Source organism: Zea mays, chromosome 2 (assembly GCF_902167145.1).
Source record: "Zea mays cultivar B73 chromosome 2, Zm-B73-REFERENCE-NAM-5.0, whole genome shotgun sequence".
Taxonomy (NCBI): Eukaryota; Viridiplantae; Streptophyta; class Magnoliopsida; order Poales; family Poaceae; genus Zea; species Zea mays.
The window spans coordinates 194726041-194868832 of NC_050097.1; the positions used below are offsets into that span (position 1 = coordinate 194726041).

At 49.5% G+C, this 142792-nt stretch overlaps 6 protein-coding genes and 3 pseudogenes across 18 annotated transcripts in view; 8 read left to right on the top strand and 1 right to left on the bottom strand.

Moving 5' to 3' along the window:
- Positions 1-923, top strand: part of LOC100284786 (uncharacterized) — a 1381-nt gene extending 458 nt beyond the window's left edge. Inside the window, exon 2 of one of the 2 annotated variants that reach the window (XM_020547789.2) lies at positions 74-923. In XM_020547789.2, coding sequence (XP_020403378.1) covers positions 74-544 — 471 coding nt within the window. In that variant the 3' untranslated portion in view covers positions 545-923. The remainder of the gene's footprint in view (positions 1-73) is intronic. The other variant, NM_001155002.2, reaches the window with a different exon arrangement.
- An 871-nt stretch (positions 924-1794) lies between these two features.
- Positions 1795-17272, bottom strand: LOC100501539 (E3 ubiquitin-protein ligase UPL5). Of its 4 annotated transcripts, XM_023301555.2 has the most exons (4): positions 15277-17245; positions 13924-14184; positions 13601-13764; positions 1795-2441 (listed from the first exon to the last, which is right to left on the bottom strand). In XM_023301555.2, the coding sequence occupies exons 1-4, from the start codon at positions 17069-17071 to the stop codon at positions 2178-2180; spliced, it is 2484 nt and encodes an 827-aa protein (XP_023157323.1). In that variant the 5' UTR covers positions 17072-17245; the 3' UTR covers positions 1795-2177. The 4 variants fall into 4 exon arrangements, with proteins under 4 accessions (XP_023157323.1, XP_008668545.1, XP_008668546.1 ...); XM_008670323.4 differs by lacking the exon at positions 13924-14184 and having other exon boundaries at positions 13601-13893; positions 15277-17272; XM_008670324.4 differs by lacking the exon at positions 13924-14184 and having other exon boundaries at positions 15277-17261.
- Positions 17273-26420: 9148 nt separating this feature from the next.
- LOC109944364 (tonoplast dicarboxylate transporter-like) lies at positions 26421-28210 on the top strand (annotated as a pseudogene).
- Positions 28211-28244: 34 nt separating this feature from the next.
- LOC109944589 (uncharacterized) lies at positions 28245-30029 on the top strand (annotated as a pseudogene).
- A 22335-nt stretch (positions 30030-52364) lies between these two features.
- Positions 52365-53103, top strand: LOC100275289 (uncharacterized). Its single transcript, NM_001371782.1, has 2 exons — positions 52365-52667; positions 52823-53103. The coding sequence occupies exons 1-2, from the start codon at positions 52397-52399 to the stop codon at positions 53050-53052; spliced, it is 501 nt and encodes a 166-aa protein (NP_001358711.1). The 5' UTR covers positions 52365-52396; the 3' UTR covers positions 53053-53103.
- LOC100382289 (uncharacterized) lies at positions 52804-64087 on the top strand (annotated as a pseudogene). 2 transcript variants are annotated; one of them, NR_158648.1, is made up of 7 exons: positions 52804-53101; positions 59601-59738; positions 60481-60985; positions 61537-61997; positions 62078-62281; positions 62963-63138; positions 63806-64087. The product of NR_158648.1 is annotated as an uncharacterized protein, transcript variant 1 (transcript). The 2 variants fall into 2 exon arrangements; NR_158649.1 differs by having other exon boundaries at positions 52812-53101; positions 60481-61997; positions 62977-63138; positions 63806-64073.
- A 5056-nt stretch (positions 64088-69143) lies between these two features.
- On the top strand, positions 69144-70209 carry LOC103647538 (zinc finger A20 and AN1 domain-containing stress-associated protein 1-like). Its single transcript, NM_001301759.1, has one exon. It carries the CDS (start codon positions 69404-69406, stop codon positions 69887-69889), a length of 486 nt encoding a protein of 161 aa, NP_001288688.1. The 5' UTR covers positions 69144-69403; the 3' UTR covers positions 69890-70209.
- A 7153-nt stretch (positions 70210-77362) lies between these two features.
- On the top strand, positions 77363-78870 carry LOC100191446 (putative protein kinase superfamily protein). The gene has a single exon (NM_001136879.1). It carries the CDS (start codon positions 77443-77445, stop codon positions 78757-78759), a length of 1317 nt encoding a protein of 438 aa, NP_001130351.1. The 5' UTR covers positions 77363-77442; the 3' UTR covers positions 78760-78870.
- A 49122-nt stretch (positions 78871-127992) lies between these two features.
- On the top strand, positions 127993-132812 carry LOC100193463 (uncharacterized). 7 transcript variants are annotated; one of them, XR_004855854.1, is made up of 8 exons: positions 127993-128200; positions 129018-129542; positions 129647-129768; positions 129880-129920; positions 130013-130111; positions 130427-130622; positions 131090-131195; positions 132581-132812. XR_004855854.1 is itself a non-coding variant. In XM_035964516.1 (7 exons), the coding sequence occupies exons 2-6, from the start codon at positions 129377-129379 to the stop codon at positions 130596-130598; spliced, it is 600 nt and encodes a 199-aa protein (XP_035820409.1). In that variant the 5' UTR covers positions 127993-128200; positions 129174-129376; the 3' UTR covers positions 130599-130622; positions 131090-131450. The 7 variants fall into 7 exon arrangements, 4 of the variants coding, with proteins under 4 accessions (XP_035820409.1, XP_035820408.1, XP_035820407.1 ...); XR_004855855.1 differs by lacking the exon at positions 132581-132812 and adding an exon at positions 132053-132545; XR_004855853.1 differs by lacking the exon at positions 132581-132812 and adding an exon at positions 131931-132545 and having other exon boundaries at positions 128008-128200.
- The last annotated feature ends 9980 nt before the right edge of the window (positions 132813-142792 follow it).

Below are 142792 nucleotides of genomic sequence, written 5' to 3' on the forward strand. Positions count from 1 at the left end.
GAATACCAGCTAATAATGATGTTTCTCTATCTCATCCATCCGTTCATTCGATCTCTTCTCTTTGATGAGACAGCCTCCTGCGTTAATAACCACGGAGGATGCTAAGATTAATTTGTACTCGCGCCGTGCGTGCACGTGTGCGCAGGTCCAGACCCCGACCGTCGTGGCGACCGAGGAAGCGCCGGCGGTGGAGACCCCGGCTCCGCCCGCCGTCGTGCCCGAGGAGGCTGCCCCCGCCGCCGAGGCCAAGGTGGAGGAGCCAGCTGCCCCGGCGGAGACCGAGCCAGCTGCCGCCGCTGAGCCCGAGGCGGCCCCCGTGGAGGCGGAGGAAGAGACGCCAAAGGAGGCGGAGCCGGAGCCGGCGGCGGCTGGAGAGGTGAAGGAGGAAGCGGCAGCGCCCGCTGCCGAGACAGAAGCAGAACCAGCAGCCGCTGAGCCCGAGGCTGCTGCTGCGGAGGAGGAGCCCGCGGCGGCCGAGCCGGCCGCTGAGGAGCCCGAGAAGGCCGAGCCGGCCGCTGAGGTGGCCGAGAAGGCCAGCGAGTGAGGCCGTGCGCCGTGCGCGCACTGCGGCGGCGGACAGCGGGTCGGGAGATCGATGGCTCAGCGCGCGCGCGCCTACATGGCACGGGCTTGCTGTTCAGTACAACGCGAACGTGACGGTTTCTCTCCATCTCTGTGTGTGTGACAGTGTGTCGTAGCTATAGCAGTGGCTGTCGCGTGGACTGCCCGGTGCGGACTGCGAGTGACATGGGCTAAATAAAGTGTGCGTCGTCTGGTCTGGTGGTGGTAGTGGGGCGCGGTGCCCCATGTGTGCCGCTGCAGCTTGTGTCTCTGTTTTGCTTCATGTTCTCTGTCTATCTACTCTCATGTATGGCAGTTTGGGTGATCTTCTTTATAGATGCAGCCAGTTGTTCATCGGCAAACCTGCAAAGCTTTTTGTGTAAGTGCGGCATCAGTTCAGAACGCCGGATCCACCCAAGGAGCAGGTCGGGCCTGCAACTACAAGCATTCCACCACGCCATCATGCTGGGTCCTTGAACCCAACGGCGCATCTCTAGGATAGGATGCTCATGCCACTATTTGTGATCCGCCAGATCTAGTGACTAGTGAGCGTCTTCTGCCAACGTACGGTAGGCTCGGGCATGGCTGATGGCGATTAGCTAAGGAGATACTACTCCATGATGGTCCATGACATGAGCTTGTTTGACAATAATGTTTCTCAAACCTATACAATACTTTGCATTGTCTTAACAATACCGTAGTTTTGGTAGCTAAAAAAATAGCATGGTTTTAAGAAATATTGTTTAAATACAACATTGTAAACCATAGTATTAGACAAAGGCTAGTCATGCAAAAAATACTTTTGGTTCAATTAGAGTTTCTAATACTCTAAAATAAAATGCTTCAATTTCAAACAGACCCTAACGTGCTTCCTGGGGCTGCGGTGCGGGACGCGCAAAACATACGGACGGAGCGAGCGAAGGTGTCCAATGCACCGGCGTTCAGTTCAGCTGGACACGCATGACTGATTTCAGATAAAAAAATAATAATGAATGGATGTGATTCAGAATTCCAGAGCGCAATCAAGAAACTGTCGTGATTCAGATTTTCAGTTTCAGATGCCCAGTACTGGGCAAGGAAGCCTTGGTCCATCCATTCTCAGAAAAAACATCTGCCATGGTTCGCATAAGCTTCACCGTCCCGAGCGAAACACGCCTGACAGTTAGCTGAAAATTGGCAGACTACTGCTACAAGAGAGCTGACCAAAGTATGTCAGATCCACAAAATCAAAACTAGAGAAGGAAGAACAAACAATGCCATGCTTTGGTTTGGTAACGGATCAACTAGAATAGCCCACCATCCCGTTCACCGGTAATCGGAGTGTCAGCACTCAGCACAATGCAGCTACATGCACATGTTATTACATTACTGCCACCGGCTGGACTACACAGCGTCACACTCACACCTCTTTAGAAAACAAAAGGAACCTGCTTTCTATCAATTCCTTCTGCATTAGGTTAAATAGAAGTCTCGGAACACTAAACCCAGGATACATACAAAAGAAGAAAGAAAGCCTATTACCTCAAGCCCTAGGAACAGATTCAATGAGGCAGCAGGGTGTCGCTAGCCTACCGTATGTACAGAATATACCGGTTCAGAATCCATGACAGCAGCAACTACCATGTACCGAAGCTGCAGCTCACATGCTCTTCTGTGATCTTCTGCAGCTGGTTTTCCATCATTTTCAAGGATGTGTAAGGAGGGAGGCAGAGCCGGTAGAAGCAGGTCTGCGATGATGGGAGCCGGTCGGGCGAATCTGATGTCTTGTAAATAAAAAGTTTGGAGCTCAGTCCACAAAACCCGTCTGATGGTAAATACTTCACCGAAGTCCAGAAGAAGAGGAGCTGCCTCTGTCTCTCGATTGACATGCGCTCCACAGCCTGCAGTGTCAACAGATACGTATTCAGGCGTGCACAAAACTAGTTGCCACTACATAATAGAGCTTCTACATAAGAAAGATATAGATTTCAGCTGGATTTATAAACTGATATGCATGCAAGGTAATAAGGGACATCTTTTCGTTCTTTTGTTTCATAACCGTGCCTCAAACAATACTAAAGCAGCACAACAGGTTGTTACTTTTATCACAACACGTCACAGTCCAATATATAAACACTGGTCCATATCAGGTAACAGCACCAGGTCCTGGCTCCTGTTGATGGAAGCTCCAACCAAGATGAATCCGCAATAACTAGACAAAAGGTGTTTCGTCTTTCTCATCTAAATTGAAGAAGAATCAACAACGATGGTTACGAGGGGACAAAACTAAAGTTACAAAATGGCTCCATACACATGCTGCAAGTTCACTGTGTTTTAAAGTTGTGATAATCAGGACAACAAAAAAATAAGACCACATTAAACATACACCAAGACATAATGGTTGTGACATGTGTTGGAAGGTAGCTATATATAATAACAAACTAAATTCATGGACTGCTATGAGAACACACTTGGGGGGGGGGGGGGGGGGGGCACAAAAGGCCAACTTAGAAGAGCGTAGTGAACAAAATACCCATACTTCAAAGCACATAATTCTCTACAGCCAGCATGTACCAAAAAATCATAACTATGTATTATATAAGTGAATAATGCTGTATTATGATTCTGACCACAGCTCTGGTACATGTACCACATACACAGACAGAAATGATTGGCATTTTCAGCAAAATCTGTTAGAATAGAAACTCTAACCCTAACTGGGGTTGGGTGCTGTATTTATGATAGAGTCGATGGGTCTAAACCTGTTACACAAGAGCCCATTACAAGGAAAATACAGATACTCTAGCATCCTCCCGCAGTCGAAACTCTAGCCACGGTAGATGTTGAGACTGGATCGAAACTCCTCAAACACCGAGGTAAGGAGGCCCATGGTGTAACACCCCAGTGTTACTTAGGGTTTTCCCCCAGTACCCCAACTTGTGACCATTATCACATGTGGCTCCAATGATGCAAGAAACACCAAACTCAAAGGATTAAAAGCCTAAGCAAGATCTTTTTCAGCTCAAGAATCATACACTAAGCACATCATGCACCTTAAGTGAGAAAAGTATCCAAAACCCTAACACCACTCAAATTGGCCATTTGAGCACAGAAGGGAAATTAAGAAAAGACTTGGGAAAAATACCAAATTTTGGTATAAACCAATTAACAAAGTTTTAGTACATTAAATAACCTACAAAATGTAGTAAGGAAGATTGGTCATTTGAATTTTTCAAATCCTCAAAACAGCCCATGAAGTAATGCCCCTATGGAAAATTCTGAAATTCAGAAATCAGAATTTCGACCCCTTCTCAAAGATCAGCTGTGTTCTCTGTTTTTCAAAACTTGAAACCACAAAGTCCAAATACCAAAGTGGCGCCAAACTACCTTGAACACACCCTGGCGAAGTTTGAGAAATTTTCTCAAACGTTTGACACGACCTTGGCGCAGATTTTCTCGGGACTCGGCCGTGAGACACTGGCGTTTTGGCGACGCCGTTACTCAACAGTTTTCTGTTGAGGTCTATCCCGTAGAGGTAGTCAAATTGGATCAGTGATCGATTTCTAGGTTTCGTCGTAAACCTAATTGGTTACTTCCAATTACGTAAATCAATAGTTCAAACCGCACTCAAAGGTAGGGCATTTCCCATTGATATAGGAACTTTCGACAACTCCCTGTCCATAGCCCAAAACCACACGACTTCCACACACAAACGACAGAGCTCAGTCGGGGGAACAAATCCTACACGGCGATCTTGCCCAAATTCGCAAAGATCTACGCCCTATCGGCGTTAGAACAAAAGCAGAAGAAACCATGCCACGTGTTCGACCGCGGCTGACATGCCCGGTGCACGCCAGCCCGCGCACCCACGCCGAGCCGTACGCGCCTGCACGCCCGCTCCGGTCCACGCCGCCCGTACACCGCGCCCGCGCCTTTAAAAGCCACCCCCGGACGCGCAACACTTCACTCCGCGCTTGCCCCTCACTGTCCCGGCCCAGTCCTTAGCTCTGGCGAGTTCTGCGCCGCCCGTCGTGGCCAGCCCTTCCCGACGACCTCTAGCCTCGCCCTAGCCCCTGGATGGCTTCCCCGAGAGGCGGAGAAGCTTTCCCAAGCTTGAGTCGAGGCATTGCCTCACCGGAGAAGCGAGCACGACCTCACCAGACTTCGGTCGATCGCCACCGCGCGTAGACCAGGTCACACGGTGAGCCACTCTCCAATTCCTTGCACCCACATCACCGCTAACCTTCACTGAAGCTCCCCGAGCACTTTAATTTGACTCTACCGTCGTGAGAAGGCCGGAGCACGCACCGCCGGCGAGCCCGACCGCCTGCGCACGCGGCCAGCCCGTCTCCGATCACCACCGTCGACGATCCGCACCTCGGCGTGATCGCCAGAGACCCCCGAACCTCACCAGACCCTTCGTCGGACCTCTACCGTCGTCGATAAGCCGCGCCACCGCTTTTTCTTCTTCGGTCACTGTTCAGGCGAGGGAGGAGCGCGGGTTAGAGGGGATAAAAAGCTAGGGGATTAAGTGCTAAGTCAAAGACTCATGTGAATATTTCTTCAGGGGCACGGTTTAAACAACTCAGATAGGAATAAGCCCAGGGACACCGATGCAAAGTCTTTTTCCTTTAACCATTTATGTTTATTCATTTCAAATGAGCAGAGAACTTGGAAAATTCATAACTTGTGTTATATTCAACCAAATTTGGTCAAACCAATTTTGCTAGAACCTACATATTATAGACTATCCAGCAAAAATAGTAAACCCCATGGTTTCTGCAATATTTTTTAGAGTTTTGATTTAAATTAGGAAAATGCCTAAACCTTATTAATACAGAGAAAAATAGAAATATTTCTATACTAGGCTCAAGAAAATTTGTAGACACACATACCCCACATACACACTGTTTAAAAATACTGAGCACCCCATTATACAAGAATAACCCAAGAATGTTCATTAAAAACCATTTCTGTCCAAAACTTAGAAAAATAAGAAAGGCAATGGAAAATAATAACCAGAGGATGAACAAATTTTTCCTAGAATGCCTAAGTGATAAAGAACATAGGAAAAATGCAGAGAACCCTAGTACAGAGCTAATCCAAGGTTAATTGTTTTATTAGGCACTAAGAAATCAAGGGAAACCATGATTAAAAAATAAGGACCATTGCAAAAATGATAAGAAAATTTCAGTAGAATTCTAACTGCTAGAACACCACTCCAAAAATAATCAACACCCCAACCCATCACAATAAGTGAGTTGAACAATTAAAACTTGAAATTGGCCCATGTTTTAATTAAATCATGAGAAAACCTAAAATTGTGCAACAGCGGGCAAACAAATTTTTACCCAAATACTTATGAAGTAAACCACCAGAGAAAAATATGAAACCCAATTAAAAATGTAAGGTAACACACACTACACCCTACCCCATGAAAAAGGGCCATATATTCCAAGAATTTCTACCACCCTTTCCCCTAAGCAAAAAGTTGCCAAATTCTAGAATAATTACTCTTGCACAAAGAAGAAGATAGAAAAAATTAGAAATCTGTTGTTTGACATTTTTCAAGTATAGTGGTAGTAGGAAGCACCCCTATGGCCAAGAACTTTAGAAAATCACAGTAAAATAACAAATAAGTATCAGTGGCTAAAACTTGGTACAAAGTCATATTATAGCACCTAAATACCAGCAAAAATAAACCTTAGGGAATAATCCACTGTTAGAATAGAGTTGTAGTTCAAAGCACCCCCTCTGCCCTAAAACTTCATATTTTTGTACAGAGTGAACGCTTAACATTTTAAGCCTCAATTTTTGAGACTGAGAGTTATACATCAGTGAGACACTACTGTAATTTTTACAAATTTTTTGGAAAGTTATAAAGCTATGTTGTAGTTCAAACCCAATTTAAAAGGCATAATAGAAAAAAAGGGAAAAGAGAGAATTAGTAAGAACAATGAATCTCACTCCCAATGAATTCAGCAAGAATCATAATAAACTTTCACTAAGACACTAAAAGAAAACCAGTGGGATACCCCAATAACCTGACCACTTGAAACTTAACCATACTTGACCCTAAAATGGCTAAGTATACCACTAGAATTTCCATAGTAAGATTAAACTTTACTTTATCAAATTAATTACTACTACATTGCATATCATAGCATACATATATCTCACTCATTGCATTCATTAGATTGCAACCTCGCTAACGGAGAGTACGTGCTCATTGCCGAGCAAGGAGCTGTCCACGAGGAAGACCAGGAGCCAGCTCCCGAGCCTGCCACAGAGGATCTCCCTGCAGCTCCAGCATTTGAAGGCAAGCCCCGGTTTTATGCATAACCAATTTATATATGCTACTTTACTACACTTAATGTTTGTAGGCTTGTAATGTGCACTTAAGTGTAGGAGTTGCTTGAAACCCTTAGTTGCATGAACTCAGTATTCCTTTTTGAGATGGATACTAGTATGATAGGTCGAGTAACTGCTTTGCTAATTAGGATCTCAGTATATGTCGAGTGATTTTTCCAGCACTCGCGCGAGGTCAGGAATTGATTGTATTCATCTTGATAACGGGATCTATGATGGTCTATGGACTGGAACCAGGATGTATGTCTTGTCCATGAGACGGAAATGGAATTAAGGATTAATGTGTGGATACCTGAGTCAAGTGTTTGAAAGTACTAAACACATGTCGGGAAATATGGTAACCGGTAAACCTAGTACCTGAGTGAAGCCGGGCGCAGACTTTACCCCTCACTCGTCCTGAGACTAGGTCTCCCATGCTAGCTATGGTGGGTACAAGTGCGGTCACTGCACGGCGGCAGCCGGGGTCAGTGGAGCATTGTATGCCAAGGCGGTGAGTCCTGGCCGCGAATGGGGAATCGATGGGGACGGTCCCCTACATGTCATGTGTTTAGGTTTACCTTACAAGGATAAAACTCGATTCGAATCGTCTGCTTCTCGCAGCTAATGAGACTGCTTGACCCCTTGTACTGCATTGAGTAAAAAGTGGAACGATGTTTACTTGAGATAACATGTTGATTGTACTAAATGATTACTACCATGTATGCTTAGAAGAAGCAAACTTAGCTAAATTAATAATGTTAGAATTGGAAAAGCTAAAATTGATTTTAGACTCAGCTAGTGCTTTTAGCAAACCAAACCCCTCAGCCAAACAGTTTCTTGGTCTAGAGGTAGAGGAGTAGACTCCTCACACCGGGTAAGTCTAGCTGAGTATTAGTATACTCAGCCTTGCTTGTGGCACAACTTTTGCAGGTACGCTACAGGACATGGTTGATGGTGTGACTTGGCCTTCCACCCTACCACCGGGTTGGACGATCGAGTGGGATGCTGCTCCGGCAGGAGAGGAGCAGGAGGGGTAATGGGCCAGGCTTTGCCCTATTCCTCAGCATTCGACGTTATCCATCATCTGCTGCACTTTATTTATGAACTTGTTCCCTGTCATCTAAAACTCTGATTTATGTAATAACTCCAGTACTTAAATTGTAGTTCTGTGCTTTATTGTATTCTCTCTGTGACTCACCATCGAGTGAGCTAGTGGTATTTGATCCCGGGGAAGTGGCTTTATCAGACCAGATCTCAGGGACTGACGGGTTATTCCGATTTAAGTGTGTTGCTGCCTCTAAGGCGTGACTTAGGCACTTAAGCTGGAATAATTCGGGCGGTTCCGCCACACTTGGTGAAGATGTCAGCAATCTGAGAAGTGGTCGGGACATGAAGAACCCGCACATTTCCGATGGCAACCCGCTCGCGAATGAAGTGGAGGTTGAGCTTGACATGCTTCGTGCACTGATGCTGGACGGGGTTGGTGGAGAGGTACATGGCGCTGACGATGTCACAACAGACAAGGGTGCTCCGCATCAGCGAACTATGTAGTTCCTGGAGCAGCTGACGAAGCTCACCGCCTCGGCGACGCCGTTGACCACAGCGCGGTACTTAGCCTCGATGAAGCGGGAGACGAGGGTTGTCGCTTTGAAGACCAGGAGACGAGGTTGTCGCCAAGGAAAACAGCGTAACCAGAAGTGATCCGACAGGTATCGAGACAACCACCCCAATCGGCATCGGTGTAGACGGCGAGGTCGATGGTCGCGGATCGACAAAGAAGGCTGAAGTCGGTGGTGCCTCGGAGTTGCCGAAGGATCCAATTCATAGCGGTGAGATGTGGCTCTCGCGGGGTGTGCATATGAAGGCACACATGCTAGATGGAGTAGGCGATGTCGGGGCGGGTGAAGACGAGGTACTGCAGAGCCCCGGCAAGACTACGATAGTTGGTCAAATCAGCCATCGAAGAGCCAACATCGGTGGAGACCTTGCCCTGAGTGTCCACCGGAGTCGAGCAGGGCTTACAATCAACCATGCTAGCTCGCTCGAGGATGTCGATGGTATACTATCGCTGGGGGAGGAACAGGCCCTGGGGCCTACGCTCGAAGGTGATCCCTAGGAACTGGTGCAGCTCACCTAGGTCCTTCATGGCGAACTCCTGCTGGAGAGAGGAGATGACGCGATGCAAGAGGTCGGGGGAGGAGGCCGTGAGGACATGTCGTCGACGTAGAGGAGGTAGGCAGTATTCATGCCACAACGGAAGATGAACAGAGAGGTGTCTGCCTTGGCCTCGACAAAGTCCTATGAGAGCAAGAAGGTGGCGAAGCGACTGTACTAGGCGCGTGGAGCCTGCTTGAGACCGTAGAGGGGCCCGTTGAGGTTGCAGACCATGTCGGGGTGAGCCGGGTCCACAAAGCCCACCGACTGAGAACAGTACACCGTCTCTGTCAGGTGCCATGGGGGAAGGCATTCTTGACATCGAGCTGATGCATCGGCCAGGCTCGTGAGAGAGCCAAAGTCAGAACGGTTCGGATGGTGCCAGGCTTCACCACAGGGCCGAAGGTCTCGTCATATTCCACCCCGGGACGTTGGGTGAAACCTCGTAGGACCCAGCAAGCCTTGTACCGATCCAGAGAGCCATCCGCCTTTAGCTTGTGCTTGAAGATCCATTTACTGACCACATTGGCGCCGGAGGGGCGTGGCACTAGGTCCCAGGTATGGTTCGACAGCAGGGCCTCATACTCCTCCATGGCGCGGCGCCAGTTGAGGTCGGCGAGCGCACCACGGGGAGATGACGACTCGGGTGAGAGAGCAGGAGAGGTCGAAGCCAAGAGGAAGAAGGAATGGGACTAGAGATGTCAATGGGGAATTCCCCACCGGGTTATAGCATCCCATACCCATCCCCATCATGTTTGATCCATCCCCATATCCATCCTCATCCCCATCATGTTTGATCCATCCCCATACCCATCATGGGTACAAAACTCATCCCATACCCATCCCCATTCGGGTTTCGGGTCCCCAATGGGTCCCCATCCCCAATTAAGGGATAACTAGGTACTAACATGTAGCACAAACAATCTAGATTTCAGACATCACTACATCAACAAGCACTCATCCATGAACCATGATCCATTCATCCATCTATCAGAAAATACATAAGTACTTCGGGACCGATAGAAGAAATGGAGTTTTCTCACCTTTCTTGGTCACCATCTGAGTTCGTTGGCGCCTGAGAATCCATGGTCATCACCGTCGTTTGGGCAGGGCATAGCATATAGCTGATTATTTTAGGGTTTTGCTTTTTACTAGTCTGCTAGTAGCCTTGTTGGGATAGGACCTGGGGCCTGGTGCGCTGTCGTGTTGGGCTTGGTGGCCGGCTTAGCCTCAACTCATTCATACAAACACGACAGGTGTACACGTATTAAATACCCATGGGTAATCGGGTTCGGATTATTGCTTCCCAAACTCATACCCGTTTACCCAATGGGTGAAGATTTTGTCCCATATCCATACCCATGGGGACAATTTTCGTCTCATACCCGTACCCTAATAGAGGAATTCCCCATGGGTTGGCAAGTATCGGGTCCCCATTGACATCTCTAAATGGGACATGGAGTTGTCAAACTCCTTCCTGTTGTCACACTGGACAGCCCGAACGGTGCGTCCAGACTGAATGGAAACCCAAGCGAAGAAGTGAGAAAGGGTGGGGGAACATATCATACTTCAAACGCAAGAGAAAAGTCGATAAGTAATGAGAGTAGTAATCCAAAATGAGCAGATAATATTTGTTTCCAGAAACGTTGAGTATAGGGGATGGCCTTCTACTAACTAGAAGAGAAGGAAGAAAAAGGAAGTCTCACATGTCTACCTAACTAACAGGCATGACACAAGTGATCAAAAGAACCCCGATTACAAGAGATGACAGAACTGCTAGACAACTTCAACATCACATCACACCCGGGATGGCCAAGGCGGCGATGCCAAGTGATGGACGAGGTAGCAGCGGTCAGCGCATGTGGGTTGGAGGTCGAGGATGAGGCAGCAGGCATGCGAAGGGTGTAGAGTAGCCCGGAGCTGTCACAGCGCGCGAGAAGGGTCCTGGTAGCAAGATCCTTCACAGACAAGCCAAAGGGGTCAAACTCCATAGAGCAAGAGTTGTCAGTGGTAAATTGACGAACAGAAAGAAGACTCTGAATGGTGTTGGGGGCAACAAGAACATTTCTGAGGCGAAAGGGACCGGGAAGGACCAAGGGTGAGTGGTGGATAAAGTAACGACATCAGGGGTGGTGTGGTAGGAAGCACTGAAGTCAACCACCCAATCCGAGAACGAAGTGGGCGGAGCGAGAGTCATCGTGCTGAAGGACCCAGCAAGAGACTGTGTCCCATCCATCACCCCAAGGGCCCCACGAGTGCAGAGGGGAGGTGGGCGGTGGGGGCAGGAGATCCGGCTGGAGGCGAGGAGGTGTCGGGGTTGCCGGAAGCGCCAACGAGGGTGGAGTAGCATAGAAGGTAGGCGGAGGGGCGACCAGGTGTGGCCCAGGAGGGTCCGTAGGTGGTCCAGGCTACATGGAGATGGAGCCAGTCCACAGGTTGTAGAAGGACGGCCAGGGCCCCGATCCACAGGTGGACCACCGGGCCACCGCCGCGACCACGACCGCCCTGGCGACAACGATGACCACCGCCGGAGATGATAATCGAGCGGGGGCGGCAGAGGGGCGCTCTGGCGAGGGGGCACCCCCCCCCCCCGAGGCAGGAGTAGGGACACATGGGGCCTGCTCTCCAGGGTTCGCGCTGTAGAGAGTTGTCGTGGTGTCGGTGGTGGTGGCGGCCACAGTCATGAGTTCCTCGAGTAGGAGATCATCACAAACACGAGCAAAGGACGGGAACGGGGTGATCTGCGTGAGGATGGCCCGCAGGTGCGCGTAGCGACTGAGCCCGCGCAAGAGGTTGAGAACGAGCGTCTCATCCATGACCAGGGAGCCAAGGTCACGGAGTGAGTCGGCCACGGACCCACAGTCTTCATTCGCGGACAGTACTTAGTGACGGAGAGAACCCCTTGGGCAAGCTAGCAGAAAGTTGTGTTCAGGTGGAGAATCTGGACCTGGCGGTTCCCGAGGAACTTGGCCTCGATAGCAACCTAGGCTTGGCGAGCGGTCCCTCCCTGCTCGTGGACGTCGTCCTGCATCTCGACCGTGAGGGTGCCGAGGATCTAGGTCAGGACAACGATGTCCATCCGAGACCAGGTGTGCGTCGACACCACCGCGTCGGCGAGGACGTGGTCGTCGTCTCGTCGAGGCGTAGCAGTGGAGGGTCAGCAGGACCTGAAACTTGATCGTGCCAGCGAGTGTACTGGGCCGAGTCGGGGGTGAGGACGGCGAAGACCAAAGCGCGAATACTGGGAAGTCCCGCCACGTGAGCATGGAGACTGACGATGATCGACGTGTCGGGAGCATCATCATCGACGTCGTGCACGGAGTAGGAGACATCACCCTAGACACCAACGAGCGGATAAGGGGGCCCAAGAAGCTGGCGCTCGAGGGCATCGACGGTCACACATTCCTGCTCCCATACGTGGGCGGCTTTGTGCGGGCGCGCTGACGGGCGACGGCGAGGGCGACTATGACATCGATAGTACGTGGACGCTGAGTAGTGGTGAGTGTCGACTGGTGACTGTAGACGGGAAGTGGGATGTCGAACCCCCCGCGACCCCAGGCAGGGCGGGGGTGCCAGGACACGCACTCAGGTACGGGAAGTGCGGAGCCAAAAGTTCGGCGCGACAGGTGGCGGCGGCCTGCAGCGAAGCCGCATAGAGGGCAGCGAGGGACGCGGGAGGTACCAAGTACGCGCCGCTGTTGGTGGTAAGGGAGGTGAGCGAGCCAGGAAGGACGCCGAGAGCACCGGTGAAGGAGTCAGCGTTGGTGGGGTCGCCAGAGAGGACGTCGGAGAGGTGGAGGCGACCTGCGGCAGCGGCACTCGGAGGGAGGGGCTCGCTGGCCGCAATAGGCGCGGCCACCGTAGGGGTTGCAGGCACTGCGGGAGGGGCGCTGGCCGCAGGTGGCACGCTGGCGGCGAAGGCCGGGGCGCCGACGGCGGTGAAGACGAACCCCGGTGGCCCCCATGCGCGTGGACGGGGGGAAGGTCGCGGCTGGCCATGGCGGCGGCGCGCAGACGGGGTGGGGGTGCAGCACCGGCGGGGGAGAAACCCGGCACGGTCTGCCAGGGGCGAAGCGCCGTGCGTCGGGCCAGCGGGGGGAGCAGCGCGGCCGAGGGTAGCAGCGCCGACAGAGGAGAGGCCCGGCGCGGCCTGCCAGGGGCGAGGCGGCGGACGGCATGCCAACAGAGGGGAGCAACACCGACGGGGAAGGGAGCAGCGCCGGCGGCTACTATAGCAAGCAGCTACAATGGCAGCTAGGGGTGGGGAGGGAAAGAAGTTTAAACCTAGCTGATACCATGTTAGAATAGAAACCCTAACCCTAATTGGGGGTTGGGTGTTGTATTTATGATAGAGTCAATGGGCCTAAGCCCGTTACACAAGAGCCCATTACAAGGAAAACACAGATACTCTAACAAAATCTAACACGGGGTTTACTAAGGAATGCTATGTTGCCATGAGAAATTGAGCACACGTGAAAAGAAAATGGTCAAAATGTATAGCAGTACAGCAAAAAGATAATCCATGACTGAATGCATTTACACAAATAATACAGCGCACCTTCCAGAACAGGGTAATCTGGCGATCCTTTTCTTTGTAGCCATTATATTGAGTATGTGATTTCCAATCTTGCAGATTTATTGCATTGCTGCTCCCCCCTAACAGTCGATCAAAGTCTTCTAGATCTAAACACTCGAAAAACTCTTCCCGGCGCTTGGGATTAACTAGTATATCAGCAAATCCATCCGTGAAATGGGTTAGCTGAGATGAAATAGAGTCCACAAAGATATTCTTAATAAGAAGATCAATGTAATGCTCTCTGTTCCCAATATTCACACTGATATCCTGTCCTCCTGGACAAAGATCAATAATCTTTTCAGTACCTAATTCATGAGCTCCTCGGGAAAATGTTAGGTATAGATTATCAATTTCAGCAGCATCCATCTCTAGAATTTTTTTACAGCTTGCATATTTGACAGGATCTGCAACAGAAATATCTTCTAACGTAATACTTCTCCCAGCAAGATGCAAGAACAGAGTACGGTCTATCACAACTCCAACTTGTACTTTATGCATCAAGGCTAATCCAATTATCCGCCCCGCAAAAGTGAAGTACTTCAGGTGCAGTGGATCCACAGCAGATGCTGCAATATGCAGATAGCTGTCAAAGGTTAGAGGATACTGGGGCAACATCGTTGTGGCCATCAGTTATCTTACAAATAATGGATAACTAGTTGGTTGTCTGTACATTGCTATGGTTTCTATATATTATATATGTAGATCTTGCTTAAACGAGATATTTATTCACACAATTATATTTTTTATTTTCAAATTATTAGTATATATATTTATAATACCTCACCTACATATAACTCAAACAAACATGTGGTGCAGTGATTGAGGGTGTTCGCTCCATTGCTAACGAACACGGTTCGCTGCTCGCGTCCCATTTTTTTGTATTCAGCGTGTGGGAACGGGAATTTACTGGGCACACTGGGAGGACGCGCGCCAAAGGACGCACGAAGGAACTTGCGCTTTATAATAGTCAAGAATAAGAATCAAATAAAAAGAATACAGAAAGACATAAGATTGCATGATAATTATGATAAGTATTGTTATTTTATTTATATAGGCAGAGATTAAATATATAAACTACATCATAATCTTCTCATTTCATGAAAGCTATAAGGGCTCCTACATTAGAACTTAGAAGTGTTATGTTACCTCTTTGGTCAAGCATAGGCTTATCACATAAGGCAGCTTTCAGGATAGATAAGCTCAACAAAACAGATTTAAGTTATAAGCCCAAAAATATATTCCCTCCGTCCCAAATTAAAAATCGTTTTAGTAAATTACTAGGTTCATACAATACTTAACATATGTGTTTTATACACTTGTCTAGGTTCATCTTCATCCATTTGAATATAGACATAAAAAACAGGAGCTAAAATGACTACTATTTTGAAACGGAGGGAGTACTTTATAGTCGCCGCTTTTTCCCATGTGATTGTATTAGGTAGCACACACACAATGTGTGCGATTAAGCAGCCAAGCAATGTCAAACTACTCAAACTGTACTGTTTAGCACTCCATCGGGTCAGAAATATATGTCATATAGGAAATAAATGAGTTCAAATTTTCGAAGCTCTGACTATCATAATGTTTTCAAATATCTAGATTGATACATGAAATATACGGTAGAAAGTTGTAAGTTTACTAGTACCCAGGAAACTTACTTTCGTTCAAGTAGAACCTTCGTTTATCCTCCGGACAGGGTGAGAAGAGAACTTGCTTCGAACTGAAAAGAGCTTGGCACACTAAACAAAACCATTCCCTTAGAACGCCAGGACCTGTAGCTTCCTCATTCTTAAACTCCATAAACAGCCCACCACGAAGTTCAGTTTGTTTCGCCTGTGCGATGTAATTAAAGGATTCATCAAGTAAATGTGATCGATCAATTAACATCTCATGCAGCTCCCCAAAGTCATCCTTCCCTTCAGGGAGCATCATGAAGACTAAATTCCTTCTTGCTTCAAAGCAAAGGAGATTCTTATGCTTCACGAGCCAATGTAGACGCTCATTTCTCTTGGAACAACGGACAAGAGCATTGAGTGGCGCCCTGTGTGCCAGCAACACAAGCTGTAGGTTGTGCCCCACATCCTCATAAATCGCTGAGATGAAATCGAGTTCAGTCAACATGACCAGGATGTGTGATCGAGCAGCCCATGTGGTTTGACTTTCCATGACCCCGACACTCTCTGATGATAATGACAGGTCCATCTCCAATGTCTTCAAGCACTCATCCAACCTTTTCAGCATGTCCATCGACATGTTGTGAAACCTCCATATCCATGTGTCGCCATGCTCAGACTCCCTGCTGTACAGATTACTGGGCATCGGCCCCTCACCGGAAATCCAATGGCGTGCTTGCTGGCACATCACTTTGAGGAAATTTGAGAACTCATCAAGATCACTAGGCGATATAATCATTGGCATTGATGCAAGTCCATCAAGGACCACATCCACTGTTTCACGGGCGAATGGCAGGACTTGCTCGATCAATCTGGTTGGTGAGTTCATAGAAGGGGGCAGCCTGGGACGAGTTGATAAAACTGAGGCAAGTGTACGACGGCATGATCTATATAGTAATTCCTTCTTGCCTGCAGCCAAGGAGAGCAAGCGGCAGAATTCAAGCAGCACTGGTGCCGTCACGACTAGCAAGTCCATCGGCAAGGAATAAGGGTCCGTGGCGACAAAACATTTGATGGCACTCTCGGCGTGAGAGCGGAAGGGGGAATTTGAGAGGTAGAGGCGAACCAGCGCTAAGGCGGCGCCCGCCTGGAGGAAGATGTCCACGTACTCAGCGGCGTGGTCGGCCGCAAACCGATCTTCGTCAGTAGAGGCGCGATCGGGGCGAAGCCCCAGGTTGGCGCGGTGGGCGCGGAGGATGAACTCCCTGACGAGTTCGTCGAGGGAGAACGCGGCGGCGGGGATCCTGGACGGCTCGGACTCCGCGGCGGCGGCGGCGGCGGCGGCGGTGCCGGCGATGTGCGACGCGAGTTGCCACGCGTGAGGATGCTGGGTGGACCTGAGGCGCGCCAAAAGGTGAAGTGTGGAATCCGGCGGGAGATGGAGCTCGGCGAGGGTGGCCTCCGGCGCGAGCTGCCGCCCCGCGTAGAGCAGCCGCAAATCGCGGCCATACCCGCAGGCGCCGAGATGATCAAGCACGGCGCCGACAGTATCGTCACACCCCGCGTGCATCGCGATGGTCCTAGAATCGGTGGCGCGCACGAAGAAGTGCACCTCCCGCGGCGACGCAGGGGGAGACGAGGCGGAGGCCGCCGCCGCCGCTGCGGAAGCTCCATCGCCCCCCGAAGCGGAGGCCGAGGCCGACGAGGACGACTCGGCGGCGCCAGCGCCGGCGCCGGCGTGGGCCATCAGCGGCTGCTTCGATGATGGGGGGAGGGCATGATCGGGCGCGTCTCGGCGGCGCTTGGAGGTGCGGCGGAGACAGGCGAGCGCAGCGGACATGCTTAGATCGGGTTCATCGAGGTCGGGGAGGGCGGAATTGGGGTCGCGCCGATGAGGAGGTAGCGAGCGAGGGTTTAGGAGGACCGGAATTTGGGGGAGGAAGCTCGATGAAGTGGGGTGGGGAGTGTGAGATGTTTATTTGGGCGTGGCCTTTCTTCCGGTTTGAGCTTTGACAAGAGAATCACTTCCGCTCAAAATACTAATTTAGGGGAAGATCCAGGGGAATTACTTCTCTTTTTATATATCTACACTAGTTAGCCTGCGTTGCTACAGTTTCCATTTATACTCATTCATCTAGATGGTGTGAATATGGATTTGGAACAAATAATAATCATGTTTAAATCCTCATTTGTGTATAGTTTGTTTTTCTCTACTATACTTAAAGCAATATTTTCAACGGTCCTTCTGCGTCATTTTTTTTACAAAAAGACCCCAATTCTTCTTCCAATCAACCCGCCGAGTATCTCACACGCCTGCGTCACCATTTTACAAAAACACCCCTCCATCCCCGCCGACCCTGCAGCCCGACCCCGCAGCCGCCATCCTCGTCCCTAAACGCTGACGCCCTGTCCCCAAGCGTCGAAGCCCTGTCCCCGGGCGCCGACGAGCCCTGAGCCTCGACCTCGCGGCCACGTCCAGAAATCTGCGACGCCTCGACCTCGCGGCCGCGCCATCCCCATCCCCGAGCCCGACCACGACCGCACCAGAAATCCGCACCCGTCGCCGCACAAGCCGGTACTGGGCGCGGCACAATCCGCCGCGCGCACGCCATTCCCGGAAACCATTGTCGAATCCGCGTGTGTCGTCCTCGAAACCGCCACCGAACCCCGCCATTCGCGTGTCCCCCTCGATCCGCACCCCCGCGCGCCATTCCCCGCTGAACAACCTCTGTGCATGCCTCTATGCACCTGTTGGTCTGAGATGCAACCCTTGTGCGGCCGGACTCCCAACAACCTCCGTGCATGTCGCTAGTCACCCTGATCCAACTGCCCTCCGGATCTCCCCCACTCCGATATAAAGGTTTTCATCTCCCACCCATCCTCTTCCTATTTGGCCGTTCTTCAAGGAATTACTGAATTTGGGTGCTTATAAGGTGCTCGCGGCGATTCCCTGCAGCTTTGCGACGGAACTGCTCGAGATAAGGTCCAAAGAGTCGTCCCTCCACGTGCTGCTTATTATTCGGAACCTAGGTCCGTGTGTCGCCACGCTTATAGTCGAAGCAAGGGAGAGGATTGGTAATGTTCAAGCACTCTTGAATGTAACCAATTTCTATAGGCATCGATGTGTTTTATAAGGACTATGTCGAGGCGCTCTATGAAAACCTCGGTGGCCAAGCATCTATTACAGGTAAATACATAATGCATTTTTTCTTTGGGTGCACTATGTACTTGTTGTATGCTGACGAGCCTTGCCTGTTTTTTCAGCAATAGGGCATATTTCACACAGCCAGAAGGTAACTTACACAGCTTAACTGATGTTTGTTTCACATGCAATGCAACTATGAGTGCCAACAACTCGACACGAAACCTTGCCTGTTTGCATGCTCCATCAGTTGAAACTTCTCTGTTATTTTTTGTCCCCTTTTGTTTCTGTTGCAACAGCTTTTGGTTCCTGCAACTTTTGTCATGAAAGAAAATAGCAAAATAGAGAGGAAAGCCTCATATTTGTTTTATCTGACATCGTCTTGATCTGTTCTGTTCTCATATTTGTTTTATCTGACATCGTTCTGATATGTTATGTTTCATGTAATGATTTAATTTTTAATCAGTTTGTTGCGGAGAAGTTTTAGTTCCTTTATTTGCGTTGCCATGAGGCCAAGACTACCCTATTGTTTTATCCCATTTAATATGTGTTCATGCATGCAGGTTGATTTCATTGAGCAAGAGCTTCAGCATTCTAAACAACCAATAGTTTTGGTAAGCTTTTGCCTTCACCACTACAAGCCTTCATTCAAGTGGTTCTATGTTACCTGAAAACTCTAATCCTTGGAACTCACAAAGTAGTCTTTGGTATTTCCTGGGAAGTTGGGAACTAGCTATTTAGCAGCAATTTTGTCGGGGACCATAATTAGGGGTACCCTCAGGGCTCCTAATTCTCAGCTGGTAACCCCCATCAGCACAAAGCTGCAAAGGCCTGATGGGTGCGATTAAGTCAGGGATCGGTCCATTCGAGGGACTAGATCACGCCTCGCCCGAGCCTAGCCTCGGGCAAGGGCAGCCGACCCCGGAGGATCTCCGTCTCGCTCGAGGCCCCCCTCCAGCGACGAACATACTTCCGGCTTGCCCGAGGCCCTGTCTTCGCCAAGAAGCAACCCTAACCAAATCATCGCGCCGACCAACCAAATCGCAGGAGCATTTAATGCAAAGATGGCCTGACACCTTTATCCTGACGCGCGCCCTTCAATCGACAGAGCCGAAGTGACCGCAGTCACTTCGCCGCTCCACTGACCGACCTGACAGAAGGACAGCGTCGCCTGCGCTGCACCGACTGCAGTGCCACTTGACAGAGTGAGGCTGACAGGCAGTCAGGCCCGACCTCAGGCACCATAGGAAGCTCCGCTCCGCCCGACCCAGGGCTCGGACTCGGGCTAAGCCCCTGAAGACGGCGAACTCCGCTCCGCCCGACCCAGGGCTCGGACTTGGGCTAAGCCCCAGAAGACGGCGAACTCCGCTCCGCCCGACCCAGGGCTCGGACTTGGGCTCAGCCCCAGAAGACGACGAACTCCGCTTCGCCCGACCCCAGGGCTCGGACTCAGCCCTGGCCTCAGCCGACGGTCTCCGCCTCGCCCGACCCAGGGGCTCGGACTCGACCACGGCCACGGAAGACAAACTCGACCTCGACCTCGGAGGAGCCTCCACATCGCCCAACCTAGGGCGCAGACCGACCACGTCGACAGGAGGCGCCATCATTACCCTACCCCAAGCTGACTCGGGCTACGGGGAACAAGACCGACGTCCCATCTGGCTCGCTCCGCCAGATAGGCAATGATGGCGCCCCGCACGCTCTGTGACAACGGCGGCTCTCAGCCCCCTTACGGAAGCAAGAGGACATCAGCAAGGACTCGACAGCCCCAACAGCTGTCCTTCCGCCAGGCTCCAGCGCTCCTCCGACGACCACGACACCACACGAACCGGGTGCCAAAACCTCTCCGGCTGCCACGACGGCATGTACTTAGGGCGCTAGCTCTCCTCCGCTAGACACGTAGCACTCTGCTACACCCCCCATTGTACACCTGGATCCTCTCCTTGCGCCTATAAAAGGAAGGACCAGGGCCCTCTTACAGAGGGTTGGCCGCGCGGGGACGAGGACGAGACAGGCGCTCGCGTAAGACCGCTCGCTCCCTCACTCACGTGGACGCTTGTAACCCCCTACTGCAAGCGCACCCGACCTGGGCGCGGGACTAACACGAAGGTCGCGGGATTTCCACCTCTCTCACGCCCGTCTCCGGCCACCTTCCTCCCCCCTTCGCGCTCGGCCTCGCGCCGACCCATCTGGGCTGGGGCACGTGGCGACATTTCACTCGTCGGCCCAGGGACTCCCCCGGTCTCGAAACGCCGACAAATTTGAAGATGAAAACAATAGATGATCATAAGCTGATCGTTGCAGTTACCAGGCCCTAGGTGCATCTTGTTACCATCATATTAGAGCTAATCGAGTGGGTAGTGTTTGCTCTGGCGGCAGACGAATCTGACGCAACGACGCGTGGAGGTGAGAAGGCTCTGTGGAGGCAGTGGAGGAAGAAGGTCACAACATGCGTGGGCTAGATGCGCGGGCGTGGGCTTGGTTCCATGCGTAGTGTGGGCACGACGAGGGCTGGTGCGGGCGTGGGAGGGAAACAGATGTTGTCATCGCACAGGCGGGAGTCACAACGAACATCACGTGCTGCTGGGGGAGCGGGGGCAACGCGAGGCGGGGGCGGGGTCACGGAGTGTGGACGCGTTGAAGGGGGGATGGGGTTTGGGCTCGGACGCCATTGGTGGCAATGGCTCGAATGTTGTCGCGCGTGGGGAGTGAGACGTGGGAGGTGGCCGTCGATTGGGGCGAGGATGGCTCGGGCGTCGTTGATGGGGGCATGGTGGCGCAGGGAATGGGACATGGTGGCGGGGGCTCGGGCGCCGTTGGCGTTGCGGAGGCGCCGCACGTGGGGAGGATGGAGTTCGGGCGTCGTTGAAGGCGGGATGGCCGGATGGGGTTTGGGGAAGGGCATTGATGGCTCGAATTCCGCCGCGTGTGGGGAGAAAGGCGGGGGCACGGTGACGCCGGGTGTGGATGCCCTCGGTAGAAACATATTGTGTAGTAGAGATTATGAGTTGAGAGTTATTAAATAATTGTCTTCTATCTTATTCTAGTACAAGAGAATCAATTTTTATCAGCTTTGTACATTGATCTCCCCTAAAAACTCAATCAAATTATTCTAATAGAGAGTTAAAAAGCAACCTAAAAATTATAGGGTGTTTGGTTTGAGGAATGAGCTAGTCCATCATCTTCTCATTCCTCTTTTTTGTTTGGTTGTGGAATGGAATGATTTGATCTATCACTATCTTATTGTTGATAGTTAGTTAGTGTTAATATGAGGAATGTGATTATTCCACTAAATTTGATGAATAGATTCATGATACAACATCTTTTAGATTAAGTGATTTCTCAAACTAAACATCCCTTTAAATAACATAACTTTCAAACAGGTCTAATAAGACAATTCCATCTAAGAATCAAAAGGCAAACCTGAAAATTACCTAGTAGAGTTCTCTAAACAAGACTTCCATTTGGTTTGTCCTCTTGTTTTAGGTTCCCTTTCCGCTTCTCTACGAGACTACGAAGCAGGGGTGACTTTTGAATAGTTCTCTTTTGGCGTGGCCTTTTTCTTTGATCGAGTTGCATTGGAGTGCCGTGCGTTCTCACAGTCACAACAACCAGTATTGCCAAGCGCCTTGCGTACCGAGATCTCTTCGCTATGTTTGGACTCTATCTGCTCCGAGATTTTATTTCAAAAAATTTCAGTGTACGTTGATGATCTCAATATCATTGAAAATGAAAGTGATATAAATAAAGCACGTCGTCATTTAATGATAAAATTTGAGACGAAAGATTTAGGTCAAACCAAATTTTTGTTAGGTTCACAATTTGAGCATTTACCTCATTAACTTTTATATATCAATCAGGTTATATCCAGAAAGTATTAAAAAATTTAAATATGAATAAAGCATATCCATCTAAAACTCCTATGGTCGTAAGATCTCTCTACACGAAGAAATATCATTTTTTACCTAAAGACGAAGAAGAAGTTTTAGGATGTGAATTTCCATATTTCATTTTCATTGGAGCACTAATGTGTCTAGCAAATAATATCCAGTTGGACATTGTATTTGCAGTGAACTTTCTTGCGAGATATAATACAGACCCTATCAAGCGTCATTGGTCTAGAATTACGAATATTGATATCTTAATGGCATAATAGATCTTGGTCTTTTATATGTTTTTTACATGGTAGAAACCAGTATCCTATTTCAATATGATATATATATGCGGTTATTTATCAGACCCCATAATGCCATATAACAAACCAGTTTTGTATATTTACAAGGTGGAACAACTGTCTCTTAGAAATCATTTAAACAAACTTTGGTAGCTACTTCTACTAATCATGCTAAAATTATTGTCTTATATGAAACTTCTAAAGAATGTATTTGGCTTCGCGGGATGATAAACCAAATAACTCAGTCGTGTGGTATTGGTCCAATTAATTCACCAACTGTTATCTTTGAAGATAATACTGCATGTGTTGTTCAGACGAAGACATGTTATATTAAGAATAATATTACAAAGCATATTGCCCCCAAAAATACTTTATCGTCATGGATTACAAAACAATGGAGAAATAAATGCGTTGCAAACTAAGTTTTGTAATAATCTTATTGATTTTATTCACAAAATCATTACCATATCCCACGTCTTCAAAATATGTCTAAGGAATAGATATGAGATGGCTTAAATATTTGCAGGAATTAGGTGGAGTATCAATTTCTAAGATATAATATAGGTAACACTATTTTCTTTATATGATTTTTTCCTTTAGAGGTTTTATCATATAAAGTTTTTAGTGAGATAATATCAACATATATATGACATATGTTATATCATCTATTTTTTCGCAGGATTTTTGTAAGATAATAATAGTCATAATGGTTTAGAAATTGAATAATTTATGTAATCTAAGTTGATCTCAACAAAATGGATTCGATCAAGGGGGTGTTAAGAAGTAATCCAACGGTGATGATCTCATCCAAATCCGAAAGAAGTTAGTGGAAGAATAGGCACCGCTTCAAGAAGACACTAGTCCATGAATAGACACCTTTTCATTCTGATTCTCTTGTTGAAATCGAGTGCATCCGTTCACCATCTATATATATATGTTAGAACACCAATAGAATACACATACGGGATTCATTCTCTGCTTTCGCTCTCAGCCATTTTACTTTATCAGGTATTACTACTCCTATCTGACACGCAGTGGCGGAGCACCCATTATGACCTATGGCTAAAGCTATATCTAAAAATAATGTTTGGTGTAGTGATAAGTACATACTACTTGCAGTCAATAGGTTGGAAGTTCGAGTTCTACGTGTTGCATCATTTTTTTTTCTTTTTTATTCTTCTTCAGTCATACCTAATTATTATTCTGTCCTCCGCCATTGCTGACACGGGCCACACGGCACATAGATGACGCGTCATGGTTGGAACGTTCCCCTATAGGGCACTTGATATCTCTCTCTATGTATATAGCCATTGCGCCTACGTGTACATGCACGGGATTAACTCACTGCCGTATGACTTTTCGTTTTTGTAACAGTTGTGCTCCCCTCGGCCCTCGCTTATAAACGCAGCCAACCTCGCTCTTCAAAGAATCAAGCAATCGAACTCGGCACGGCTGCAAAGCGTAAGCACGGTTGGCCTGTGACGAGTTTTGTCCTGCCATGTATCCGCGACGCGCCTGCTGGGAGTGGGAGAGCTCGACGGAGGTCGTGACGAGGCCACCACTGCTGCCCGCCTGCCCATGCACGACGACAGGCCCGCGGCGGGGCGCTCCTGCTCCGCGCTCAGGCCCGTGCTCGCCAACAGGTTCGTGGCCGTCGCGTCGGCCGTCGGGCCCGCTGGCGTGCGCGCTGCTGGTCTGCGCGACGGCGGGGGGCCTCGGCGGGCACCCCGCTGCGCGCAACATGCTCGGGGTGCTGGCGTGCAGTGGGTGGATCACGGACGCCGTGCAGTGGACGCTCGGCGTCGCGTCCCTGGCGCCCCTGTTCCTTTTTCCAGCGTTCGGCATATCCTCGACGTCATCTCCCTCGTCCTCGGGAGCTTCATCCTCGCGCTCGCCATCGAGCAGTACAGGTACAGCATCCACCGCCGCCTTGCCCTCAACGTACGTGCGCCGCCGCGCTCGCGCGTCACACGGTGAAGCCGCACCTGCTGCTCCTCGGCGTCTGCTGCACGACCGTGTTCATCAGCATGTGGATCCACAACAACACGCCGTCCGATTTTTTTGTTTTTAGCCCTGTTTTCGAAAAATATTTACGTTTAGACCCGTAAAAATTTTATATGCAATTTTGGATCCGATACTTGGCGCCGAGTTAACATAGCTCGGTGACATAGACTATGTCGCCGAGCTGTGACATGGCACTAACGGCTCCCTGCGTCTAGGGCTGACCCGGCATCGACGTGGCCTCGTAGCTCGGCGCCACAGATCTTGGCGTCGAGCTACGGAGGCATATAAAACCGGCCTCGCTGTTGGCCGAGAAGAGCTCATCGCCTCTCATTTCAAAACTTCGTCAAAAGTTGTTGTATTCAAAATTTCGAGTTGCGACACTTCGTAGACCAAGGTATGATGTCTAACTGATTCGTTTTGTATATTGGGTTGTACTTTTTCGATTATTAATTTCCAATGTTGCTCATAATATATATAGTATCGTTAATATGATGAGTACATTTCATTTGATAGTTTGTGTAAACCTATTATAAAGCCTATTAGATACAAGTGATAATTATAATCGTTTATTAGATGAAAGACATGTACCGGGAGGCTTTGTGGCAGAAGAGAGGTCGTCCTCGGGAGTTATATCCGGACGTATCTAGTAAGGATGCTCATGTTTCTCCTGAACTTTCTGTGCCTAACTGTGACTGTGGCAGACTGGCTTGGGTATGTCAATCCAAACATCCAGACACGGCTGCTCGCTGCTTCTACCTTTGTGGCGGTTTTAACGTATGTAGCTTATGACTTAATTTTGTTCGAATTTATTATTTACTAGATGTGTAATAGTGCTTCATTACATTGTTTTAGGAGCACATGAGGTGTTTCTTTTTCCAGTGAATCGACGGTCCTGATAAATTTGACCCTCGATATCTTCTTTTCGCTAATTGGTTGTGTGGAAGGACTAGTCATGAGAGTTTTAAGCGTTGGTTACCTCCTCACCCGAATCCTCCACAAATGACGGATGTGGTCTCAAGCAGGCTCCATAGCCTATGGCGCCGAGCTAAGGGTCCAAAAATGAGATTAAAATTTTCTAGGGTCTAAACGTGATTTTATTTCCATTAAAGGGCCAAAATGCAAAAAAAATTCGGACACACTGTGCACCGTGATGATGGTCCAGTATTCAGGCTTTGTTTTTGGCCCAATGGAGACTAACAGGCCGAAAGGCCCAAATGACGTTTTTTCCATATCATCGAGATGCCGCAGACGGCCGCCACTCCGTCTCGTGTTACACATTCCACACAATGGCGTCCTCTCCTCTGGCACCAACCAGGACCTGCTCGCCCCTAGTGCCCAAGCTGCCTCGCCGCCCCTCGCTCCCATCCCCGTGTAGGTCTCCCCGTCGCTGTGCGCGGTGGCCGCGCTTGGCGTCAGTCAGAGCGACTCCGGGCAGCAGCTGGACCGCGGCAGCGACGGAGGAGCACAAGGAGCGGAAGAGGTGCCTGAGATGCGGCGGCTCTTACCGAGACGAGGAGAACCACCCGACCGCCTGCGCCTTCCATGGCCACGTCACAGGTGTTATCCTCTCATCCTGTGTACGGCCACATTGTTTGGGCTCTAGACTTAATCCTATAGGCCCACTATTGTAGATGGAGGCCCATACAAACCCATATACGCTACCCAGTGTTGTTGTTGAGGCCGGGTATCTGAGCTTGCCGTGTGCATCGCAGGCGAGAAGGGGCTGTTCTCCCTGTCGCCGCCGCACCAGGGCATCGACGGGGAGTGGAGCGACAAGAGCGGGATCATCATGTACCGCTGGAACGACGAGGGGAGCCGGCCCAACACAGGCCGCGCTAACTGGAAGAGGCCGCGCTAACTGGAAGAGGCCGCGCTAAAACCGTAGGAGTCTACGAAACAGCTAACCCACACACCGCGAGATCGAAGGGGAGTTTAAAGCGGGTGCTGAGCCCATCATTACCACGCGAAGCGGGTCGGAGAAGAGGGCATGGATCTGGGGCAGCAACGACTGGTCCACGACCCCTCCCGCCATCCTCCCGCGCCAGAAGGTCCCGGAACCCTCCAGGCTAGGAGAATTTCCTAAACCCTAAAGAGAGGCAGCTAGGATGCGACGGCTCGAGGGAAGAGGTGGAGCTGGGATGTGGCGACCCGACGCGGATTCGAACAGGAGATGGGAGGAAAATGAAAATGCAAGACGTGGAATAAGAAGCACCTGCTGACCGGCGTCGCCTTCTTCGCCTCGGCTCCTCCGCTCGGGTGCAGCTCTGCGATGAGAAATCCCTAAACCCTAAAGAGAGGCAGCTAGGATGCAGCGACCCGAGGGAGACGCGGATTCGAACCGGAGGTGGGAGGAAAAAAATGAAAATGCAAGGCGTGTGCTGACCTGCGTCGCCTTCGTCGCCTCGGCTCCTCCGTGCGGGTGCAGCTCTGCTATCTCGCCCAGCTAGAAGGTACGCTGGTGTTTTATCCCTTTGTTTTTTTATCAACCATTTGTTCTGTTTTTTAATAGCTTCTGGAGGCTTCGAGCACGGACGGGAAGGAGGTTCTGCAAGGGAAAGATTGATTGATTTAGAGCGCTGATTTGTGATCGGACGACGGAAATTAATTAGGCAGACGTGGCCAAACGCTGGGCGAGCTTTGCGTCGCCATTTATTATATAGAAAAAATTGCGCCTACGTGTGCACATGCACGGGATTAACTTACTGCCGTATGACTTTTCGTTTTTGTAACAGTTGTGCTCCCCTCGCTTATAAAAGCAGCCAAAGAAGCAGTGGCGAATATGGCCTACTAGGGCTAGAGCCATACATAAAATACATGTTTGGTGTAGTGGTAAGTATATACTGTTTGTATTCAATAGGTTTCAAATTTAAGTCTTATGTGTTACATCATATTTTTTTTCCTTTTTATCCTTTTCAGCTATACTTAATTATTATTCCGTCCTCTGCCGCCACTGCAAAGAAGCAAGCAATCGAACTCGGCACGGCTGCAAAGCGTAAGCACGGTTGGCCTGTGACGAGTTTTGTCCTGCCATGGATCCACGACGCGCCTGCTGGGAGTGGGAGAGCTCGACGGAGGAAGTGACGAGAGGCCACCACTGCTGTCCGTGCACGACGACAGGCCCGCGGCGGTGCGCTCCGCGCGCTCAGGTCTGTGCTCGCCAACAGGTTCGTGGCCGTCGCGTCGGGCCCGCTGGCGTGCGCGCTGCTGGTCAGCGCGACGGCGGGGGACCTCGGCGGGCAACCCGCGGCGCGCAACATGCTCGGGTTGCTGGCGTGGGTGTTCCTGTGGTGGATGGATCACGGACGCCGTGGCGCCCCTGTTCCTCTTTCCAGCGTTCGGCATATCCTCGACGTCATCTGCCTCGTCCTCGAGACGGGAGCTTCATCCCCGCGCTCGCCATCGAGCAGTACAGGTACAGCATCCACCGCCACCTTGCCCTCAACGTACGTGCGCCGCGCTCGCGCGTCCGAACGCACCTGCTGCTCCTCGGCGTCTGCGGCACGACCGTGTTCATCAGCATGTGGATCCACAACAACACGCCATGCACCGTGATGATGGTCCAGTATGCAGGCTTTGTTTTTGGCCCAATGGATACTAACAGGCCGAAAGGCCCAAATGACGTTTTTTTTCATATCATCGAGATGCCGCAGACGGCCGCCACTCCGTCTTGTGTTACACTACACACTCCACGCAATGGCATCCTCTCCTCTGGCACCAACCAGGACCTGCTCGCCCCTAGTGCCCAAGCTGCCCCGCCGCCCCTCGCTCCCATCCCCGTTAGGTCTCCCCGTCGCAGTGCGCGGTGGCCGCGCTTGGCGTCAGTCAGAGCGACTCCGGGCAGCAGCTGGACCGCGGCAGCGACGGAGGAGCACAAGGAGCGGAAGAGGTGCCTGAGATGCGGCGGCTCTTACCGAGACGAGGAGAACCACCCGAGCGCCTGCGCCTTCCATGGCCACGTCACAGGTATTATCCTCTCATCCTGTGTACGGCCACATCCTGTGTGCGGCGGCTTTAGACTTAATCCTATAGGCCCACTATTGTAGATGGAGGCCCATACAAACCCATATACACTACCCAGTGTTGTTGTTGAGGCCGGGTATCTGAACTTGCCGTGTGCATCGCAGGCGAGAAGGGGCTGTTGTCCCTGTCGCCTCCGCACCAGGGCATCGACGGGGAGTGGAGCGACAAGAGCGGGATCATCGTGTACCGCTGGAACAACGAGGGGAGCCGGCCCAACACAGGCCGCGCTAACTGGAAGAGGCCGCGCTAAAACCGTAGGAGTCTACGAAACAGCTAACCCACGCACCACGAGATCGAAGGGGAGTTTAAAGCGGGTGTTGAGCCCATCATTACCACGCGAAGCGGGTCGGAGAAGAGGGCATGGATCTGGGGCAGCAACGACTGGTCCACGACCCCTCCCGCCATCCTCCCGCGCCAGAAGGTCCCGGAACCCTCCAGGCTAGGAGAATTTCCTAAACCCTAAAGAGAGGCAGCTAGGATGCGGCGGCTCGAGGGAAGAGGTGGAGCTGGGATGTGGCGACCCGACGCGGATTCGAACAGGAGATGGGAGGAAAATGAAAATGCAAGACGTGGAATAAGAAGCACCTGCTGACCGGCGTCGCCTTCTTCGCCTCGGCTCCTCCGCTCGGGTGCAGCTCTGCGATGAGAAATCCCTAAACCCTAAAGAGAGGCAGCTAGGATGCAGCGACCCGAGGGAGACGCGGATTCGAACCGGAGGTGGGAGGAAAAAAAATGAAAATGCAAGGCGTGTGCTGACCTGCGTCGCCTTCGTCGCCTCGGCTCCTCCGCGCGGGTGCAGCTCTGCTCTCTCGCACAGCTAGAAGGTACGCTGGTGTTTTATCCCTTTGTTTTTTTATCAATCATTTGTTCTGTTTTTTAATAGCTTCTGGAGGCTTCGAGCACGGACGGGAAGGAGGTTCTGCAAGGGAAAGATTGATTGATTTAGAGCGCTGATTTGTGATCGGACGACGGAAATTAATTAGGCAGACGTGGCCAAACGCTGGGCGAGCTTTGCGTCGCCGTTTATTATATAGAAAAAATTGCGCCTACGTGTGTACATGCACGGGATTAACTTACTGCCGTATGACTTTTCGTTTTTGTAACAGTTGTGCTCCCCTCGCTTATAAAAGCAGCCAAAGAAGCAGTGGCGAATATGGCCTACTAGGGCTAGAGCCATACATAAAATACATGTTTGGTGTAGTGGTAAGTATATACTGTTTGTATTCAATAGGTTCCAAATTTAAGTCTTATGTGTTACATCATATTTTTTTCTTTTTTATCCTTTTCAGCTATACTTAATTATTATTCCGTCCTCCGCCGCCACTGCAAAGAAGCAAGCAATCGAACTCGGCACGGCTGAAAAGCGTAAGCACGGTTGGCCTGTGACGAGTTTTGTCCTGCCATGGATCCGCAACGCGCCTGCTGGAGTGGGAGAGCTCGACGGAGGAAGTGACGAGAGGCCACCACTGCTGTCCGTGCACGACGACAGGCCCGCGGCGGTGCGCTCTGCGCGCTCAGGTCCGTGCTCGCCAACAGGTTCGTGGCCGTCGCGTCGGGCCCGCTGGCGTGCGCGCTGCTGGTCAGCGCGACGGCGGGGGACCTCGGCGGGCAACCCGCGGCGCGCAACATGCTCGGGTTGCTGGCGTGGGTGTTCCTGTGGTGGATGGATCACGGACGCCGTGGCGCCCCTGTTCCTCTTTCCAGCGTTCGGCATATCCTCGACGTCATCTGCCTCGTCCTCGGGACGGGAGCTTCATCCTCGCGCTCGCCATCGAGCAGTACAGGTACAACATCCACCGCCGCCTTGCCCTCAACGTACGTGCGCCGCGCTCGCGCGTCCGAACTGAGAGCACCTAGAGGGGGGGTGAATAGGTGATCCTGTGAAACTTAAACTTATAGCCCCAAAAATCTGTTAAGTGTTAGCACAATAATCGCCAAGTGGCTAGAGAGGAGTCTCAACAAAACAAAATACCACAAGAGATCAAACATGACACAGTGGTTTATCCCGTGGTTCGGCCAAGACCAACACTTGCCTACTCCACGTTGTGGCGTCCCAACGGACGAGGGTTGCAATCAACCCCTCTCAAGCGGTCCAAAGACCAACTTGAATACCACGGTGTTTTGCTTTGCCTTTCAATATCCCGTTTGCGAGGAATCTCCACAACTTGGAGCCTCTCGCCCTTACACTTGAGATTCACAAAAAATACGGAGTAAGGGAGGAACCAGCAACACACACAAGACTCAAAATCAGAGCAACAGCACGCACACAAGTCGCAACAAGAGCTCGCAACACAACTCAATGAGTTCACAACTCAACAAGAGCTCTAGATGCTATCACAATGAACCAAATGCACGGAATCGATGTCTTGGTGCTTAGGAATGTTGTAAGAATGCTTGGTGTTCTCCTCCATGCGCCTAGGGGTCCCTTTTATAGCCCCAAGGCAGCTAGGAGCCGTTGAGACCAAATCTGGAAGGCCATTCTTGCCTTCTGTCGTTTGGCGCACCGGACAGTCCGGTGCACACCGGACACTGTCCGGTGCCCGATTTCCTTCCTTAAACAACGCAGCCGACCGTTGCAGATCTGGGAGCCGCTGGCGCACCGGACATGTCCGGTGCACACCGGACAGTCCGGTGCCCCCTTCCGACCGTTGGCTCGGCCACGTGTCCCGCGCAGATCGCGCGGCCGACCGTTGGCCCGGCCGACCGTTGGCTCACCGGACAGTCCGGTGCACACCGGACAGTCCGGTGAATTATAGTCGTACGCCGTCGGCGAATTCCCGAGAGCGGCTTCTTCACGCCGAGTCTGCCTGGCGCACCGGACACTGTCCGGTGCACCACCGGACAGTCCGGTGTGCCAGACCGAGCTGAGTCTTGGCTGTACACAGCCAAGTCTTTTGCACCTCTTTTCTTTTCTGTTTCTAACACTTTAGACAAGTATATTAGAACACAAAACCAATGTACTAAGGCTTAGAAACATACCTTTACTTGTGATTTGCACTTTGTTCATCCATGGGCATAGATTCACATTTAAGCACTTGTGTTTGCACTCAATCACCAAAATACTTAGAAATGGCCCAAGGGCACATTTCCCTTTCAATCTCCCCCTTTTTGGTGATTTATGCCAACACAACATAAAGCAACTAGAACAAGTGCAAAATCACTTCAAATAAAAATAAATTTGAGTTTTATTCAATTTTGGCATATATGGATCATCCTTTGCCACCACTTGGTTTGTTTTTTGCAAATCAAACTCAAATCTCTATCTCTAAGTCAAACACACATGTTGAAGCATAAAGAGAGTCATTCCAAAAGAGATTGATCAAAGATTTCAAAAACTCCCCCTTTTTCCCATAATCAACATTTCTCCCCACAAGAAACCATCTTTTGACACGAGAGACAAACAAAAAGCTCTATTCTACTATTTTCAAAATCTCTCAAGTGGTAGCTGATCCATTTATTGCTTTGGCCTTTATTTTCTCCCCCCTTGGCATCAAACACCAAAACGGGATCAATCTTGGCCCTATAACCCCATTGCCTCACCAAAATCTTCAATTAAGAGCAAGTGGCAATAAGAGTTCATGAGATGGACTTGGAATAAGTTACCCTCTCATCGGAGTGCAGTGTGCAGTGGAAGTCTTTCATGGTCCAAGTCCACCTTTTCCCTTTCAATTCTCCTTCGAGACTAAATCAAGCAAACTCAAGCATATGGTTAGTCTCAAAGGGTCGAGTTGTAACACATCTCCCCCTAAACATGTGCATCACTTTGCAACGGACTTGTGAGGTCCAGGGAGTGTTTGTACAACTTGAGCACCATAATGAGCAACAAAATGCAGAATGAACATGATCAAAGGCATAAACACATGTATGCTACAATTCAATCCAAGTTCCGCGAATCTAAGACATTTAGTTCACTACGCAGCCTGCAAAAGGTCTTCTCATCTAGAGGTTTGGTAAAGATATCGGCTAGCTGGTTCTCGGTGCTAACATGAAACACTTCGATATCTCCCTTTTGCTGGTGGTCTCTCAGAAAGTGACGCCGGATGTCTATGTGCTTTGTGCGGCTGTGCTCAACAGGATTTTCCGCCATGCGGATAGCACTCTCATTATCACATAGGAGTGGGACTTTGCTCAGATTGTAGCCAAAGTCCCAGAGGGTTTGCCTCATCCAAAGCAGTTGCGCGCAACACTGTCCTGCGGCAACGTACTCGGCCTCAGCGGTGGATAGGGCAACGGAAGTTTGTTTCTTAGAGTTCCACGACACCAGGGACCTTCCTAAGAATTGGCACGTCCCCGATGTACTCTTTCTATCGACCTTACATCCAACATAGTCGGAATCTGAGTATCCAACCAAGTCAAAGGTAGACCCCTTTGGATACCAGAGCCCGAAGCAAGGCGTAGCAACCAAATATCTAAGAATTCGCTTCACCGCCACTAAGTGACACTCCTTAGGATCGGATTGAAATCTAGCACACATGCATACGCTAAGCATAATATCCGGTCTACTATCACATAAATAAAGTAAAGACCCTATCATTGACCGGTATGCTTTTTGATCAACGGACTTACCTCCTTTGTTGAGGTCGGTGTGTCCGTCGGTCCCCATTGGAGTCTTTGCGGGCTTGGCGTCCTTCATCCCAAACCGCTTCAGCAAGTCTTGCGTGTACTTTGTTTGGGAGATAAAGGTGCCGTCCTTGAGTTGCTTCACTTGGAACCCAAGGAAGTAGTTCAACTCGCCCATCATCGACATCTCGAATTTCTGCGTCATCACCCTGCTAAACTCTTCACAAGACTTTTGGTTAGTAGAACCAAATATTATGTCATCGACATAAATTTGGCACACAAACAAATCACCATCACATGTCTTTGTAAAAAGAGTTGGATTGGCTTTCCCAACCTTGAAAGCATTAGCAATTAAAAAGTCTCTAAGGCATTCATACCATGCTCTTGGGGCTTGCTTAAGTCCATAGAGCGCCTTAGAGAGCTTACACACGTGGTCGGGGTACCGTTCATCCTTGAAGCCAGGGGGTTGCTCCACGTACACCTCCTCCTTTATTGGCCCGATGAGGAAAGCGCTCTTCACATCCATTTGGAACAACCTGAAAGAATGGTGAGCGACATATGCTAGCAAGATACGAATTGACTCTAGCCTAGCCACAGGAGCAAAAGTCTCCTCAAAATCCAAACCTGCGACTTGGGCATAACCTTTTGCCACAAGTCGAGCCTTGTTCCTTGTCACCACTCCGTGCTCGTCTTGTTTGTTGCGGAACACCCACTTGGTTCCCACAACATTCTGCTTGGGACGAGGCACCAGCGTCCAAACTTCATTCCTCTTGAAGTTGTTTAGTTCCTCCTGCATGGCCAATACCCAATCCGGATCTAGCAAGGCCTCTTCTACCCTAAAAGGCTCAATAGAAGAGACAAAGGAGTAATGTTCACAAAAATTAACTAATCGAGACCGAGTAGTTACTCCCTTGCTAATGTCACCCAGAATTTGGTCGACGGGATGATCCCTTTGAATCATCGCTCGAACTTGGGTTGGAGGTGCCGGTTCCGCTTCTTCCTCCATTACATGATCATCTTGTGCTCCCCCTTGATCACACGCCTCCTGTTGATGAACCTGTTCATCGTCTTGAGTTGGGGGATGCACGATAGTTGAGGAAGAAGGTTGATCTCGTTCATCATGTTCCTGTGGCCGCACTTCTCCAATCGCCATGGTTCGTATAGCGGCCGTCGGAACATCTTCTTCATCTACATCATCATAATCAACAACTTGCTCTCTTGGAGAGCCATTAGTCTCATCAAATACAACGTCGCTAGAGACTTCAACCAAACCCGATGATTTGTTGAAGACTCTATACGCCTTTGTATTTGAGTCATAACCTAGCAAAAACTCTTCTACAGCTTTGGGAGCAAACTTAGAATTTCTACCCTTCTTTACTAGAATGTAGCACTTGCTCCCAAATACACGAAAGTAAGATACATTGGGTTTGTTACCGGTTAGTAGCTCATACGACGTCTTCTTGAGGAGGCGATGAAGGTAGACCCTGTTGATGGCGTGGCAAGCCGTGTTCACGGCTTCCGTCCAAAAGCACTCGGGGGTCTTGAACTCTCCTAGCATCGTCCTCGCCATATCGATGAGCGTCCTGTTCTTCCTCTCTACCACACCATTTTGCTGTGGTGTGTAGGGAGCGGAGAACTCGTGCTTGATCCCTTCCTCTTCAAGGAACTCCTCTACTTGAAGGTTCTTGAATTCGGTCCCGTTGTCGCTCCTTATCTTCTTCACTTTGAGCTCAAACTCATTTTGAGCTCTCCTGAGGAAGCGCTTGAGGGTCCCTTGGGTTTCAGATTTATCCTGCAAAAAGAATACCCAAGTGAAGCGGGAAAAGTCATCAACAATAACTAGACCATACTTACTTCCTCCTATGCTCAGATAGGCGACGGGTCCGAAGAGGTCCATATGCAGCAGCTCCAGAGGTCTTGAAGTGGTCATCACATTCTTGCTGTGATGTGCTCCTCCCACTTGTTTACCTGCTTGACAAGCTGCACAAGGTCTATCTTTTTCGAATTGTACGTTAGTCAAACCTATCACGTGTTCTCCCTTTAGAAGCTTGTGAAGGTTCTTCATCCCCACATGTGCTAAGCGGCGATGCCACAGCCAGCCCATGCTAGTCTTAGCAATTAAGCATGCATCTAGACCGACCTCTTCTTTTGCAAAATCAACTAAGTAAAGCTTGCCGTCTAATACACCCTTAAAAGCTAGTGAACCATCACTTCTTCTAAAGACAGACACATCTACATTTGTAAATAGACAGTTATATCCCATATTGCATAATTGACTAACCGATAGCAAATTATATCCAAGAGACTCTACTAAAAACACATTAGAGATAAAGTGCTCATTAGAAATTGCAATTTTACCTAACCCTTTTACCTTGCCTTGATTCCCATCACCGAATATAATTGAATCTTGGGAATCCTTATTCTTGACGTAAGAGGTGAACATCTTCTTCTCCCCCGTCATATGGTTTGTGCATCCGCTGTTGATAATCCAGCTTGAACCCCCGGATGCATAAACCTGCAAGGCAAATTTAGGCTTGGGTCTTAGGTACCCAACTCATGTTGGGTCCTACAAGGTTAGTCACAATTTCCTTAGGGACCCAAATGCAAGTTTTATCACCCTTGCATTTTGCCCCTAACTTCCTAGCAATTACCTTTCTATCCTTTCTACAAATTGCAAAGGAAGCATTCAAAGCATGATATATTGTAGAAGGCTCATTAACTTTCCTAGGAATATTAACAACATTTCTCCTAGGCATATTATGAACAACATCCCTTCTACCGACATTTCTATCATGCACATATGAAGAACTAGAAGCAAACATAGCATGAGAAAAATCATCGTGCGCATTATAACTCCTATAAGCATTTCTAGTTTGTCTCCTATCATGATACAAAAAGGCATGGTTCCTTTTAGCACTAGTAGCCATAGGAGCCTTCCCTTTCTCCTTAGCGGGAATGGGAGCCTTATGGCTTGTTAAGTTCTTGGCTTCTCTCTTGAAGCCAAGTCCATCCTTAATTGAGGGGTGTCTACCAATCGTGTAGGCATCCCTTGCAAATTTTAGCTTATCAAAATCACTTTTGCTAGTCTTAAGTTGGGCATTAAGACTAGCCAATTCATCTTTTAATTTGGAGATTGAAACTAGGTGTTCACTACAAGCATCAATATCAAAGTCTTTACACCTAGTGCAAATCATAACATGTTCTACACAAGAGTTAGATTTATTTGCTATTTCTAGTTTAGCATTTAAGTCATCATTAACACTCTTTAAAGTAGCAATGGTTTCATGACAAGAAGATAGTTCACTAGAAAGCACTTCATTTCTTTTAACTTCTAAAGCATAAGATTTTTGTGCTTCTACAAATTTGTCATGCTCTTCATACAAAAGGTCCTCTTGTTTTTCTAAGAGTCTATCTTTTTCATTCAAGGCATCAATCAATTCATTAATTTTATCTACTTTAGTTCTATCCAATCCCTTGAACAAACTAGAGTAATCTATTTCATCATCACTAGACTCATCATCACTGGAAGAATCATAAGTGAATTGTTTTGATTACATACCTTCTTCTCCCTTGCCATAAGGCATGTGTGACGCTCGTTGGGGAAGAGGGATGACTTGTTGAAGGCAGTGGCGGCGAGTCCTTCAATGTCGGAGTCGGAGGAGGAGCAATCCGAATCCCACTCCTTTCCGATATGTGCCTCGCCCTTGGCCTTCTTGTAATGCTTCTTCTTTTCCCTCTTGCTCCCGTGTTCCTGGTCACTATCATTGTCGGGACAGTTAGCAATAAAATGACCAAGCTTACCGCATTTGAAGCATGATCGCTTTCCCTTGGTCTTAGTCTTGCTTGGCTGTCCCTTGCGACCCTTTAGTGCCGTCTTGAATCTTTTGATGATGAGGGCCATCTCTTCATCATTAAGACTGGCCGTCTCAATTTGCGCCACCTTGCTGGGTAGCGCCTCCTTGCTCCTCGTTGCCTTGAGAGCAATGGATTGAGGCTCATGAATAGGACCATTCAACGCGTCGTCCACGTATCTTGCCTCCTTGATCATCATTCGTCCGCTTACGAATTTCCCAAGAACTTCTTCGGGCGACATTTTGGTGTACCTGGGATTCTCACGAATATTATTCACCAAATGAGGATCAAGAATGGTAAAGGACCTTAGTAATAGTCGAACGACGTCATGGTCCGTCCATCGCGTGCTTCCATAGCTCCTTATTTTGTTGATAAGGGTCTTGAGCCGGTTGTATGTTTGGGTTGGCTCCTCGCCCCTTATCATCGCAAATCTTCCAAGCTCGCCCTCCACCAACTCCATTTTAGTGAGCATGGTGATGTCGTTCCCCTCGTGAGCAATCTTGAGGGTGTCCCATATCTGCTTGGCATTGTCCAAGCCGCTCACCTTATTGTACTCGTCCCTGCACAAAGAGGCTAGCAACACAGTAGTAGCTTGTGCATTTTTATGAATCTGTTCATTAATAAACATAGGGCTATCCGAGCTATCAAATTTCATTCCATTTTCTACAATCTCCCATATGCTTGGATGGAGAGAGAATAAATGACTACGCATTTTGTGACTCCAAAATCCGTAGTCCTCCCCATCAAAGTGTGGAGGTTTGCCAAGAGGAATGGAAAGCAAATGCGAGTTCGAACTATGTGGAATACGAGAATAATCAAATGAAAAGTTCGAATTGACCGTCTTCCTGTAGTCGTTGTCGTCGTCCTTTTGGGAAGAAGTAGACTCATCGCTGTCGTCGTAGTAGACGATCTCCTTGATGCGCCTTGTCTTCTTCTTCTTCCCTTCCTTTCGTCTATGACCCGAGCCGGAGTCGGTAGGCTTGTCATCTTTGGGCTCGTTGACGAAAGACTCCTTCTCCTTGTCGTTGATCACGATTCCCTTCCCCTTAGGATCCATCTCTTCGGGCGGTTAGTCCCTTTCTTGAAGAGAATGGCTCCGATACCAATTGAGAGCACCTAGAGGGGGGGTGAATAGGTGATCCTGTGAAACTTAAACTTATAGCCCCAAAAATCTGTTAAGTGTTAGCACAATAATCGCCAAGTGGCTAGAGAGGAGTCTCAACAAAACACAATACCACAAGAGATCAAACACAGAGATGACACAGTGGTTTATCCCGTGGTTCGGCCAAGACCAACGCTTGCCTACTCCACGTTGTGGCGTCCCAACGGACGAGGGTTGCAATCAACCCCTCTCAAGCGGTCCAAAGACCAACTTGAATACCACGGTGTTTTGCTTTGCCTTTCAATATCCCGTTTGCGAGGAATCTCCACAACTTGGAGCCTCTCACCCTTACACTTGAGATTCACAAAGAAATACGGAGTAAGGGAGGAACCAGCAACGCACACAAGACTCAAAATCAGAGCAACAGCACGCACACAAGTCGCAACAAGAGCTCGCAACACAACTCAATGAGTTCACAACTCAACAAGAGCTCTAGATGCTATCACAATGAACCAAATGCGCGGAATCGATGTCTTGGTGCTTAGGAATGTTGTAGGAATGCTTGGTGTTCTCCTCCATGCGCCTAGGGGTCCCTTTTATACAGGGGCGGACCGAGAGGGGGGGCAAAGTGGGCCATGGCCCCCCCTCAATTTTCTCTCTCTCTTATATATCTAATATTCATTTAGTGTTAGTATAGAGAAAAATTAAAGTTTTAGATCGATTGAAGTTTTCTGTTTGTATAATACTGTCTCCAACAGGTAGTGTAAAACAGGGGACATAGAACTGTAGATGATACTATTTGTAAAGTAAGGTTTAAAATAGAGGATAAGATAGGGAATCTGATATAGATAGCCTAAAGTTTCAAATGGTAGAATGAGATGATATTAGACTGGTGTTAGGTTGTTATTGAAATTTTAGAACACGGCCCTTAACCCATAGAATCAACCTGAGATCATCGACCCATTAGACTCAACATATCAAATTCATAATATTCCCGTCCCATAGATGTATACTTCCCCTTTTAAAGTGTTGACCAACGACCCATGACCCCGCCCTCAATCCAATCGATCCAGAAACATTTTGACTATGGCCCAGTCCCATTCTTATCAACACCGCCTGATCCAGTCTGCTTCGATGTCTCATTCCTTATGTCGCGACACTGCACAACCCCACCCCTTCCCAGTGCCCCCGCCTTGCTCGTCATCCTCATGACGCTAGCTAGCTCGGCATGTCCGATCTCGCTCGTCGCGGTGATGTGACCCGTCCTTGGAGGTCAGCGAGCTTATCGAACCAACGAGTCCTATCTCTCAACTAGAGACGTCCCTTGACCCACCCCTTTCTCGATACACATGCCATCGAAGAGATCAATATTCGACAAGGTACACCCGATTTTTATTAGGCTAGTAAGAACTTAACAATATGTTTACTTTTTTTATTTATTTTTTCTTTGAATTTATATCGTGTATTGATATAAAACTTGAATTCAATGCAACGCTGATTTTTACGATCCTTTGCTTGATTTGTCATGTGGTTTTTTGGCCCCCTATGAGTTTTTGTCCTGCGTCCGCCACTGCTTTTATAGCCCCAAGGCAGCTAGGAGCCGTTGAGACCAAATCTAGAAGTCCATTCTTGCCTTCTGTCGTTTGGCGCACCGGACAGTCCGGTGCACACCGGACACTGTCCGGTGCCCGATTTCCTTCCTTAAACAACGCAGCCGACCGTTGCAGATCTGGGAGCCGCTGGCGCACCGGACATGTCCGGTGCACACCGGACAGTCCGGTGCCCCCTTCCGACCGTTGGCTCGGCCACGTGTCCCGCGCAGATCGCGCGGCCGACCGTTGGCCCGGCCGACTGTTGGCTCACCGGACAGTCCGGTGCACACCGGACAGTCCGGTGAATTATAGCCGTACGCCGTCGGCGAATTCCCGAGAGCGGCTTCTTCACGCCAAGTCAGCCTGGCGCACCGGACACTGTCCGGTGCACCACCGGACAGCCGGTGTGCCAGACCGAGCTGAGTCTTGGCTGTACACAGCCAAGTCTTTTGCACCTCTTTTCTTTTCTGTTTCTAACACTTTAGACAAGTATATTAGAACACAAAACCAATGTACTAAGGCTTAGAAACATACCTTTACTTGTGATTTGCACTTTGTTCATCCATGGGCATAGATTCACATTTAAGCACTTGTGTTTGCACTCAATCACCAAAATACTTAGAAATGGCCCAAGGGCACATTTCCCTTTCACGAACGCACCTGCTGCTCCTCGGCGTCTGCGGCACGACCGTGTTCATCAGCATGTGGATCCACAACAACACGCCATGCACCGTGATGATAGTCCAGTATGCAGGCTTTGTTTTTGGCCCAATGGATACTAACAGGCCGAAAGGCCCAAATGACGTTTTTTCCATATCATCGAGATGCCGCAGACGGCCGCCACTCCGTCTTGTGTTACACTACACACTCCACGCAATGGCGTCCTCTCCTCTGGCACCAACCAGGACCTGCTCGCCCCTAGTGCCCAAGCTGCCCCGCCGCCCCTCGCTCCCATCCCCGTGTAGGTCTCCCCGTCGCAGTGCGCGGTGGCCGCGCTTGGCGTCAGTCAGAGCGACTCCGGGCAGCAGCTGGACCGCGGCAGCGACGGAGGAGCACAAGGAGCGGAAGAGGTGCCTGAGATGCGGCGGCTCTTACCGAGACGAGGAGAACCACCCGAGCGCCTGCGCCTTCCATGGCCACGTCACAGGTATTATCCTCTCATCCTGTGTACGGCCACATCCTGTGTGCGACGGCTTTAGACTTAATCCTATAGGCCCACTATTGTAGATGGAGGCCCATACAAACCCATATACGCTACCCAGTGTTGTTGTTGAGGCCGGGTATCTGAGCTTGCCGTGTGCATCGCAGGCGAGAAGGGGCTGTTCTCCCTGTCGCCGCCGCACCAGGGCATCGACGGGGAGTGGAGCGACAAGAGCGGGATCATCGTGTACCGCTGGAACGACGAGGGGAGCCGGCCCAACACAGGCCGCGCTAACTGGAAGAGGCCGCGCTAAAACCGTAAGAGTCTACGAAACAGCTAACCCACGCACCGCGAGATCGAAGGGGAGTTTAAAGCGGGTGCTGAGCCCATCATTACCACGCGAAGCGGGTCGGAGAAGAGGGCATGGATCTGGGGCAGCAACGACTGGTCCACGACCCCTCCCGCCATCCTCCCGCGCCAGAAGGTCCCGGAACCCTCCAGGCTAGGAGGATTTCCTAAACCCTAAAGAGAGGCAGCTAGGATGCGGCGGCTCGAGGGAAGAGGTGGAGATGGGATGTGGCGACCCGACGCGGATTCGAACAGGAGATGGGAGGAAAATGAAAATGCAAGACGTGGAATAAGAAGCACCTGCTGACCGGCGTCGCCTTCTTCGCCTCGGCTCCTCCGCTCGGGTGCAGCTCCGCGATGAGAAATCCCTAAACCCTAAAGAGAGGCAGCTAGGATGCAGCGACCCGAGGGAGACGCGGATTCGAACCGGAGGTGGGAGGAAAAAAATGAAAATGCAAGGCGTGTGCTGACCTGCGTCGCCTTCGTCGCCTCGGCTCCTCCGCGCGGGTGCAGCTCTGCTCTCTCGCCCAGCTAGAAGGTACGCTGGTGTTTTATCCCTTTGTTTTTTTATCAACCATTTGTTCTGTTTTTAATAGCTTCTGGAGGCTTCGAGCACGGACGGGAAGGAGGTTCTGCAAGGGAAAGATTGATTGATTTAGAGCGCTGATTTGTGATCGAACGACGGAAATTAATTAGGCAGACGTGGCCAAACGCTGGGCGAGCTTTGCGTCGCCGTTTATTATATAGAAAAAATTGCGCTTACGTGTGTACATGCACGGGATTAACTTACTGCCGTATGACTTTTCGTTTTTGTAACAGTTGTGCTCCCCTCGCTTATAAAAGCAGCCAAAGAAGCAGTGGCGAATATGGCCTACTAGGGCTAGAGCCATACATAAAATACATGTTTGGTGTAGTGGTAAGTATATACTGTTTGTATTCAATAGGTTCCAAATTTAAGTCTTATGTGTTACATCATATATTTTTTCCTTTTTATCCTTTTCAGCTATACTTAATTATTATTCCGTCCTCCGCCGCCACTGCAAAGAAGCAAGCAATCGAACTCGGCACGGCTGCAAAGCGTAAGCACGGTTGGCCTGTGACGAGTTTTGTCCTGCCATGGATCCGCGACGTGCCTGCTGGGAGTGGGAGAGCTCGACGGAGGAAGTGACGAGAGGCCACCACTGCTGTCCGTGCACGACGACAGGCCCGCGGCGGTGCGCTCCGCGCGCTCAGGTCCGTGCTCGCCAACAGGTTCGTGGCCGTCGCGTCGGGCCCGCTGGCGTGCGCGCTGCTGGTCAGCGCGACGGCGGGGGACCTCGGCGGGCAACCCGCGGCGCGCAACATGCTCGGGTTGCTGGCGTGGGTGTTCCTGTGGTGGATGGATCACGGACGCCGTGGCGCCCCTGTTCCTCTTTCCAGCGTTCGACATATCCTCGACGTCATCTGCCTCGTCCTCGGGACGGGAGCTTCATCCTCGCGCTCGCCATCGAGCAGTACAGGTACAACATCCACCGCCGCCTTGCCCTCAACGTACGTGCGCCTGATAGTCGCCTAGAGGGGGGGTGAATAGGGCGAAACTGAAATTTACAAATATAAACACAACTACAAGCCGGGTTAGCGTTAGAAATATAAACGAGTCCGCGAGAGAGGGCGCAAAACAAATCGCAAGCGAATAATGAAGTGAGACACACGGATTTGTTTTACCGAGGTTCGGTTCTCGCAAACCTACTCCCCGTTGAGGAGGCCACAAAGGCCGGGTCTCTTTCAACCCTTCCCTCTCTCAAACGGTCCCTCGGACCGAGTGAGCTTTCTCTTCTCAAATCAACCGGGAGCAAAACCTCCCCGCAAGGACCACCACACAATTGGTGTCTCTTGCCTTGGTTACAAGTGAGTATTGAACACAAGAAAGAATGAAAGAGAGAAAGCAATCCAAGCGCAAGAGCTCAAATGAACACGACAAATCACTCTCACTAGTCACTAGGGCTTTGTGTGGAATTGGAGAGGATTTGATCTCTTTGGTGTGTCTAGAATTGAATGCTAGAGCTCTTGTAGTAGTTGGGAAGTGGAAAACTTGGATGCAATGAATGGTGGGGTGGTTGGGGTATTTATAGCCCCAACCACCAAAAGTGGCCGTTGGGAGGCTGTCTGTTCGATGGCGCACCGGACAGTCCGGTGCACACCGGACAGTCCGGTGCCCCCTGCCACGTCATCACTGCCGTTGGATTCTGACCGTTGGAGCTTCTGACTTGTGGGCCCGCCTTGGTGTCCGGTGCACACCGGACATGTACTGTTTGCTGTCCGGTGTGCCAGCATGGGCGATTCTGACTCCTGCGCGCGCTGCGCGCGCATTTATTGCTCTGCAGGTAGCCGTTGGCGCGGAGGTAGCCGTTGCTCCGGAGTCGCACCGGACAGTCCGGTGCACACCGGACAGTCCGGTGAATTATAGCGGACTAGCCGTTGGAGTTTCCCGAAGCTGGCGAGTTCCTGAGGCCGACCTCCCTTGGCGCACCGGACACTGTCCGGTGTACACCGGACAGTCCGGTGAATTATAGCCGAGTCGCCTCTGGAAATTCCCGAAGGTGGCGAGTTTGAGTCTGAGTCCCCCTGGTGCACCGGACATGTCCGGTGGCACACCGGACAGTCCGGTGCGCCAGACCAGGGGTGCCTTCGGTTGCCCCTTTGCTCCTTTGTTGAATCCAAAACTTGGTCTTTTTATTGGCTGAGTGTGAACCTTTTACACCTGTATAATCTATACACTTGGGCAAACCAGTTAGTCCAAAGATTTGTGTTGGGCAATTCAACCACCAAAATTATATAGGAACTAGGTGTAAGCATAATTCCCTTTCAATCTCCCCCTTTTTGGTGATTGATGCCAACACAAACCAAAGCAAATATAGAAGTGCATAATTGAACTAGTTTGCATAATATGAGTGCAAGGTTGCTTGGAATTGAGCCAATATAAGTACTTACAAGATATGCATGGATTGTTTCTTCATTTTTATTTACCATTTTGGACCACGTTTGTACCACATGTTTTGTTTTTGCAAATTCTTTTGTAAATCCATTTCAAAGATCTTTTGCAAATAGCCAAAGGTAAATGAGTAATAGTTTGCAAAGCATTTTCAAGATTTGAAATCTCCTCCCCTTGTTTCAAATGCTTTTCCCTTGACTTAACAAAACTCCCCCTAAATGAGATCCACCTCTTAGTGTTCAAGAGGGTTTTGATAGATCATTTTTGAAATACTACTTTCTCCCCCTTCTTGAACATAATAGAATACCAATTGAAAATACTCTTTGAAAAACTAAGTTTTTGAAATTGGTGGTGGTGCGGTCCTTTTGCTTTGGGCTCATACTTTCTCCCCCTTTGGCATGAATCGCCAAAAACGGAATCATTAGAGCCCACGAAGTAATTTCTTCCCCTTTGGTCATAAACAAATGAGTTAAGATTATACCAAAGATGAAGTCCTTTTGTTGTGCTCTCTCCCCCAAGGATAGAGAGCGGCTCGGAGTGACGGCGAAGGATGAGTTACGGAGTGGAAGCCTTTTGTCTTCGCCGAAGACTCCAATTACCTTTCAATACACCTATGACTTGGTTTGAAATAAACTTGAAAACACATTAGTCACAGCATATGAAAGAGACATGATCAAAGGTATATTTATGAGCTATGTGTGCAAGTTTAGCAAAAGAAATTTCTAGAATCAAGAATATTGAGCTCATGCCTAAGTTTGGTAAAAGATTGTTCATCAAGTGGCTTGGTAAAGATATCGGCTAATTGATCTTTAGTATTAATGTAAGAAATCTCGATATCTCCCTTTTGTTGGTGATCCCTAAGAAAATGATACCGAATGGCTATGTGCTTAGTGCGGCTATGCTCGACGGGATTGTCGGCCATTTTGATTGCACTCTCATTATCACATAGCAAAGGGACTTTGGTTAATTTGTAACCGTAGTCCCGCAGGGTTTGCCTCATCCAAAGCAATTGCGCGCAACAATGACCTGCGGCAATGTACTCGGCTTCGGCGGTGGAAAGAGCGACCGAATTTTGCTTCTTTGAAGCCCATGACACCAAGGATCTTCCCAAGAACTGGCAAGTCCCCGATGTGCTCTTCCTATTAATCTTACACCCCGCCCAATCGGCATCCGAATAACCAATCAAATCAAAAGTGGATCCCCGAGGGTACCAAAGCCCAAACTTAGGAGTATAAGCCAAATATCTCAAGATTCGTTTTACGGCCGTAAGGTGGGATTCCTTAGGGTCGGATTGTAATCTTGCACACATGCAAACGGAAAGCATAATGTCCGGTCGAGATGCACATAAATAGAGTAATGATCCTATCATCGACCGGTATACCTTTTGATCCACGGACTTACCTCCCGTGTCGAGGTCGAGATGCCCATTTGTTCCCATGGGTGTTTTGATGGGCTTGGCATCCTTCATTCCAAACTTGCTTAGGATGTCTTGAGTGTACTTCGTTTGGCTGATGAAGGTGCCCTCTTGGAGTTGCTTCACTTGAAATCCTAGAAAATACTTCAACTCCCCCATCATAGACATCTCGAATTTCTGTGTCATGATCCTACTAAATTCTTCACATGTAGATTCGTTAGTAGACCAAATATAATATCATCAACATAAATTTGGCATACAAACAAATCATTGTCAAGAGTTTTAGTGAATAAAGTAGGATCGGCCTTTCCGACTTTGAAGCCATTATCAATAAGGAAATCTCTTAGGCATTCATACCATGCTCTTGGGGCTTGCTTGAGCCCATAAAGCGCCTTAGAGAGCCTATAGACATGGTTAGGGTACTCACTGTCTTCAAAGCCGAGAGGTTGCTCAACATAGACCTCTTCCTTGATTGGTCCGTTGAGGAAGGCACTTTTCACGTCCATTTGATAAAGCTTAAAGCCATGGTAAGTAGCATAGGCCAATAATATGCGAATTGACTCAAGCCTAGCTACGGGTGCATAGGTTTCACCGAAATCCAAACCTTCGACTTGGGAGTATCCCTTGGCCACAAGTCGAGCTTTGTTCCTTGTCACCACACCATGCTCATCTTGCTTGTTGCGGAAGACCCATTTGGTTCCTACAACATTTTGGTTAGGACGTGGAACTAAATGCCATACCTCATTCCTAGTGAAGTTGTTGAGCTCCTCTTGCATCGCCACCACCCAATCCGAATCTTGAAGTGCTTCCTCCACCCTGTGTGGCTCAATAGAGGAAACAAAAGAGTAATGCTCACAAAAATGTGCAACCCGAGATCGAGTAGTTACCCCCTTATGAATGTCGCCGAGGATGGTGTCGACGGGGTGATCTCGTTGGATTGCTTGGTGGACTCTTGGGTGTGGCGGCCTTGGTTCTTCCTCATCCTCCTTTTCTTGATCATTTGTATCTCCCCCTTGATCATTGCCATTATCTTGAGGTGGCTCATCTTCTTGATTTTGTCCTTCATCAACTTGAGCCTCATCCTCATTTTGAGTTGGTGGAGATGCTTGCGTGGAGGAGGACGGTTGATCTTGTGCATCTGGAGGCTCTTCGGATTCCTTAGGACACACATCCCCAATGGACATGTTCCTTAGTGCGATGCACGGAGCCTCTTCATTACCTATCTCATCAAGATCAACTTGCTCTACTTGAGAGCCGTTAGTTTCATCAAACACAACGTCACATGAGACTTCAACTAGTCCAGTGGACTTGTTAAAGACCCTATATGCCCTTGTGTTTGAGTCATAACCAAGTAAAAAGCCTTCTACAGTTTTAGGAGCAAATTTAGATTTTCTACCTCTTTTAACAAGAATAAAGCATTTGCTACCAAAAACTCTAAAGTATGAAATGTTGGGCTTTTTACCGGTTAGGAGTTCATAGGATGTTTTCTTGAGGATTCGGTGAAGATATAACCGGTTGATGGCGTAGCAGGCGGTGTTGACCGCTTCGGCCCAAAACCGGTCCGGTGTCTTGTACTCATCAAGCATGGTTCTTGCCATGTCCAATAGAGTTCGATTCTTCCTCTCCACTACACCATTTTGTTGTGGCGTGTAGGGAGAGGAGAACTCATGCTTGATGCCCTCCTCCTCAAGGAAGCCTTCGATTTGAGAGTTCTTGAACTCCGTCCCGTTGTCGCTTCTTATTTTCTTGATCCTTAAGCCGAACTCGTTTTGAGCTCGTCTCAAGAATCCCTTTAAGGTCTCTTGGGTTTGAGATTTTTCCTGTAAAAAGAATACCCAAGTGAAGCGAGAATAATCATCCACTATTACAAGACAATACTTACTCCCGCCGATGCTTATGTAAGCAATCGGGCCGAATAGATCCATGTGGAGTAGCTCAAGCGGCCTGTCGGTCGTCATGATGTTCTTGTGTGGATGATGGGCTCCAACTTGCTTTCCCGCCTGGCATGCGCTACAAACCCTGTCTTTCTCAAAATGAACATTTGTTAATCCTAAAATGTGTTCTCCCTTTAGAAGCTTGTGAAGATTCTTCATCCCAACATGGGCTAGTCGGCGGTGCCAGAGCCAACCCATGTTAGTCTTAGCAATTAAGCAAGTGTCGAGTTCAGCTCTATCAAAATCTACCAAGTATAGCTGACCCTCTAACACTCCCTTAAATGCTATTGAATCATCACTTCTTCTAAAGACAGTGACACCTACATCAGTGAATAGACAGTTGTAGCCCATTTGACATAATTGGGATACGGAAAGCAAATTGTAATCTAAAGAATCTACAAGAAAAACATTGGAAATAGTATGGTCAGGTGATATAGCAATTTTACCCAATCCTTTGACCAAACCTTGATTTCCATCCCCGAATGTGATAGCTCGTTGGGGATCTTGGTTTTTCTCATATGAGGAGAACATCTTTTTCTCCCCAGTCATGTGGTTTGTGCACCCGCTGTCGAGTATCCAACTTGAGCCCCCCGGATGCATAAACCTACAAAACAAGTTTAGTTCTTGACTTTAGGTACCCAAATGGTTTTGGGTCCTTTGGCATTAGACACAAGAACATTGGGTACCCAAACACAAGTCTTGGAGCCCTTGTGCTTGCCCCCAACATATTTGGCAACTATCTTGCCGGATTTGTTAGTCAAAACATAAGATGCATCAAAAGTTTTAAATGAAATATTATGATCAATTGATGCACTAGGAGTTTTCTTTCTAGGCAACCTAGCATGGGTTGGTTGCCTAGAGCTAGATGTCTCACCCTTATACATAAAAGCATGATTAGGGCCAGAGTGAGACTTCCTAGAATGAATTCTCCTAATTTTGCTCTCGGGATAACCGACAGGGTATAAAATGTAACCCTCGTTATCCTGAGGCATGGGAGCCTTGCCCTTAACAAAATTAAACAATCTTTTAGGAGGGGCACTAATTTTGACATTGTCTCCCCTTTGGAAGCCAATGCCATCCTTGATGCCCGGGCGTCTCCCATTATAAAGCATACTACGAGCAAATTTAAATTTCTCATTTTCTAAGTTGTGCTCGGCAATTTTAGCATCTAGTTTTGCTATATGATCATTTTGTTGTTTAATTAAAGCTATATGATCATGAATAGCATTAACATCAACATCTCTACATCTAGTACAAATAGATACATGCTCAACAATAGATGTAGAGGGTTTGCAAGAATTAAGTTCAACAATCTTAGCATGAAGAATATCATTTTTATTTCTAAGATCGGAAATTGTAACTTTGCAAACATCATAATCTTTAGCCTTAGCAATTAAATTTTTATTTTCTACTCTAAGGCTAGCAAGAGAAATATTCAATTCTTCAATCCTAGCAAGCAAATCATCATTATTATCTTTAGGATTGGAAGTTGAAACAATGCAAACATGAGAATCAACCTTAGCATTTAAACTAGCATTTTCATTCCTAAGGTTGTCAATCATTTCACGGCAAGTGCTTAGCTCACTAGATAATTTTTCACATTTTTCTACTTCTAGAGCATAAGCCTTTTTAACCTTAACATGTTTCTTGTTTTCTTTAATTAGACAATCCTCTTGGGAGTCCAAAAGATCATCCTTTTCATGAATAGCACTAATCAACTCATTTAATTTTTCTTTTTGCTCCATGTTAAGATTGGCAAAGAGGACACGCAAATTATCCTCCTCATCACTATTATTATCATCACTAGAAGACTCATATTTAGTGGAGGAGTTAGATTTAACCTTCTTCCGTTTGCCGTCCTTTGCCATGAGGCACTTGTGGCCGACGTTGGGGAAGAGAAGTCCCTTGGTGACAGCGATGTTGGCGGCGTCCTCGTCGTCGGAGGAGTCGCTTGAGCTTTCGTCGGAATCCCACTCCCGACAAACATGGGCATCGCCGCCCTTCTTCTTGTAGTACTTCTTTTTTTCCTTTCTTCTCCCCTTCTTGTCGTCGCCTCGATCACTGTCACTTGATATAGGACATTTAGCAATAAAATGACCGGGCTTACCACATTTGTAGCAAACCTTCTTGGAGCGGGACTTGTAGTCTTTCCCCCTCCTTTGTTTGAGGATTTGGCGGAAGCTCTTGATGACGAGCGCCATCTCCTCATTGTCAAGCTTGGAGGCGTCGATTGGTTGTCTACTTGGTGTAGACTCCTCCTTCTTTTCTTCCGTCGCCTTGAATGCGACGGACGAGTTGAGCTTCAGATGTAGATGGATCATCAAGCTCGTTGATTTTCCTCGAGCCTTCGATCATGCACTCAAAACTTACAAAATGCCCGATTACTTCCTCGGGGGTCATTTTAGTATATCTAGGATTACCACGAATTAATTGAACTTGAGTGGGGTTAAGGAAAATGATAGATCTTAGAATAACCTTAACCATTTCGTGGTCGTCCCACTTGACGCTCCCGAGGTTGCGCACTTGGTTCACCAAAGTCTTGAGCCGGTTGTACATGTGTTGTGGCTCCTCCCCTTTGCGAAGCCGGAACCGACCGAGCTCCCCCTCGATCGTTTCCCGCTTGGTGATCTTGGTGAGCTCATCTCCTTCGTGCGCGGTTTTGAGCACATCCCAAACCTCCTTGGCGCTCTTCAACCCTTGAACTTTGTTATACTCCTCTCTACTTAAAGAGGCGAGGAGTATTGTTGTCGCTTGAGAGTTGAAGTGCTCGATTTGGGCCACCTCATCCTCATCATAATTCTTGTCCCCTACGGATGGTACCTGTGCACCAAACTCAACAACATCCCATATACTTTTGTGGAGTGAGGTTAGATGAAATCGCATTAAATCACTCCACCTAGCATAATCTTCACCATCAAAAGTTGGTGGTTTGCCTAATGGGACGGAAAGTAAAGGTGCATGTTTAGAAATGCGAGGATAGTGTAGAGGGATCTTACTAAACTTCTTACGCTCTTGGCGTTTAGAAGTTACGGAGGGTGCATCGGAGTCGGAGGTTGATGTTGATGAAGTGTCGGTCTCGTAGTAGACCACCTTCCTCATCCTCTTTTGCTTGTCCCCACTCCGACGTGGCTTGTGGGAAGAAGATTTTTCCTTCTTCTCTTTGTGGTGAGAAGAAGATTTCTTCTCCTTCCCTTTGTTGGAGGAGATCTTCTTCTTCTCCTTCCTCTTGGTGCGGGACTCTTCCGATGAAGTGCTTCCGTGGCTTGTAGTGGGCTTTTCGCCGGTCTCCATCTCCTTCTTGGCGTGATCTCCCGACATCACTTCGAGCGGTTAGGCTCTAATGAAGCACTGGGCTCTGATACCAATTGATAGTCGCCTAGAGGGGGGGTGAATAGGGCGAAACTGAAATTTACAAATATAAACACAACTACAAGCCGGGTTAGCGTTAGAAATATAAACGAGTCCGCGAGAGAGGGCGCAAAACAAATCGCAAGCGAATAATGAAGTGAGACACACGGATTTGTTTTACCGAGGTTCGGTTCTCGCAAACCTACTCCCCGTTGAGGAGGCCACAAAGGCCGGGTCTCTTTCAACCCTTCCCTCTCTCAAACGGTCCCTCGGACCGAGTGAGCTTTCTCTTCTCAAATCAACCGGGAGCAAAACCTCCCCGCAAGGACCACCACACAATTGGTGTCTCTTGCCTTAGTTACAAGTGAGTATTGAACACAAGAAAGAATGAAAGAGAGAAAGCAATCCAAGCGCAAGAGCTCAAATGAACACGACAAATCACTCTCACTAGTCACTAGGGCTTTGTGTGGAATTGGAGAGGATTTGATCTCTTTGGTGTGTCTAGAATTGAATGCTAGAGCTCTTGTAGTAGTTGGGAAGTGGAAAACTTGGATGCAATGAAAGGTGGGGTGGTTGGGGTATTTATAGCCCCAACCACCAAAAGTGGCCGTTGGGAGGCTGTCTGTTCGATGGCGCACCGGACAGTCCGGTGCACACCGAACAGTCCGGTGCCCCCTGCCACGTCATCACTGCCGTTGGATTCTGACCGTTGGAGCTTCTGACTTGTGGGCCCGCCTTGGTGTCCGGTGCACACCGGACATGTACTGTTTGCTGTCCGGTGTGCCAGCATGGGCGATTCTGACTCCTGCGCGCGCTGCGCGCGCATTTATTGCTCTGCAGGTAGCCGTTGGCGCGGAGGTAGCCGTTGCTCCGGAGTCGCACCGGACAGTCCGGTGCACACCGGACAGTCCGGTGAATTATAGCGGACTAGCCGTTGGAGTTTCCCGAAGCTGGCGAGTTCCTGAGGCCGACCTCCCTTGGCGCACCGGACACTGTCCGGTGTACACCGGACAGTCCGGTGAATTATAGCCGAGTCGCCTCTGGAAATTCCCGAAGGTGGCGAGTTTGAGTCTGAGTCCCCCTGGTGCACCGGACATGTCCGGTGGCACACCGGACAGTCCGGTGCGCCAGACCAGGGGTGCCTTCGGTTGCCCCTTTGCTCCTTTGTTGAATCCAAAACTTGGTCTTTTTATTGGCTGAGTGTGAACCTTTTACACATGTATAATCTATACACTTGGGCAAACCAGTTAGTCCAAAGATTTGTGTTGGGGAATTCAACCACCAAAATTATATAGGAACTAGGTGTAAGCCTAATTCCCTTTCAGCGCCGCGCTCGCGCGTCCGAACGCACCTGCTGCTCCTCGGCGTCTGCGGCACGACCGTGTTCATCAGCATGTGGATCCACAACAACACGCCATGCACCGTGATGATGGTCCAGTATGCAGGCTTTGTTTTTGGCCCAATGGATACTAACAGGCCGAAAGGCCCAAATGACGTTTTTTTCCATATCATCGAGACGCCGCAGACGGCCGCCACTCCGTCTTGTGTTACACATTCCACGCAATGGCGTCCTCTCCTCTGGCACCAACCAGGACCTGCTCGCCCCTAGTGCCCAAGCTGCCCCGCCGCCCCTCGCTCCCATCCCCGTGTAGGTCTCCCCGTCGCAGTGCACGGTGGCCGCGCTTGGCGTCAGTCAGAGCGACTCCGGACAGCAGCTGGACCGCGGCAGCGACGGAGGAGCAGAAGGAGCGGAAGAGGTGCCTGAGATGCGGCGGCTCTTACCGAGACGAGGAGAACCACCCGACCGCCTGCGCCTTCCATGGCCACGTCACAGGTATTATCCTCTCATCCTGTGTACGGCCACATTGTTTGGGCTTTAGACTTAATCCTATAGGCCCACTATTGTAGATGGAGGCCCATACAAACCCATATACGCTACCCAGTGTTGTTGTTGAGGCCGGGTATCTGAGCTTGCCGTGTGCATCGCAGGCGAGAAGGGGCTGTTCTCCCTGTCGCCGCCGCACCAGGGCATCGACGGCGAGTGGAGCGACAAGAGCGGGGTCATCGTGTACCGCTGGAACGACGAGGGGAGCCGGCCCAACACAGGCCGCGCTAACTGGAAGAGGCGCTGGAGCTGCTGCCAGGAGCGCGAGGAGGACGCGCCGCCGTGCCAGCGCGGGTGGCACGTCTCCTACGACGACGGCTACACCCTCTTCTAGGTCTCCCTCTACCCGTGGCCGTGGGGAGCAGCAGGAGATATAATATAAGGTGCCAAACTACCTCCATGTTTATTACTTGTAGTATAGTACACAGAAGATATATGTTGCTTGCCTCAACGAAGAGGACATATCCTGTGCAATCACTCATTTTGGTGCAAGCGTGCAATCAAATTATCCAGAGCATCCAGTCTAGATCCAACGATTTCATATAGAAGTCGTTAAATGTAAAATAGACACTAAGTTTCAGGTGGAAGGGGTTAAATGTAAAATAACAATTACCATTATATTTAGACTGGATGCACCAAATCGCTTGATTGCATGTTTGCACCAGGATAAGTAGGATATTTTCCCCTCAACGAAATAAGCAAGGGCAGCACCGCAGCAGCATCAAAACCTGGAGGACCACTTTGAAGTTTGAGATGCAGTGGTCGTAAATGAAAATCACGTAATAAAAATACAGAATTCAGGAAATACGTACCGCGTTGTAAAGGGGCCCGGAAAAAACATCTGAACCGATGCCCTTACCGGAAGTCGATTCTTGTGTCAATTCTATCAGCCTGGTCACTGTGTCCTAACAGTCTAACACTTTTGTTATCTAAGAACAGCATATACACATCAAATAGCTATCTGTAGTTGTGACTATGAGGGGTTGAGTCCGTGATTCCAGGTGTCTAGAATAGAGACGGCCCACAGAGAGAAAAGCGCCCCACGCAACTAGCTATGTAGCTGCTGCTCTTGATCTGCCAGGCCACTGAAGCTGCAGTGCTGAATCAGCACTGCACCCTTCTTCGAGGTTCGAGCGATGGAGATCGGCGCCGGCGGGAGGGCATGCGTTTTCTTGTGCGCGCCGCAACTGGCCCCCTGCAGCGCAGGCCGGCCGACTGATCCAACGCCGGCAGCGCGCGCTGTTCGCCGTGCGATCTTGGTCACGACCGGCCTTCCTCCAATATCTCCGTGTGGCTAGGCTTCCTCGCGCCGACGCGAGTGCTCCGATTACAGCCATGCGTGATAATTGGGGCACCATGTCCGTGTGTTCGCTTCACAAGCCAAGAGATGGTGGTGTTGGTGGAGGAGTTGCCAGTTTCGGGTGCCACTGCAGCGACGCGAGCTGGGGAAAGCAAGCTGCTTGTCGTGGCGTCCTTCTATCCTTCCCCCGGTGAGAGAGCATCTGCTTATTGTAACGGACTCAAAGCGAACCATGCACACAGACATGTTTCGCGCTAGATCGCTAGTGTAGCGGTACTGTTGCGACTCTGGCAACAGCGTGTTTGAGCAGTTTGCAGCTATATAAGCAGCTGAAACTCAATACAGGCATGGTCCTACAACAGACCAAGCACACAACGCCGGACATGCATGTTGCGGTTGGAGACTGTCATTGCCATCCCACCGCTGCCGCTACCGATTCAGCCTCCTAGGGCACTGGGTTTGAATCGAAGGAGATTAAATCTCCTTCTATTCAATTTTGAATAGGGAAAGTGTTCGACACCAAAAAGAGAGGGCGGACGGTCCGCGCAAGCGCAGAACAGATTAGGGTTCCGAGTTTTTTTTTGCTATGTTTATTGCCGAGAATCTCGGGATAAGCTCAGAAATTAGTTTGTAAAGGGTCCAGCCCCCCTCTATAAATAGAGAGGTATACGGCCGATTTGTAATCATCACCAACCGAATCAATACAACTTATATTCGCATTTATTTCCAGTACAATTAGGAGTAGTTCTAGTTTAGTCTCTCGATCCCCAAATTCTTCGCCTCTCTTCGACTCTACGCCGATTAGAGGAGTCTAGGTCGGCCGACCCGAGCCTAGAAAACCCCTAGGATCTCTTCTCCCCGACAGGGTCCCTCCCGGGAGCGAGATCCAGACGCAACCGGCGATCTTCCGCCGCCCCTGCGCACGCGCGGACCGTCCGGCCCCAGGGCGCGCACCGTCCGGCCGTCAGGCAGGAGCCCTAGCCTTGCACCAGGCCGCGGACCGTCCGCCCCTGTGCAGAGAGCACCGCCGCGCCTCGCACCAGGCCGCGGACCGTCCGGCCCCTGCGCGCGGACCGTCCACCCCTGTGCAGAGGGCACCGCCACGGTTCTTGTTGAGTGTTTGGCGCTCCAAAAAGGCGTCAACATACTTTTTGGCGACTCTGCTGGGGAAGACATATTTAGACCTATCAAATCGGCCCCAATGGCCGGTTCAAGGGATAGTTCTGAAGTCTCTCCAAGCAACATCATAGAGCCGACTTGGGAAACCTTGCCGGCTGACGAACAGCTCCAGTTCGAGGAGCATAAGGAGCAGATGATCCAGGAGGCAAAAGCAAGGTTCTTGGCCAACTTCAAAGTGGACAGGAACAACAAAGTCGTTCGACATCGGGCGACGGATCCGGCTTCACTGCGACCCACACCAGATATCCCCAATGTAAGTAGCACCAACGAACTCCAATCTCTTAAAGCTTACATAGACGAACAACGAGAACAGTTACAACGTATCGTAGGAGATATACAAAATGATCATAAAAAGGCTAGTGCGTGTGCTTGATAAGTCTACTATGGCAAATCTTCCTTCGCACGAGGTTGAATTGAGGGAATACACACATAATTCATCGGCTACAGGTTGTCACGACCAGTCACAACCCCTTTATGGGATGCCGATGGACATGTACCCTAGGCAACGACAGCCTCCCACGCACATCGGCGATAAATTTGCCGATCTGCGCATGTCCAGACCGTCCGCACGTAGGCGCGGACCGTCCGTGCCAGCGGCGGCCAATCCCATTTTTAGAAGCGAATTACCGAGACCTGCACCCAAGCCGCCACATGCCGTGCAAACCCTAGATAGCCCATTCGGACCATCTGCGTATGGCGCCAGACAGTCCGAATATAATGTCGGACGGTCCGGCCATAATGTCGGACGGTCCGCGTATTTAACCGCACGGTCCGGCACAGAGTTTTTTAAGGAGGATGGATATCCAACTCCGTATCTGTCCCAGCTAGACTCCCCATCTCACCATATGACACACCAGCACCATAATATAATCTATCAAACCCATGAGAGTGAGTACTTTCCGGCCCCTAGAAGGCCAGAAAGGAATAACCAGTCCTATGAACCTCATAGGGCATGCATTAACACGCTGCAAAATCCAAACCAATGGGGAGGAAAACAACATACCAACATCCAAACAAACTCACCCATATTGGATCAAAGAGCCGGTGGTCTCCCACCGGCTGCCATCGATATAGTAAGGGAAGAAATAGCTGGGGCGTTCCGAGATAAGCTCGGAGTTAGTATAGTCCCCGGGAGGCAGTCATATCGGAGACCTTATGATAGCCAGTTTGACCGGCTCCCATACCCACAGGGGACCAGAATACCCGAATTCGTAAAGTTTTCGGGTGACGAAGAAAAGAGCACGCGTAAGCACATAGACCAGTTCTTAGCACAGTTAGGAGAATTGGCCGACACTGAAGCATTCCGTGTACGTTTATTTTCATTATCTTTAACAAGGACTGCATTCACATGGTATGCCACGCTCCCTCCTAATTCCATTTTGTCGTGGGGAGATTTAGAACAAAAATTTCATGAACATTTCTTCTCTGGCAATTATGAGCTAGATTTAGTATACTTAGTGGCCCTACGACAAGAAAAGGATGAATCAGTTAGTGATTACATCCGGAGATTCCGGGATACGAGAAACCGATGCTTTCAAATTCATTTAACAGATAAACAACTGGCGGGAATAGCCTTTGATGGATTACGTTATTATTTAAAAGAGAAATTAGAAGGCATCCAGTTCTTTACGCTAGCTCAGTTACATCAGAAAGCTTCGGCTTGTGAAAGCCGAAGCAAAGAACTAGTCAAAACGGTTCATCATAATGTCCATATAGTAGAACACAATCAAAGTAGTTCGGACGGTGAACCAAAGGAAATTTACACTGTCGAAATAGTTTGGCCTGAGCAGGCCAAATCTTCGGCTTGCTCCTCCTTGCAGCCAGTTCAAAAGAAACGACAAGAGGAGATTAAGTTTACATTTAATGTTGGCAAATGTGATAAGATATTCGATGAATTACTAAAAAAATGGTAACATTAAAATTGATATATCGTTTCACCTGCCGACGAACTAAAGCGTCGCGCATACTGCAAGTGGCACAACTCATTTTCCCATGCCACTAATGATTGTAATGTGTTCCGACGACAAATCCAATCGGCCATTAACAAGGGACGATTGAAATTTCAGGAGGACACAGAGCCCTTTCCAATGAATATGATCGACTTCAAGGAAAAAAGGGTCCTAATTCGGCCCAGCACAGCCGATAAGGGCAAAGACAAAGAAATCATCACCGGTAACTCACGGGAGGCCGATGGAAACAACAAAATCTCTTGCAGGAAAGTGGTGACCGATAAGACTCCTGATGGAGGAGAGACACTGAAAGTGACCATCACAAACTCCGACACTGGGGGGCAAGCGCAGACGAGGGGATATGCGCGAGAACCCATACTACGCATCGCGGACGGTCCGGTGCCCAGGCACGGACGGTCCGTAACATCACCGGACGGTCCGGAGCGTTCCAGCAGACGGTCCGGCAACGCCGAAGAGCCGCGGCGACCATGTACCTTCAAACCACGATGACCAGAAATAGGTACGTGGAAAACTAACACGTTCAAGGCAACTGGACAGTTGGTAAAATCCAGCCCGACCTTTGATCAATTATTGTCTAAATATGTGAAAAAGAAGGCTGGCCCTAGCGACCGGCCACCAAAGCGACCTCGCTTACCCACCCAGGTGCGACAGCAGGTTAGGCCGATTGGACCACCACACCAATCGGAAAGGACGGGAGGTCATAATCTCTACTACTACATAAGTCTCTATTGTAGACGTCCACATTGGCTGTGGTGCACGGTTCTGCCCTGAGCGCCCGCCCGCCCGCAGCACTCCTTTCCATCGATGGCGTCGCTGCGGCATCCCCCGCAATCAACTCCCAGATCCCGTGCTCATCTCCCCGCGATCCCCCTCCCCAGCTCTTCCACACCGAAGCACCACACCTCCCGCCATGCACTGCATCGCCCCCCCCGCCTGCTCCTCCTCCCACTCCCGACCGCCTCCCGCCATGCGCTATCGCCAACCCAGACGCCACCTCTTCCTCCCCTTCTCCCCTCCCGCGCCTGTAAGTTCCACCTCGCCTCGGCACGCTCGCCGTCCCGCGCCGCCGCTTCGGTTTTCGGCGACGACGAGGATGAGATGGCGCGTGCGTGCAGGGCTGCTGCTGCTGCTCGTCCCTGCGCCTTCTCCCTCACGACGACGCGCTCTCGTCCCCCTCCGCCTGCGCGCACCGCCTCAAGCCTTGGTCTTGGTGTGCCCAATCCCCCACCTCGTCCTCCTAACGCTTGTCCCCGCCCGCTCCCCACCCTGATCTACCTGTCTCTACCCTTACCTCTTCCATTTCTACTTCTCCCTGTTGCTGCTCTACTCCTGCTGCCACAAGAGTATTCGCCTTCAATCGTTGCTCGCGCCTGTGATTTCGTGCCGCACGCCGACTTGTTTGCCGTTTTCGCTGCCGTCTTCTGTTGGATCGGATTTGTATGGATCGCTTCCGAGATCGGATCTACGCTGTTGCGGGTCAGGTAGCATCCTGGATACCCCTTCTCTTGTTCAGTGCTCCTGCGCTGATTTAGACCCGCGCGACTCTGGATCTGCCCCAGCCGTGCGGCCCGGCCGGATCGGAGCGAGGGGATGTCCGGATCTCGGTCGCTGAGGCGAGATGCGGATCTAAGGCCCCTTCCCTCGGTGACGTGGTTGCTGCTGCTGCTGTTCTCCGGGCGTTTGATCCCAATATAGTTGAGGTCAAGCTTGATGATCTGCGTACTGTGGATTTGCTAATGAGGGGTGGCCGGATCGGACTGTTGGCGTCCGACCTGATTTGGTTGTTCGCTTGAATAGACTTAGTTACCAGTGGACAGTGGGAGTGATCGTTCAGCAGCACTAGAGCAATTTGTTTTACATGTAAAATTAGAGTGGCTGCTAGAGATGCACCAATGGCCGAGCTGCATGTGTTTATTCCTATATAGCGACAGTTGTGTGATTGATCCAAAACGCAAAATTTTAGTTTTCATCAAATGATGATTTCCTGATGCCACTACCTGTGTGTGTGAGGCACTTATTAAATGAAAAGTAACTTTCGGTTGGGATATGGGAATCTGTATTGTGTTCCGTGGTTGGTCACAGCTTGTGGCCTGCATTGTTCCATAGGCCAAATGACTAGGCAAGGAAAATAAATCATGTAATTTGGAAAAATATCTGCCATAGTCAGTAGTGTACAGCAGTACATGCTTGTTCGGGCCTTTATTTCACCATGGTGTTGTGGTATATGGAGTACTTGGATTGTGTGATGCTTTATACATTTGTTTGTTCTAGCAGAGGTTGAGTTTATATTTCTATTCTTATGTAGGGCGTCATGAGTGTCGTCAATTGTTACATCCTTACATCCTTGTGTTCACAATACGATCCATCAACTTTTTCTTCTGCGGTCTCTTATCCATGTGTTCTCATGTCCATGTTTCCTGCTTCTTGTTGCAGTTAAAGCCTGAGGAGGTTGCTGGTATCATAAAGGACTTTGATGAACCTGGTACTCTTGCACCAACTGGTCTTTTCGTTGGAGGTACAAAGTACATGGTGATCCAAGGTGAACCTGGAGTTGTCATCCGAGGAAAGAAGGTACAGTGGGGAACAGATTGTCTGATAGAAGAAATGCCTTGATCATTCCCTTTTCGTATGCTTATGTTAATTTTACCGAAAAAACAAACTCAATTCATATCTGTAGTACTCCCTCCATTCTTTTTTATTTGTTGCGTTTTAGCTCAAAAATGTTCTTTTTTATTTGTTGCGTTTTAGCTCAAAAATGAACTACCGGGCGACAAATATTCGAAAGCGGAGGTAGCACTATATTAGTGTTATGATATCTAAATGGATCAAGCTCTTATAGAATTATTACGCAAGAGGAATACTGTATCAAATATGCCTGGATACATGGTCATGATCACTTTCAGTTAATTACTATTCCTGCTGAACTCTGTTAGCTGCATCTGCAAGCTTTTGTAGCATGTATTCAAGATCACTCTACGGAGTGGGCAGTAATTTTTACTGTAGGGCGTATCACCTTGTGGTTTGTGTACGTTGTCATTAAATCATGGTTGCATCCATTAAATAATGAAAACTAACTTGTAACATGGCACACTAACTTGTATTAGTCTACCGTAGTACTGTATTAGTCTACCACAAGCTTAATTCGTGCCACTCAGGATCGGCCTTCGCTATGCGGCTATGCCTGGAGTTCGTTCACCTTCATGATTGCATCTCTGGCACTTAGCATTAGCATATAAATCTGGATGTATGTGGTATGTCTATGAGGATTGAGGAGGAATAACAGCTACATCTGTTCTTGTCCATGTTTCTGTAGCATCAGCGGCGTGGTTGTACGTTTGTTGTGTTGCTGTATCACTCTGCGTCTCTGCAAGTGCTAAACCAGTCACTTTATGGACGGTGGTTCCTGTGGTCTCGAGGGAGCGTCGGTAGTGACATCTACTACCAGCGCTGGTATTCAGCTTCTGCCAGAGAAGCACTGCGCCGATGAAGCTTGTGGAGCCATGGCGGGCAGTAATGGTCCTGAAGGAGTGCCAGTAGTGACTTCTGCTGATGACCCTCCGACCCGTGCCGATATTCCATTTCTCTGCAATTCAGTTGATGAAACATGTGAAGCCACAGGGGACGACAGTGCTCCCTTGGATGCTCAGATATGTACGGGTTTCTCTAAGTTGATCAGCTTGGAGGTGAAGAAAGGCCTCCAGAAGTGCGCGACGTTCCCACCCTCGTCTGGTCAGCCTCAGCAGGAGGATTGTTCATGCTCCCATGTAGGTGATGGCCTCACGGGTGCTCCTGCTTTCTGGCGATCTGTGTCCTTACCTGTGAGTACCTCATGTTAAATTATTTTACCATTTGTCTTAAATGATTGCTATTGTACTTAAAGTTCTACTGATAAGTCGTACGCTCTGTACTTGAATGAGATCTTTTGGTTGCGATCATTATGTATGTTCAAAGTAATAGATGGACTCCATCTTGGTTATTTTAGTGTTCGCTAGCAGCCTTAATACCTAATCAAATCAGGTTCATATTCACTTTCCAGTTTATCATGCTCATACAAAATTAGCAACCACCTTTTGGAATGCAATAATACTTTGAACTAATTGAAAGACATCCTGGTTTTGTTGTGTTGACTGAGTGTTTTCTGGCTAAAGCTGAACACAAACTCACCATATAAGCATTTCTTTCTTTATTGATTATCTTCAAAAAAACAGAGCTCAGTTCCAATTGTTTAAAGTTGCACATGACCTGACATCCGCTGTCCAAATGTAATTAATTGTTTGTTCTTACTTTGGCTATATTGGTAAGCTTGCATGTGAATTGAAAGCTTGCTCCAATACTGTAATTGGTAATGAAGAAATGTTTAACATTTCAGGTGATAAATACATGTGTGAGCTAAATCTATTGATCTGCTTGTTTATGTAACGGTACTTCAAAACTGTATCACCGGTTATGTCTTGGCATGCTTCTTTACGGATCTGTTATCCATGCATGGCAGATAATAGTTGGCATTTTAGCAGCACAACAATATTTCTAACTATTAAGTGTTAATTATCTAATGTTATTTCTAACTATTAAGTGTTAATTATCTAATGTATTTAATGAAGTAACACAGTTAGACTTGCCTAAAGAGGCCAGTGAAGCTTCACTGGCTGCATAGAGAAGTACTTTTTTATTATCATGTAAATGCATGGTTCTTTGGAACCATTTGGCCTATCTGATTAATTATTACTATAACCGGGAATGGGGGCCCGAGGCTATAACCCGGACTCCTCGCCCTCGTACCTCGTTGCTGGCGAAGAGCGTCATCAATGGCGAGTGGAGGTTCACTACACAGTAAGCTCCCTCACTCGTTTCTTCCCCTCCCCCAAACTCTAGAGATTCCATCCGTGATTGAGGCCGGTTCTCTGTCCAAGGAGGCCGCCGGATCTTGGAGCATCATTCGCGGTCTTGGCGCGTCTACGCAACTGTATCCTAAGGGCGTCGAAGAGGAGAGACGGTACGCCGGTGGCGACAAGGTACGATAGATTTGAACTGGAGTGTGGAGGTATCGTCGGCCAGTGCCATCAGCGATGGGTGGAGGTTTCCGTCGAGTCGAGGAAGGAGCGCTTCGTGTAAAGGTAGCACTGCTTGCTCACGTTAATCATCCCTATGCCTACATCTATGTTTTGGTTTTGCTGACCTGCATGAATACAACCACTTGTTTTGGTCCTTGGTATGTTTTCTATGTTTTGGTTTTTCTAATCTGCATTGGAAGGCATGTTGTTGGTAAGCATTGTCGATGCTCTGGTAGAATATATCTTGAGTTACAAATGCGAGCTTCAGTTTTCACGCAACTTCATGAAAGCTTAGCTTTATAGCGCAGTTCAGTGTTAATTATTTAATTTTGTAGGCAATAAAAATGCATTTCTTATCCTTTATGGTAGACATTTCTGTCCTTTGCTACTATCTAACTGAATAGCTGAAATACAATGTTTTCATTGGTCGATTAATATTCTATCCACTTGAATCACAATCACTCCCATAAAGAAAATTTCTTTTCCGTAATTGAAGTTAATGAACAATACAACCAGGGAATTGTTTTGCATCCATTGCATGTCATTTTTAGGTACCAAAGTAAACAAGCTCTGGACAGATTCAGTTTCAGTTTCAGTGATCCTGTTTGCAACATCCAAGCATCCTGTAATCACCTGTATAGCAGTTACACCTGTTCATGTACATGCTTTTAACAATAAATCAACAACTTACATGATAGCTTTATTGTAGATGTTGTTTGTTTATTGTTATTATCTTATCGGAAGTGCCGTCAAGGAAGATGACGATGGTGGTAGGGATCGACGATAGCGAGCACAACTTCTACACGCTGAAGTGGGCGCACTGCAGCACTTCTTCCCGCCGACCAAGCTGCAACACTACTGCCTTGTTGTCGTCACCGCCAAGCCCTCTGTCGCCTCCATTGTTCGCCCTGCCAACCTAGGTATGCGAATCTCCAATCCATGTGAGGATTCAGAGCTAGACTAGATGTAGCTTCTGACCTATATGATTAGTTATATATGTATTGTAATTGATCAGTGCAGGCACCGCGAATGTGTTGTCGTATGTGGGGAGCAGACAGTCAACTTGCATCTAGGTCTAAATAAAATAGTAGTGATTAAATCTTTGAATCTGTAGATCAAACCATCTCAAGTAATTTTAGTTTTGTTATGAAAATTTTTAGCTCAGATGAAATAATTGCATTTTGATTATTAAGATTTAACATACATCTGGTTCTATGAGGAAGGAAATCATAAGTGGAGATTGAAGTTGATCAACTTGACACTCGAATAAAAGAATCAACAAATATTGCAAGTGCTGAAAGTTGTGACTGCTCAAGTCCAATTGCTTTATCACACAAGTTCTGGTGGAGATACTTATTCTAGAATCTTCAAAAGCATCAACGTTAGTGTTCAAGGTTAGTATAACAAGTATTGCAAGTGTTCAAGGTTAGTATAACATAATCATTTTAAAACGAAGCAACAGGTCAGTGCCTTTGAAATTAAACAACCAAAATCACTGTAAATTAAAGTCCCTTTGAGAGCTCCTCAAAAACAATCTGACCATATTTTATGCTTTTCTCCACCTTATTTTTTGACTTTTTCCTCCAGGGACTGATTCTGGACTTTCAACTTAATGCTTCTCTACCTGTTGTCATACTGAAGCTACTGCTCCTGGAAGAGCATCACCAACATATCCCTGATGGCCCTCTCTGCTTCATGCTCCAAGCACTTGGATGTTCACCTTGAAATATAATTATTAATAGGGACTGTCCAAATACTTCAGCTAAGCAAAATAGCGACCTCCATAAAAAAGCAACCTGTAACTATCTCTGAAAATTTTGAAAAAAACTGATGGTAACTGATAAGCTGCTGCTAGCAACTACCGTCGCCTATTTGTTTTGTTTCAGAAAGTTAAGGTGCATGAACCTCTGATATAGCATTTGACACACTGTACTTTACACATCACCCAGGAGGAACTCTTGTGTGGGTGTGGGTGTGGGCAGGGCTAGAAGGAAGAACCATGCATGCTACTACATTCATATAATCTTTTTCAGAGGTTTAAGATATCAACACTAATCTGACTTTGATTGTCTGAAAGAATTTATCATGCTGCTGCTTACTGTTTTCGGTAGGGGGTCAATGCTTACTTTAGCTGTGCAATAATTCCTCAATATTAAACCGAGTTTGATCAAGTACCTTGAAGCTACAAGTAGCAGTGATTTGACAGGTTTACTACTGCCTGAAACATGATTGTAAGTGTTCTTAGTATATAGCTCTTCTCCATTTCCTCTCCAACTGTCACATGTGCTCATACGCTTTTGCCTTAGTTTATTACATGTCCAGAACACCAACATAAAGAAAACCTGCCCTCGATTAGCATTATTCAGTAGAGAGAGTTGTGGAGAAATAAAGTTAATTTGTTTGTTGGCGCAACTAATTAGACCACGTTTTCATTAACAATAATACTAACATGTTTTTGTTGTAGGGAGGGCACATTGTGGCGGCTACGAGAGACCGATTTTCCTGTGTGGTGGTGACAACGACACCGTGGAGCCAAGTCAATGTCGGCAAGCTGATTTTTCAGATTGGAACCTATGGTTCTTTTTAAAGATCGAATATGTTCTAGCATCTTTAAAAGATTTGTCAGAATGTAAACATTTGTTTTGAGGTCATTTAAGCCTCAAACAAAATTTCTTGGACTTATTTCGTTGGAGGGAACGAGACATCTCGAGATCTAAATGTGTATAGAACATATATTTTTTATGGGTATCAAATATAATTGTGTGTAAAGCACGTACATAGTACTATAATAATGAAACACACATTTGTACATAATTCATCATGGTATTATATGTTGCCGTTGCAACGCACGGGCAGTCACCTAGTGTTCAATTAAGACCTAACGTACCTGCATGGGCACCTCCACCACCATATTCACCTATGCCATATCCATACACATACATACCTCCACCATATGTCCCAAATCAAATGTGGGGCATGCCACCATATCCATTTGGGATGTCACAGTACCCCGCTTGGGGGCACCTCAAACATCTGTATTCAACAGGTTGACATCTCCAGTACAAGACCGATTGAGAGCCCCTCAATCTGGTCCACGAGCACAGGCCCAGCAAGATTGTCGAACAACTCGGACCCAAAGGCTGACTAATCCAGCAGGGGGGCATACAACTACAACCTCCAACGGTACGAAAAAAGGAGACGTCATTAAAATAGGAACGACATATGTCGTCGTACAACAAAATAACGAAGGGCCGATGATTTTTGGTGAATCGGCCAACACAAACAAGAAAGGAGGTACGACTGTCAACAAAACAGCCGATATAAAATACTCCATGCCCCGATGGTGCCCATCGGGATTGACACGATCGCAAAAGTGAAAATTACAGCGCCTTAGAGCAAAGGAGAATCAGGAGAAGGAGACAGAAAAAATATTCAATGACACACATCCGCAGTATCCACCACCATAAAAGAGATGGAGACCAAGGGCCGTTGAAGAAAATCAAATGGCCACAGAGACAGAAAATAAAACGACAAATGTGCAGCTCTTTGCAGGTATGACATACAGTCCGGCTATAAAGACCGGACCAACCGAACAGGGCGCGGACCGTCCGACCACTGAGGCCGACTCATCCGCAATACACTATGACACATGCAACAACGTACCAACACCCATGGAGGAAGACGACCTGCAAGGAGAAGATCTGGTCGACTACGAAGCTACGCCAGAACACTTAGAAAATTAGGAAAGCAAGGTGACGAATTGGTCAGGACCAGTATGGCGCTTGGCGGTATTGGGACTAACAGTTCGATCAAAGCTAAAGGGGTCACGTCCGTTGAGTCAACCACCGGGACTAAGGCCACTGCGTATTATCCTAGTAAGTGTCAAAATGCCTAAGAAAACCGATGTGATCACATCGAGTTAGTTGCTTTTGGTTCGCTCAGCTCCACCAAAAGGCAGGGGGCCTATGTTCGACACCAAAAAGAGAGGGCGGACGGTCCGGCCCTGAGGCCGGACGGTCCACGCAAGCGCAGAACAAATTAGGGTTCCGAGTTTTTTGCTATGTTTATTGCCGAGAATCTCGGGATAAGCTCAGAAATTAGTTTGTAAAGGGTCCAGCCCCCCTCCTCTATAAATAGAGAGGTATACGGTCGATTTGTAATCATCATCAATCGAATCAATACAACTTCTATTCGCATTTATTTTCAGTACAATTAGGAGTAGTTCTAGTCTAGTTCTAGTTTAGTCTCTCGATCCCCAAATTCTTCGCCTCTCTTCGACTCTACGCCGATTAGAGGAGTCTAGGTCGGCCGGCCCGAGCCTAGACAACCCCTAGGATATCTCCTCCCCGACGGGGTCCCACCCGGGAGCGAGATCCAAGCGCCGCCGGCGATCTTCCGTCGCCCCTGCGCACGCGCGGACCGGCGCGGACCGTCTGGCCGTCAGGCAGGAGCCCTAGCCTTGCACCAGGCCGCGGACCGTCCGGCCCCTGCGCACGGACCGTCCGCCCCTGTGCAGAGAGCACCGCCGCGCCTCGCACCAGGCTGTGTGCATGATAGGGAGTAAGGGCCTGTTTGAAATCATGATATTTTCTTAGTTCCATAGTATTTAAGCATACCATGATATTTTAGACCGAAAGGCGTTTGAGAGCACATATAATAACTCTGTATTTTAAACCATAGTTTTTCCCAATACCACGATATTTTTGGAGTCAAAAAAACTTTGGTCTAGACCAAAGTTTTTTGCTTGCACACAGCTACAATATTCTCTTCTCCTAAAATATTACGTCTCTAAACATGTGTCGGGTTGGACTAATGTAAAATATAACATTATTATATTAATGACATTACATTAAACCGTGGTGTTATAAACTATGGTTTTAAGAAACAAAGTTTCTAAACAAGGCGCTAACAGGGTGTGCAAGGAGGAGGAGGTGCACCCGTGTCTCCGCCCTTATCATTATTCACTGATTCAGAAAGATGAGACTTCAGCTGGTGAAGCAGACGCTACGGAACGGGGCGATTCGTCCGAGCACCAGTGCATGTGCGTCTCCAGTACGCTTATTGGCACACCATACGTGGTTTTGCATGGATTACTGCATCTTGTCAGCCGAAACTCAGTCTTCTTCGGTGACGATCGGAGCTCTCGCGAGTTCTTGCGCGCCTGTCCGCCGCCGGTTGGCCGCCTTGTCAACGTCGATCCGATGGAAGAACGTAACGAAGCCCGCTTGCTTGTTCGTATTTTTGCGGTCAAGAGAATCGGCACAGGCGTGGCTGGGAGGTGTCCGTCGTGGCGTCATGCACGGCAGCCAAAAAAGAAAATGGCGCGGGCCACGAGTTCCCCATGCCGTGTCGGTGGCCTGTTTGGTTCACTACTTCAGTTGCCACACTTTGCCTAACTTTTCTGCCTAAGGTTAGTTATTCAATTCGAACGACTAACCTTAGGCAAGGTGTGGCACATTTAGCCACAAACCAAACAGGCCTTTAGTCTGGCTCTGGCCTGGCCTGGCCTGAGAAGAGTTCGTTCACTCGATTTATTAGTATTCTCCCTACTTATCATCTTTCAACTACTTGGTGCTATAGCATCAGTCTGTCTGTGGGGAAATTCAGAAAACAGCATTCATCTCACGCACGATTCAGAAAACAACACTGAAAAAATGGGTATTCACAAAATAGCACTGGTTTTGCCAAGGGAATTTATAAAATGACACTATGTTTAACACTAGTTCCTTCTTCACACACAATTATACCAAATTTCTGATGATGTTTCTACGGCATCATTTTTTCCCAACTGATGATGCAGCCCTTTCTTTCTCAGATAGAACAAAGAGGCGTTTGATTGGGTAGTGGCAATAGATGGTCCTGTAACATTACATACTCTTGGTCTTCCTTTAACAAAAAAATCCTTCTTCGGAGAATACTTCCTAAAAAAATATTATCAGCGGGTAGTGTATTTGGCCTGGCAAACGAATGATTTTTTTTGAAGAGATGATAAAGGATGAGGCATGCGTTTTTCTGACTGCTCTCGCTGCCTGCAGTGCTATTTCGTGAATACTCGGATTCGCAGTGTTGTTTACTGAATCACCTCACAGACCAGTGCTATTTTATGAATTCTCCCGTCTGTCTGTCAGGGAGTGGTATGCAGACAAGCGAGGGTTGAAAATTTAGGGCGAGGGATGGAAAGAAAGAAAGAAAGAAAGAAAGAAAAAAGGAATGGCCATGCTAATCCAGACAGCTCAGCGTCCGAAAGCGACACCATTCGCGGCGAGCGTGGCTTTAGTTTTTACGGATTGGTTGACGGGGAGGAAGGATCAAGCTGTGAGCGTTCGTGCTGTAGACGGGTGACGTGGGCGACGGTTTCCAAGCACAAACCCCTGCGGCCGGGCATCCTACGCCAATCCCGGCTGGAGTCGGCGCCGGCGATTGGTTTTCAGCGGTTTCGCGCGTCGGCCTCGGTCAGCCCGGGCGGCTACTTGCCCCGGTCGGCAGGTCCCAATCCAAACCCACCCCACTGCCGGGACGGAACAACCAGCACAGGACCCCGTCCGTGCGACCGCGTCCTATAGCGCACCAGACGGCGGGACCATCCTACCCCCTCGGCATCCAGTCTCTGGATCCAGCTCTCACCGCTCCGAACGCGCGTGGCCCGCAGCGCGCCATGTTGTTCACGTTCCTTTTCGCCGTTTCCGCGAGCCGAGCGGCCCAGGCCGCGACAGGTGTCCGGCCGAAACAGGGAGGCAGGAGCGCGGGGCGGGGGGCAGCGTCGTCAAACTGGGCGCGCCACCGAGGCCCGGGGCCGGAAATAACACGCGGGCGGGGCGGGTGGGGTCGCTGTTGCCTTTGCCGCCGCGCTTGTGCACTGCACGTCCGCGGAAGGGGACTTGCCATTTCTTCCCCGATAAAAAGCCCGGGCGCCTCCCGTCCATTCCTCGCCCGCTCGCTCCGCGCTCCCTCCCCCCCTCCCGCGCGGATCACAGACAGGCTCACGGTCACGGCCGGCCTCCCAATTCGCAACCTCGCCTCCGCCTCTCCTCCTACCCCTCCGAAAAAGCAAGCTCCGGCCGGGCCGCCACCACCACCACCGCGCGCGCGTGCACGCGCTCCCACACACAGACAGACAGACAGACAGACAGAGTGAGAGACGCACGGTGGTTCGGGGTCTCCCTTCTGCCAGGCGCACGAGGAGCCATGGCGCAGCGCGACAAGAAGGAGGAGCCCACGGAGCTCCGGGCGCCGGAGATCACGCTGTGCGCCAACAACTGCGGGTTCCCGGGTAACCCGGCCACGCAGAACCTGTGCCAGAGCTGCTTCTCGGCGTCGAGGTCGCCGTCGTCCCCTACCTCCTCCTCCTCTTCCCTGGCGTCCGCGGCGTCGCAGCCGAGGCCAGCAGCGCTCGTCGTAGACGCGGCAGCGGTGGAGGCGCTGGCCGCTCCGGCGGCCGCGGCCGTGGGCCAGGCTACGGAAGCCGCGGCGAGGGCGTCCGCGAGCCGGTGCTCCAGCTGCCGGAAGCGCGTGGGGCTGACGGGGTTCCGGTGCCGCTGCGGCGAGCTCTTCTGCGGCGCGCACCGGTACTCGGACCGGCACGGCTGCAGCTACGACTACAGGGGCGCCGCCCGGGACGCCATCGCCCGGGAGAACCCGGTGGTGCGCGCGGCCAAGGTCGTTAGGTTCTGATGACGGGAAGGAAGGAAGGACACAGCACAAAGGCTCGCAGGGCGGAGAAGGGGAGGAGGAAGGCGTGCGGACAAGGTCTTCGGTGTTATTATTATTACGCTGTTCCTTTGATTTTAATCTCCTTTTTTTTTAAAAAAATATTTGTCCTATGGGAATGGGATTGGGAGAAGAGGTGGACGAAGAATAGTGGAGTAATAATAATGGTGGTGGTGCAGTGGCGGTGGTTGAGGGCCCGAAACGATGAACAGATGGGTTGGATTGGGTTGGGTGTATGTATGTGTCACACGCAACTTTGGACAGAACTATTATACTAGTACTAAGCTTCTCGTCTCTCCGGTTTTCGTACAGAAAACACACCAGCACGAACGGTGATTGCTCAATCATTCAGGCTCGTATAATCATTCCCGTATTCCCCCCCCCCCCCCCCCCCCCCCCCCCCCCCCCCCCCCCCCCCCCCCCCCCCCCCCCCCCCCCCCCCCCCCCCCCCGCTTTGTAATAAGCATTTCGCACGGAGGAGGATGGGCAGAGGAAGCAATCAACTCTTCTTTTCCGCGGAAGAATTATAATTTATATGCCCCTTCCCCAGTCAGGCCCACCTGCTCCAATCTCCATAATGGAACCGCATTATATGTCGTGTCGGCACATAGTCATCTCCCGTGCCCGTGTCACATGGGGCCTGTTTGGTTCAGCTTTTTTTTATCATCTTTTCTGAAAATTTGGCCGTGGAGAGAATCTGGCTGTGGCGAGAATCTGAGTATCATTACGATTACGTGTGGAAGAAGATAAAGTTATTCATATGGCTTAAGATCTAGAAAGTAACGGATTCCTAATATTATAACGACTCAATCGATTATGTGTTTATGTTGATTTTGGATGATTTTTGCCCTAACGAATTTTATAGAAACTGGCTGAAAAACCTGAGCGTTTGTCAGTCGACAGCAGCTTTTGATGGCCAAAAGCTGTCAGAAGTCGGAAAAAACAGGGCCATGGTCTGGCTGGCCGCAGTGGAGACGCGTGCCACTGCCACCCGAGGCTTCCTCGTTCCTCCTCTCCACTCCTCGTCCATATCCACCCGCTCGTCTTTTTCTGCGCGGTTGGGCGGGCCTGACCGGCGCCTGCTGCTGGCCGCTGACTTGGTCTCCCTGATACGTGACCGGCCCTCGTTAATTAACTATTCCCTACATTTCTTTTTATTTATCACTAGATAGTACAAAATTACATTATCCAGCGATATATAAAAAGAAACCGAGAGAGTATATTGTTATATCGATAGACTATTGTTGATGGTTGGCGAGTTGTGTCGTTGTTCCTCCTCGTCGATGCGTCGAGAGGCTTGCTGATTCGGCTGCTCGATGCGCAGCACATTCGTTGAACGGGCGCGTGAGTGCTGCAGTTTTTTTTATTGAACGGGCGCGTGGCAGCAGCCAGCAGCGACTAAACTTTTAACCTGAGTTGCCGTATGTACGACAGTACGAGTATGTCAGTATGTGTACAATTGTTGACTATTTGGTGCAACTGCAACGTTAAGGCCAGGCAGTGAGGAGGCGGGTGCATCGTAATAATCGCCTCGGATGATCATTCGTTTGGCGTGGAAGCAAGCGTCTCCATATGGTGAAGCGTCCACCTATCAGATCCCACCAACGATGAACACCTCGTGTTACTATTTGGATGGATTAGAAAATAAAAAGGAGAGGAAAAAAAATAAAGGGAACATGCGGTCCTCTTCTATCTACAAGTTTCGAAACCCATCCGCACGAGTGTCATGTAACTGTGTTGCCACTGTTGCGCCCGGAAACAGTTGAGTTTTGAGCCCCGACTTCACCTGCTCAGGTTTTGTTCGGTGAAATTGGATGCCTGGCATCCTCTCGCTCGCGAGCACGTGCTGCCACCGGAAAACAACGCGCTAACGTAGCAGTCCACAATGACGCAACGTTGGGCCACGACCTGTTTTTTTTTTCCTATTTTGTTTCGGTCCAACTAGCGACCACGGAGCGGACCTATTTCTCTCTTGGTCCTGTCTACTTTCGGCCCATCTAGAGAGGGCACAGCGGATCGATTTCCCTAGCGCAGCCTTTTTCTCTGTGCTCCGCCCCTTTCTCCTATCTATGTCCATATGTCTGGGTCCAAAAATACTTCTAGTGCGCCTGTTACTTCTCCTTTAGAACAGCTCAGATGGAAAAAAAAAGAGATCTAGATAGCTAAGACGGTAGAGTGAGATAAATAGCGTATACCTTTTTTTATAAATTTTACAACACTATGGCAAGTACACTAGTTAGTTATTAATAAGGTGATTCTAATAGCAGCTACACTAGTTCACCACAAGCGCGCAAGTCTAGTAGTTTAATTTCTATTCTAGTTCATAATGACAAACAAGCCACCACTACTATTTGAGGACAGAAAATATCCAAACACAGTATATAAAAAGAATAACATTGTATCGTACAAAATTCCACATATCCATAAACATCACATGCCATCCTCGTAATTCATATGAAAAGTCTTTCCTCACTCTATATTAAAATATCACAGTCACGAGTTTACACGAGGGTACTGTGGTCATTATCCTTCTCTTTTAACCGGTGCTTGTGAACGATTAGTATTCCGCGAGCACATCCGTGCACCTAGCAAGGGTTCTTTGACTTTTGTCCTTTACGGCTTAGAGTAATTTATACTTCTCATTGAGTCTTCGTAGGATAACCGACAGCATGTCCATATATAGCCTTCCTAGGTGAAGGCTTCGTAGATAATTGGTTTCATGCTCATAGCCTTCTAGGTAAGGCTTCACATGTCTCCCCTTTTTTACTTTTGAGCTTTGATTGCTTTATCTATCACGAAGCCAATTCCTGTTGATGAGAAATGTACGTTAGTTAACTCTAAATTATTGAGGGGCATGTTTGCCTATGGCAAAATCCTCCACAGTTACCCCTCATGGACAAAGAACTACTGGGAAGGTCTAAATCCCGTGATGTCTTGATTTCTTGTAAGGTCTTGTTCGGTTATTCTCATTATAAATGGATTGGATGAGATTAGAAAAAATTTAGAAGAACTATGACTTGCTTATGATTTAAACCCATCCAGTCCCACTCAATTCATATGGATTGAGAGCTAACCGAACAAGCCCTAAAGGTTATAACACTATCCCCAAAACTTTGATGCTTGAAGAGAATAATAATAAAATTTGAATTTGTAGCGTTAACGTTTGGTCATCATGATTGAACAGTTGTTTTGATCAAACAATGTTCTGACTGAAGTTGCCTATAAATATCGTGCTCAGAGGGCTGCATATTTCGCTGGTTTACATGTGACGTTGTTGTTTTCGATTTGTGTTGTGAAGCTTATTGAGAAGTTTTTTCTTCTTGTTTGGTTGGTTTGTTGATTGTTTCCATAATGTCTAGAGGATAACTTGTCTTCGCCACTTTTGCGGGATCTGATGAAGACCTTGCTGATGTTGAGGTTTCAGAATCTTAACTGGTTGATAATGAGACAAAGTCTCTCAAATCTGGTGTATCCCTAATGGATGAGATCGCCCTTGATCCATTTGTTCAAAGAAGGTCATGGGTTCATAACTAGGTTTGCTTGTTGGAGAGCAAAGTAGTTCCCAAGGAGATACACCGGTTCAGGAATAGCTGAGCCACATCGACATCATAGATGGAGGTGGAAAGAAGGTGGCAACCCCAAGTCCCCAACCCTAGCCGCAAATCTTATAAACAATGGTAGATAAATAATATTTTTAAAAATGGACGATAGAGATAAGAAAAAAACAGGGTACGATGAGATTATAGATTTTGGTAAATTTATTTAGCTTATGTAATCTCTTGCCCTTGGGCTCCAAATTAGAAGTCATTTTAAGCTCAATAAAGGTACCCTTGTAGTTGGAGCCGTCCATTGCATCGCATGATTGGTGATTAATTTTGTGTTTCTTCTCGTTTGAATCGGACAGGGGACAGTTCCTTGAAAAGAATATCCTCGTGATTCCTACTACTGTCCACACGTGTAGAGCCCGGCCTCCGCGTTCTCGCCTGGAGCTCCACGCCAATGATTTCTCTAGTGTTATTCCATTAAAAAATACTAATACGTAGAGTGGTGTTTAATGTAAATGTAGATGTTTTTAAGGTGTCTAAAGGAGGTTTTTGAAAAAAATCGTGGAGTCGTTTATCTGTAAAGAGACGTCTCTGGCTCGTAACCCAAGTAGCAACAGACGTTCGTCGTCTGTTCTATCGATCTGATCCTATATACAAACGCATTTACTTACATATTTATTAGTGGACAATATTTATAGACAATTCATTATATAATAGTCTCTTAATTGTCTCTCGTGCTTGAATAACTGTTTTGGTGTCTCTCTAACTCTAAGGAACTTCTCCAAGAGTTGATACTGCATTAATAATAAAAAGCTAACTAGACTAAATAATCGGCTGTAAAGATCTTTATATTCAGCCATCAGATATAAAACTTGCTCTAAAGCAACCGAATAACCGGTCCAGATTCCGTTCATATTAGCTTGTCCAAACCACTCGCTGAAATGATCATTTCAGTGGTTATCACTACCGGAATTTGGCTCTTTGCCGAGTGTCATATTCTTTGCCGAGTGTTTTATTTCGGTCACTCTGCAAAGAGCTCTTTGCCGAGTGACACGCAAAAAACCCTCGGTAAAAGAAAACACTCGGCGAAGAAGCTCTTTGCCGAGTGTTTTATTTTTGACACTCGGCAAAGAGTTTCTTTGCCGAGTGTCTTTTTTTTGACACTCGGCAAAGGGCTCTTTGCCGAGTGTCACAAATACAATACTCGGCAAAGAGCTCTTTGCCGAGTGTTTTTTCTCCAACACTAGGCAAAGACAATTTAAAAATCATATTTTAAAGTAGTAAATTAATTCAAATAAAAAAGTTTTCAACTACAAATTTGTATAACTCATTATGATGTACAATTTATATAGTGAACATTTCTTCATATGACAAAATAAAAATAAATTTGTTCATAAAACCTATATCTCTCTCGTAGTTTATGAAACTGCGAGAGAGACGTATAGAATTTGTGCATATTGTTAGAACCATCATCTGAGATAAACAAATTATCAAACAATCAAAATAAACTTTATAGATCTTGAGAAGTTATAAAAGTTTATAGTTGACAACTTTTTCATTTGAAGTCATATTGTCAACGAAAACTACGTCTGAATTTAAAAAATTTAAAATTTGAATTTTGAAAATGACTTCGAAAGGAAAAACCACCAACATGAAAGTTGTAGGTATTGAAGAGTTATGAAACTTTGTAGTTGACAATGTTTTAGTTTGAAATCATCTTGTTATGCAAAACTATGTTTGAATTTTGAAATTTGAATTTTTCAAACTGTCTCGGATGGAAAAACCACCAAAATAAAAGTTGTAGGTCTTGAAATGTAATGAAACTTTGTAGTTGACAATTTTTTGATTTGAAATCATCTTATCCTTGAAAATTTCGTGTGAAGTTTTTAAATTTAAAATTCAAATTTTATAAACGATCTCGGATGTAGAAACTATTAAAATAAAACTTTTAGATCTCAAAAAGTTATGCAACTTTATAGTTGGTCACATTTTCAAATGAACTCATTTAGTGCCTTAAATAATCAAATTACTCTCGATTTGTTGTAGTACATGGGGAATGGAAACATAATATAAACATAATTGGTGTAGTAGTGTAGTGGTATAGGAGGGTATGCGCGAGAGAGATTGCGAGTTCGAATCTCACCATTTACAAAACATATAAGTTTGATCCAAAATAATAGTGAAAAATGATAGGGCAACGGGTAAGGTAATATAGGGTAGGGTTGGGAGAGTTGCCCTAGAATTTAAAAAATGTTTTGCTGTTTTTTTTTAATTTTTTCGATTCTTAATTTGCCTTGCCGAGTGTCAAAAAAAAAGCACTCGGCAAAGAACCCTTTGCCGATGAAATCTTTGCCGAGTGTTCTTTACCGAGTGTTACACTCGGCAAAGCCTTTGTCGAGTGTAAAATAGCCTTTGCCGAGTGTCTTAGACACTCGGCAAAGAACGCGATTCCGGTAGTGTATCATTTGATTTATTCATACCAGCATGCACGCATAGATCCTGTCACTCCTCACTCACCTTCAAATTACAGATCAGTTTTACTTTTATTTATAAATCAAACTTATCTAATCTTAATTAAAATATAGAAAATACACCAACGTCTATACTATCATATTAGTTTCATATAGTCCATGTTAGAATATTATTTTATATTACATATATCTGACCTTATAAACTTATCAAATCTTCTCTAAGAAACTAAAAGTTAGTTACAATTAGAGAAGTATAGTTTAAGATAAAACTAAAACCACTTATAGTTTAAAACAAATATAGTACTCCCTTTGTTTTTTATTTGTTGCCGGATAGTACAAAATTAAACTAAGTGGCGTCAAATAAATAAAAATGGAGATAGTACTTAGTTTGTAACTAGTTATACAGAGGATAAAATTCTTCTCGTGAAGTTAAAACTAAATCGATTCAGAGCTACTAGTCCAAAATTCTGAGATTGACCGGCTTAAAAAATCTACAATTTGATTGGTAGAGCTTCTTATATTTCTGATTGGCCGTGGAAGCCGATTCTCTAATTGAAAATATTTCCCTATAATTCTATAGGTTAAACACTATGTATGCAATGGTTTTATTCGTGGAGTGAATCCAAAAAACCCTTTTTCAGCTCCTAAGCTCCATAGTTTATTTTAGAGAATCGCCTCACATAGCTAGCACCTAGCATCTATTATTTTTCATAAAAAATATTTGGCAGAGCCTTTTAAATCTAATCTAGAAGCTGCTAACTCTGCCAAATAGCCCTACATCACTCTTGCTGTGATGTTTTGTCATCCAAGCGTAAAATATAAGGTCTATCAGCATCCAAGGGTTATCATAGTTTTCATCCACACAACGGGTAGATAAGTTCTGCTGATAGTTACTTCTACTTGATGTGATTATTGAAGTGTTCCCTGACTCTAATATATATATATATATATATATATATATATATATATATATATATATATATATATATATATATATTAGTTTATGTCTACCACATAAAATTAGTTTTATTAGTTTGCATAAAATATGTCTTGATAACATATTATGTAAACTTGTATGTACATATGCTAATTTATTTTTGAATTAAGTATAGTTAAATTTATTAAAATTTATTTTAATATGAAACAAGATAAGTTATAATTTAGAAAGGAGAAATATATAGCTATCATTTGGGTAAAACTGATGAGCTGATCGATAGAAAGAAACGCCAAATCCGTGCCGAAGGCAGGCATATAATATATATTTTTAATTCTGCTCAAATTGGCAATGTGGCAACGCCACTTGATTTGTTTTGTTTTGCTGTGACTGTGACTCTGTGAGGACGAGATAAGACAAGCGAATCAGTTAAGCAAGCTGCCACCTTATGATGAGCCGCCCCCTACCCGCCTCGGCGCTTCCTTCCCCCTCCCCGCCCTTGGCAACAAGTGCGTAACACGCGACGAGGCCACACACACAGCCGTGACAGCCCGCGCTCTCACGCTCATGTCAATGACGCCATCCATGGAGATCGACCTGCACGTCGTGCGCGCGGCGCGCGTGCTGGGTCGTGGCGCCATGGGCACGGTATTCCTCGCCGTTGACGGCGGCACCGGGGAGGCCTACGCGCTCAAGGTCTTCGACAAGCGCTCCGCTGCGGCGGCGTCGAGGCCGGCCGCGGGCGCCGACGCGGCGCGGCGCGCGCAGTGGGAGGTGTCCGTGCTGTCCAGGCTCGCGCACCCGCACCTGCCGTCCCTGCTGGGCTGCGCCGAGACGCCCGACCTACTGGGGTGGGCGCTGCCCTACTGTCCAGGCGGGGACCTCAACGAGCTCCGCCACGCGCAGCCCGACCGCGTGTTCTCCCCCGCGGCCATCCGGTTCTACGTCGCCGAGGTGGTGTCCGCGCTCGCCGAGCTCCACGCCGCCGGGATCGCGTACCGCGACCTCAAGCCCGAGAACGTGCTCCTCCGCGCCGACGGCCACGTCATGCTGACCGACTTTGACCTCTCACGGCAGCTCCCGCCGCCCAGGTCCCCCTCCGCATCCACGTCCACGTCGTCGTCGTCGTGCTCGGCGACATCGTCGCCGCTGCCTCAGACCCAGACGACCCACATGAAGAACATCTTCAAGAGAAGCGAGTCCGCTGTGACCGCGCCCACCTCCGGACAGGAGGAACCACGCAACCTCGCCTGGTACCTGAGCAAAAGCATCGACGGCGGCAGCGACCAGGTCAAGAAGGCGAAATCGGCCAGGGTAACGCCGGTGGACCGCGGCAAGGAGCTGCCGAGCTTCTGCCCCGCTGCCGCAGCCGCAGCCGGAGAGCGGTCGTTCTCGTTCGTGGGCACCGAGGAGTACGTGGCGCCGGAGGTGGTGCGCGGCGACGGGCACGAGTTCGCGGTCGACTGGTGGGCGCTCGGGGTGCTGGTCTACGAGATGTCCCACGGGCGGACGCCGTTCCGGGGCCGGAGCCGGAAGGAGACGTTCCGGAACGTGCTGCTCCGGGAGCCGGGGTTCACGGCGGACGCGCGGCGGCGGTGGCCGGAGCTAACGGACCTCGTCTCGCGGCTGCTGGAGAAGAATCCCGCGCGGAGGCTGGGTTTCGCCGGCGGCGCCGACGAGGTCCGGGCGCACCCGTTCTTCGCCGGGGTGGCGTGGGACCTGCTCGGGGACGTGTCCCGGCCGCCCTACATTCCCGCGCCGCCCGATGACAGTATTGCCTCCTGCGAGGGGTTCAGCGTGGCGGAATACTTCGATAGGCTTCACCAGCCTCCGCTGTCGCCGGCGAAGCACTCGCCCGAGGAAGAGCTCTTGCCGGAGTTCTGACACCGGTTGTTCCCGCTCGAGATTCGTGCTCCCTGTTGTTTCCGTTTTGTTGCACCATCAAAGATCACTATATCGTTAAATAATGGATCTCGGTGATATGCGTGAACAGAGAGAGGCTTTTGTTGTTTAACCAAGATAGTTGGGGAAGCACGGTGAAATCGAGAAGGATACAGCCGATGAGTTCGACAGTGAGTAGCGAATGTAGCCAGAAATATCGTCGGGATAGACAGGTCATGATATAAATTTTCTTGAAATTCAACAATGATTTACTAAAAAAATTAGAAATTTTATTGACCCCAACAAACCCCCTGAATTCACCCCTGTCGACACTCGACACAGACTTGTGGTTTCAAGTCTTTTGTCAGTTTATTTACAACTGAACTGCTGAAGGTGTCAGACAATGATGCAGGATTATGAATCCCTTGTCCTTGTGCATACCATTACCATGCATGCGTATATGTCTGTCTGCATATGGTTTTCGTCTTGACGAATTATGCCACGGATCGATTGCTGAATTACAGTTGGTCCTAGACTCCTTGGTACGGTTACATCTTCAGAAAGAGAATAGCATCATTGACGGAGGAGTTGCTAGGTAGTAGGTACTGTACTAGTAAATTCTGTTGGACCATGAATTCACTCCCATCTCTGAATGCTGGACCATTTACGACGAACGAACGAACGAACGTACGTATGTCCATTCCGTCCATGGCTTCGTACCAGTACTCTACTATGGAGCTCATTGGTCTGGAGCTCTGTTGAGCAGCCGGCTGGTTCCATGCTTTATTATTGCTTTCAGTGAGTGCACACAGTACTTCAATGCATGTGTTTTCTTGAGCGATGGATAACCTAACTGTTTCGTTCCTGTACGTCCCAAAATTCGAGATTCCATATATATATAATAGTATTTGATTAATGCTATATGTATAGTAAAGAGAAGTCTCACTGTACTTCAGTCCAACTATATGAGTCATTCGTTGAGTTACAACGGTGAAAACAGATGTACGACTCGTGTTCGGGAAATTATTTATAGCTGAATTACTATACAATAATGTATACGATTTCTGAGGGTTATTAAAGAACATCGAGCGCGCGTGCAGAGATTATCTGGCCAGAAAACGCTGGTGATGCAGATTGGCTAGCATCATCAGGCATTCAGACAGTTCGTTGACGAAGATCTACTAAATTGCGCTGCTTCGCGTTGGCGCTTAGCGACCGACCAGCACTTGGAGAAGAATATTATGTTATAACTGTAAAATGCCTAGTTTAGATCAACCGGGTCGCCATCAGAGTCGACAAGACAACCAAAACCTATGAGAACGTCACTGTTAGCCACGTAATGTACAAGCCACACGATTGGGATTTATACTCTCTTTTCGTCGTGAAAGGAATGCGATTTTAGCATAGCGTTGAGTTAAATCATTTTTAGTTTAACCAAATCTATATAAGAACATCTATATTAATATTTACTACTCCATCCGTACCAAAATATAACTCGTCTTGACAAAACATACATACATACATACATACGCTAATTAATTAATTAATGTAGTTTGTATACATGTCTACGTCAGCTCTCTCGACCAAAGCCACCGAGCAAGATGGAAGCACTTGATAGAATATTCCGAAGAAGATGGATGCACTTGATAGAATATTATTTTTTTGTATGTCCAGATTATTTCATATGTGATCTGAGGATGAACTGTGCCAAATTTTAATGCAGTACAATCCATCTTTCTCCATCTAAAAAAACATACTCCATGAAAGATGCATTGGAGTGGAGGGTTTTCCTTTTGACGGCATATTTTAGATTACTAGCATATAGTCCGTGCTAATGCTACGATCCCACGGAGGGGTGGGGACGGCGGCAGCGGCGATGCGAGGGAAGGGGCTGACGTTAGTGGTGACAACAGCGCGAGTGAGGGGGAGGGGAGGGGTGGTGGGGTAACAAGGGAGGTTGGAAGGATGAAGAATAGAGATAATTCAAATAATATTGCCCACTGAATTTGAGTAAAGGAGAGGGAATTATCTAGCGATTTGGTACGTTGATTTTGATGATGTGTGTTAAGTATGAGTGTAATTTGTTTGGTGGATTTAGTGGATGTTATGAGTTTAGAGATAATTTAGTTAGATCAATTTTGCAAATGTTTAAATAGATAGATTGTATAGTGGTATAGACAAGAGTACTCTCACACGAATACATTGGATGAGGAGGGTCGCCGCTAGCCCCAGCAACGCCCATGCATGCGTGAATATGCTAGCTGGTCAGGCCCCTGCATGGTGATCGAGGGGGCGAAGCTAGTGCTTGAAATATACATCGGGCTTTTCGGGCCAGTACGAGCACGACCTGAAAATAGAAGTTCAAAGCACGGTGTGACACAAAATAATATTGGCCGGGCTAGCACGGCTCGAAGACAGACTTAGGTCGGGCCTCAATTTCCGGCCCGTCGGGTCCCCGACACGGCCCAATTAAACTCAATCTATTTAATTTCTTTAATTTAGTAAGATATCGACTTTATATTGTTGTTATATTTAGAGTTTATGTGGTCAAATGATGCTAGAATTGTTTAATATCTTTAATTTAGTAAGCTATCAACTTTATATGGTTCTAATATTTTGATTTTATGTGGTTAAATATACCGGCCGGGCTTGTGTCGGCACGGCCCGAAGAAGACACGACGTGGTTTAGGGCCGGACCGGGCCACTGTTTTTACACTTTGGGCTGGTATGGTACGGTCCAAAAATATTTTAGGCTTTCCTGGTCTAAAACCGTTTGGCATGAAGTACGATGAGCTTAGGCCGGGCTGGCATCCCAGCACTAGGCGAAGCCAACAACGGTACTGACTGCCAGCACGTACGTAATCCCCACACATGCATGCACGCACGTCGTGTCGCACGAGATCTGCCGGGCGCGGCAGCTGCTTTATTTTGTCCGGCACGATGACTCGATGAGAGCACCGGATTCGATGGAAATGCGTGGCTTTGCCCTGCCCTGGATTAATTGCACCATGCTGCATGCATGCAATGCAATGCATATCAGCTTATGCGGCGGCTAATATACCTGCTTCGTTGTTGGCATGCACGCGCTTATGGGTGGTCAACGCCGATACATCGTACGTCGATCGATCACGTCGCAACTGACACCTACGTACCACCCCAGATCGATGAGTGCGGCGGCACGGCCCGATCGATCGACGAGCGCGAGCAACTTACGTGCGCGTAGGGATCGGAAATGCGAAAGGGACAGAGGCAACGGGTGGTGGAATGGAACGGGACTGTCCGTGCGGCCAAGACAGCACGACTGCATGAGCTAGGACGGAACAATGAGCACAACGGCGAGGTGTCTGAGATGATGGGAGCACTGTGCGGTTTGACCGACGCCGTGTGCTTTTACAATTGCGCCTAAGACCATATCTAGCACCTCACCGTATATAGTCATCTAAAACACTATTTTATCGGTTAGACTATATTGTTCATATAGTGGAGTTTGAATATATTAATAGAGATTATTGTCAGAGGACAGGGAAAAATCATATATATCTTTACAAGCACACAACCAATGGAAATTGTAGACTATTGCTGTCTTTCTTAATATTTACTATACAACCAATGTAATTTGGGTAATGTAATGCAATGAACTTTAAAGGCAAGTTGTGAATTATCAGGCTATTTGCTTCGGATGAAAGCTAGTTGTTTGAACTGGTGCAACAGCAATACACAAAGACAAAATACTGTAGAAACAGTAGAAACCGCTTCGGATTAAAGCCACACGAACAACCTATATATATGATATGTGACCATTATCATCTTTCTTAATTATAATCGACTGGGGCATGGATGGAGGCTTTGGTGCTTGACTCCAAATTCATTTGCATGGAAACATTGTAAACATTCAGCTAATCAGGTATCCTTGTTTTTATATGTTGGTATGGTATGGCTTGGGTTATACCCAACCAATGAGTCCTCCGCCCCTGGTAGAGATGAGAAAACGGTTGAAGGTAGCCTAACAGCTAGAGAGGGGTGTGCATGGAGTAGATGGGTAGCTTGGCTGTCGTCGATGGCTTGTGTGGTTGTAGACCTTACTTGATGTGGGAGTTTGCCGACGAGGGGACAAACATAGCTACGAGCAGCAGTGCTGGACCCAGATAGAGTCGAGTGAGGGCATATGCTTCCGCTCATTTCTATTGTAAGTAGTAGAGTCTAGATTTTCACTATGAGATATCCTATTCATTTTAATTTAGATGTCTCTGCTCTGTTATTTTGGTGCTCATACTTACGAGTATTACATCAATCATATTTTATTCTGGATTCGTGCAGCCAACGGTGACGTACATTTTTTTTGACAAGAGGATCACCCTATTTCTATTATATCATAACAGAAATACAAAAGTTTTTCTGATGCACATATGGCAAACAACGACATCACCTGGTCTGATCAGAGAATCTGATTCAGATTACATGACCAAACCGTGCAAAATGATAGGAGGGGCAAGGGATCGTTTTCCACAGGATATATGGTCCATGACAGGTAGAACAAGAAAGCGACATGCAACAAGGTTCGATGACCACAAAAGATATCTAAAGACTGTATTTAGATAAAAAAACAGACACTTCACAACCGCCAGCATTCTAAAACGAAGCATACACAAAGCGTGTTAGTCCTCCATCGCATCACCAGGACCCATAATCTGTCTCCCCACTCCAGAACTTGCAGCCCGCACCAGAAGTCTCGCTCCCTACTAAAGAAGATCCTGCAGTTCTTTTTTGCTAAGTCCTGCCCAAGACGAGATCAAAGCACCAATGTGACAAATAATCTCATTAGGGGATTTAATCAGAATCTTATCAAAACATATCTTATTTATGGCTTTCCAGTTCGCCCAGCAGATAGCAGATATTAGCACAACATGCATGATTTTATCGATCTTAAGATGGCAATGAAGCCATACAAAACATTGATCAATATTTCCAGGAATATAATTCGTGTTAAGGCATTTCTGAGAGCACCTAGAGGGGGGTGAATAGGTGATCCTGTAAAAACTTGAAACTTAATCCACAAAACTTGATTAAGAGTTAGCACAATACGATAACCACAAGAAGATCAACACAGAGATGGCACAGTGGTTTATCCCGTGGTTCGGCCAAGTCCAACACTTGCCTACTCCACGTTGTGGCGTCCCAACAGACGAGGGTTGCACTCAACCCCTTTCAAGCGGTCCAAAGACCCACTTGAATACCACGGTGTTTTGCTTTCACTTTACTATATCCCACTTGCGAGGAATCTCCACAACTTGGAGCCTCTCGCCCTTACACTTTGATTATCACAAAGAAGCACAGAAGTAAGGATGGGATGAGCAACACACACAAGACACAAAATCAGAGCAACACACGCACACAAGTCACAAATCAAGCTCTCAACACAACTCAAAGAGTTCTCTACTCAAATGGAGCTCTAATTGCTATCACAAAGAATCGAATGCGCGGAATTGAAGTCTTGGTGCTTAGGAATGCTTAGAGAATGCTTGTTGTTCTCCTCCATGCGCCTAGGGGTCCCTTTTATAGCCCCAAGGCAGCTAGGAGCCGTTGAGAGCATTCCATGAAGGCAGTTCTTGCCTTCAGTCGACTGGCGCACCGGACAGTCTGGTGCACCACCGGACACTGTCCGGTGCGGATTTCTTTCCTTCTGTGGCGCAGCCGACCGTTGAAGATCCAGAGCCGTTGGCGCACCGGACACTGTCTGGTGCACTCCGGACAGTCCGGTGCCCCCTTGTGACCGTTGGCTCGGCCACGCGTCACGCGCGGAATCCTCGGCCGACCGTTGGCCCGGCTGATGGTTGGCTCACCGGACAGTCCGGTGCCTCACCGGACAGTCCGGTGAATTATAGTCGTACGCCGTTAATCACTTCCCGAGAGCAGCCAGTTGACAGTCGCCAGCCTGGCGCACCGGACACTGTCCATCACTTTGCATATATTACCATAAGTCCACTTGTGTTGGCACTCAATCACCAAAATACTTAGAAATGGCCCAAGGGTTCCCTTTCAATCTCCCCCTTTTTGGTGATTTATGCCAACACAACAAAAAGCAACTAAAGGAAGTGCAACATCAATACAATTGAGAACTCAATATTGTTTTGATTCCAATTTGGCATATATAGATCATTCTTTGCCACCACTTGGTTTTGTTTTTTGCAAATCAACCTCAACTTTCTATCTCTAAGTCAAACACACTTGTTGAGACATAAAGAGAGTTGTTCCAAGAGAGATTGATCAAAGATTTCAAAAACTCCCCCTTTTTCCCATAATCAACTATTCTCCCCACAAGAAGCCAACTTTTGACAAAAGAGACAACAAGGGAGTTTTGACAAACCAAAAGCTCTATTATACTATTTTCAAAATTCTCAAGTGGTAGCTGATCCATTTATTGCTTTTGGCCTTATTTTCTCCCCCTTTGGCATCAAGCACCAAAACGGGATCAAGTTTGGCCCTGGAACCCCATTGCCTCACCAAAATCTTCAATGAAGAGTAAAAAAGGCAATAAGAGCATGAAGATGAACTTGGAATAAGTTACCCTCTCATCAGACATTTGGCCCTGGAACCCCATTGCATGGTCCAAGTCCACCTTTTCCCTTTCAATCCACCTTTGAGACTAAATCAAGCAAACTCAAGCACACGGTTAGTCTCAAAGGGTCAAGTTGTAGCACATCTCCCCCTTAATGTGTGCATCACTTGCAAATGGACTTGTGAGGTCCGGGGAGTGCTTGTACAACTTGAGCACCATAAATAAACAACAAAATGCATAAGGAACATGATCAAGGCATAAACACATGTATGTTATAAATCAATCCAAGTTCCGCGAATCTAAGACATTTAGCTCACTACGCAGCCTACAAAAGGTCTTCTCATCTAAAGGCTTGGTAAAGATATCGGCTAGCTGGTTCTCGGTGCTAATATAAAACACTTCGATATCTCCCTTTTGCTGGTGGTCTATCAAAAAGTGATGCCGGATGTCAATGTGCTTTGTGCGGCTGTGCTCAACAGGATTGTTCGCTATGCGGATAGCACTCTCATTGTCACATAGGAGTGGGACTTTGCTCAGATTGTAGCCAAAGTCCCGGAGGGTTTGCCTCATCCAAAGTAGTTGCGCGCAACACTGTCCTGTGGCAACGTACTCGGCCTCAGCGGTGGATAGGGCAACGGAAGTTTGTTTATTAGAACTCCATAACACTAGGGACCTTCCTAAGAATTGACACGTCCCCGATGTACTCTTCCTATCGACCTTACATCCAGCATAGTCGGAGTCTGAATATCCAATCAAGTCAAAGGTAGACCCCTTTGGATACCAGGTCCTGAAGCAAGGCGTAGCGACTAAATATCTAAGAATTTGCTTCACGGCCACTAAGTGACACTCCCTTGGATCAGATTGAAATCTAGCACACATGCATACACTAAGCATAATATCCGGTCTACTAGCACAAAAATAAAGCAAGGAACCTATCATAGACCGTTATGCTTTTTGATCAACGGACTTACCTCCTTTGTTGAGGTCGACGTGTCCGTCAATTCCCATTGGAGTCTTTGCGGCTTGGCGTCCTTCATCCCAAACCGCTTTAGCAAGTCTTGCGTGTACTTCGTTTGGGAGATGAAGGTGCCGTCCTTGAGTTGCTTCACTTGGAACCCAAGGAAGTAGTTCAACTCGCCCATCATCGACATCTCAAACTTTTGAGTCATCACCCTGCTAAACTCTTCACAAGACTTTTGGTTAGTAGAACCAAATATTATGTCATCGACATAAATTTAGCACACAAATAAGTCACCATCACAAGTCTTAGTGAATAAAGTTGGATCGGCTTTCCCAACCTTGAAGGCATTAGCAATTAAAAAGTCTCCAAGGCATTCATACCATGCTCTTGGGGCTTGCTTAAGTCCATAGAGCGCCTTAGAGAGCTTACATACGTGGTCAGGGTACCGTTCATCTTCGAAGCCAGGGGGTTGCTCCACGTACACCTCCTCCTTGATTGGCCCGTTGAGGAAAGCGCTCTTCACATCCATTTGGAACAACCTGAAAGAATGGTGAGCGGCATATGCTAGCAAAATATGAATGGACTCTAGCCTAGCCACAGGAGCAAAAGTCTCCTCAAAGTCCAAACCTGCGACTTGGGCATAACCTTTTGCCACAAGTCGAGCCTTGTTCCTTGTCACCACCCTGTGCTCGTCTTGTTTGTTGCGGAACACCCACTTGGTTTCCACAACATTTTGCTTGGGACGAGGCACCAGTGTCCAAACTCCATTTCTCTTGAAATTATTGAGCTCCTCTTGCATGGCCAACACCCAGTCCGGATCTAGCAAGGACTCTTCTACCCTGAAAGGCTCAATAGAAGAGACAAAAGAGTAATGCTCACAAAAATTAACTAATCTAGAGCGGGTAGTTAATCCCTTGCTAATATCACCCAAAATTTGGTCGACGGGATGATTCCTTTGAATTGTCGCTCGAACTTGGGTTGGAGGTGCCGGTTGTGCTTCTTCCTCCATCACATGATCATCTTGTGCTCCCCCTTGATCACACGCCTCTTCTTGATGAACCTGTTCATCGTCTTGAGTTGGGGGATGCACCATTGTTGAGGAAGAAGGTTGATCTTGCTCCTTTTGTTCCTGTGGCCGCACATCTCCAATCGCCATGGTGCGTATTGCGGCCGTTGGAACGTCTTCTTCATCTACATCATCAAGATCAACAACTTGCTCTCTTGGAGAGCCATTAGTCTCATCAAATACAACGTCGCTAGAGACTTCAACCAAACCCGATGATTTGTTGAAGACCCTATACGCCTTTGTATTTGAGTCATAACCTAACAAAAACCCTTCTACAACTTTGGGAGCAAACTTAGAATTTCTACCTTTCTTTACTAGAATATAACATTGGCTCCCAAATACACGGAAGTAAGACACATTGGGTTTGTTACCGGTTAGCAGCTCATACGAAGTCTTCTTGAGGAGGCGATGAAGATACACCTGGTTTATGGCGTGACAAGCCGTGTTCACGGCTTCCGACCAAAATCGCTCGGGCGTATTGAATTCTCCAAGCATTGTCCTTACCATGTCAATGAGCGTCCTGTTCTTCCTCTCTACCACACCGTTTTGCTGTGGTGTGTAGGGAGCGAAGAACTCGTGCTTGATCCCTTCCCCCTCAAGGTACTCCTCCACTTGAAGGTTCTTAAACTCGGACCCGTTGTCGCTCCTTATCTTCTTCACCTTGAGCTCAAACTCATTTTGAGCTCTCCTTAGGAAGCGCTTGAGGGTCCCTTGGGTTTCAGATTTATCCTGCAAAAAGAATACCCAAGTGAAGCGGGAAAAATCATCAACTATAACAAGACCATACTTACTTCCTCCTATGCTTAGATAGGCGATGGGTCCGAAGAGGTCCATATGAAGCAACTCCAAAGGTCTTGATGTGGTCATCACATTTTTGGTATGATGAGAGCTTCCCACCTGTTTACCTGCTTGACAAGCTGCACAAGGTCTATCTTTTTTGAAAGTTACATTAGTTAGACCTATCACGTGTTCTCCCTTTAGAAGCTTGTGAAGGTTCTTCATCCCCACATGTGCTAAGCGGCGATGCCATAGCCAGCCCATACTAGTCTTAGCAATTAAGCATGCATCTAGACCAGCCTCCTCTTTTGCAAAATCAACTAAGTAGAGTTTGCTGTCTAATACACCCTTAAAAGCTAATGAACCATCACTCCTTCTAAAGACAGACACATCTACATTTGTGAATAAGCAGTTATATCCCATATTACAAAGCTGACTCACAGACAACAAGTTATATCCAAGCGACTCAACTAAAAACACATTGGAAATGGAGTGCTCGGATGAAATAGCTATTTTTCCTAACCCTTTCACCTTGCCTTGATTCCCGTCAACGAATATGATTGAGTCTTGGGAATCTTTGTTCTTGACGTAGGAGGTGAACATCTTCTTCTCCCCCGTCATGTGGTTTGTGCATCCGCTGTCGATAATCCAGCTTGATCCCCCGGATGCATAAACCTGCAAGGCAAATTTAGGCTTGGGTCTTAGGTACCCAACTCTTGTTGGGTCCTACAAGGTTAGTGACAATATCTTTAGGGACCCAAATGCAAGTTTTATCTCCCTTGCATTTTGCCCCTAATTTCCTAGCAATCACCTTTCTATCCTTTCTACAAATTGCAAAGGAGGCATTGCAAGCATGATAAATTGTAAAAGGTTCATTAATTTTCCTAGAAACATTAGCAACATTTCTCCTGGGCACATGATGAATGACATTTCTCCTAGGCATATCTCTACCATGCACATAGGAAGAACTTGAAGCAAACATGGCATGAGCATCATAACTTCTATAAGCATTCCTAGAATGTCTCTTATCATGATATATGAAAGCATGGTTCTTTTAAGCACTACTAGCCATAGGGGCCTTCCCTTTCTCCTTGGTGGAGATGGAAGCCTTATGGCTTGTTAAGTTCTTGACTTTCCTCTTGAAGCCAAGACCATCCTTAATTGAGGGATGTCTACCGATCGTGTAGACATCCCTTGCAAATTTTATTTTGTCAAATTCACTCTTGCTAGTCTTAAGTTGGGCATTAAGACTAGCCACTTCATCATTCAATTTAGAAATTGAAGCTAGGTGTTCGCTACAAGCATCAATATTGAAATCTTTACACCTATTGCAAATTGTAACATGTTCTACACAAGATGTTGATTTATTAGCTATTTCTAACTTAGCATACAAATCATCATTTATGCTCTTAAAGCTAGAAATAGAGTCATGGCATGTAGACAATTCACAAGAAAGCATTTCATTCCTTTAAATTTCTAAAGCAAGGGATTTTTGAGCCTCTACAAACTTATCATGTTCTTCATACAAAAGATCCTCTTGCTTTTCTAATAATCTATTCTTATCATTCAAAGCATCAATCAATTCATTAATCTTATCAACCTTAGTTCTATCTAAGCCCTTGAATAAATATGAATAGTCTATTTCATCATCGCTAGATTCTTCATCACTTGAGGAAGCGTAAGTACTAGTATCACGAGTGCTTACCTTCTTTTCCCTTGCCATGAGGCAGGTGTGATGCTCGTTGGGGAAGAGGAACGATTTGTTGAAGGCGGTGGCGGTGAGTCCTTCGTTGTCGGAGTCGGACGACGAACAATCTGAGTCCCACTCCTTGCCAAGGTGTGCCTCGCCCTTAGCCTTCTTATAAGTCTTCTTCTTTTCTCTCTTGTTCCCTTGTTCCTGGTCACTATCATTATCGGGACAATTAGCGATAAAATGACCAATCTTACCACATTTGAAGCATGAGCGCTTCCCCTTTGTCTTGTTCTTGTTGGGATGCCCCTTGCGACCCTTTAGCGCCGTCTTGAAACGCTTGATGATGAGGGCCATTTCTTCATCATTAAGCCTGGTCGCCTCAACTTGCGCCACCTTGCTTGGCAGCGCCTCTTTGCTCCTCGTTGCTTTGAGAGCAATGGTTTGAGGCTCCTGGATAGGGCCGTTCAACGCATCGTCAACGTATCTTGCCTCCTTGATCATCATCCGCCCGCTTACAAACTTTCCAAGTATCTCCTCGGGCGTCATCTTGGTGTACCTAGGATTCTCACGAATATTGTTCACAAGATATGGATCAAGGACAGTAAAAGACCTTAGCATTAGGTGGACGACGTCGTGGTCCGTCCATCGCGTGCTTCCATAGCTCCTTATTTTGTTGACGAGGGTCTTGAGCCAGTTGTACGTTTGGGTTGGCTCCTCGCCCCTGATCATTACGAATCTGCCAAGTTCGCCCTCCACCAACTCCATCTTGGTGAGCATGGTGACGTCGTTCCCCTCATGTGAGATCTTGAAGGGTGTCCCAAATCTGCTTGGCGTTATCCAAGCCACTCACCTTATGGTATTCGTCCCTGCACAATGAAGCTAGAAGAACAGTAGTAGCTTGTGCATTTTTGTGAATTTGCTCATTAATGAACATGGGACTATCAGTACTATCAAATTTCATTCCACTCTCTACTATCTCCCATATGCTTGGATGGAGAGAGAACAAGTGACTACGCATTTTGTGACTCCAAAATCCGTAGTCCTCTCCATCAAAGTGAGGAGGTTTACCAAGTGGAATGGAGAGTAAATGAGCATTGGTACTTTGCGGAATACGAGAGTAATCAAAAGAAAAGTTCGAATTGACCGTTTTCTTTTTCTCGTAGTCGTTGTCGTCGTTGTCCTTTTGGGAAGAAGAGGACTCGTCGCTGTCGTCGTAGTAGATGATCTCCTTGATGCGCCTCGTTTTCTTCTTCTTCCCGTCTTTTCTTTTGTGGCCTGACCCCGAGTCAGTAGGCTTGTCATCCTTTGGGTCATTGACGAAGGACTCCTTCTCCTTATCATTGACCACCATCCCCTTGCCCTTAGGATCCATCCCTTCGGGCGATTAGTCCCTTACTGGAAGAGAACGACTCTGATACCAATTGAGAGCACCTAGAGGGGGGGTGAATAGGTGATCCTATAAAAACTTGAAACTTAATCCACAAAACTTGATTAAGAGTTAGCACAATACGATAACCACAAGAAGATCAACACAGAGATGGCACAGTGGTTTATCCCGTGGTTCGGCCAAGTCCAACACTTGCCTACTCCACGTTGTGGCGTCCCAACGGACGAGGGTTGCACTCAACCCCTTTCAAGCGGTCCAAAGACCCACTTGAATACCACGGTGTTTTGCTTTCACTTTACTATATCCCACTTGCGAGGAATCTCCACAACTTGGAGCCTCTCGCCCTTACACTTTGATTATCACAAAGAAGCACAGAAGTAAGGATGGGATGAGCAACACACACAAGACACAAAATCAGAGCAACACACGCACACAAGTCACAAATCGAGCTCTCAACACAACTCAAAGAGTTCTCTACTCAAATGGAGCTCTAATTGCTATCACAAAGAATCGAATACGCGGAATTGAAGTCTTGGTGCTTAGGAATGCTTAGAGAATGCTTGTTGTTCTCCTCCATGCGCCTAGGGGTCCCTTTTATAGCCCCAAGGCAGCTAGGAGCCGTTGAGAGCATTCCAGGAAGGCAATTCTTGCCTTCAGTCGACTGGCGCACCGGACAGTCCGGTGCACCACCGGACACTATCCGGTGCAGATTTCTTTCCTTCTGTGGCGCATCCGACCGTTGAAGATCCAGAGCCGTTGGCGCACCGGACACTGTCCGGTGCACACCGGACAGTCCGGTGCCCCCTTGTGACCGTTGGCTCGGCCACGCGTCACGCGCGGAATCCTCGGCCGACCGTTGGCCCGGCTGATGGTTGGCTCACCGGACAGTCCGGTGCCTCACCGGACAGTCCGGTGAATTATAGCCGTACGCCGTTAATCACTTCCCGAGAGCAGCCAGTTGACAGTCGCCAGCCTGGCGCACCGGACACTGTCCGGTGCACCCAGACCGAGCTGTCTTTGGCTGAACAAAGCCATCTCTTTCCCAATTTGATTTCTCCTGTTTCCAGCACTTAGACACAATACATTAGTTCTTAAAACAATGTACCAAGTCTAGAAACATACCTTTAGACTTGATTTGCACTTTGTCCATCACTTTGCATATATTACCATAAGTCCACTTGTGTTGGTACTCAATCACCAAAATACTTAGAAATGGCCCAAGGGCACATTTCCCTTTCAATTTCACAACCACACCCTAGATAACCTTTGCAACCGAGCATCTAAAAAAATGGTGATCAATAGTTTCATCCTGTGAACAAAAACTGCAAGTGTGGTCACCTTTCCACTTTCTTTTAATCATGTTATCTCTGGTTAAAAGGCCTTTATTTTCAAGTAACCACATGAAAATTTTAATTTGGGGGGGGGGGTTGGCTTTCCAGATATGTTGCATGTTAGGGCCAGAGATGTTGTTTGACAAACTGTTAAACATTGATTTAACTGTAAAGGTTTTCTTCCCTCCCCAGTCCCCATTTCCACTGAACAGTGTCAGGAAAGTCTTGAAACTCGAAGTTCTCACAATCACCGCAAAGTGATATCCATCGAAGCTCGTTTTCATTATTTAGCCATCTTCTTAAGGACAATTGCCAATTTTTCTCTTGCATCTTTAACTAGAATAAACTTGTCATCACAATTCTCATATAATTCAGGATCAATTGTACATAAAGGCCTCTCATTTACCCAACTGTCTAGCCAGAATCTGGACTTATCTCCACACTTAGTTGTGATTTATCTACCTTTCAGGTAGAAAGCTCTGATTTTAATTAAGTCTTTCCATATAGGGGAGTCAGAGTTTCTCACTTTTATATTGTATAAGTCTTTTTCCATGGAAGTATTTCTTGATAATTGTCTTTTGCCAAAGACTCGATTCATTTTCAATCTTCCACCACCGTTTACAAAGAAGGCTTATGTTTAAAGCTTCTAGATTTTTAATACCCAAACCTCCATTTTTATTTGTGTGACAAATCTTCTTCTTTTGGCATCTAGCTTTTTAATAGTGTTTTTGGAAGAAGATACATGGACATATGATAAATAGGTGAGTTAGTCAAGCAAGCATCAATAAGGGTAATTCTCCCAGCCATGGATAAGCAATTTTCTTTCCATGTTTCAAGTCTCTTATCAAAATTCTCTTCAAGCCCAATCCAGTCTGCAATGCGAAGTCTACTGGGGCTCACAGGGACACCTAAGTATTTCATAGCTAGGTAAGCTACCAATCTGGCATTTGAAAAGATCAGCAAAATTCGTTGTTGTTTCCTCATAACCATTTATTACAAAAATCTCACTCTTGAGAAAGTTTATTTTCAAACCAGACATCAGCTCATACATATACAGGAGCAATTTTAGATTTCTAGCTTTTTCAAAGTCATCTCCAATACAAATGATAGTGTCATCAGCATATTGTAAAATTATGAGACCATTAGGGATAATGTGACTGCATAAACCAGTAAGAACATTATTCTCTTGTGCCTCAATAAGGATTCTTGCCAAACTGTCAGCAACAAAGTTAAAGAGAATAGGTGAGAGAGGGTCACCCTGTCTCACTCCCTTATGACTTTTAATATAATTACCAACTTTGTCATTGATCTTAACTCTGACAGTGCCATCACTGACAACTTTCTCCATCCAATTCATCCATTTTTCACAGAAACCTCTTTTCTCTAAACGGTGACGTACATGGTGACGCACAGACTACATGATTATTATCTGCTTCCGCGTGCATGGCTCCTGACTCGTAAACATTTGTGGTCGGACCAGGCCACCTTCGGGCAAAAGACCCTGAGCAAGTACGCGGGAGACGCCCGCCAATGGTCATGCTGGCCGGGCTGATGCATTGGCAATCAAACCGAAAAGATTTTTAGTTCATTTTTGTCACACCCGGCTTTAAGGGACAAAGCCAGGTGCGTCTCATACATGCGCCAAAGAATACAACACATATAATAACAGAGTGTATAGAGATAAATGTCACAATAAAATCAGAGTATCTATTACATAGCGGAAGACTTACAAGATAAAAGATAAATATAACACGAACTAAGGATCGTCCTTGGCGCAGAAGTCAACTGGGGAAACGCCACCTAGATAAGATCAAACTCCTCGCTTTGTGGCTCCTCCTGAATCACCTGCTCTTCTCCTGTGGGGGGGTGTGAGACAGCAAGGGTGAGCTCACACACGATCATCGCTCAACAAGTTGTGGGGAATAATAAACTCACCAAAGGTGGGAGATCATGAAGTGTAAGGCTTATCAACAATAGGGGTTAAAGCTGAGCATTGCTTTTATAAGTTGGTCAAATTTTATTAGCAGTTACTAAGTGTAAGTGAATACCAAACCATAATAAAATAATAGAACAAAATTAATAACAAATCCCATGCAAATGCAAATGACAAATTGAGTTTAGGTTCCATAATTTAATCATCGGAGAGTCCTGAGCTGCTCTTGATCGTGAGCTCGGCTAGTATACCAGTTTTACACTCTGCAGAGGTTGTACCCTTTACCCACAAGTCGTGTTTCCCATGTCACCAGGGTTAGCTAGGCCCTTAGACACTACCAAGGTGAATGGCTAGGGATCCACTACGAGGCCTTTACAAAGTTTCACTAGCTTCCGAAAACCCGCTACAGTTTATGGGAAGAGCACTTGCAAGAATCACTCGTCTGACCGCCATCGCAGCAAAATCAACCCGAGAACCTCCTTGCATGCAACTCCCCTACTGCCCTTGCCCCTTTCGGGTAAGGTAGTCTTCCACTAGCTTTCCTAATTAGTTAGCCAAGGGGTCCCATTCCTCCCTTGTGGTGGCACGTATTTCTCAAGTTAAGCTCCATGTTCCAATTAACAATAATATAATGATCTTGACATGAACATAAATAAATAACAAAATAACCGCAACATGGATATAATAAATGATTATCACAAAACCATATAAAGCAATAGCAAAAACTACCCGTGTGATTCAGGGGCAAACAAGGTAATGAGATAAACAATCTAGGGTGACCTATTAGGTCCCATCAAAATTAAACCTATGCATGGTAAATGATTATAAAGAACATTATTGGGTAACAAAAGTGAATCAAGGGCACAACTTGCCTGGCACTTGAGATTCCAGTTACCAGAGTGATTCTTCAGATCCTCGTGACCGCACTGCTAGTCGTAGCAATACAAACAGACATGGTATAGACAAAATTAACATCACACCAAACATAAGAACAAACTGTGTAATAATAATCTACGCGTTGTAACGAGATCGTGGGTTCGAGAATTACTAAATTCAGAGCTACGGTTGAGACGATATGATTTTCCAAAGATTTAGGTGATTAAACAAGAAAAGGTATATTATATGTTACTTAATATAAATCATGTGAGAAATATTTTATTAAAATTTAATTCGAGATATAACTTTAACATAGGTCCAACAAATTAATTAGTTATTTGAGAACATATTACATTATAAAACTAAGGTTACTAAAGTGTAAGCAATATTAACACGAGTCTAACGCAACATGAATGGACCAACTCGGAATCATAGATTTTAAGTTATGGATTTCTAATGACTCTATGTGTTTTGTACAAGATTAAATAGGATATAAATTTTAATGTGACTTTCATGTGAAAACAGTGTCACTAGATGATAGACAATAACATTACAAAATTATAGGAATTGGAACAGATTAATTTGGGCTTAATATGAATTTTCTATGAATTACCCAAATTTTACAATTATTTTTATACTCAAAATCAACTTCTAAATCTATTTTCCAGTTTTATTTAATTCCTGGACTGGGCCTCAATTCCTAGAGAATGTAGGGGTTATTCTACAAATATTCTCGAGACTCAGAGCGCTGTTGCTCTGGACGGCGGGTTCATTTTCTAATTTCATAAGGTCTCTTATGCAAAAACGACAGGGCGAAGGGGTATGGAGTATCTAGGGCCGCCCGATCAAGTTTGGGTGGTCAAGATTAGGTTCCCAATCCAACGGGTATGCGATCCGAGCGGTCGGATCCCCGATCCATGGCCCGATACGAACGTTATCCGCCACCGTTGGATCAACCATCGATAGTCCTGATTCTATGTGGTGAAGGGGTGTCTGTGATTTCTAATCCGGTGCGCACAATGTGGATCTGACGGCCAGAGGGGCTTCTTCCCCAACCCGGTCGAGACGAAGCAGTGGCCCGCATTAGCACGATGGCGCAGCTCCGGTGAGCAGGCACCCAAACTGTCCCAGCACACGGACCCGAGCTAGGATGAACTACGTGCGTAGTGGACTAGGGCACATAACAGAAAGGAATTTTTTTACCGTGGACCTTGTAGCGTGATGGCCCAGCCACTGAGAAGCGCGGCCATCGACGAAGTTGGATTCTGGTGAAGAATTCGTCTGCCACCGAGGTTTCCACCCTTCATCCCAATGCTACAGTTTCACTCCACGCGTCATGGTGAAGCTCCATGGCCATGGCTTGGCCTTCGAGCGATGGCATCGGTGGAAAACACCGTTGACAACAGATCTCCCTCGCTCTCTGCCATATCTCTTGGCGACAAACTAGCTGTGATGGATCTCTGGAACGCCTGCTTCGGCAGTGGCGTGGACAGACGAATAATGGCCAAGGTGTGATGCCAGCACGCATATATATACCAAGACGACTAGCCAGAGGATCCTGTGATTACGGAGATCCTAACAAACTTGGCAGCGGGTCTAGATCCTGCTACGGTAGTGGCTTACAACAGACTCAGAAAGCAGAGGGCTCCTGGCTCGGCGGTCCCATGCGGTGATGACCTGACGATACCAGACGCGTGGAGATAATGGGGCTGCTGTTGGTAATTTGCATGCTGACCACGACAAGAGGAATAAAGAAAAAGAAAAAAAAATAACACATGGGCTATGCGGTTTGCCTCTCAAGGGAGTGGACTGATTGGTTTATTTTTTTTACTATTCCTATCCCTATCGCTTTTCTATTTCCAACTAGGTGGGTGCCCGTGCGTTGCCACGGAAGTAAAATCTTAGTGTAAAACATAGATACGGGACGATAAACATCACTATGTTATGCAAAATCCGTGTAGCATAATATCATTGTAACACTAAATATTACAATGGTACATCCAAAGGAGAAGTATGAAAAGAAGCGGTGAGAGAGAGAGTGTGTGAAATAGGGACCTATGCACTTGCAACCTTCAGTGCTTGGACTGGTGTCTGTCAAGCTTGTTCTGTATTGTTGTTGTTCTACAAAACAAGAAAATCGTTGCAGTTTCTTGCACGACAGCATGGCTCAGTAGAGCGTACTCACATAGATCTTTTTTTCACACAAAACTAACCGTCTCTAAAGTCGTATTTTGTGCAGGTAGATTACCCTTCTCTTCCTGTACCGCAGACCTAATCGCCTTCATTTCCTACGAGCAAAATGACAGGATGGTGTGCTGCTCCTGCTAGAGACCAGATCAAAGGTAAAAAGGAATAGAAGTCGACAGAATGGGAGGGCGCACCGATTTCAGCTGTTCCACTTCAGAGTCAAGTCCTTTCTTGAGACCCTGGAGTTCCTGTAAGCAACACAATTCAAATTCACCGGTGGTATGGGGTGTTCATTACTACAAGCAGCAACCTTGAATTTCCAAGGTGAGTGAAAAAGGGCAGAGCAGAGAACTCACATTCTAGCATGTCTTGACATGCGTCTCTACATTAGAGCGCCAGTTCTACACCTCCTGAAGCAGAGGTCAGCCATTCACATCTCATCAGCATCTGATGTTTTGGAAATTACAGAAATGAGTATACGACCCTAAATGAAACCAATTTCAAGTAGTCATTACAAAAACAAGAATGACATAATAAAAATCCCATAAAGAAAAGTTTCTGTGAAGCAACTTACCTCTAAATGCCACCCATAAACCTTTCGTTGCCAGTATGTGAGGCTACTACTGATCAAGTACACAAAGAAGATGGGACCTGGAAATTCAATTCCCGTGCTGGAGAAGGTACTGTGTGTATAAGTGTGCAGTTATGGTGGATGCTGAAATGTAGTTAGAAAGCAGAAAACCTAGCTAAAGGGAATTATACTCATCTATTTGAAAATTTTTAACAGGGAATTATACTATTGGAATTAAAGCAGATTTAAACCCCAAACTTGAACAGAGCATGTGCTACTTGAAAGAATGATCAAACCAGAATTGTGAATTCAAAAATAAATACTATTACAGACCGAGTATTGAAAAAAATTATTCGTCAGAGTCGGAGTGTCACCTATTACCTAACCCCCGACCAGTGGGTTTCTAAGCAGAATAGTAGAATACAGAACATAGCAGGGTCGAATTAGAAGTGTAGAAGCAATTATTGAGTGAAAGCAAACTTTAATTTTGGTTTCTTCATCAATATCATAATAGTAGAATAGCAAGGGAAAACAATGCATTGCAAAATCTTTAATTTTGGCTTAATAGGAGTCTTTCTAAAAACGATATAGTTTACAATAAATTGAGAGGTAATTCCGTAATTCTAGAAATATAATTTCATCTCAAATTCCTATATTAATATATTGTCTTATAGACCAACTCAACCTTTACTTGGTCTAAATCTAACACAAATTCTTCTAGGGTTGTGATCTCAATGAAAGTGTTGAAGCTTGGAAGAAAGATGGGATTTAATAAAATATACAAAAGTAAGAGTTCCAACTAACAAAGAGAAACATGCAGTTTATTTAAGTGCTTTCTAAATTAGTTATGTGTATTAAATCTTTTAAGATTCTAGCCCATTCGAATATGAATTAATGAACTTTATTAGCTTCTGATTCTTATACTACAAGCAGCAGCCTTGAATTTCCAAGGTGAGTGAAAAAGGGAATAGCAGAGAACTCACATTCTGGCATGTCTTGACCTGCGTCTCTACATTGGAGCGCCAGTTCTGCACCTCCTGAAGCAGAGGTCAGCCATTCACATCTCATCAGCATCTGATCAGGGAAACAACTAAATCCTCAAATCGAACCAAGTGTTGGGAAATCCATACGCACCTGTTTCAGCTTTTGGATCCTCTCCAGCTACTCCGCCTGCGACGAGGTCAGCTCCTGCAACACAAGCATAAGGATTAGCCCTGAACTCTGCTGCTGCAGTGCTGCTTTGAAGAACCCGGTGGTGCCACGCCGACTATCTGAAGCACCTTGACTCGCCCGTCCAGCTGCTTGAACCCCGACGGTATCTGCAAGTGAAGGATCATAAATTCAGAATTGTGGATTCCATCACATCACCCGAGAGGCAGTTGGTCGTGCGTACCGAACGGCTTGGCGTGGCGGCGCCCGCCTCCGCCAGAGGAGGATGAGGAGAGTCGTCCGGTGGCGCCTTGGTCATTCCGGAATAAAATACAAATGAGTAACAACCCAACGGTTTCACCAGAGTCATACCTGTTAGCATCACAACAAAATCAGTCAGGATCAGCATATGGACATAGTATTACCATAATCACGTATCGGATTATTCTAAAAACAAAAACAAACTTCAGATATGCTACTCTTATTACTAATTTAAATCAGAACCTCCTATCTGATTCTTCTAAGAAAATGGAACACTGAGCTAAACTTATGGATGTCCATAACAATTGCAACAAATAGTATTGAAGTTTCTCCAAAGTTGTGTACATAGTGGAGTTATAGAAAGGGACCTGCAAGCTCCATATTAGAAAAACGTACTAACCCGAAAGAAGCCCGAAAAGAAATATTAGACTCAGATTCCCCACAAAACCAAATTAGGCAGAGAACAGCAAGGCCTCAAGTGTAATTTTTGTGTAAATCATTTTAATTGTTTTACAATCATGCTGCAACGCATTACCTAATTGTCCCCAACATATTTTCATGTTCTTCCATAAACCAAGCAATGCAACAGAATCCGTTACCACACATCTAATGAAAACAAAAAAAGAGAATTGTGCATAAGCTGATGAAGCCACAAAATAGTTGGTCAGCACATGACATATGAAGCAAGAGGAAGAACAGTGCAGAAGCAGATGAAGAGGAAATGAAACAGCAAACTAAGTTAGGGATTAAAATAAAAAACGTGATACAGTCATTACATAGCATTTCACAAGTTTCAACCAAATACATTAACAAGGAACCCGGAGTCTCTATAAAGAAGCTACGTTAACTGAAAAAATATTGTGTGCGTAACTATGACCCACCTGACCAGTTCTCGATGGAAAACTTCCTTGTTACTATACAAGCTATGTACGATCAAATCCATGAGCCTGTTGACCTGCATAGAACATTGCGGAAACACCATAACATCTTATAACCAACCACAGAAGAAGATAACACAGAGTTAGACCAATTCACCCCACAAGTACCTCAGCCTGGTACTCATGCTTCTCTGCTGGCGGGTCCGTGGAGTCAACTGCTGCCGCACTCAATGCATAGCGTCTCCCAATAAGGGCACCACCCATCAGCTTGAGGGACACAACATTGCTGGTTCCTGCAACCTTGGGCGCTACAAGCACTGAGAGCAGCCTCTTCTGCTGCTGATGAACCCCTGGCGCTCCATTGCTCGCCTGAGATCACAACATAACAGAAATATACATCTTATTAACAGGTGGCAGCACTCAATCAAAGGCTCCACAACAAGTATGATCTTCAGCTGAAGAACGGGAGACCTGAGCAGCAGTTTGATTCGAAAACGATATCTTAATTAAAACCTTCAAATAACAGAATTGCATTTGCAATTTGGAGCAGGATTTAAATAACACATCGCGACCGTAGAACAGAAGATCTATATCTAACTAAATCGGTGTTATCAGAAGAATAAGCGAAATCAAAGAAAAAAGGCCAATTAGGTTCCCCACATTCAATACTACTATGTACCAAGCAGTAGGTTCGTGTTTTCATACCGGACTTTATAGACACTATTTATATAAGGAAAAAAAGAAGGTGATATAGATAAAGAAAAAAATGATTTAGAATCATGGATAAATTCAAAGACAGAATAAGCTTAGCAGTAATTTTTTTTGTCAGTGCCATCTTTCAATAAAGGTTGAACTGCAAACTAAACACTTTAAGATGGGAGTTCTCCATTAATAAGAATTCATATATGACCTAGAAATGCAGAAAAAGTTTGTCTCGCAATGGCCAAACAACATAATCTGGCCATGCATTACCCAATCAATAAATAGCAATGAAGAACAGAACATATCGTGAGCGCTAATTATCTTGGTCTAGATTATATATGACCTTCAGTGCAGTTTGGTTTGGTTCAAACAAGCACTACGGGATACGGGTGCCCTAAGAGAGAAATCAAGAATGTGAGTGCTACTTGGATGTCAACATGCTGAGTACACCTTTAGTATTTGCATCAATCCTGGTAAATATTCGAAGTGATATCAAATCTTACCTTTTATACCTATCAGAACATGGTTTGGGGACCTGGTGGCGCTGCTCTTGTCCTTCTGCTACGTGGAGCTCGCCATCGAGATCCCGTCGGCTGGTGGCTGACGGGGGAGAGCGGCGTGGGGATCACGGTCGGAGCGGGATTTGGTTGCAGGTGATGGCTGTGTCGCCGAGAGATTCGTCGAACCACCGAGAGGAGCAAACGTATGTGGTGGTGGCGCCCAGGTCGGAGCTGGCAGCGCCGAAGGACCCCGCATTCTTTTGGCGCACGACGGCATGGCATCTAGGCTGCTGCGCGATGTTGCCTGCTGAAGGCGAACGTAACAGGCGGCGGCGTTGCGAAATCAGGGCCAGGGCGTCGGCTGCGGGATCGGAGCTACGGTTGCTGGGGGATCGTGGCTAGAGGTTGTAGCCTTGCAGGGGATGGAGGCGTTGGTTTGGACATGCAAGATCGTGCTGATGGTGGGCGAATCTGACGACTTAGATTGCATAATGGCACAACTGACGGCTGAGATTGCGTAACGGCAGAACGACAGGCTACCCTTAGAGCCTTAATATGTAGTAGAGATTTGATGTGATAAGAAGAAAGTAGAAGTCACTCTACATGACATGAGATTTGAACACTGAGTATAAGGAGCTAGAAACGCCGAATCATTTTTAAGCTAAGTTGCATGGCATGAACAAATGTTAAAGCCATTGATTTAAATACTCGGACTGATAGTAAAATATTTACTACCACCACCAAGGCCATACACTAACTCGATACACGTCCATTGGTAGATATGTAGGCCAATAGCTGTAAAGCAAATATATTTTATCAGAACTACACAAACATGACCAACAACATCAAAAAGCCAGCTTGTCATGCTAGGACTCTAGACTCTAGAGCACATGAATGAGATCAAGTCTCTAAAGCTATGAACATGTTGTAACAAGAGCTAGTATCAAAGCAATGTGGCAAAAAATATTTACCCTATTGTAAGCATATGGCCACTTATTTCAATGCTGGAGGGAAGCCTTGTCCTAGCTCGAGATGATTGCCTGAATGAATCATTTATTTCTTTGGACAACTCAATGTCCTACAAAACGAGACAGATGCAGCGTTCACCTTCTTTGTCGTTGCGTTCGCCGCCACGATGTTGACGTCAAGCTCCAATCCCACTATTGTCCCCAAATCAATACCATACATACCTGGTATATTACTATTTATCAGTCAACATTTATAAAATTAGGGAGCTCATCATTCAAAATTGTAAACGATTGGTAATATGTATTACTATTTAGTAGTAGTCTGGACCGCTACACCTAAAGGTTGTGTTCAGAAGGAATGGAGAGTAGTAGGCGGAACAGCCGCACCTGGTGGTTGTGCTCCCGCGTCGCCACCGCATCGCCCACCTTTATTTGTCGCTGCGACCTGGAGATGCAAGTCAAACTTTGGCAACCTTTGTCTTGGCACAAAGCAGGTCTAGCAAAACAATATACAAGTCAGTATCAGTTAGCAAGAACATGCATTAAAAAATAAAACAAAACAACAAGTGAAGCATATTCTCCTCTAATACAATGAGGTGCGGTCTCCTGCTTGTTCTAGGAAAATAAGCAAAGAAAATTACAGATGAGCTTATACTGAATGATCAGCTCTGGCAATACACATTATTGCAGAAAACAGTTGGTTAACAGTTGTACAAATGTGTAGACCTTTCTGTTTAAGTAGTTATATGCTTGGCAAATATTCTAAAATGTTCCACATGATCAAATTCCAAATTCAATGACCAAATGGTTACTTACAATGACTGCATATATATTTTTTGCTCAGAAATAAGTCTTGAATCCTAGCCTTTGGAAAGCTACGGATTGATTCAATACACTCCTAGAAAAACTAACTTTAATCTCAATTGCTCTCATTTAATACAGTGATATATATATATATTGCAAACTGTACCTAGGTTCGTCACTGAATTAAATCTCTATAGTGAAATAAATGGGACGCATTAGTACCATGATGAAGTGACAAACCTCTAAGTGCAGAATACCGTGAAGAGTACTTGTCTAGGATGTAAAGTACATGTATCACGTTCATCTACATACAAATACCTCTAAAGCAGCCTTCAACTCCTTAATCTCCATAGCTTGTGTGCAAGCCAGTCCATGTGATTCCTACAATCGCCTTAGTGCCCCATTCAGTTTTGTCTTCTCTTTGAAAACCTGTTTCTAACATCATGAAGAGAATAAATTTAAGAGGCACCAGACAAAGAACTCATAAATATAACAAGACCAAGGCAGCACGTCCATTTCATCTCCTCCCTGATTGAACCTCTGCACGCGCCTCACGTAGACTTGGAGATGGTCAACGACTTGAACACGCCGCTCTTTCCCCTTGAGGGCTGGAGGAAGGCTTGGCCGACACAGGCGTGACTAAGATGGTGGAGGAGCAGTTAAGGAGACAGCGGGGTCACGGAATGGTCGACGCACGATCCTGTAAAGAGACAGTGGTGGCTTTTGAGGGTTCCCCTTGTCGATGGGCATCCTTCGGCACCGCCGTAGCCGTAGAATACGCCAAACAGGTGGCAGGCAGGCAGAGCGCGTCGGTATCGAGGCCCAGACCGTCGAGGTCCCAACGGCTAGTGAGAAGGCGCACTGGCACGTCGGCGAACACATCAGGCGACGACGGCAAGGCGGCGCAGGGCGCTAGATCGACTGAAAGGGAAACAAAGAAAAGGAATATGGAGATGTCCAGATCTGGTCACTTGTCAGCGCGACACTCCTAGATCCGGCCCCCGGAAGCAGCGCGGAGACGATGGCTGGATGGCGATGGCAACTCGGGCTTCCGCTTCAGACCGGACGTCGGTGGCTGGCGATGGTCGTCTTGCCCCCTACCGGCGCGTGCCCGCGCGAGGGAGTCTAGCGCCGGAGAAGTCATGCTCGAGAGAGGAGGGGAGCGTTGAGAGAAGAAGTGGGGAGAGGTTGCGGCGCGTGCCCTACCGAGCGCGCGCGCGTGGGGGCTGGGGCGACGGGGAGGGGAGGACAAGGGAGGAGGCCGAGGTAGGCAGGCAGTTGCTCGTTCCCGACTCGTGTGGAGACATGGCGAGATGGGAGTCTGGGAGACGAGGCCTAACCAGATCGGCAAGGGCGAGACAGGCGTGGGACGGAGGATGGCAGAGGAGAGCGCGCGACATCCGGCACTCCCGACCATCTCTGGAGGCAAGCCGTTGAGAGAGATGGCAGAGGAGAGCGCGCGGCATCCGGTGGCGTAGGGCGAGGGTGAGGACGGGGTTGGCGGCGGCGGAATCGGGGAAGAGGAGGCAGGGGCAAATCACGATGACTTTGGGGCTGGGGCGGCGAGATCGGGAAGCGGGGTCAGAAAATTGGGTGGGCAGCATCGGACGGCTCAGATTATAGAAGTGTAGAATGGACGGCTGAGATCACAGAACGGCAGAACGGCAGACTACTCTTACCGTCTTAATAAGTAGTATATATATACTAGGTGGGTGCCCGTGCGTTGCCACAGAAGTAAAATCTTAGTGTAAAACATAGATACGGGACGATAAACATCACTATGTTATGCAAAATCCGTGTAGCATAATATCATTGTAACACTAAATATTACAATGGTACATCCAAAGGAGAAGTATGAAAAGAAGCGGTGAGAGAGAGAGTGTGTGAAATAGGGACCTATGCACTTGCAACCTTCAGTGCTTGGACTAGTGTCTGCCAAGCTTGTTCTGTATTGTTGTTGTTCTACAAAACAAGAAAATCGTTGCAGTTTCTTGCACGACAGCATGGCTCAGTAGAGCGTACTCACATAGATCTTTTTTTCACACAAAACTAACCGTCTCTAAAGTCGTATTTTGTGCAGGTAGATTACCCTTCTCTTCCTGTACCGCAGACCTAATCGCCTTCATTTCCTACGAGCAAAATGACGGGATGGTGTGCTGCTCCTGCTAGAGACCAGATCAAAGGTAAAAAGGAATAGAAGTCGACAGAATGGGAGGGCGCACCGATTTCAGCTGTTCCACTTCAGAGTCAAGTCCTTTCTTGAGACCCTGGAGTTCCTGTAAGCAACACAATTCAAATTCACCGGTGGTATGGGGTGATCATTACTACAAGCAGCAACCTTGAATTTCCAAGGTGAGTGAAAAAGGGCAGAGCAGAGAACTCACATTCTAGCATGTCTTGACATGCGTCTCTACATTGGAGCGCCAGTTCTACACCTCCTGAAGCAGAGGTCAGCCATTCACATCTCATCAGCATCTGATGTTTTGGAAATTACAGAAATGAGTATACGACCCTAAATGAAACCAATTTCAAGTAGTCATTACAAAAACAAGAATGACATAATAAAAATCCCATAAAGAAAAGTTTCTGTGAAGCAACTTACCTCTAAATGCCACCCATAAACCTTTCGTTGCCAGTATGTGAGGCTACTACTGATCAAGTACACAAAGAAGATGGGACCTGGAAATTCAATTCTCGTGCTGGAGAAGGTACTGTGTGTATAAGTGTGCAGTTATGGTGGATGCTGAAATGTAGTTAGTGTCGGCGTTTCGAGACAGGGGGGTCCCTAAGCCGACGAGTGAGTGTGCTGCGTGCCCCAGCCCAGATGGGTCGAGCGCGTGGGCGAGCGCGGAGGGGGGAGAGGCGAGGCGGCCGGAGCCGAGCGTGAGAGAGGTGGAAGTCCCGCGGCCTTCGTGTTCGTCCCGCGCCCAGGTCAGGTGCGCTTGCAGTAGGGGGGTTACAAGCGTCCACGCGGGTGAGGGAAGCGAGCGGCCCCAAGAGAGCGCCTGTCCCGTCCTCGGTCCCGCGCGGCCAACCTTCTCTGAGAAGGCCCTGGTCCTTCCTTTTATAGTCGTAAGGAGAGGACCCAGGTGTACAATGGGGATGTAGCAGAGTGCTACGTGTCTAGCGGAGGGAGAGCTAGTGCCCTAGGTACATGCCGATGTGGCAGCCGGAGAGATCTGGGCATCCTGCTGGCGTGATGTCGTGGCTATCGGTGGTGCGGCGGAGCCTGATGGAGGGACAGCTGTTGGAGCGGTCGAGTCCCTGCTGACGTTGTCCTGCTGCCGTAAGAGAGCTGGGGGCCGCCGTCGTCATAGAGCTCGTGGAGCGCCATCATTGCCCCTCTGGCGGAGCTGGCCGGACGAGACGCCGGTCTTGTTCTCCGTGACCCGAGTCGATTCGGGGTAGGGTGATGATGACGTTTCCTGTTGACGTGGCGGTCTGTGCTCTAGGCAGGGCGACGTGGGGTTTCCTCCGAAGCCGAGGTTGAGTCTTGCCTTCAGTTGCCGTGGCCGAGCCTGAGCCAGGGGGTCGGGCGAGGCGGAAGTCGTCCGGCCGAGGCCAGGGCGGAGTCCGAGCCCTGGGGTCGGGCGAGGCGGAGTTTCGTCGTCTTCCGGGTCTTAGCCTGAGTCCGAGCCCTGGGGTCGGGCGGAGCGGAGTTCGCCGTCTTCCGGGTCTTAGCCCGAGTCCGAGCCCTGGGGTCGGGCGGAGCGGAGTTCGCCGTCTTCCGGGTCTTAGCCCGAGTCCGAGCCCTGGGGTCGGGCGGAGCGGAGTTCGCCGTCTTCCGGGTCTTAGCCCGAGTCCGAGCCCTGGGGTCGGGCGGAGCGGAGTTCGCCGTCTTCCGGGTCTTAGCCCGAGTCCGAGCCCTGGGGTCAGGCGGAGCGGAGTTCGCCGTCTTCCGGGTCTTAGCCCGAGTCCGAGCCCTGGGGTCGGGCGGAGCGGAGTTCGCCGTGGCGCCTTTGGCAAGGCCTAATTGCCTGTCAGACTCACTCTGTCGAGTGGCACTGCAGTCGGAGTGGCGCAGGCGGCGCTGTCCTTCTGTCAGACTGGCCAGTGGAGCGGTGGAGTGACGGCGGTCACCTCGGCTCTGCCGGGGGCGCGTGTCAGGATAGAGGTGTCAGGCCACCTTTGCGTTAAATGCCCCTGCAATTTGGTCAGTCGGTGTGGTGATTTAGTCAAGGTTGCTTCTGAGCGAAGCCAAGGCCTTGGGCAAGCCGGTGATGTGTCCGCCATAAAAGGGGGCCTCGGGCGAGACGGAAGTCTCTCGAGGTCGGCTGCCTTCGGCCGAGGCTAGGCTCGGGTGAAGCGTGATCGAGTCACTCGTGTGGACTGATCCCTGACTTAATCGTGCCCATCAGGCCTTTGCAGCTTTATGCTGATGGGGGTTACCAGCTGAGAATTAGGCGTCTTGAGGGTACCCCTAATTATGGTCCCCGACAGTAGCCCCCGAGCCTCGAAGGGAGTGTTAGCACTCGCTTGGAGGCTTTCGTCGCACTTTTTTGCAAGGGGACCAGCCTTTCTCGGTTGCATTTCGTTCCGGTGGGTGCGCGCGAGCGCACCCGCCGGGTGTAGCCCCCGAGGCCTCGGAGGAGTGGTTACACTCCTTCGAGGTCTTAATACTTCGCTTAACGCTTCGGCTGGTCTGGTCGTTCCCTCATGCGAACTGGCCGTAGCCCGGGTGCACGGTCGGGGCCCAAGCTCTCGGGCTGGTATGTTGACGCTGTCAACGATTTGGCCGGAGCCGGTTTTTGCGAGAGCAGCCCCCGAGCCTCTGCACAGGGCGAGAGGACGATCAGGGACAGACTCGGCTTTTTACATACGCCCCTTCGTCGCCTTTCCGCAAGGAGGAGGGGGGGAGTGCGCCATGTTACCCTCGATGGGCACCGAACATGGTGTCTCCGGTGAGCTGCAAGCGGGTAATCCGAGTGGACGTCCGTGCCCCGTTCGTTGGGGGTCGGCTAGGGGCCCAGAGGCACGCCCAAAAGTACCTGCGGGTGACTTGCCGGACCCGGTCCCCTGGCGACGGGGTCCGAGGGCTCGATGCCTCCCTCCGATGGGATTCCGTTACAAGATCGTTCCCACTGGTCTCGGATATGTCCTAGGGTACCTCGGGAGCGCAGCCCGAGCCTCGGTTATGTATCGAACGTACCCCTGGTCATCCCTCGCTCGGTGTCTGAGGCGACTGTGAACCCTTCGGGGGCCAGCCTTCGAACCCCTGATCAGTAATGGGCGCGGAGCCCGAGTAGCCTGAGGCCGCCATGGAGCCCTTCGGGGGGCTGGCCTTCGAACCCCTGACCAGTAGTGGGTGTCGGGCCCACGCGATCTGAGGCGGCTGTTGAACCCTCGGGGGGCCAGCCTTCGAACCCCTGATCAGTAATGGGGGGCGCGGAGCCCGGTTCCTTCGCGGAGAAGGATCCCTCTCGGGGTATCCCCCTTCCCCGGTCCCTGTTGCAAGAGATAGAGAAAGAGGAAAACGGAAAAGGATACGAAATCAGACGACGTGGCGTACCTTTTCTGACGCGGTTATTAAGGCGAAGGTGAAGCGTCGCGCGCTCCTCCCGCCAGAAGCGCCGCGTGTCCCGCCGCGGAGTTAATGCGACGGGGCGAGTGGTTGGCGGGGCGACCGTTGCGCGCGGGTGATCCGTTCGAGGAACGGGTCACGGGTGCACCGTCTTCACGTCGTGAGAGGAGGCTCTCTTGCTGTCTCAGGATGGGACGTGAGCCTGGCTGACGACGTGACCGCTGCGCCCGCCCACCTGCCACCGCTATTACTGCCGGCCCACTTTCGGTCGCTTTGACCGACGCGCCAGTCTGGCGCTGTTGGGTCGCCTCGAGTCGTGGCATAGGCTTCGCAACCGAAGAGGCGCGATGGTGGCACAAGTGGCGGTGCGGTTGCTTGCATGCAGCAACTGGCGTGCCGGTTGCTCGACGCGTGGGCCTGGGTTCCAAGCTGGCGTGTCAGAAGTCGGAGAAGCGCGTCCATTCGGCGCGGTTGCATGCCGCCTGCATGGCTGCCCGCCCCTTCTGCCCGTTGGTCTGGGCGAAAATGGGGGGTCGCCTGTAACCGCTGGACGGTCGTGCGCACCACGCGCGGCGGTTTGGCTTCTTCTGCCCTGAGCCGGCTTGCATGACATGCGGGACCCAGCCCCCGAGTCGCAGGGGAGGGCCTTGGAGCGTGTTGGAGAAGACTCGGCCCGCGGCGCCTGGGGGCGCACGTAGGGGGAGTTGCCTTTAAAAGGAGGGAGGCTCCCTTCGTAAGGCAACCATGTCTTCTTCCTTCCTTAAGCGCCGGGTCTTCCCGTCTTCCAAGCCCCCGGATGGGGGATATCCGCCGCCTTTGCGCCTCCTCGTTGGAGGAACACAACTCCACGGGAGTTGGTACCTCTCAGCCATCGTTCGGCTTCAAGGATTTTCATCATGCTGCCCGGCTGCTCCCCTCCGCCGGCGGTCACCTGAGATGGCGACCTCCGACTTGATGGTGAGGGAAAGCGAGCCGGGCCGCGGCCTCTTCCTCTCCCTCAGCCTCAAGGATTTTCATCGCCAGGGCTGGGGAGGGGAGTGCGCCGAGTTGAGGTCGGCCCCCGCGTGGGCGGCAGCCCGCTCCTTCACTCAGTGATCGGAGGGAAAGGCGGCCGTCGCCCGTGGCGCTGGCAGCTGCAGCGTGCCTGGCCTTCAGGCGTGAGTGGCTTCGGAGCCACTCGCGGCGCTGGCATCCGCCGCGGCAGCTTGAAGAAGTTCTCCCGCCGGCGAGATGGCCGGGGCCGACCGCGGGCTGACCTCCGACTCTATGGCCTTCTGCCCGTCCTTGCCTCACAAGTTTTGGCATGGGCGGGGGCTTCCTGGCAGCGGCATCGAGCCCGAGGCTGGCGCTGCCGCTGCTTGGTCCCTCGGAGCAGAAGGCGTTGTCGTCGCTGCTGCTGGAGCGGGCGACGGCGCACCACTCGTCGGCCTTCCGTTGCTCCGCAGGCCTTCCCCCTCGGAGTGGGGTTGTCTGTACCTGCGGAGGGGGAACCGGAGTTCCGTTTGTAATGGCACTTCGAATGCCAGTGAGTTCGTTCATTGTGGCTGTCGAGGCCTAAACGTGTATGTAATTTTGGCACGGAGCCGTGTTTTTTCCTCATTTCCGAGCACTAAGTCTCGCCTGTTTTATTATCTAAACCGCTTTACCAAGCATGAGTTGCCCCGTGTCAAGGTGACGGGTGAGGTATCCGTATCCCGGAGGCGTAGGAATCCCTCGGCCCGTTCGGCCTTGTTACGTGAGGCTCTTCTAGCTTAGTTGAAGGGACCCCTCGGCCGCCCTTTGGTGGATCGAGGCCGGGGGTAGCGATATCAGTATGAACAGAGGCGGAGTTGGCTCGAGAATGGGGAACCTGGTTGGCCGGAGCCTAGCCGTGTCGCCCGTCAGCGGTGCCGACGCCCAAGTCGGTCAGTCGAGGCCTCGGATCGGGCTAGCGCCCTTGGAAGCCGGTTGCCCGAGGCCCCAGGGGTAACCGGTTGAGCCGCCTGCTCGGGCCGGATTCTCGGAGGTGCCCCTGGACCTCGGCGCTGCCCGAGGCTGGGTCGGGCTTTGTTGTAGACGTCGTCGATGCCGAGGGTGCTACGGCTCCCCTCGGCGTGAAGACCCGAGCCTGCAGGATCAGATCGTCTTGTAGCGTGCGCTTTCTGCGGCCGCCGAGGCCAGAAGAACACGCCCTCGCCGCGCTTGCGAAGCTGCGTCCTTTTTTCCTCTTGTTTCGAGCATCTGGACTCTGTCGGTAATAGGGATGTTTGTGTGAGCGAGAGTTGCTTTTCGCGGAAGGGACGAGTGAGGTATCTGTATCCCAGAGGCGTGGGAATCCCTCGGCTCGGTCGGCCTTGCCGCTTACGCGTACTTTCACCCGTCCATGAGGCCCTATCCCCGATTTAGTCGAGAAAGCTTGAAGGACTGCTTCGGCAGGAGAGCTTCCGAACGTGATGACTCGTTCGGTCCACGGAGTCGCTTTATCCGAGCGCAAGTTACTTATCGCAGAAGGGGACGAGTGAGGTATCCGTATCCCGGAGGCGTAGGAGTCCCTCGGCTCGGTCAGCCTTGGCTGCTTACGTGTACCTCGTCGTTTCCAGGATCCGCTTTCCAAAGTAGTCAAGAAGCACGGAAGAAATCCTGCTAAAAAGAGGTCCTTTTTCGAGGAAAAAATTCGACGCAGAGGGGGTCTCCCCCCTTTTAGCCCCCGAGGGAGGGTCGGGCTTTGCCGAGGCTAGGCCGACCCTTCCTTGACAACTAAACTTTGCGTAGGTGCGAGGTATGTGAACAACTTGAAAACATCTTAAGGGTAGAAGCGACGTAGCTGTTTGATGTTCCAAGCGTTGCCGTAGATCTCGCCTTGATTGTTGGCCAGCTTGTATGTTCCGGGCTTCAGAACTTTGGCGATGACGAACGGCCCTTCCTAGGGGGGCGTGAGCTTGTGCCTCCCTCGGGCGTCTTGCCGCAGCCGAAGCACCAGGTCGCCCACCTGGAGTTCTCGGGACCGGACCCCTCGGGCGTGGTAACGTCGCAGGGACTGTTGGTACCGCGCCGAGTGTAGCAAGGCCTTGTCCCGAGCTTCCTCCAGCTGGTCCAGCGATTCCTCTCGGCTAGCTTGGTTGCTTTGTTCGTTGTAGGCCCTCGCCCTCGGGGAGCCGTATTCCAGGTCAGTGGGCAAGACAGCTTCAGCCCCGTAGACCAGGAAAAACGGCGTGAAGCCCGTGGCACGACTCGGCGTCGTCCTTAGGCTCCAGACCACCGAGGGGAGTTCCTTCATCCATCGCCTGCCGAACTTGTTGAGGTCGTTGTAGATCCGAGGCTTGAGCCCTTGTAGAATCATGCCGTTGGCACGCTCTACTTGCCCATTCGACATGGGATGAGCCACGGCGGCCCAGTCCACCCGGATATGATGATCCTCGCAAAAATCCAAGAATTTTTTGCCGGTGAACTGGGTGCCGTTGTCGGTGATGATGGAGTTCGGGACCCCGAAGCGATGGATGATGTTGGTGAAGAATGCCACCGCCTGCTCGGACCTGATGCTGTTCAGGGGTCGGACCTCGATCCACTTGGAGAATTTGTCGATGGCGACCAGCAGGTGCGTGTAGCCCCCGGGCGCCTTCTGCAAGGGACCGACGAGGTCCAGACCCCATACAGCGAAGGGCCAGGTGATGGGTATTGTCTGCAGAGCCTGAGCGGGCAGGTGTGTCCGCTTCGCATAGAATTGGCACCCTTCGCAGGTGCGGACAATTCTAGTGGCGTCAGCCACCGCCGTTGGCCAGTAGAAGCCTTGCCGGAAAGCATTTCCAACAAGGGCTCGGGGTGCTGCGTGGTGGCCGCAAGCCCCCGAGTGTACTTCTTGCAGCAGTTCCCGACCTTCGGCGATGGAGATGCATCGCTGGAGGATGCTCGAGGGGCTGCGATGGTAGAGCTCCTCTTTGTCGCCCAGCAAGACGAATGACTTGGCGCGTCGCGCTACCCGCCGAGCCTCGACTTGGTCGAGGGGTAGCTCTCCTCGACGGAGATATTGCAGGTACGGGGCCTGCCAATCTTGGTCTGGCGTGGCCCCGCTCTGCTCTTCCTCGATGTTCAATGCCCCGCTCTCGGGGGCCGAGAGTACCTCGGGCTGGGCCGAGGGCGCCTCGGGCTGAACCGAGGGTACCTCGGGCTGAGCCGAGGGTACCTCGGGCCGGGCCGAGGGTACCTCGGGCTGAGCCGAGGATACCTCGGGCTCGGGCGCGTCGTCGAGCTTGACGGAGGGTTGATGCAGATCCCGGGAGAAGACGTCTGGGGGAACTGTCGTTCGTCCCGAGGCTATCTTCGCCAGCTCGTCTGCGGTTTCGTTGTAGCGCCGAGCGATGTGGTTGAGCTCGAGCCCGAAGAACTTGTCTTCCAGGCGCCGAACCTCGTCGCAGTAGGCCTCCATCTTCGGGTCGCGGCAGTGGGAGTTCTTCATGACTTGGTCGATGACGAGCTGCGAATCACCGCGGGCGTCGAGGCGTCTGACCCCTAGCTCGATGGCGATCCGCAATCCGTTGACCAGAGCTTCGTACTCGGCCACATTGTTGGACGCCGGGAAGTGGAGGCGCAGCACGTAGCGCAAGTGCTTTCCGAGGGGCGAGATGAAGAGCAGGCCCGCACCGGCCCCCGTCTTCATCAGCGACCCGTCGAAAAACATGGTCCAGAGCTCCGGTTGGATCGGAGTCGTTGGTAGTTGGGTGTCGACCCATTCAGCCACGAAATCCGCCAACACTTGGGACTTGATGGCCTTCCGAGGGGCGAACGAGATCGTTTCGCCCATGATCTCCACTGCCCACTTTGCGATCCTGCCCGAGGCCTCTCGGCACTGGATGATCTCCCCCAGGGGGAAGGATGACACCACAGTCACCGGATGGGACTCGAAGTAGTGTCGTAGCTTCCGCCTCGTCAGGATCACAGCATACAGCAGCTTTTGAACTTGTGGGTAGCGGATCTTAGTCTCGGACAGCACTTCGCTGATGAAGTAAACCGGCCTCTGAACGGGCAATGTATGCCCTTCCTCCTGCCTTTCGACCACAATCGCGGCGCTAACCACCTGAGTGGTCGCGGCGACGTAGACCAAGAGGGTTTCTCCGTCCGCCGGCGGCACCAAGACTGGCGCCTTTGTAAGGAGCGCCTTTAGGTTGCCGAGGGCTTCCTCGGCCTCAGGGGTCCAAACGAAACACTCGGCTTTCCTTAAAAGGCGGTACAGGGGCAGACCTCTTTCGCCGAGGCGTGAGATGAAGCGGCTCAGGGCCGCGAGGCATCCCATGACCCTCTGTACCCCTTTTAAGTCCTTGATGGGCCCCATGCTGGTGATGGCCGCGATCTTCTCCGGGTTGGCCTCGATGCCTCGCTCAGAGACGATGAACCCTAGGAGCATGCCTCGGGGCACCCCGAAGACACACTTCTCAGGATTAAGCTTGACTCCTTTCGCCTTGAGACACCGGAATGTCACTTCAAGGTCGGAGAGGAGGTTGGGAGCCTTCCGTGTCTTGACTACGATGTCATCGACGTAGGCCTCGACTGTGCGACCGATGTGTTCGCCGAACACATGGTTCATGCACCGCTGGTACGTCGCGCCTGCATTCCTCAGGCCGAACGGCATGGTGACGTAGCAGTACATGCCGAACGGCGTGATGAAAGAAGTCGCGAGCTGGTCGGACTCTTTCATCCGGATCTGGTGATACCCCGAGTAGGCATCGAGGAAGGACAGGGTTTCGCACCCAGCAGTGGAATCCACGATTTGGTCGATGCGAGGCAGAGGGTAGGGAACCTTCGGACATGCTTTGTTGAGACCAGTGTAGTCTACACACATCCGCCATTTCCCCCCTTTCTTCCTCACAAGCACAGGGTTGGCAAGCCATTCGGGATGGAATACCTCTTTGATGAACCCTGCCGCCATTAGCTTGTGGATCTCTTCGCCAATCGCTCTGCGCTTCTCCTCGTCGAATCGGCGCAGAGGCTGTCTGACGGGTCGGGCTCCGGCCCGAATATCCAGCGAGTGCTCGGCGACATCCCTCGGTATGCCGGGCATGTCCGAGGGACTCCACGCAAAGACGTCGGCGTTTGCGCGGAGAAAGTCGACGAGCACTGCTTCCTATTTGGGGTCGAGCCCGGAACCGATCCGGATCTGCTTGGTGGTGTCGCCGCTGGGGTCGAGGGGGACGGCCTTGACCGTCTCCGCTGGCTCGAAGTTGCCGGCATGGCGCTTCACGTCTGGGACCTCCTTGGAGAGGTTCTCCAGGTCGGCGATGAGGGCCTCGGACTCGGCGAGGGCCTCGGCGTACTCCACGCACTCCACGTCGCATTCGAACGCGTGTTTGTACGTGGGGCCGACGGTGATGACCCCGTTGGGGCCCGGCATCTTGAGCTTCAGGTAGGTGTAGTTGGGGACGGCCATGAACTTCGCGTAGCATGGCCTCCCTAACACGGCGTGGTAGGTTCCTCGGAACCCGACCACTTCGAACGTCAGGGTCTCCCTTCGGAAGTTGGAGGGTGTCCCGAAGCAGACTGGGAGGTCGAGTCGCCCGAGGGGCTGGACGCGCTTCCCAGGGATGATCCCGTGGAAGGGCGCAGCGCCTGCTCGGACGGTGGACGGATCGACGCGCAGGAGCTTGAGGGTCTCGGCGTAGATGATGTTGAGGCAGCTGCCCCCGTCCATCAGGACCTTGGTGAGCCTGACATCGCCGACAACGGGGTCGACGACGAGCGGGTATTTCCCCGGGCTCGGCACATGGTCGGGGTGGTCGGCTCGGTCGAAAGTGATGGGCTTGTCGGACCAGTCTAGGTAGACTGGCGCCGCCACCTTCACCGAGCAGACCTCCCGGCGCTCTTGCTTGCGGTGCCGAGCCGAGGCATTCGCCGCATGCCCTCCGTAGATCATGAAGCAGTCGCGGACCTCGGGGAATTCTCCTGCTTGGTGATCTTCGTTCTTGTCGTCGTCGCGGGCCCTGCCACCCTCGGCGGGTGGCCCGGCCCTATGGAAATGACGCCGAAGCATAACACACTCCTCGAGGGTGTGCTTGACGGGCCCCTGATGGTAGGGGCACGGCTCCTTGAGCATCTTGTCGAAGAGGTTTGCACCTCCGGGGGGCTTCCGAGGGTTCTTATACTCGGCGGCGGCGACAAGGTCCGCGTCTGCGGCGTCGCGTTTCGATTGCGACTTCTTCTTGCCTTTCTTCTTGGCGCCGCGCGGAGTAGACGTCTCGGGAGCTTCTTCCAACGGGCGGCCCTGGGGCTGCTTGTCCTTTCGGAAGATAGCCTCGACCGCCTCCTGGCCGGAGGCGAACTTGGTGGCGATGTCCATCAGCTCGCTCGCCCTGGTGGGGGTTTTGCGACCCAGCTTGCTCACCAGGTCGCGGCAAGTGGTGCCGGCGAGGAACGCGCCGATGACATCCGAGTCGGTGATGTTGGGCAGCTCGGTGCGCTGCTTCGAGAATCGCCGGATGTAGTCTCGGAGCGACTCCCCCGGCTGTTGCCGGCAGCTTCGAAGGTCCCAGGAATTCCCGGGGCGCACGTATGTGCCCTGGAAATTGCCAGCGAAGGCTTGGACCAAGTCGTCCCAGTTGGAAATCTGCCCCGGAGGCAGGTGCTCCAACCAGGCACGGGCAGTGTCGGAGAGGAACAGGGGGAGGTTGCGGATGATGAGATTGTCGTCGTCCGTTCCACCCAGTTGGCAGGCAAGGCGGTAGTCCGCGAGCCACAGCTCCGGTCTCGTTTCCCCCGAGTACTTTACGATAGTAGTCGGGGGTCGGAACCGGGTCGGGAATGGCGCCCGTCGGATGGCCCGACTGAAAGCCTGCGGACCGGGTGGTTCGGGCGAAGGACTCCGATCCTCCCCGCTGTCGTAACGTCCCCCACGCCTGGGGTGATAGCCTCGGCGCACCCTTTCGTCGAGGTGAGCCCGACGGTCGCGTCGATGGTGCTCGTTGCCGAGGTGGCCCGGGGCCGCAGGCGCGGTGTTGCGCGTGCGCCCGGTGTAGACCGAGGCTTCCCGCATGAATCGGGAAGTCGCGGCATGAGGTTCCGAGGGATATCCTTGCCTTCGGGATGCAGTGCTCTCGGCCCGCCGGGCCGCGGCGCCTTCCAGGAGATTCTTGAGTTCTCCCTGGATCCGCCGACCCTCGGTGGTTGACGGCTCCGGCATCGCGCGGATGAGCATTGCTGCGGTTGCCAGGTTCTGACCGACCCCGCTGGATGCGGGCGGCGGCCTGATCCTGACGTCGTTGGCGACGCGGTGCTGGAGACCTTGGGGCAGATGACGTATTTCTCCGGCCAGGGGTTGGCCCACCCATGCCTGTCCGACGTCCCGACGGATCGGCTCAAGCGCTCCCGTTCCCTCGTTGAGCCTGGCCTGCGCCTCGCGGACTTGCTCGAGTTGTGGGTCGTAACCCCCCGCCGGAGCGGGGACCACAGCTAGCTCCCGTGGGATGTCGGCGCGAGGCACCGGCCTAGGGAGATCACCATCCTCCGGCATGCCAAGATGGTTGCCTTCGGTGGGATTCCCTAGCTCGATGTGGAAACATTCGCGGCTTGGGCCGCAGCTCTCGTCGCCAAGGCTGCGGCTTCCATCGGAACAGTCGGACAGACAGTAGTCACATGCGGCCATGAAGTCCCGCACGGCACTGGGGTTGCCAAGTCCGGAGAAATCCCAACCGATGCTGGGGTCGTCATCTTCCTCAGACCCAGAGGGCCCGTAGGTCGAGACGTCCGTCAGTCGGTCCCAAGGCGATCGCATACAGAACCTCAGTGGGGTTGCACTCGCCTCAATGAGGGCGCCCGCCAAAACGAGGTCGTTTGGCGGGTTGAGGCCGAGTCGAAATGACGCAAGATGGGAGTTAGTCGTTACCTTTTGGTCGACGAGGAGCGACGTAGTCACATCGGGGTCTGGTTGCGCCGTCATCTCTGGTTCGAGGGCGACGTCCTGCAGGCTTTCCGCGAGCGCGCCGGCGTCGTCTTCTTGCTCGGGGTCATCGTGCCGCGGGGGGACGGCGCTTGCCTCCGTCTTGAACGCGAGGTCGATGTCCGGCGTGCCTTCCGTCGGGGCGTCGGGGGCGTCGATTCGCTCGACGGCCGGCGAAGCGCGGCCTCCCGTCTGGCCTTGACGGCCCCGCCTCCTCCTCCGTTGGCGGGGGAGAGAACGGAGCGAGCCCGAATGTTGCTTTTCCACCACGCGGGGTAGACGTCGTTGATTCCGCCGCCGGCGAGCGGGTTGTCGGCCGCCATTGTCGTGGTCGCACGGCGGTGGAAGAAGTATCATGTCGTAGCTGCCGTCGAAGGACATGAACTCGAGAGCCCCGAAACGAAGCACCGTCCCGGGCCGGAGAGGTTGCTGGAGACTGCCCATCTGGAGCTTGACGGGGAGCTATTCGTCAGCACGCAGCAGGCCCCTACCTGGCGCGCCAACTGTCGGCGTTTCGAGACAGGGGGGTCCCTAAGCCGACGAGTGAGTGTGCTGCGTGCCCCAGCCCAGATGGGTCGAGCGCGTGGGCGAGCGCGGAGGGGGAGAGGCGAGGCGGCCGGAGCCGAGCGTGAGAGAGGTGGAAGTCCCGCGACCTTCATGTTCGTCCCGCGCCCAGGTCAGGTGCGCTTGCAGTAGGGGGGTTACAAGCGTCCACGCGGGTGAGGGAAGCGAGCGGCCCCAAGAGAGCGCCTGTCCCGTCCTCGGTCCCGCGCGGCCAACCTTCTCTGAGAAGGCCCTGGTCCTTCCTTTTATAGTCGTAAGGAGAGGACCCAGGTGTACAATGGGGATGTAGCAGAGTGCTACGTGTCTAGCGGAGGGAGAGCTAGTGCCCTAGGTACATGCCGATGTGGCAGCCGGAGAGATCTGGGCATCCTGCTGGCGTGATGTCGTGGCTATCGGTGGTGCGGCGGAGCCTGATGGAGGGACAACTGTTGGAGCGGTCGAGTCCCTGCTGACGTTGTCCTGCTGCCGTAAGAGAGCTGGGGGCCGTCGTCGTCATAGAGCTCGTGGAGCGCCATCATTGCCCCTCTGGCGGAGCTGGCCGGACGAGACGCCGGTCTTGTTCTCCGTGACCCGAGTCGATTCGGGGTAGGGTGATGATGACGTTTCCTGTTGACGTGGCGGTCTGTGCTCTAGGCAGGGCGACGTGGGGTTTCCTCCGAAGCCGAGGTTGAGTCTTGCCTTCAGTTGCCGTGGCCGAGCCCGAGCCAGGGGGTCGGGCGAGGCGGAAGTCGTCCGGCCGAGGCCAGGGCGGAGTCCGAGCCCTGGGGTCGGGCGAGGCGGAGTTTCGTCGTCTTCCGGGTCTTAGCCTGAGTCCGAGCCCTGGGGTCGGGCGGAGCGGAGTTCGCCGTCTTCCGGGTCTTAGCCCGAGTCCGAGCCCTGGGGTCGGGCGGAGCGGAGTTCGCCGTCTTCCGGGTCTTAGCCCGAGTCCGAGCCCTGGGGTCGGGCGGAGCGGAGTTCGCCGTCTTCCGGGTCTTAGCCCGAGTCCGAGCCCTGGGGTCGGGCGGAGCGGAGTTCGCCGTCTTCCGGGTCTTAGCCCGAGTCCGAGCCCTGGGGTCGGGCGGAGCGGAGTTCGCCGTGGCGCCTTTGGCAAGGCCTAATTGCCTGTCAGACTCACTCTGTCGAGTGGCACTGCAGTCGGAGTGGCGCAGGCGGCGCTGTCCTTCTGTCAGACTGGCCAGTGGAGCGGTGGAGTGACGGCGGTCACCTCGGCTCTGCCGGGGGCGCGTGTTAGGATAGAGGTGTCAGGCCACCTTTGCGTTAAATGCCCCTGCAATTTGGTCAGTCGGTGTGGTGATTTAGTCAAGGTTGCTTCTGAGCGAAGCCAAGGCCTTGGGCAAGCCGGTGATGTGTCCGCCATAAAAAGGGGGCCTCGGGCGAGACGGAAGTCTCTCGAGGTCGGCTGCCTTCGGCCGAGGCTAGGCTCGGGTGAAGCGTGATCGAGTCACTCGTGTGGACTGATCCCTGACTTAATCGTGCCCATCAGGCCTTTGCAGCTTTATGCTGATGGGGGTTACCAGCTGAGAATTAGGCGTCTTGAGGGTACCCCTAATTATGGTCCCCGACAGTTAGAAAGCAGAAAACCTAGCTAAAGGGAATTATACTCATCTATTTGAAAATTTTTAACAGGGAATTATACTATTGGAATTAAAGCAGATTTAAACCCCAAACTTGAACAGAGCATGTGCTACTTGAAAGAATGATCAAACCAGAATTGTGAATTCAAAAATAAATACTATTACAGACCGAGTATTGAAAAAAATTATTCGTCAGAGTCGGAGTGTCACCTATTACCTAACCCCCGACCAGTGGGTTTCTAAGCAGAATAGTAGAATACAGAACATAGCAGGGTCGAATTAGAAGTGTAGAAGCAATTATTGAGTGAAAGCAAACTTTAATTTTGGTTTCTTCATCAATATCATAATAGTAGAATAGCAAGGGAAAACAATGCATTGCAAAATCTTTAATTTTGGCTTAATAGGAGTCTTTCTAAAAACGATATAGTTTACAATAAATTGAGAGGTAATTCCGTAATTCTAGAAATATAATTTCATCTCAAATTCCTATATTAATATATTGTCTTATAGACCAACTCAACCTTTACTTGGTCTAAATCTAACACAAATTCTTCTAGGGTTGTGATCTCAATGAAAGTGTTGAAGCTTGGAAGAAAGATGGGATTTAATAAAATATACAAAAGTAAGAGTTCCAACTAACAAAGAGAAACATGCAGTTTATTTAAGTGCTTTCTAAATTAGTTATGTGTATTAAATCTTTTAAGATTCTAGCCCATTCGAATATGAATTAATGAACTTTATTAGCTTCTGATTCTTATACTACAAGCAGCAGCCTTGAATTTCCAAGGTGAGTGAAAAAGGGAAGAGCAGAGAACTCACATTCTGGCATGTCTTGACCTGCGTCTCTACATTGGAGCGCCAGTTCTGCACCTCCTGAAGCAGAGGTCAGCCATTCACATCTCATCAGCATCTGATCAGGGAAACAACTAAATCCTCAAATCGAACCAAGTGTTGGGAAATCCATACGCACCTGTTTCAGCTTTTGGATCCTCTCCAGCTACTCCGCCTGCGACGAGGTCAGCTCCTGCAACACAAGCATAAGGATTAGCCCTGAACTCTACTGCTGCAGTGCTGCTTTGAAGAACCCGGTGGTGCCACGCCGACTATCTGAAGCACCTTGACTCGCCCGTCCAGCTGCTTGAACCCCGACGATATCTGCAAGTGAAGGATCAGAAATTCAGAATTGTGGATTCCATCACATCATCCGAGAGGCAGTTGGTCGTGCGTACCGAACGGCTTGGCGTGGCGGCGCCCGCCTCCGCCAGAGGAGGATGAGGAGAGTCGTCCGGTGGCGCCTTGGTCATTCCGGAATAAAATACAAATGAGTAACAACCCAACGGTTTCACCAGAGTCATACCTGTTAGCATCACAACAAAATCAGTCAGGATCAGCATATGGACATAGTATTACCATAATCACGTATCGGATTATTCTAAAAACAAAAACAAACTTCAGATATGCTACTCTTATTACTAATTTAAATCAGAACCTCCTATCTGATTCTTCTAAGAAAATGGAACACTGAGCTAAACTTATGGATGTCCATAACAATTGCAACAAATAGTATTGAAGTTTCTCCAAAGTTGTGTACATAGTGGAGTTATAGAAAGGGACCTGCAAGCTCCATATTAGAAAAACGTACTAACCCGAAAGAAGCCCGAAAAGAAATATTAGACTCATATTCCCCACAAAACCAAATTAGGCAGAGAACAGCAAGGCCTCAAGTGTAATTTTTGTGTAAATCATTTTAATTGTTTTACAATCATGCTGCAACGCATTACCTAATTGTCCCCAACATATTTTCATGTTCTTCCATAAACCAAGCAATGCAACAGAATCCGTTACCACACATCTAATGAAAACAAAAAAAGAGAATTGTGCATAAGCTGATGAAGCCACAAAATAGTTGGTCAGCACATGACATATGAAGCAAGAGGAAGAACAGTGCAGAAGCAGATGAAGAGGAAATGAAACAGCAAACTAAGTTAGGGATTAAAATAAAAAACGTGATACAGTCATTACATAGCATTTCACAAGTTTCAACCAAATACATTAACAAGGAACCCGGAGTTTCTATAAAGAAGCTACGTTAACTGAAAAAATATTGTGTGTGTAACTATGACCCACCTGACCAGTTCTCGATGGAAAACTTCCTTGTTACTATACAAGCTATGTACGATCAAATCCATGAGCCTGTTGACCTGCATAGAACATTGCGGAAACACCATGACATCTTATAACCAACCACAGAAGAAGATAACACAGAGTTAGACCAATTCACCCCACAAGTACCTCAGCCTGGTACTCATGCTTCTCTGCTGGCGGGTCCGTGGAGTCAACTGCTGCCGCACTCAATGCATAGCGTCTCCCAATAAGGGCACCACCCATCAGCTTGAGGGACACAACATTGCTGGTTCCTGCAACCTTGGGCGCTACAAGCACTGAGAGCAGCCTCTTCTGCTGCTGATGAACCCCTGGCGCTCCATTGCTCGCCTGAGATCACAACATAACAGAAATATACATCTTATTAACAGGTGGCAGCACTCAATCAAAGGCTCCACAACAAGTATGATCTTCAGCTGAAGAACAGGAGACCTGAGCAGCAGTTTGATTCGAAAACGAGTATCTTAATTAAAACCTTCCAATAACAGAATTGCATTTGCAATTTGGAGCAGGATTTAAATAACACATCGCGACCGTAGAACAGAAGATCTATATCTAACTAAATCGGTGTTATCAGAAGAATAAGCGAAATCAAAGAAAAAAAGGCCAATTAGGTTCCCCACATTCAATACTACTATGTACCAAGCAGTAGGTTCGTGTTTTCATACCGGACTTTATAGACACTATTTATATAAGGAAAAAAAGAAGGTGATATAGATAAAGAAAAAAAATGATTTAGAATCATGGATAAATTCAAAGACAGAATAAGCTTAGCAGTAATTTTTTTTGTCAGTGCCATCTTTCAATAAAGGTTGAACTGCAAACTAAACACTTTAAGATGGGAGTTCTCCATTAATAAGAATTCATATATGACCTAGAAATGCAGAAAAAGTTTGTCTCGCAATGGCCAAACAACATAATCTAGCCATGCATTACCCAATCAATAAATAGCAATGAAGAACAGAACATATCGTGAGCGCTAATTATCTTGGTCTAGATTATATATGACCTTCAGTGCAGTTTGGTTTGGTTCAAACAAGCACTACGGGATACGGGTGCCCTAAGAGAGAAATCAAGAATGTGAGTGCTACTTGGATGTCAACATGCTGAGTATACCTTTAGTATTTGCATCAATCCTGATAAATATTCGAAGTGATATCAAATCTTACCTTTTATACCTATCAGAACATGGTTTGGGGACCTGGTGGCGCTGCTCTTGTCCTTCTGCTACGTGGAGCTCGCCATCGAGATCCCGTCGGCTGGTGGCTGACGGGGGAGAGCGGCGTGGGGATCACGGTCGGAGCGGGATTTGGTTGCAGGTGATGGATGTGTCGCCGAGAGATTCGTCGAACCACCGAGAGGAGCAAACGTATGTGGTGGTGGCGCCCAGGTCGGAGCTGGCAGCGCCGAAGGACCCCGCATTCTTTTGGCGCACGACGGCATGGCATCTAGGCTGCTGCGCGATGTTGCCTGCTGAAGGCGAACGTAACAGGCGGCGGCGTTGCGAAATCAGGGCCAGGGCGTCGGCTGCGGGATCGGAGCTACGGTTGCTGGGGGATCGTGGCTAGAGGTTGTAGCCTTGCAGGGGATGGAGGCGTTGGTTTGGACATGCAAGATCGTTCTGATGGTGGGCGAATCTGACGACTTAGATTGCATAATATGTAGTAGAGATTTGATGTGATAAGAAGAAAGTAGAAGTCACTCTACATGACATGAGATTTGAACACTGAGTATAAGGAGCTAGAAACGCCGAATCATTTTTAAGCTAAGTTGCATGGCATGAACAAATGTTAAAGCCATTGATTTAAATACTCGGACTGATAGTAAAATATTTACTACCACCACCAAGGCCATACACTAACTCGATACACGTCCATTGGTAGATATGTAGGCCAATAGCTGTAAAGCAAATATATTTTATCAGAACTACACAAACATGACCAACAACATCAAAAAGCCAGCTTGTCATGCTAGGACTCTAGACTCTAGAGCACATGAATGAGATCAAGTCTCTAAAGCTATGAACATGTTGTAACAAGAGCTAGTATCAAAGCAATGTGGCAAAAAATATTTACCCTATTGTAAGCATATGGCCACTTATTTCAATGCTGGAGGGAAGCCTTGTCCTAGCTCGAGATGATTGCCTGAATGAATCATTTATTTCTTTGGACAACTCAATGTCCTACAAAACGAGGCAGATGCAGCGTTCACCTTCTTTGTCGTTACGTTCGCCGCCACGATGTCGACGTCAAGCTCCAATCCCACTATTGTCCCCAAATCAATACCATACATACCTGGTATATTACTATTTATCAGTCAACATTTATAAAATTAGGGAGCTCATCATTCAAAATTGTAAACGATTGGTAATATGTATTACTATTTAGTAGTAGTCTGGACCGCTACACCTAAAGGTTGTGTTCAGAAGGAATGGAGAGTAGTAGGCGGAACAGCCGCACCTAGTGGTTGTGCTCCCGCGTCGCCACCGCATCGCCCACCTTTATTGTCGCTGCGACCTGGAGATGCAAGTCAAACTTTGGCAACCTTTGTCTTGGCACAAAGCAGGTCTAGCAAAACAATATACAAGTCAGTATCAGTTAGCAAGAACATGCATTAAAAAATAAAACAAAACAACAAGTGAAGCATATTCTCCTCTAATACAATGAGGTGCGGTCTCCTGCTTGTTCTAGGAAAATAAGCAAAGAAAATTACAGATGAGCTTATACTGAATGATCAGCTCTGGCAATACACATTATTGCAGAAAACAGTTGGTTAACAGTTGTACAAATGTGTAGACCTTTCTGTTTAAGTAGTTATATGCTTGGCAAATATTCTAAAATGTTCCACATGATCAAATTCCAAATTCAATGACCAAATGGTTACTTACAATGACTGCATATATATTTTTTGCTCAGAAATAAGTCTTGAATCCTAGCCTTTGGAAAGCTACGGATTGATTCAATACACTCCTAGAAAAACTAACTTTAATCTCAATTGCTCTCATTTAATACAGTGATATATATATATATATTGCAAACTGTACCCAGGTTCGTCACTGAATTAAATCTCTATAGTGAAATAAATGGGACGCATTAGTACCATGATGAAGTGACAAACCTCTAAGTGCAGAATACCGTGAAGAGTACTTGTCTAGGATGTAAAGTACATGTATCACGTTCATCTACATACAAATACCTCTAAAGCAGCCTTCAACTCCTTAATCTCCATAGCTTGTGTGCAAGCCAGTCCATGTGATTCCTACAATCGCCTTAGTGCCCCATTCAGTTTTGTCTTCTCTTTGAAAACCTGTTTCTAACATCATGAAGAGAATAAATTTAAGAGGCACCAGACAAAGAACTCATAAATATAACAAGACCAAGGCAGCACGTCCATTTCATCTCCTCCCTGATTGAACCTCTGCACGCGCCTCACGTAGACTTGGAGATGGTCAACGACTTGAACACGCCGCTCTTTCCCCTTGAGGGCTGGAGGAAGGCTTGGCCGACACAGGCGTGACTAAGATGGTGGAGGAGCAGTTAAGGAGACAGCGGGGTCACGGAATGGTCGACGCACGATCCTGTAAAGAGACAGTGGTGGCTTTTGAGGGTTCCCCTTGTCGATGGGCATCCTTCGGCACCGCCGTAGCCGTAGAATACGCCAAACAGGTGGCAGGCAGGCAGAGCGCGTCGGCATCGAGGCCCAGACCGTCGAGGTCCCAACGGCTAGTGAGAAGGCGCACTGGCACGTCGGCGAACACATCAGGCGACGACGGCAAGGCGGCGCAGGGCGCTAGATCGACTGAAAGGGAAACAAAGAAAAGGAATATGGAGATGTCCAGATCTGGTCACTTGTCAGCGCGACGCTCCTAGATCCGGCCCCCGGAAGCAGCGCGAAGACGATGGCTGGATGGCGATGGCAACTCGGGCTTCCGCTTCAGACCGGACGTCGGTGGCTGGCGATGGTCGTCTTGCCCCCTACCGGCGCGTGCCCGCGCGAGGGAGTCTAGCGCCGGAGAAGTCATGCTCGAGAGAGGAGGGGAGCGTTGAGAGAAGAAGTGGGGAGAGGTTGCGGCGCGTGCCCTACCGAGCGCGCGCGCGTGGGGGCTGGGGCGACGGGGAGGGGAGGACAAGGGAGGAGGCCGAGGTAGGCAGGCAGTTGCTCGTTCCCGACTCGTGTGGAGACATGGCGAGATGGGAGTCTGGGAGACGAGGCCTAACCAGATCGGCAAGGGCGAGACAGGCGTGGGACGGAGGATGGCAGAGGAGAGCGCGCGACATCCGGCACTCCCGACCATCTCTGGAGGCAAGCCGTTGAGAGAGATGGCAGAGGAGAGCGCGCGGCATCCGGTGGCGTAGGGCGAGGGTGAGGACGGGGTTGGCGGCGGCGGAATCGGGGAAGAGGAGGCAGGGGCAAATCACGATGACTTTGGGGCTGGGGCGGCGGGATCGGGAAGCGGGGGCAGAAAATTGGGTGGGCAGCATCGGACGGCTCAGATTATAGAAGTGTAGAATGGACGACTGAGATCACAGAACGGCAGACTACTCTTACCGTCTTAATAAGTAGTAAAGATTTTGTTTTCTCCTTTCAATTCACAAAACCAAATTCAAATTCAAGTGTAAGTTTAAGATTGCAAGATATTGATGCACAAACAAACAAAAACTCCAAAGGATGCACAAGTTATTTGAGTGTCTTTTGTTAACTATTTATTCTTGTTAAGTAAAGTGTTCTCATGTGATGGTAAATAAATATAACACCCACATAAAAATAAGAAAATAACCTTTCTTTTTTTTATATATATTATCTTTTACAAATTGGGTATCACAATTTTTTATTATATCTTTAATCACCTAATTGACTAAATATTTACGCTCCTGAGATTTTGTGAATAAAACTATATACATATTTAAAAAATATCCACACATTTATTTGCCCACCCAAGCAAACAGCTTCTGCACCAGCCTACATTTACCTGTACATATAACCAAATAAATGTGCCTTAGATTCGCAACAAATCAGACGGAGACGGTACAAGTACAGCAGAGCTGCTGCGTCCGTCAATAAGCAGAGACAGCGCACTACTGACAAACAGTAGCTCTGGTCGAGTGAAATACAGCCGTCGGGCCTTCTTGTTTGAAAACCCGGCCCGATTGTTTGTCTACGAACCATTTGTCCTGTGATGTGATCAGAGTTAGCCTGTTGCCCGGACTGCTGGGGCCGGTTCGGAACTCGGCCCGGCACGGTGGAAGCATGCGGGCCAACGAAAGCGGTTGCACTGTGCGGGCCTACAAAAGCGGCTGCAGCCGGGTTATGCGATCGAGCTGGGTTCTGAACTTTTGATCCATTTGCTACGCTACGCTCCTCTTCTAGGTCTTCAATAGCCGTGTATGGTCTCTCTCTCTCAAAAAAAAAAAAAGAAAAAGAAAAGAGGGTATATGGTCTACGTTGAGGTGTATAACATAGTCATTGTTTCATCTTGGCCTGAGTCTACTGTGCATCCTATTGAACTACATCAAATATACCAGCGGACATTATTAGTCTAAATTATAATATTGATCTTCAAACATCAAGAAATAGACCAGCGGACATTATTAGTCTAAATAATAATATTGATCTTCAGACATGAATCATGCCACCGATCCCATGTATCCAAAACCGGATTAATGACTTCTATTCGTATAATGTGAACTTTTTTAAGAAAAATGATTAAATTATTTTTTTGCATTTTCGTCACTTAGGGTTCGTTTGACAACTCCATTTTTAAAGAAATTTTCAATTTTTCAAGAGAAAATGAATTAATTTTTCTTAGAAAAAAATTCTTTGAAAAAATAGGGTTGGACAGTCTCAAATTCTCAATCACCTCCTAAAATAAAGAGAAACAAAGAAAATACAAATAATATATTTGTTTCAAAAAAGGAACGGCCCTTATTTTATCCCAGGAGAGGTCGCTGCGGGCGAGCTGGCTCGCTCACCCACCCTTGCCCGCCGTTTACGGTTTAGCCGCGTGCTCTCTCTGTCTCCCTCCCTCCCTGTCGGGGACAATTCGGCTACCGCTGCCGCCCTACGCCAGGTTCCCAGCTCTTCGCCAGGCCCTTCTCCGGCGACGAGCACCCACCAGGCCACCAGGTATGCCACCCCCTCTATTCGCCTGCTGTGTAAAACCGAGTACCCCCAAGCCTAACCTAAGCTATTTTGGCTATTTGTAATCGGATCTAGTCTACTGCAAGTGTATAAATATGTGTTATTATGCCTCCTAATTTCATTAATTTGGGAAAAATATCGGGTGTAGTCTTTTACTGGGTCCAACCTAAGTCTTGTTTAGTGGCTTAGGCCTTTCTAAACCTCTAAAACTAATAGTTAGCAGCTAAAATTACTTCAGAGGTTTAGAACAGGTCAGTTAATAGACCAACTAATTGTTAGTTTTCCTCTCAAATAGCTATACTCCAACCCAGATAAAACTAGCTAATAACTTATTACCTGACTAACAATTAGTGCTAGGGGCCTTAGTATGCACGAATTATAATGATATAAGGAGTCACCTGGATGTAGGTTTAGTGGCTTAGTATGCACGAATTCTAATGATATAAGCTGTCTATGATTTTATATATCTGGGATTTGGGGATGCTTTTTAGCATATTTTGTATCCTTAAAAGTTCATAAAGGTAGCAAAGGTGAATCCTATACGGAAGGGTGTAACAGGTCATTTCTATCTTGGTGTTTGTCGTTAAAAATAAAATGGTTATTTGCCAAAGTTTGGTGTGGCCTTCTGGACAGACTTCAATCCTTAAAGCTTTTTTATTTTATTACCTTACCTATAGCTTCATTGAGTGTAATATAACCTTCTTTCCACTTGTATGTGGTGTCTTATTTTATTTGGCCAAATAATCCTATGTTCCACACTACGACTGATTATTAATTATGATTCCCTGTAAATACTTTTCAGTTGACACTTAATACTACCTGAATCTAATGCTTATCAATATGCCTAATATTTGCTGGCGGAGCTTTACTTTGTGCAACACATATTCTCCATCTAATCAACTACAAGGAGGTTGTACTCAAAGAATGGATTTATGGATTACTTCTTGCTCACAAGCAGCGAGACATCATGCAAGGATAGGTTCAGTTGATTTTCCTGTTAAGAAGAACGTGAAGTCATCCCAAGTGCAAAACGCGACATGTTTTGTTGGTTTAGTGCGGCAGTTGCAGTGCAGACGGTCAGCAAAAAGCCATATCCTGAATGTAAAGTCTGATACAGTAGCCCACCAAAAGGTTTCTGGTGTAAGCTGGAGTTTGGAAAATATGCCACGAAGAATAGGATGTGTAGTCTCTGGACTAGGTTTTGCAGCGTATGGGCTGGCGAGTGCTGAGGGTCCTGTTAACAACAACATAGATAGCACTGAATCTGCCATGTCATCAACAAATTTATCTCATGGGAAAGAAGTTCACACAGACTATTCTGTTACTGGTGAGAGTGTGAAGGTTCCATTTAAAATAAACACACAATTTGTAAAAAATGGTTTAAAGTATAATATCAAATAGGCACTCATAGCTGAGCCGTATGACCCGCAGGCATTCCTGGTGATGGAAGATGCCTGTTTCGTTCTGTGGTTCACGGTGCCTACATTAGGTCAAGGAAGCCCATACCTAATGAGGATCATCAAAGAAGGCTAGCTGATGAGTTGAGAACAAAGGTAACCCCGTACACTATTATTTCGTATCAGTCAGGTTCATGGTTTCGATTACAAAGTTCGTAAACACTAGTTGTTGCGCTTTCACCATTGTATGAACTTTACCACTATTAGGTCGCAGATGAATTTATCAAGAGGCGGGCAGAGACTGAATGGTTGTTTTATTTCTCTCTTCCCTAATCATGTTGCGTGTTCATTCACTTGTTCCTGTGCTTATATCTTATTGTGCATTGCTTTTTTCTTTTAGGTTTGTTGAGGGGGACTTCGACACGTACGTATCTCAGATTAGGAAGCCACATGTCTGGGGAGGCGAGCCAGAGCTGTTGATGGCTTCACATGTTCTTCAGTGAGTGTTAGCCACCATCTTTGAATACTTCGATACGATTTGCTATTTTAGCTAGATATTTTGTCAGGTATGTTAGTTCCACCTGTACTCCTTTGCAGTGTTATAGTGCTCATTGAAATATCATCTGCAACACCTGCATGCTAACGCTGGATAGTTTATTCAGTTATTTCGTGGACGAGGATTTGTTGTTAATTCACCATAGCTGAGAAGATGCACTTGGGGATTCCATCTGTAGGCTGTCTTGTTTAGGGTGACCATCGTAATCGTGATACACCAACACCAGAACAGTAAGAGTACAGTTATTGCATTTTGCAGGATGCCAATCACCGTCTACATGCACGATAAAGCCGCTGGTGGTCTAATAGCGATCGCGGAATACGGCCAAGAGCACGGGACGGAAGCTCCCGTCCAAGTTCTTTACCATGGCTATGGCCATTATGATGCGCTGCAGATACCAGGAGAGGGTGGTCCGAGGTCAAGACTGTAACGTTAGTGGCTCTGAATCTAAATGGCAAGTTCCGGTTCGATACTTTCTTCCTTTGTACATGTACGTGCATACATACATACTAGTCACTAACGCGCGCCTAGCGCGCGATAGGTTGTATAATTTTATTAAAATGTGTGTATAGCATGTATTCGTAAGAGAAAAAAAGATTAAGTTATCAGAAAGTAAGTAACTATGTTGGGATTCATAAGAAAACAAAAAAAAGTATCTTGTCATAAGAAAACAGACATGAATTAATTACCTCGTTGGTGTTGTCCTTAAGGAGTAAAGGTACTACTAAGCATCATTCCGAAATAAATCTACAACGAAGGAATCAAAACACGAATTTAATCGTTTATGTACTATTAATACGCTAAATTTAGAAGGCATGTTCGGACGGAAGATTCGACAATGTGGAGAAAATGATTCTTCCTGTGTTTACCTTTCTTTGTTAATGAGGTGGTTGTCACCTTTTTTTGCTACTTTGTTTGCAGAACCGAATGTAAGTAAAATACAAAAGAAGAAGGAAGGCCGAATTGAAAGAATCGAAAGTGGAAGAACTGGACGTGCCTTCAAACAATTAGAAGACAATCCTAGCAGGTTAGATATTTAGAGGTCTACGACCATAATAGTTGTTCTGTTGCCAAAGGGAATATAGCGTGGTTGAGAGAGAGAAACATCTGGAGAAAAAGGAAAAAAAACAAAATATGCACCTGTTAGATCAGATAGTAGAGAAGAATCGAATGCGGAATCCATTGGCTCAATGGAAATGCAGCGATTTTTTTAATGCAAAATGGTTTACAGAAAAAATCTGGAGAAAAACAAAAACAAAATATGCACATCTTAGATTGAATAGCAGGGAGGAATCGAATGCGGAATCTATTGGCTCAATGGAAATGCAGCGATTTTTTTAATGCAGCGTGGTTGACAGAAAAAAAAACTGGAGAAAAACAAAATATGCACATCTAAGATTGAATAGCAGGGATTAATCGAATGTGGAATCCATTGACTGAAGGAAAATGCCGCGAGTTTTGGTGGACCCTAAAAAAAGAATACAAAAGTCTGCACATCATAGATTAAGGGCCTGTTTGGTTTGTGGCTAAATGTGCCACACTTTGCCTAAGGTTAGTCGTTCGAATTGAATAACTAACCTTAGGCAGAAAAGTTAGGCAAAGTGTGGCAACTGAGGTAGTGAACCAAACGGGCCCTAAGATCATAAAAAGGAACATGAGTGGGGAGCGTAATGTTTAAGGAGCGCCCAAAGAAAGAAGTTGACTTTCCGCCTTCTATTTTCAAATAAAGTTGACTGAACCATATTCCATGTTGCAAATCAAGATGCAGAAGCCCCCGTTGCTATAGGGAAAAACTCCTCATACATTAGAGCGCAGGGAGGATCTTGCTGACCGAACAACGCTCCACGAACTATAGTGATGACTGCAGTATGCCCCATTCTGCAGCGAGCAAGTTGTCTCTATGGCTGGAGATGGTTGGTGCTACGCCGACGCAGAAGAGGAGGCGAAGGTGAGCACGTCCGGATCTAGCGTGCGGTCGGCGATCGTCGTCACGTCGGACGAGAAAGAGATGGTGGAGATGGACGCGTCCAGCTCCGACGTTGTCTCGGCGCTCGTCGCCATGGCGAGCTGGTGCGTGTCGTGCTGGGCACCAGTGTGCTGTCAGGTGACCGCAAAGAAGGAGCGAGAAGCGTAGGAATGTGAAGTTTCAAATGGAACTCTCGAGAAGACTCTCCTCGTCCATTTTTTCCTTTTTTTAATCGTCACTGATGCAGCGACAGACAGTCATCGTTCATTTGTGATCGAACGACATAGAGAAAAAATACTGACGTGGACCGTCTAGCTGGGCTGTTTTGCGTCCGCGTTTAATATATAGAAACATTCGCTAATATGATCAGAGTTTTTGGGTTAAAATACAGGTCGTAGTTTGCATGTGTAATCTTACTGAGCATTGCAAGTAACTTCCATTGGCAGGCAGCGACATCCGCTTTGGTGGCAAAGAGCAGATGGTCCTTCGACGCGCCTGGAGGTCGGAGGTGGACCGACATCCGCTGATGAGCTCTCACGATCTTCAGACTCCTGATTCCAGAGCTTATTCTTCTGTATATCTCCGCGTGGCTCTGTTTCTCCTAGCCAACAAACAAGCCGTGACAGAAGAACGACGCTGAGAATATGAGACCATGCTCGGTCGTCCTCGATCGATCGATCAAACAAACAAGCAGAAGAAGAAAAAAAATTCCAGGCCCATGCCGTCCGCTCATCTCAGCCGCAGCCGTGACGAAGTGCCAGGTACCGTACTGAGGCGGAGAGTCTCTATTAAAATTCCCGTTGCCTCTGGCGACATCCTTGCTAACGCCACATCACATTCACATGCCGGGGAGACGCACGGACACCGGTGCCCCATGCTGCCATTCCTCCCGGCTGGCGCGTGGGCACCACCACCACCACTTCGTGCGCCACATCTGTACGGTGGCCAAAATGGCTGAATGGGCACGCCGCACACCCATGCGTCCGATGCCGTGCGCTCAATTCGGTCCAGAAAATGTTTGTGTTTGGTCGTGTGATCGTGCCTCCCGAGTCTGGACTCCACTCGGACCGCCAGCGATTTTACATGAATTCTACGGCATTTCGACAATATATTTGTCGGGGACCATAATTAGGGGTACCCTCAAGGCTCTTAATTCTCAGCTGGTAACCCCCATCAGCACGAAGCCGCGAAGGCCTGATGGGTACGATTAAGTCAGGGATCAGTCCATTCGAGTGACACGATCACGCCTCACCCGAGCCTAGCCTCGGACAAGAGCAGCCGACCCCGGAGGATTTCCGTCTCGCCCGAGGCCCCTCTTCAGCGGCGAACATATTCCCGGCTCGTCCGAGGCCCTGCCTTCGCTAAGAAGCAACCCTGACCAAATCGCCGCACCGACCGACCAAGTCGCAGGAGCATTTAATGCAAAGGTGGCTTAACGCCCTTATCCTGGCGCGCACCCCCCAGCCAGCAGAGCCGAAGTGACCGTCGTCACTCCGCCGCTCCACTGACCGGCCTGACAGAAGGACAGCGTCGCCTACGCCACGCCGACTGCAGTGCCACTGGACAGAGTAAGACTGACAGGCAGTCAGGCCCTGCCGGAGGCACCATAGGAAGCTCCGCTTCGCCCGACCAAGGGCTCGGACTTGGGCTCGGCCCCAGAAGACGACGAACTCCGCTCCGCCCGACCCAGGGCTCGGACTCGGGCTAAGTCCCGGAAGACGGCGAACTCCGCTCCGCTCGACCCAGGGCTCGGACTCGGGCTAAGTCCCGGAAGACGGCGAACTCCGCTCCGCCCGACCCAGGGCTCGGACTCGGGCTAAGTCCCGGAAGACGGCGAACTCCGCTCCGCCCGACCCAGGGCTCGGACTCGGGCTAAGTCCCGAAAGACGACGAACTCCGCTCCGCCCGACCCAGGGCTCGGACTCGGGCTAAGTCCCAGAAGACGACGATCTCCGCCTCGCCCGACCCAGGGCTCGGACTTGGGCTCGGCCCCAGAAGACGACGATCTCCGCCTCGCCCAACCCAGGGCTCGGACTTGGGCTCGGCCCCAGAAGACGGCAATCTCCACCTCGCCCGACTCGGGGGCTCGGACTCGACCTCGGCTTCAGAGGAGCTTCCACATCGCCCAACCTAGGGCGTAGACCAGCCACGTCAACAGGAGGCGCCATCATCACCCTACCCCGAGCTGACTCGGGCCGCAGGGAACAAGACCGGCGTCCCATCTGGCTCGCTCCGCCAGATAGGCAATGATGGCGCCCCGCATGCTCTGTGACGATGGCGGCTCTCAGCCCCCTTACGGAAGCAAGAGGACGTCAGCAAGGACTCAACCGCTCCGACAGCTGTCCCTCCGCCAAGCTCCATCGCTCCTTCGACGGCCACGACATCACACCAGCTGGGTGCCAAGATCTCTCCGGCTGCCACGACGGCATGTACCTAGGGCGCTAGCTCACCTCCGCTAGACACGTAGCACCCTGCTACACCCCCCATTGTACACCTGGATCCTCTCCTTACGCCTATAAAAGGGAGGACCAGGGCCCTCTTAGAGAGGGTTGGTCGCGCGGGGACGAGGACGAGAACAGGCGCTCGCTTTGAGCCGCTCGCTCCCTCTCCCGCGTGGACGCTTGTAACCCCCTACTGCAAGCGCACCCGACCTGGGCGCGGGACGAACACGAGGGCCGCGAGATTCCCACCTCTCTCACGCCGGTCTCCGGCCGCCTCGCTCTCCCCCCTTCGCGCTCGCCCTCGCGCTCGACCCATCTGAGCTGGGGCACGCGGCGACATTCACTCGTCGGCCCAGGGACCCCCCGGTCTCGGAACATCGACAGTTGGCGCGCCAGGTAGGGGCCTGCTGCGTGTTGACGAACAGCTTCCCGTCAAGCTCCAGATGGGCAGTCTCCAGCAACCTCTCCAACCCGGGACGGTGCTCCGTTTCGGGAGTCTTGAGTTCATATCCCTCGACGGCAGCTACGACATGATACTCCTTCCACCGCCGTGCAACAACAACGGTGGCGGCCGACAACCCGCCTGCCGGCGGCGGAATCGGCGACGTCTTCCCCGCGTGGTGGAAGAGCAACCTTCGAGCTCACCCTGTCCTCTCCCCCGCCGACGGAGGAGGAGGCGGGGCAACCAAGGCCAAGCAGGAGGCAGCGCCTCGTCGGCTGTCGAGCGAGTCGATGGTCCCGGCACCCCAACGGGGGGCGCACCGGGCGTCGACCTCGCGTTTGAGACGAAGGCGAGCGCCGTCTCCCCGCGACACACCAATCCCGAGCAAGCGGACGACGCCCGCACGCTCGCGAAAAGCTTGTTGGACGTCACCCTCGTACCTGAGACGACGGCGCAGTCAGTCCCCGATGCGACCTTATCGCCGCCTATCGACCAAAAGGTACCGATCGATTCCCATCCCGCGTCTTTCGGTTTCAGCCTCAACCCGTCTAGCGACCTCGCTTTGGCGGGCGCTCTCGTAGAGGCAAATCCAGATTCTCTGGGGTTTCGTGTGCGGTCACCTTGGGACCGGCTGACGGACGTCTCGACCTACGGGCCCTCTGGGTCCGAGGAAGACGACGAACCCAGGATATGTTGGGATTTCTCTGGACTTGGCAACCCCAGTGCCATGCGGGACTTCATGACCGCATGCGACTATTGCCTTTCCGACTGTTCCGACGGTAGCCGTAGCCTCGACGACGAGGACCGCGGCCCAAGTCGCGAATGCTTCCACGTCGATCTAGGGGGTCCCCCCGAAGGCAACCATCTCGGCATGCCGGAGGATGGTGACCTCCCTAGGCCGGTGCCTCGCGTTGACATCCCACGGGAGCTAGCTGTGGTCCCCGTTCAGGCGGGGGGTCATGACCCACAACTCGAGCAAATCCACGGGGTGCAGACCGGGCTCGACGAGGGAGCAGGAGCGCTGGAGCCAATCCGTCGGGACATCGGGCAGGCATGGGTGGGCCAACCTCCGGCCGGAGAAATACGTCATCTACCCTAGGGCTTCCAACGCCGCATCACCGACGACGTCAGGATCAGGCCACCACCCGCATCCAGTGGGGTCGGCCAGAACCTGGCGGCAGCAGCAATGCTTCTTCGCGCGATGCCAGAGCCATCAACCACCGAGGGGCGACGAATCCAGGGAGAGCTCAAGAATCTCCTGGAAGGCGCCACGGTCCGACGGGCCGAGAGCTCTACCTCCCGAAGGCAGGGGTACCCCTCGGAACCTCATGCTGCGACTTCCCGATTCATGCGGGAAGCCTCGGTCTACACCGGGCGCACGCGCAACACCGCGCCTGCGGCCCCGGGTCGCCTCAGCAACGAGCACCACCACCGCGACCGACGGGCCCACCTCGACGAGAGGGTGCGCCGAGGCTACCACCCCAGGCGTGGGGGACGCTACGACAGCGGGGAGGATCGGAGTCCCTCGCCCGAACCACCCGGTCCGCAAGCCTTCAGCCGAGCCATTCGACGGGCGCCGTTCCCGACCCGGTTCCGACCCCCGGCTACTATCACAAAGTACTCGGGGGAGACGAGACCGGAACTGTGGCTCGCGGACTACCGTCTGGCCTGCCAACTGGGTGGAACGGACGATGACAACCTCATCATCCGCAACCTCCCCCTGTTCCTCTCTGACTCCGCTCGCGCCTGGTTGGAGCACCTACCTCCGGGGCAGATCTCCAACTGGGACGACCTAGTCCAAGCTTTCGCCGGCAATTTCCAGGGCACGTATGTGCGCCCCGGGAATTTCTGGGACCTCCGAAGCTGCCGACAGCAGCCGGGACAGTCTCTCCGAGACTACATCCGGCGATTCTCGAAGCAGCGCACCGAGCTGCCCAACGTCACCGACTCGGATGTCATCAGCGCGTTCCTCGCTGGCACCACCTGCCGCGACCTGGTGAGCAAGCTGGGCCGCAAGACCCCCACCAGGGCGAGCGAGCTGATGGACATCGCCACCAAGTTCGCCTCCGGCCAGGAGGCGGTCGAGGCTATCTTCCGAAAGGACAAGCAGCCCCAGGGCCGCCCATCGGAAGGTACTCCCGAGGCGTCAACTCAGCGCGGCGCCAAGAAGAAGGGCAAGAAGAAGTCGCAAACGAAACGAGACGCCGCCGACGCGGACCTTGTCGCCGCCGCCGAGTACAAGAACCCTCGGAAGCCCCCAGGAGGTGCCAGCCTCTTCGACAAGATGCTCAAGGAGCCGTGCCCCTATCACTAGAGACCCGTCAAGCACACCCTTGAGGAGTACGTCATGCTTCGGCGCCACTTCCACAGGGTCGGGCCACCCGCGGAGGGTGGCAAGGCCCGCGACGACGGCAAGAAGGAAGATCACCAGGCAGGAGAGTTCCCCGAGGTCCGCGACTGCTTCATGATCTATGGTGGGCAAGCGGCGAACGCCTCGGCTCGGCACCGCAAGCAAGAGCGCCGGGAGGTCTGCTCGGTCAAGGTGGCGGCGCCAGTCTATCTAGACTGGTCCGACAAGCCCATCACCTTCGACCGAGACGATCACCCCGACCATGTGCCGAGCCCGGGGAAATACCCGCTCGTCGTCGACCCCGTCATCGGCGACGTCAGGCTCACCAAGGTCCTCATGGACGGAGGCAGCAGCCTCAACATCATTTACGCCGAGACCCTCGGGCTCCTGCGTGTTGATCTGTCTTCTGTCCGGGCAGGCGCTGCGCCCTTCCATGGGATCATCCCCGGGAAGCGCGTCCAACCCCTCGGACAGCTCGACCTTCCAGTCTGCTTCGGAACACCCTCCAACTTCCGAAAGGAGACCCTGACGTTCGAGGTGGTCGGGTTCCGAGGAACCTACCACGCGGTACTGGGGAGGCCATGCTACGCGAAGTTCATGGCCGTCCCCAACTACACCTACCTGAAGCTCAAGATGCCGGGCCCCAACGGGGTCATCACCGTCGGCCCTACGTACAAACACGCGTTCGAATGCGACGTGGAGTGCGTGGAGTACGCCGAGGCCCTCGCCGAATCCGAGGCCCTCATTGCCGACCTGGAGAGCCTCTCTAAGGAGGTGCCAGACGTGAAGCGTCACACCGGCAACTTTGAGCCAGCGGAGACGGTTAAGTCCGTCCCCCTCGACCCCAGCGGCGACACCTCCAAGCAGATCCGGATCGGCTCCGGGTTCGATCCCAAATAGGAAGCAGTGCTCGTCGACTTTCTCCGCGCGAACGCCGACGTCTTCGCGTGGAGTCCCTCGGACATGCCCGGCGTACCGAGGGATGTCGCCGAGCACTCGCTGGACATCCGAGCCGGAGCCCGACCTGTCAAGCAGCCGCTGCGCCGATTCGACGAGGAGAAGCGCAGAGCCATAGGCGAGGAGATTCACAAGCTAATGGCGGCAGGGTTCATCAAAGAGGTATTCCATCCCGAATGGCTTGCCAACCCTGTGCTTGTGAGAAAGAAAGGGGGGAAATGGCGAATGTGTGTAGACTACACTGGTCTCAACAAAGCATGTCCGAAGGTTCCCTACCCTCTGCCTCGCATCGACCAAATCGTGGATTCCACTGCTGGGTGCGAAACCCTGTCTTTCCTCGATGCCTACTCAGGGTATCATCAAATCAAGATGAAAGAGTCCGACCAGCTCGCGACTTCTTTCATCACACCCTTCGGCATGTACTGCTATGTCACCATGCCGTTCGGTTTGAGGAATGCGGGCGCGACGTACCAACGGTGCATGAACCATGTGTTCGGCGAACACATTGGCCGCACGGTCGAGGCCTACGTCGATGACATCGTAGTCAAGACGAGGAAAGCCTCCGACTTCCTTTTCGACCTTGAAACGACATTCCGATGTCTCAAGGCGAAAGGCATCAAGCTCAATCCCGAAAAGTGTGTCTTCGGGGTGCCCCGAGGCATGCTCTTGGGGTTCATCGTCTCCGAGCGGGGCATCGAAGCCAACCCGGAAAAGATCGCAGCCATTACCAGCATGGGGCCCATCAAGGACTTGAAAGGCGTACAGAGGGTCATGGGATGCCTCGCGGCTCTGAGCCGCTTCATCTCACGCCTCGGCGAAAGAGGTCTACCTCTGTACCGCCTCTTAAGGAAGGCCGAGTGTTTCACTTGGACCCCTGAGGCCGAGGAAGCCCTCGGGAACCTGAAGGCGCTCCTCACAAAGGCGCCTATCTTGGTGCCCCCAGCTGCCGGAGAAGCCCTCCTGGTCTACGTCGCCGCGACCACCCAGGTGGTTAGCGCCGCGATTGTGGTCGAGAGGCAAGAAGAGGGGCATGCATTGCCCGTTCAGAGGCCAGTCTACTTCGTCAGCGAGGTACTGTCCAAAACCAAGATCCGCTACCCACAAGTTCAGAAGCTGCTGTACGCGGTGATCCTAACGCGACGGAAGCTGCGACACTACTTCGAGTCTCATCCGGTAACTGTGGTGTTATCCTTCCCCCTGGGAGAGATCATCCAGTGCCGAGAGGCCTCGGGTAGGATTGCAAAGTGGGCGGTGGAGATCATGGGCGAGACAATCTCGTTCGCTCCTCGGAAAGCCATTAAGTCCCAGGTCTTGGCGGACTTCGTGGCTGAATGGGTCGACACCCAGCTACCGACGGCTCCGATCCAACCGGAGCTCTGGACCATGTTCTTCGACGGGTCGCTGATGAAGACAGGGGCCGGCGCAGGCCTACTCTTCATCTCACCCCTCGGAAAGCATCTACGCTACGTGCTACGCCTCCACTTCCCGGCGTCCAACAATGTGGCCGAATATGAGGCTCTGGTCAACGGGTTGCGGATCGCCATCGAGCTAGGGGTCCGACGCCTCGACGCTCGTGGTGACTCGCAGCTCGTCATCGACCAAGTCATGAAGAACTCCCATTGCCGCGACCCAAAGATGGAGGCCTACTGTGATGAGGTTCGACGCCTGGAAGACAAGTTCTACGGGCTCGAGCTCAACCACATCGCTCGGCGCTACAACGAGACTGCGGACGAGCTGGCTAAAATAGCCTCGGGGCGAACGACGGTTCCCCCGGACGTCTTCTCCCGAGACCTGCATCAACCCTCCGTCAAGATCGACGACACGTCCGAGCCCGAGGTACCCTCGGCCCAGTCCGAGGCACCCACGGCTCAACCCGAGGCGCCCTCGGCTCAGTCCGAGGCACCCTCAGCTCGACCCGAGGCGCCCTCGGTTCAGTCCGAGGTACCCTCGGCCCCCGAGGGTGAGGCACTGCGCGTCGAGGAGGAGCGAAGCGGGGTCGCGCCTAATCGAAACTGGCAGACCCCGTACCTGCAATATCTCCATCGAGGAGAGCTACCCCTCGACCGAGCCGAGGCTCGGCGGGTGGCGCGGCGCGCCAAGTCGTTCGTATTGCTGGGAGATGAGAAGGAGCTCTACCACCGCAGCCCCTCAGGCATCCTCCAGCGATGCATCTCCATCGCCGAAGGTCAGGAACTCCTGCGAGAGATACACTCGGGGGCTTGCGGCCATCACGCAGCGCCTCGAGCCCTTGTCGGGAACGCTTTCCGGCAAGGCTTCTACTGGCCGACGGCGGTGGCCGACGCTACCCGAATCGTCCGCACATGCGAAGGGTGCCAATTCTACGCGAGGCAGACCCATCTGCCCGCTCAGGCTCTGCAGACGATACCCATCACCTGGCCCTTTGCGGTGTGGGGTCTGGACCTCGTCGGCCCCTTGCAGAAGGCACCCGGGGGCTACACGCACCTGCTGGTCGCCATCGACAAATTCTCCAAGTGGATCGAGGTCCGACCCCTGAACAGCATCAGGTCCGAGCAGGCGGTGGCGTTCTTCACCAACATCATCCATCGCTTCGGGGTCCCGAACTCCATCATCACCGACAACGACACCCAGTTCACCGGCAGAAAGTTCCTGGACTTCTGCGAGGATCACCACATCCGGCTGGACTGGGCCGCCGTGGCTCATCCCATGACGAATGGGCAGGTGGAGCGTGCCAACGGCATGATTCTACAAGGGCTCAAGCCTCGGATCTACAACGACCTCAACAAGTTCGGCAAGCGATGGATGAAGGAACTCCCCTCGGTGGTCTGGAGTCTGAGGACAACGCCGAGCCGAGCCACGGGCTTCACGCCGTTCTTTCTAGTCTATGGGGCCGAAGCCATCTTGCCCACAGACTTAGAATACGGCTCCCCGAGGACGAGGGCCTACACCGACCAAAGCAACCAAGTCAGCCGAGAAAACTCGCTGGACCAGCTGGAGGAGGCTCGGGACCAGGCCTTGCTATACTCGGCGCGGTACCAGCAGTCCCTGCGACGCTACCGCGCCCGAGGGGTCCGGTCCCGAGACCTCCAGGTGGGCGACCTGGTGCTTCGGCTGCGACAAGACGCCCGAGGGCGGCACAAGCTCACGCCTCCCTGGGAGGGGCCATTCGTCATCGCCAAGGTTCTGAAGCCCGGAACATACAAGCTGGCCAACAGCCAAGGCGAGGTCTACGACAACGCCTGGAACATCCAACAGCTACGTCGCTTCTACCCTTAAGATGTTTTCAAGTTGATCATATACCTCGCACCCACACAAAGTTTAGTCATCAAGGAAGGGTCGGCCTCGCCTCGGCAAAGCCCGACCCTCCCTCGGGGGCTAAAAGGGGGGGGACCCCTCCGCGTCAAGATTGAGGGACCTCTTTGCGTCCAAGATTTTCAATTAAAAAAAAGCTTTTTGCGTTCCTCCGGCTATGTCGGAAGCAAGGCCCCAAGGACCGAACGCGGGTGCATGTAAGTGGCAAGGCCGACTGAGCCGAGGGACTCCTACGCCTTCGGGTCAGGAACACCTCACTCGTCACCCGCCGCGAAAAGTGACCCCTACTTGGGGAAACCACCCTGTTACTAAACAGGCGAAGCCGGACACGCAAAAAGGAAAGGAGTACGACTTCATGCAACGGTAACAAAGTGTTCAGGCCTCAGCGGCCGCAGAAGGACACACGTGCATCCGACAGAAACTGATCCAACAGAGTTAGGCGTCGCCTTGGGAAGGAGTCGCACCTTCGGGTTCATCCCCACCATCGGCAAAGTCCATCCCGGCTTCCGGCGACGGCGCAGGTGGGAGGATCTCTGCCTCAAAGGTGGTCGCCAGCACTGTGCTCGGACCCGCGGCGGCCGCATCGCGCCTCTGGACTTCTGCCAGGGCGGCTTCATCTTCGTCGGGAAGGCAATACCCCTCGCTAACCCGCTCCAGGTCCACGACGTAGTGGGAAGCGAGTACGGCGAAGGCCCGCCTGACGCCGTGGTGTAACGCCTCGCGGAGCCTGCCGCGCACATGACCGCCCAAGACTTGAAGGCGGCTTCGAGGGGAGCTTCCTGAGGGGACGTCGCCGGAGCCAAGGACCCGGTAAACGTCCGAGACGGCCTCGGACATGGCCGCGTGGTCGGTTTCCCTCTGCTCGGCCGCCCCGGCAAGCGCCTCGGCAAGCGCCTTGGCGGACTCATCGAGGGCGGACTCGAGCTCTGCGAACAGCCAAAGGAAGGATCTCAAACACAAGCAGAGGAAACAAGCAGAAACGAAAACCGAAGATGGCCAAGGCGTACCTCCGGCTCGGGTACGCTGCTCCGAGGCTGCGACCTGGGCTGCGGCTAGGTCGGCCGCAAGGGTTTCGGCCCGGCTTTCGGCCTCGGCAGCCCGGCCCCGAGACTGGTCCCGCTCCTTGACGACCCGGGCGAACTCCGACTGCTGTCGTTGCGCTTCTGCACGCGCCGCG

Coding starts and splice junctions, on each gene's coding strand:
- LOC100193463 (XM_035964514.1), top strand. CDS start 129,044: ATGCTTATCAATATGCCTAATATTTGCTGGCGGAGCTTTACTTTGTGC. Junction 129,543..129,646: donor CACAGACTATTCTGTTACTG/GTGAGAGTGTGA, acceptor TATGACCCGCAG/GCATTCCTGGTGATGGAAGA. Junction 130,112..130,426: donor ATGGCTTCACATGTTCTTCA/GTGAGTGTTAGC, acceptor TGCATTTTGCAG/GATGCCAATCACCGTCTACA.
- LOC100191446 (NM_001136879.1), top strand. CDS start 77,443: ATGTCAATGACGCCATCCATGGAGATCGACCTGCACGTCGTGCGCGCG.
- LOC103647538 (NM_001301759.1), top strand. CDS start 69,404: ATGGCGCAGCGCGACAAGAAGGAGGAGCCCACGGAGCTCCGGGCGCCG.
- LOC100501539 (NM_001196238.1), bottom strand. CDS start 17,071: ATGTCCGCTGCGCTCGCCTGTCTCCGCCGCACCTCCAAGCGCCGCCGA. Junction 14,185..15,276: donor AAGGTTCTACTTGAACGAAA/GTAAGTTTCCTG, acceptor TGCATATTGCAG/CATCTGCTGTGGATCCACTG. Junction 2,442..13,600: donor AGATTACCCTGTTCTGGAAG/GTGCGCTGTATT, acceptor TTGACACTGCAG/GCTGTGGAGCGCATGTCAAT.
- LOC100275289 (NM_001371782.1), top strand. CDS start 52,397: ATGGCGTCCTCTCCTCTGGCACCAACCAGGACCTGCTCGCCCCTAGTG. Junction 52,668..52,822: donor CTTCCATGGCCACGTCACAG/GTATTATCCTCT, acceptor TGTGCATCGCAG/GCGAGAAGGGGCTGTTCTCC.